This window comes from Hyperoodon ampullatus, assembly GCF_949752795.1.
Source record: "Hyperoodon ampullatus genome assembly, chromosome: 3".
In the NCBI taxonomy this organism is placed as follows: Eukaryota; Metazoa; Chordata; class Mammalia; order Artiodactyla; family Ziphiidae; genus Hyperoodon; species Hyperoodon ampullatus.
This window is the reverse complement of record NC_136916.1, coordinates 176,761,850-176,895,095: the sequence shown is the minus strand read 5'-3', so window position 1 is coordinate 176,895,095 and position 133,246 is coordinate 176,761,850. Positions and strand designations below refer to the sequence as shown.

Here is a 133,246-nt window from a genome sequence, read left to right as displayed (position 1 = left end):
TAACCTGAGTGATGGGTACAGTGGTATTGATTGGTTTTATTCTTATTCTTTTAAACATATACACACACACTTTTGTGTGTATATATGCACGTATGAGTCATTCCACAATTTAAAAAAGTTAAAAATAGAGTAATAATGAAATACCATTTGACCCTTGCCATATTGGCAAACATTAAAAAGTTTGATAATATCCAACATTGGAGAGTGTGTGGCAAAACTAGCATCTTCATAAATTTCGATAGGAAAGTAAATTGATCTAAACTTTTTGGAGTATAATTTTACATTATCTATGAAAAATTTAAATCTACAGAGCAAATCAACAAGAGAAAGACAACTCAATTTTTTACATACTTTTTTTGTTTTTCTTCGGTACGCGGGCCTCTCACTGTTGTGGCCTCTCCCATTGCGAAGCACAGGCTCCGGACGCGCAGGCTCAGTGGCCATGGCTCATGGGCCCAGCCGCTCTGCGGCATGTGGGATCTTCCTGGACCGGGGCACGAACCCGTGTCCCCTGCATTGGCAGGCAGACTCTCAACCACTGCGCCACCAGGGAAGCCCCCAACTCAATTTTTTAAATGAGCCAAAGACTTGAACAGACACTTCACAAAAGATAATATTCCAATGGCCAATAATCATATGAAAAGGTGCTAAATGTCATCACTCATCAGGGAAATACGAAATAAAGGCACAGTAATACCCTTGCACTCGCAACAGAATGGCTAAACTTAAAAGGACTGAAAAACCAACTGTTGATGAGGAAATGGAACATCTGAAAGTGTAAATTGGTTACAAGCACTTTGGAAGATGGTTCTGCAACATCTACTAAACTAAGCGCAAACATGAGCTAAAACACGTATGTCCTATGACCTAGCAATTCCTCTCCTGGGTTTAGACCTAATTGAGATGCATACTATGTTCATCAAAAAAATGTATACAAACATTTTTAAAGTAGCTTTATTTATAATAGACCAAACTGGAAGTAACCCAAAGTCTATCAGCAGTAGAATGGTTAAACGGGTTGTGGTATATTCATATATTTCTGTGGAATACCACGCACAAATGAAAAAATAACTACTGTTACACACACAACATGGGTGAATCCCACAGACATAATGTTGAGTGGAAGTACCCGGCATAAGAGTACATACTATATAATTCCATTTATATGAAGTTCAAAAACAAAACAAACTCGGGACTTCCCTGGTGGCACAGTGGTTAAGAATCCGCCTTCCAATGCAGGGGATGCAGGTTCGATCCCTGGCCAGGGAACTGGATCCCACGTGCATGTTGCAACTAAGAGTTTGCATGCCATAACGAAGAAGCACACGTGCCACAACTAAGGAGCACACATGCCGTAGCTAAAGGAGGCAGTGAGCCGCAACTAAGGAGCCTACCTTCCACAGCTAAGAGCCGGTGCAACCAAAACAAATAAGATAAAATTTAAAACAAAACAGACAAAACTCATCAATGGTATCAGAATAGTGGTTATTTTTGAGGGAGATAATGATTGAGAGAGGATACAGGGACCCTTCTGAGGTGCTGGAAATTCTATGTTTTTATTTGGGTGTGTACATTTGAAAAACTTTATCAAGCTCTACACTTAGGATTTGAGCACTTTATGTAAGTTTACTTTAATAAAAAAACAGTAAAGAAATCCAATTGTCTAATAAAAATAAAATAAATAAAACATATTAAAGTCAGGACAAGATAAGAATGGCCATCGACTCTACTACCATTTACCATTGTACTAAAGGTATTAACAAAAGCAATCAGACAAGAGGAAGAAATCAGATGTATAAAAATTAGAAAAGAGGGGGCTTCCCTGGTGGCGCAGTGGTTGAGAGTCCGCCTGCCGATGCAGGGGACACGGGTTCGTGCCCCGGTCCAGGAAGATCCCATGTGCCGTGGAGTGGCTGGGCCCGTGAGCCATGGCCGCTGAGCCTGCGCATCTGGAGCCTGCGCTCCGCAACGGGAGAGGCCACAACAGTGAGAGGCCGCGTACCGCACACACACACAAAAAAAATTAGAAAAGAGGAAGTAAAACTTTTACTCTTTGTTGATAATATGATCAAATACTTAGAAAACCCAAGAGAATCAGCTAAAAAACTGCTATTAAGTGAATTCAGTGAAGTGATAGGGTATAAATTATCTACAGAAGTCAGAAAACTTCATACGCACAAATACACAAAGGCATTACAGTGAGCATCCTCACGTGTATCCTCTTATGGGCCCACGTGACCATTTCCCTTGGAGGAGTGCTCGGGAGCAAGATTGCTGGGTCACAGGGTTCACATATTCTTCCTTTGATTGACACTTCCAGATGGCGTCCAGAACAGCTGCACCAGCTGACACACCCACCAGCATCCTCACTGGTGTTTGCCACATCCCTGGAGAATGTGCTTCTGCAAAACTAGGGGCTACACCAAGAAAGAGGAAGACACGTGATCTAGGAAGCAAGGATTCTAGCCCAGGAAAGTAGGAAAGGAATTCCCAGAATTTGTGGCAGGGCTAGGTTGGAGCAGAAGGTTACAAGGTTGTGGGAAGGAGGATGCCAGGAAATTAATCATTGACCCACTGCATTTAAGTGATTTGAAAACATTATATTGATAGGTATTTGAAGGATCTGTTGGAGAATTTACGAAAAATTTTTTTAAAAAACCAAAACAGTGTAAATGTAAATACAAGGCAATCATTAGCAGAATAACTAGAAGTTATCAAAAAGGGGAGGGAGGGGACTTCCCTGGTGGTCCAGTGGTTAAGGCTCCACACTCTCAATGCGGGGGGCACATGTTCGATTCCTGGTGGGGGACCAAGATCCTGCATGCTGCATGGCGTGGCCAAATAAAAAAGGGGGAGGTGGAGGGAGGCATGTAATGATACCCTTTTGGCTCATCGTTGAACTATTTATACATATCCTTAAAAATATAAACACTGATTATTGATTTAACCAAAATTTATCGTAAACTATCATGAGAAGATGGGGAAGCAGAAGCAAGGGTTAGTGGTAGTGAAAGAGGTAAATCTTCATCTCTCGTAACAGAAGGTCAGTAGTATCTATTGGTAATTTTTTAAATAGCTACAATAGGCCTATTTGGAAACTGCTAAAAGAGTTGAAAGTGGTTACCTGTGTGTAGCAGGTAGAGGAAAGAGGAGTGGTAGAACAGGGGGCTGCCCTTTTTCATTATGAGCTTTCTAGAACAATTTTACCTTATTTTAAAAAATATTTTAGTTATTGGGAGTATAGTTGGTTTATAATATTGTGTTAGTTTCAGGTGTACAGCAAAGTGATTCAGTTATACATATACATATATTCATTCTTTTTTAGAGTCTTTTCTCATATAGGTTATCACAGAATATTGGGTAGAGTTCTCTGTGCTATGCAGTAGTTCCCCATTGGTCATCTAGCTTATATATAGTAGTGTGCGTGTGGTTCATCCCAAGCTCCTGATTTATCCCTCCCCCCGACATTTCCCCTTTGGTAACCATAAGTTTGTTTTCAATATCTATAAATCTGCTTCTGTTTTGTAAATAAGTTCACAATTTTATTTTTATTTATTTATTTATTTGTTTTTGGCTGCATTGGGTCTCGTTGCTATGCGAGGGCGCTCTCTAGTTGCGGCGAGCAGGGGCTACTCTTTGTTGTGGTGCACAGGCTTCTCATTATGGTGGCTTCTCTTGTTGCAGAGCACGGGCTCTAGGTGCACAGACTTCACTAGTTGTGGTGCGTGGGCTCAGTAGTTGTGGCTCACGGGCTCTAGAGCACACGGGCTTCAGTAGTTGTGGCACGCGGGCTCAGTAGTTGTGGCTCACAGGCTCTAGAGCACAGGCTCAGTAGTTGTGGCGCACAGGCTTAGTTGCTCCACAGCACGTGGGATCTTCCCGGACCAGGGCTCGAACCTGTGTCCCCTGCATTGGCAGGCGGATTCTTAACCACTGTGCCACCAGGGACATCCCCACAATTTTATTTTTAAACTATATATTACTTTGAAAAAATTAAAAATAATTTTAGGTTGTAATAAGAACTATGAAACAAGTTCTGAGAATTCTGCTATATTCTAATAACCCTATTCCATAAAGTTCGAAATCCAGGATTCAAGATAGGTGTTTGTGATCCGTGCAGGAGATCAGATTCAGGAACATCAGAAGATGAGAGCTTAGAGGTCTACATTTTCATACTGACAGTAGATCAAGCCTACCGTCAACATCCTGAAACAAGCATCAAGTTGTACCCGTTCAATAAGTACAGCATTCTCTACGTCAAACATACCTCAGTAAAGTGGTTTAAGTACACACACACACACACCCTCATTTTATTGAGCTTTGCTTTATTGTGCTTCACAGATACAGCATTTTTTTACAAATCGAAGGTTTGTGGCAACCCTGCATCCAGCAAGTCTATCCATGCCATTTTTCCAACAACATTTGCTCACTTTGTGTCTCTGTGTCACATTTTGCTAATCCTCACAATATTTCAAACTTTTTCATTATTATTTGTTTTGGTGACCTGTGATCAGTGATCTTTGATGTGACTACCATGACTCCCTAAAGGCTCAGATGATGGTTAGCGTTTTTTAGAAATAAAGTATTTTTAAATTAAGGTATGTACATTTCTTAGACATAATGCTATTTATTGGACACTTAATAGACTATAAGATAGTGTAAATATAACTTTTATATGCACTAGGAAATAAAAAAAATTGTGACTAGCTTTATTGCAATAGTTGCTTTATTGCAGTGGTCTGGAACCAAACCCACAATATCTCTGAGGTCTGCCTGTACATATATATTTCTGAAAGAGCTACTTAACAGCAAGACAGATTCACAGTATATATTCCACCAAGCATGTTAATCGGAGTTCAGTGAACCAAGAAGCATTCTCAATCTTTATATGACATTGGTAATAAAGAAGCATTAGATTTTGCCTTTGCACATTCAGAAAGCCATTTTAATCTGAATAATCTTCAGGACTCCCCCAGAAATCCTCAGTTATCCTTAAAGCCAAGAAAACCCTGCAAGTGAACACTGACAGTCTTACAGAAAGTGTGTGTAACCTGGAAGTATGAGCTGACTATGTATGGTTATGTCAAGTCTTATACTGACTTGATATGACTATCATTGGCAGTAGCTGAATTATTGGTCTTCTGGAGGAGGAGGAGTATACATCCAAACCCTCTGCCGTGACCTCGGGGTGGTCAAGGTTTTCTTTACCCCTTCATTTTGGATTTGGCCACGTGACCTAGCTTTGGTCAATGCTAGTGAACGTGATGTGAGCAAAGGCATGAAATGTGCCTGTGCATGGGCATTTGGGATTGTTCTCTTACACTCTGGTATTCTGCCATGAAAAGAGCTTCCCTGTTATAATTTCAGCCCAGATCCCAGAATGAGACACATGAAACAGAGCTGCCCTAGCTAACTCTCACATGTGTAGGCAAGAAATAAATGCTTGTTGTTTATACTTCCAAGCTTCTGTGGCTGTTTGTTACACAGCATTATTGTGTCAATATCTGACTAATACATACTCCAAGTTAACCTTTCATGTGATCTTCCTAATACACGGCACAGAGCTGAAAACTGAGACTGTATTTTGGTCTCAAATAGTGTTACAGGTTGGGTTCTCCAAGAAGCAGATGCTAAGACAGAGTTAGGAGTACTGATTTACTGAAGAATAACACCGGTGAGGGGTTCTTCCCTGGTGGTGCAGTGGTTAAGACTCAGCTCCCAATGCAGGGCACTGGGGTTCAATCCCTGGTCAGGGACTAGATCCCACATGCATGCCGCAACTCAGAGTTCACATGCCACGACTAAGGAGCCCGCTGGCCTCAACTAAGACCTGGCGCAACCAAATAAATAAATACATAAATAAAATATTTTTTTAAAAAAAGAATAACACATGTGAGGAGGGAGCCATCAGACAACAGGGCAGAAGTGCAGACCTGGCAAAATCTCTGCTGGCCCAGCAGGGAGCTCCAGAGCAAAGACTGCTTCGTAAAGAAGTCCTGCGCCAGGGGAAATGGCTAGGCCCTCGTGCTGCCCCCGGCCCAGTCATTGACATGGGACTGCCCAGGAAAGAGAGTGCCCTGGTCAGTCATTGGCTGGGAGATGCCCTGAAGAGAGCATGACCTCAGCTGGAAAGCTGAGATGGACCCTGAAGGAGAAAAAGCTGGAGCTGGTCAGCTAAGCACACTCCTTGCATCTGGGCAGCTAGTCCTCTCTTGAAGGGGGATCTGAGCTGCACATGGCCATGCCTTCCAGAGGTAGCTTTAAGACAGGAGGAGCATTGGACTTCCCTGGTGGTCCAGTGGTTAAGACTCCGTGCTTCCACTGCAGTGGGTACTTGTTCGATCCCTGGTCAGGGAACTAAAGATCCCGTGTGGCGTGACCCAAAAGGAAAAGAAAAAAAAAAGACAGGAGGAGCATAAAAGATCATGAAAGCCACAGAAAGCTAGTGCGCTAGTTGACAACCTAGTAGTGGTAGACCTATAATAGTAGTAGTAGTAGTAGACCTATAATTCAACCTAGTAGTAGACCTATAATTCAATAGCGCTACCTATTCCTTTTCCAGATGTCAAACAATACAGAACTCTTGATTTTACCCCTAAACTTACTCTTCCCCGGTCTTTTGCATCTCCATAAACAGCAGCACAACCACCCACAAAATCGCTCAGGTCAAAAACCTAGGTGTAACGAAAAGACAAACCTCAGAATGGGAGAAAATATTTGCAAACAAATCAACAGACAAAGGATTAATCTACAAAATATATAAACAGTTCATGCAGCTCAATATTTTAAAAAACCCAATCAAAAAATGGGCAGAAGGGCTTCCCTGGTGGCGCAGTGGTTGAGAGTCCGCCTGCCGATGCAGGGGACGTGGGTCCGTGCCCCAGTCCGGGAAGATCCCACATGCCGCGGAGCGGCTGGGCCCATGAGCCATGGCCGCTGAGCCTGCGCGTCCGGAGCCTGTGCTCCGCAACGGGAGAGGCCACAACAGTGAGAGGTCCGCGTACCGCAAAAAAAAAAAAAAAAAAAAAAAGGGCAGAAGACCTAAATAGATATTTCTCCAAAGAAGACATACAGATGGCCAAGAAGCACATGAAAAGCTGCTCAACATCACTCTAAAGCTCTAAAACATCAATTATTAGAGAAATGCAAATCAAAACTACAGTGAGGTATCACCTCACACCGGTTAGAATGGGCATCATCAGAAAATCTACAAACAAAAAATGCTGGAGAGGGTGTGGAGAAAAAGGAACCCTCTTGCACTGTTGGTGGGAATGTAAATTGATACAGCCACTATGGGGAACAGTTTGGAGGTTCCTTAAAAAACTAAAAATAGAATTACCATATGACCCAGCAATCCCACTACTGGGCATATACCCAGAGAAAACCATAATTCAAAAAGAGTCATGTACCACAATGTTCATTGCAGCTCTATTTACAATAGCCAGGTCATGGAAGCAACCTAAATGCCCATCAGACAAACGGATAAAGAAGATGTGGTACATCCTAAGTGTCCATCAACAGATGAATGGATAAAGAAGATGTGGCACATACATACAATGGAATATTACTCAGCTATAAAAAGGAATGAATTGGGTCATTTGTAGAGACGTGGATGGACCTAGAGTCTGTCATACAGAGTGAAGTAAGTCAGAAAGAGAAAAACAAATATCATATATTAATGCATATATGTGGAATCTAGAAAAATGGTACAGATGAACCCGTTTGCAAGGCAGGAATAGAGACACAGATGTAGAGAACAAATGTATGGACACCAAGCGGGGAAAGCAGGGCAGGGGTGTTGGTGGGATGAATTGGGAGATTGGGATTGACATATATACACTAGTATGTACAAAATAAGTAACTAGTAAGAACCTGCTGTATAAAAAATAATAATAAAATAAAAAATTTTTAAAAAACACTAGGTGTAGGGCTTCCCTGGTGGCTCAGTGGTTGAGAGTCCGCCTGCTGATGCAGGGGACACGGGTTCGTACCCCGGTCTGGGAAGATCCCACATGCCACGGAGTGGCTGGGCCCGTGAGCCATGGCCGCTGAGCCTGCGCGTCCGGAGCCTGTGCTCCGCAACGGGAGAGGCCACGACAGTGAGAGGCCCGCGTACCGCAAAAAAAAAGCAAAAACAAACAAACAAACAAACAAAACACTAGTTGTAAAAAAAGAGCTTTTGAAAATTAAGAAGTATAATTGCCAAATTAACAAGTGTGGTTGCTCATTGTAATAGACCATAATGAAAGGTTACGGTATTTATTGAAGTCAACAAATTCATCTAAAGAAAGCTGCTGCTGATCTTCAATCAAACGTGCAAACGTTTTCTTTACTAGTCCATCTTCCTTCTGCTTTTTTATTTCCTATCTGGGAATGTCCTGATTCTCATAATCTTCCTCATTTCTACTGCGTTAAGGTTCATTATCTATTTATCTTGGCTGTCATGATTCTTCTCTTTATCTTCATGATTTTGACCATAAGAAATTTTAGTTGTTGTGATATAATGACAGTTTTTAATGTTTCAAACTTTCTGCTCATCTTCTTTCATTGTGTGTTTCACGTCCACTAGGTTACCTCTTTCTCATCATATCTGAATTTTGGTGTGATCAATAATTCAGAAAGAATATATAAAATTCATCTGACATTAACACATACGAATAAAAGTTCAAATGGGCTTCCACTTCTGTGTCGTATGGCCCCCCATTGTTGTAATCAAAGGTTCTTATACTTCATACATTGACTTATTGATGAAAATGTGTGGGAGCCTTGTCACAGGGACACTTGTTTCTGCGCTGTGTTGCTGCTTCTGGGACAGTTTCGCGTGCCAAACTTCACTAGGATACGATGCATCAGATATGCCAATTTGCATTCCAATTGACTGGGATGTAGAAAACACATGACGTCACACATGGGTGTACTTGGCTATTTGAGGTATTGCTACTGGTTCTTGGAGAAGACACAGGATTTTGGATCAAGTCTATTTCATGTATTTTTTATCAAAACAGAAAAAAAAAATGTGTGATGTGTTTATAATCGTGTCCACGGCGTCCCAGAGTATATCCCTAACAGAAGAGACCTCTGTTCTGACCAGGCGCTGAACCCTCCTTTTACATCTCACACCTCTGGTAACTGTAAGAATTTTCACCAGCTGAGTCCTGGCTTCATGCATTTCAAACCTTGCTTCTCTCCCATTTGGCACGTGCTTCCGTTGCCAGGCACCGTAGGGTAACTTCCCATGTCCTCGAAACCGCTGGTCCTGCACCCTTGACTCGCTGGACAAGCTAGTGACAGCTGACTGCACAGAGAAGAGACCCAATCACATCCGCCCCGCCCAGGAACCCAAACCAAGTGTAGCTCTCCAACAGGAGGAGGAGGGTGTTGGTGGAAGTGGTGCAGGGAGAGTGGTCTGAACCATTTGCGGTGAAGTAGCTTAATTTTTCAAGACTTACAAAAATGTGGGCACATCGCTAGGCCTGTCCAAAGGGGCCCGTGCAAGTGAGGGACCCTTCGTGGTAAGTCCACCTCCCCTGTTAATGGTAACTGTTCCCCCAAACACGCCAAACCCCCCCATTCGACTCCCAATCAAGAACGCACTCCCACATCTAGACCAGGGGACTTCTCTTTCTTTTTTTTTTTTCTCTCTAATTTATTTTGTTTTATTTATTTTTACTTTTGGCTGCGTTGGGACTTCGTTGCTGCGTGCGGGCTCTCTCTGGTTGCAGCAAGCGGGGGCTACTCCTGGCTGTGGTTCGTGGGGCCTTTCATTGTGGTGGCCTCTCCTGTTGTGGAGCACAGGCTCAGTAGTTGTGGCGTGTGGGCTCAGTAGTTGTGGCTCATGGGTTCTAGAGCGCAGGCTCAGTAGTTGTGGCGCACGGGCTTAGTTGCTCCGCGGCATGTGGGATCTTCCCGGACCAGGGCTCAAACCCGTGTCCCCTGCATTGGCAGACGGATTCTTAACCACGGCACCACCAGGGAAGCCCGGGACTTCTCTTTCGACTGCCTCCCATTCTTTCCTCTCTGTTCCTTCTTCTTTCCCACGGGTACCACCAGATCCTTCCCCAGGCAGCCCTTGCTTCCCCAGGATGGAGCCTCTGCATCACCGTGATCAGGCATCCAGGATCCAAGCTGGCCATGCAGCAGCAACAGCAAAGGCTCTGATCATTTATCCTTTCATAATTTTTGTCACCATTACATTATTTTGAGTCAAATGTTGCTTCTCTTTAACTTCTGCTCATTGTCCTGTCCTCCAGCTTCAGATGAGAGCCCTTCAAATAGTTCCCACCTGTCCCATCAGGCAGTCTGGGTTCAGCCATCCCGGCTTTGTCAGTGGTTGGTTACATTGGTGCTGGGCAAGGTGCTGGTCTACAAGAAGAGCTTGCACCAGAATGCAAGCCATCTTCATTCCTGCACACAGGGTTGAGTTCAGCTGACTTTCTTTTGGAGCAAGCTTTATCAAGGAAACGGCATGTTGAGTCTCTCCTGGGGCAAGCAGTCAGGCAAGAGTTTGTGAACTGGCAGCCAGTCCACAGATCACACTTTGAGCAGCACTGTCTTTTAGGGGATGATTTACAGTCTCAGGAGCTTTGTGAATAACCTCTCACTTCCCTGCCTGAGTTCAGAACTACTTGAGAGACACAAGAGTTGGACAGGTGGCGATTAAGCTATTAGCTTTATTACTGAAAAGCTGATTAGAAAGAAGGGTTATACATCTGTGGCCAAAGACACTTCCCTTTGAGTTCAAGTTGCTTTTGAATTCATTTTACCCACCCTGCCCCAGTCTGTTGGGACCGTGGCAGACCCCCACCCCGGGACATAGAGCCGGCCAGGATACATGCGATCTGCAGACAGGTGATCAGAAGAGGACTGATTTGAGAGTGTTCAGTTCTCCTCCCAAACATCACCAGTCACGTCCTTCCTCTAAGAGAGGAGGAAAAGGCGCAGGGTGGGATGAGAGACCAGGAGTGCTAGGTGAGCGGTCAGGGGTCCTAAACCTGCAGTCCATGGCTTCTGAGGATCTGTGAAGTCCCTGAAATGGAACAGTGTGTGTGTGTGTGTGTGTGTGTGTGTGTGTGTGTGTGTGTGTGTGTGTGTGTGTGTGTGTGTGTGTGATATTTTTCTAAAGAGTCTATAGTAGGTGTTGTGGGTACTTTGACCAGATGCCTTTAACCCACGACCTGGGGCTGCTGTAAGTATTGGCTGTTAGTCACAGCTTCCCCCTTCTTTGACGAATGTTCCTTGACCAAAAGGGAACCCCAAGCCAGAGGGGCTATACCTGCCCCCACCTGGGGAAACTGACTGCCTTGGGGGGGTCAAAGGCCGCCCCCTGGCCTCAAGGTGGGAACAACTGTGTAGTGCAGCTCATGCTCCAGGACATCTCCTGAGGTCAGGTTGAGCTCATCTCCCGCTTAGCTCTCCTCCCCTGCCCCAGCCTGCGTCCCTCACTCTCTTTCTCCTTGGAGCACTCCCTCCAAAAATCACTTGTACAGGAACCCCTGACTCAGGCTCTGCTTCCAAGAGCCTGACCCAGTTCAGGGCTCATTAGCTCTCATCAGATTCTGACAGTGGCTTATGATCCTGAAGTGGGTTGTAGAGAGACCCCCAAAGGATATATGTCCACATCCTAATCCCTGAAACCTGTGAATGTCACCTCATTTGGAAAAAAGGTCTCTGTAGATTAATTAAGTTAAGGATTTTAAGATGAGATCATCTGGGATTATCCTAAATCCAATGACAAGTGTCCTTAAGGAGACACACAGAGGAGAGCCACTCAGACGCAAAGGAGAAGCCACTTGCAGTTGGAGGCAGAGATTGGAGTGATGCGGTCACAGGCCAAGGACACCTGGAGCCACCAAAGGCTGGAAGAGGCAGGGGGGTCCTCCCCTAGAGCTTCTTTTTTTTTTAGTTTATTATTATTATTATTATTTTGGCTGCGTTTGGTCTTTGTTGCTGCGCACAGGCTTTCTGTAGTTGCGGTGAGCGGGGGCTACTCTTCGTTGCGGTGCGCGGGCTTCTCATTGCGGTGGCTTCTCTTGTTGCGGAGCACGGGCTCTAGGTGCGTGGGCTTCAGTAGTTGGGGCACGCGGGCTCAGCAGTTGTGGCTCACGGGTTTTGTTGCTCTGTGGCACGTGTGGTCTTCCCGGGCCAGAGCTTGAACCCATGTCCCCTGCATTGGCAAGAGGATTCTTAACCACTGCACCACCAGGGAATTCCCTCCCCTAGAGCTTTAGGAGGGAGTGAGGTCCTGCCAACACCTTGATATCGGACTCCTGGCCTCCATAAATTTCTGTTTATGCCACCCAGTTGTGATCATTTGTGACAGCAGCCACAAACACCTCCCAAAGGTTAGGAATTCCTTATAGTTTTTGAAGCTGAAGTCCTTCCCCATGGAACTATGAGAGTGCCTGAACTACTGTCCCCACCCCCACCTACAGCACTGGAGCTGCCAGAGTCCTCATCCCCAGGCCCTCTTAAAGGGCTGAGCTCATCAGGGGAAATGGCCTATACTTTGCCGAAATCACTGCATAAGGCAGCAGCTTTTCTGTCCCTGAAGCTATTTCTGCCTTCTCTCAGCATCACTCTGCTTGGTATCGTCCCCTCATCAGTGGATCTATCCCTTTGTTCTTCTTGCTCTAAGAATAACCTTAAAGACCTTTTTGTTTTCCTCAGGGTTTCTGGCAAACCGCAGCACTTCCTGACAGTGTTTCTGGGGATTGTGTCATTTCCCAGGATCCATCTCTGATGATGCGCTCCTTCATTTGTATTTTGTCCGTCCTCTCAAAAAATGAGCTCAGCAGGGAGCTCGGGCTGGCGCGCTGATCTCCACTACTGCTTCCCTCTCCTCGCCTTCATCATGATTATTCATGATTTATAATCAGGATGTCTTTTTAAAGAAGCTCCCTACTTGGTAGTAGGTGACAGAATAAAAGGTTCTTGATTAAATGGTGGCTCTTTTCTGCTCCCTGAAGGTCAAAAGCTAATGAAATACTTTGATCGAAATGAATTTTGTTATTCTTTGCTATAAAAATAGCAAAAATCTTCCAGGAGGGGTTGAACAGTTGTTTGGGTGGATGCTTTTAGAGGTCAGGAATCATTGATCCGAGGGCTGCTTCTGAGCAAGGAACTGGAGAAGGCAGACTCGGCTCGGCCTGTGCACGGATGTGATGTAAATGACTCGCATGCCAGGTGCCTAGTTCACGGAACTCTCCCTTCTCTGCTTGGACCCCTGTTACAGCTTTCTAACTGTCTCCGTGCGTCCAGGCTTGGGACCCTTGAATCCCAATCCCACCAAGCCGCCAAGAACACGAATCTCCAAATGGCCTGCTGTTCCCTGCAGGCTGGAGACCACTTCCCTCCGTCCAGCCCCGGGCCTTCCAGATCTGGGCCTGCCTCTTCCAAGGCCCTCCTCCCCACATGGCTCCCTGCCTCCCAGCTGCTCTTGCCACACTGCTTCTCCCCTCACGCCTTTGCACACGTGGTCCCCTCCACCTGGCGTGCCGTTCCTCTGCCCCACCCTCTCTTCCTCGTGACTCAGCTCAGGTGGCATTAGCCGTTGGGAAGCCTCCTCTGGCCCTCACTGTGCTCCCATCACACCCTGAGCCTAGTTTTATCATTACACTTACGTCGGGGAGTACAATGACCTCTTCTCATGTCTGTCTCCCCAACAGTGAGTTCCCAAGACCAGGAAATGAGTCTTGTGGACCCTGGACTCTCCAGACCTAGATCAGTGTGTGTTGAATGAGGGTTGCATGAAATCTCTTGTCTCTTGGAAGGAACATCAGGCATTTAGCAATGCCTATTCTCTATTCATCTACCTTATAAATAAATTAATTTAAAATGTTTGAAATACTTTCTTATATTTATTCTTATCCAGAAAGAAAAGAAACTAGAAAATTTTATAATAGAAAGTCCATTTCACTTTTTCATTATTTTTATACTTCTGCCAACTGCCAAAAATTATTTGAGGCAACTTATAATGAAAGGGAAAATATCAAGCCATTAAACCACAGCCCTCCACCACCACCCTCACCAGTAAGACTTCTGCTTACATCTTATTGGCTGGGACCGGGTCACATGACCCCTCTGACTGCTTAGGGGCAGGGAAAGCAAGTACAGCTTTCCAGCCTTCATAGTGAGAGCTGTCAAGGGAGAGACAGTTGGAAATAACTGATTAGACAACTAAGAGTGTCTGCCAGTGAACGTAAGTAGCATTTAACAGTCATTAATTTAGGTTCTTATGTGACCCAGGAGTCCTGCTCATGAGCAAATATGGTTCCATCTCTTCAATTTGGAAGACACTCTGGGCTCTACCTAAGAAAGGAAATGCACTCTTCTGAGGTCTTCCTTCCTGAGAATGCTGGAAGATGCTTACATGACGTACCAGTCAAACTTTTTGGGTGCAACTAACAGGATCCCGACTCTCAGCAGCCTAACTGAAAAAGCCAAACCGTGGGAGGTGCAGGGGTGGGGAGCTTGATTCCACACCTGGATCTTGAAATCTTCTCACCATCCTGGTGACATTCACTCTCCATGATACCAGACTTATGGCCTCAACATCCCAGACTCACATCCATCCATATAACCTTGAATCTGAATGGAAAATAAGCTTCTTCCCAGCATTTCTAGTTAGAAAGGTCTGATTGGTCCGATTTTAATTGGATCCTATCCTGAACCAATCAGTGTGTCCAGAGCCACAGGTTAGGATGAGATAGGAGCATGCCCCAAAGGAACAAAGGTACTGACACCAGAGGAAGGGGATGGAAAAAACACCCAGGGGAACAGAAACAGCATCCACCACGCTGGTGGGTGACCATCTTCCAGGCTGCTGTGCTGCTGGTCTCTAGTTGTAGCGCTGCTGCTGAGACACGATGACAAGTCAAAATCAACTCCCACTTCCTGAGCACTTACTATGTACCAGGCATTTCCCATGGTTAAGAATCCGCCTGCCAATGCAGGGGACAGGGGTTCGAGCCCTTGTCCAGGAAGATCCCACATGCCACAGAGCAACTAAGCCCGTGCGCCACAACTACTGAGCCTGCACTCTAGAGCTGGCAAGCCACAACTACTGAGCCCACACGCCACAACTACTGAGCCCACGTACCAAGAGCCCGTGCTCTGCAACAAGAGAAGCCACTGCAATGAGAAAAGCCCACGCACTGCAATGAAGAGTAGCCCCTGCTCACCGCAACTGGAGAATGCCCGCGCACAGCAACAAAGACCCAACACAGCCAAAAATAAATAAATTAATTTTTTAAAAATTATACAAAATAATCACAGGAAGTAGGTATTATCATTCCCATTTGGCTGATGAGGAGAAACCATCACAATGCAAGTATGTGACAGAGCCTGGATGTGAACCCAGGTTTTTGATTCCAGGGCCTGTCACTACAGAGGACAGAAGTTTGTGATTTACAGAAGTCATGTCATTCATGCATTTAGCTTACACACACACACAGCCATGTAACCAGTGCAGGAATCGTGCCCACCACTGTGTACATATGCCCTGGTCACCATTGCCTGTGCCCTCACGTGGTTCCAGTGAGCAAACAGCCTTGTTTTTTATACAACTTGGCCCCTAAAATCAATTAACCACCCCATGTGGTGCTCAAGGAAGAACCAACACCAGTTCCAGGCTGGAGGAAAACCCACTGCACACATCTACAAACAGATGCCGCCCAGGGGGATTTCCAGGGGGACTGTCCCCCGAGCCACCAACTGTGCAACCCAACCAGAGCTTCAGACGCTCCAGTTCAGCTTGTCTGCATTGTCAGAACAGTGCTGCTCGGTGGAGCCTGGAAAAATAAGCACCAAGTTCCGGTTTTGCTGCAGGCCCTCTAGCCTGTCCAACACCAAGAGTGGACGTGCCGCCTTCCTTGGGAACGGAAGTTGGGGGTGAGCTGAACGTCCTGAGGTCACCCAGCTCCCTTTCCTCTGACTCTGTCCACCTTTCTGGTCCCCAAGTTGGCTTTCGAAGCAGGACGAGAACATGCCACATATGTCAGTCCCCTTGACAGTGACAGGACAAGTCTAAGGAAGCTGGGCATGTCCTACTGGGGCAGGTCCAAGTTCATCCTGTGCCCCCCTCAGGTCCTGGCAGGTAGCAGGTGCTTGGCACGTGTGTGTTCGAGGTATCTGTCCTCATTCAGGGGTTCCCTCCCGCAGAGCCTCTCTCACTGGCTTCGTTCCCCCCCAGCCCGTGTCGGGGTGACTTGCTGGCCGATCCCCGGGTCCGCTTCCAGGTGTTGATGTTGCGGCTGCTGCTGTCGTGTTGGCTTGAACACTTCTCCTGACACCTGGTGAAACCCTGGCTCCACCCCCATTGGGCTCTGCCTTTACCAAGAGCTGACTGCTCATCTCTGCTGTGTTTGGTTTGGAAGTCCGGAAGACGGTGTTTGTGCCGCCTGTGGGGTGCTTGTTCACTTGGACCCAAAAGAGGCCGAAGTGCCCCCTGGGTGTCGGGCGTGTGTCTGGATCCGCCGCCCAGTCTGTCTGTCTCTGGGAGCACACCCCCGTCCCACCCTCTGGGTCACCAGGCTCCCACGGGAGAGAGCCCGACCTCAAGGGAGCCAGCCACGTGTGTTGCTTGTAGTTTTCAGGGTAAGGGGACTAAGGTTTAAAATTCCTGCCCTAAACGCTCCCAGGTAGCTCACAAGCCTTCCACGCCACCCTTGGTGAGGGCTGAGGGCCACAGGATGGCAAACGTTGGCGCTACCGTCGCTGTTCATTCCCTTGTCTGCCCATTCTTCCTTCGTTGAACTAGCATCACCTCAGGGCCTGCTAGGGTCCAAGCGGTGCCCAAGAGGGTGCCAGGTCCCTGCCTGAGTGCACCTGACACGCAGTACAGGGCCATAGTGCATGCGAGAAAAGTACTGGGAAGGAGCAGAAAGGCATCCAGTTCCCTGGGCTCCCAGAAGAGGTGGCTCTGGAGCACCTGCCCACGGAGGGAAAGCGCTGGGGCGTGGGGGCTGCGGGGAGGGGAGGGGGTTGGAGTGACGGATCCGGAGACGAGAGTGCTGCTGGCCGGAGGTGGGTGGCGGAATGAAGGCAGGGCCCGGCAGACTGTGCTGAGGAGTTTGGACTTGACCCCGAGGTCAAAATGAGCCATGGAGCAGGGATTCAAATCCGTGGCCAGGGGCTTCCCTGGGGGTGCAGTGGTTTAGAGTCCGCCTGCCAATGCAGGGGACACGGGTTCAAACCCTGGTCCGGGAAGCTCCCACATGCCACAGAGCAACTAAGCCCGTGTGCCACAACTACTGAGCCTGCGCTCTAGAGCCCGCGAGCCACAGCTACTGAGCCTGTGTGCCTAGAGCCCGTGCTCTGCAACAAGAGAAGCCACCGCAGTGAGAAGCCCGTGCACCGCAACGAAGCGTAGCCCCCGCTCGCCGCAACTAGAGAAAGACCATGTGCAGCAACGAAGACCCAATGCAGCCAAAAATAAATAAATAAAATAAATAAAAATTTTTAAAAAATCCGTGGCCAGTAAAGACATGAAAAGATATGATTACTAATCTAGGAAATGCAAATTAAGATCACAGTGAGAGGCCACTGCACACCCACCAGGTTGGAAAACAATTTTTACTACATCACAGCAAGTGTTACTGATGATGCAGAGCAACAGGGACTCTGCTGGGAGTGTCGACTGATGACATTGTTTTGAAAACAATTGGCTATATTGGCTGAATTGAAGAGTTCAGTACCCAATGAAACACGGAAATGTTACTGAATATCCACAGCAGCACTGCTTGTAATAGCAAAAATCTGGAAATAGCCCAAATGTTTACCAACAGAACAGATTCACAAACTGTAGTACAGTCGTGCAGTGGAATATTATACAACGGGAAAAATGAATAACTACAGTTATTTGAGTCAATGTGAACAAACAGTGTTGAGCAAAAGTCACAGAATACATGTGATAACCATTTATTTATGTTCAAAAAAATCCATCTTTTAAGGACGGACACACACACACACACACACACACACACACACACACGGTAAACAGAGCACTTGAATGTGATTGGTGGAGAATTCCCGGCAGTCCAGTGGTTAGGACTTGGCGCTCTCACTGCCGAGGGTGTGTGTTCAATCCGTGGTCAGGGAACTAAGATCCCACAGGCTGCGTGGCACAGCCAAAAAAATTGTTAAAAATAAAGCTCATTGGGGCTTCCTTGGTGGCGCGGTGGTTGAGAGTCTGCCTGCCGATGCAGGGGACACGGGTTTGTGCCCCAGTCCGGGAAGATCCCACATGCCGCGGAGCGGCTGTGCCCGTGAGCCATGGCCGCTGAGCCTGCGCGTCCGGAGCCTGTGCTCCGCAACGGGAGAGGCCACAACAGTGAGAGGCCCGCGTACTGCAAAAAAAATAAAAATAAAAAAATAAAGCTCATTGTTTAAGAATAAATAAAGCTCAAAATTAAAAACATGATCAGTGATGTCGAATAACATTCAACAGGGTGGCCCTACATGGCTGCTAATACTATACTCTCTCTAGCTGAGATATATATATATATATATATATATACACATACGTATGTATATATATACACACGATCAGCATTCTGAGAGAATTCACTGAGTTTAATGCCCCTCACTGCTGCCATCCTCCCTAAAAAAGGAAAAACGTTGGGAGGCTTGCCAACCCTTCTGTTTTAAAGGGGGAATTTTTAAATAATAATTTTATTTATAGATTTTTTAAAAAAAGAGATTAGACAAGATAGCATTAATGACAGGAACACCAAGGCCTCTGAGAACACAGGGACAGGTTGCTAATCCACGGCGGGGTGGTGGGCACAGCGGCGATCACGACCGGCCGGCTTCCCGCCCCTAAGAACACCCTGGGGGGCTTCCCTGGTGGCGCAGTGGTTGAGAGTCCGCCTGCCGATGCAGGGGACACGGGTTCGTGCCCCGGTCCGGGAGGATCCCACATGCCACGGAGCGGCTGGGCCCGTGAGCCATGGCCGCTGAGCCTGTGCGTCTGGAGCCTGTGCTCCCCAACGGGAGAGGCCACAGCAGCGAGAGGCCCGCGTACCGCCAAAAAAAAAAAAAAAAAACAAAACACCCTGGGGTTTCTAGAGCATGAAATTCTTCACCAGCCCCTTCATACACTTCTAAGGTTTAATTCCCTAGTTATTTTAATTTGGATAATGAGATTGAACGTTGACTGAAATGTCGTGTTGGGTGGATTTACTTATCCTGTATTTTTAAGTGAAATGCCAAGTTGTTGGAAGGGTTCGGAATTTACAGGCAGCATGTTGTCGGCGGGCTGCTCAGAATACTGCATTGTGACGTAGCTTAGAAATTAAAAGGTTCTTATTATACATCCAGTAGCAACTTGAACTGTGAACTCAGCACAGTATTTGTCATAACATATTCATTGGGACACAGTTGTTAAGTAACACATTTACACACGCTTGTCTGCCCTAACTTCAGAGAAGGTAGAGGGTGTTTGCAAAGTGTGGAATTTTCCAGTAGCTCATTCACTGCTCAGTTCTACGTAGTAACACAGTTGTGCCCCAGTTGATCTGCCTTGAGTGAAAAAATTTAGAACCATATGAAGACAGATGGAACCCGCTCTAACTGTCCCATCCCTGCCCCCCTTTTCCAGATGAAAAAACTGAGACTTAAAGAGACTTGCCCCAAAGTCAGCAGAGGAGGGAAAAAAAGAGGATCAAAGAGGCAGACACCACCTCTCACTGGGCAGGGAAGAGGCAACGATGATCTGGCTCTTAAAGAAGTGGGCGTTTTCCAGTCAGGACTAGAAGAGACAGGCAGGGGCAATGGCACAGGTGCAGAGGTGTGGAGGGCAGGAGTCTGGCCAGGGAGGGGAACCCTTTATTGCAAGGTTTCGAGGTGAGTGGGGAGCAGGGGGAGAAGCAACAGGATCACCTCGCTGTGGAGGGCCTGGTAGGGACCCCCTCATGGGGAGTCAGTGCCAAAAACGCCGACCCCATTCGTGGCCCGACCAAGCTGCCCACCACCTGGGCCACATGGGCAGAGTCCTAACTGACAGCCAGGTGACCCCTGGCTCAGTGCAGCTGGAAAGGAACTGTCAGCTCTTAGGCCAGCCAGGGACATCACACCTGCTCGTTCCCCCACCCCGTTTCAGCTTTGGACCCACCTCACCTCACCCTGGGGCATCTGAAGATCATCAGCCCCTCTGGGCACCTGTCAGGGCAGCTGGGTCTGCTCTCCCACTGGCTGAACAAGAGGCTGCCCTAGGGTGGGTCTCAGCCTAAAGGCCTCTGCCCTTGTATTGGCCGAGACAGAGAAGGGAACAGGGAGGGCAGAGCTGCCCCCGCCGGCCCCGCTTTAGGGCCACCACCCGGGGATCCCAGGAGATGTCAGGGAGGCTGAGAGGCCCAGGGAGGGCTGGACACACCCCTAACTCCATCTTAAGACTCAGAAGATTCGATCTGAAGTTGGCATTTTTCTATCCTCCGGTCTTTCTTCATGTATGTGGGGTTTTAGTGGTGAAATACATATATATACAAATTATATATAATTTAATATAATATATATGTGTGTATATATATATATATATTTTAATTTAAAAAAGTTGCCTCCTGTTTTCTCACAGTTAGTTTCATTCCTACTCAGTGGAAAGCTGGAAGCTTTGCCACGAACTCTCCAGGGTGAGACATTAATGATGGTGATCTAGGGAATTCCCTGGTGGTCCAGTGGTTAGGACTCGGCACTTTCACTGCCGAGGGCCCAGGTTCAATCCCTGGTCCGGGAACTAAGATCCCGCAAGACGCGCAGCGTGGCCAAAAAAAAAAAAAAAGAAATGATGGTGATCTAGACTGCAACTCACATAATTCTCTCTTTCCTAACTCTCCAGTTCATGAGAAATAAAGAAAAATGAAATTCCTAAACATCAAATCCATCTCCAGTTGGAGGCCCCAAACACAACCAATCACCTGGCCAGTAGATGGCACCAAAGGCTAATCTGCCTATGGACGGAGGGTTCCTACCCGGTTCCTTCCAACACTGTTACCCCTTCTGCACAAAGATGGTAGATGGCCACCTGCTCTGTGCCCGGTTGTGAGCTGGGTTTGGGGGATAAAGAGATGAGAAAGAGTCTCATTTCAGTTCGTCCCCGTGGGCTGGAGCTGTGGAAGAGGCACCCAGACAGAAGGAGGGCTGGAGGAGGTGACTGCTGAGCTGAGCTGAGCTCCTACAAGTGTTGCCTGGAAGAGAGAAGGGCGTCCTGGAGGAGGAACTGCCCTGAGGTTCCAGGTGTGTCTGGGAAACAGCTGACAGTGGACAGCAGGGTCGGGGACGGTAGATCAGCGCCAGACCTTAAAGTCTGTGATGATCTCTGTCCAGCGAATGAACGAAAGGGTGACGGGCCCTGCCATCACCATCATCCCCACCAGGGTGTGTTGGATCCCCTGCCCTGGGGTCATTCTGCTGCCCGGTAGGCTGGGAGGGGCCCGAGAAGGGAGGAGGGAGGCTGGAACAAAACCAGAAACCACCAGCACGCTTTCACGTTCTGTTCTTCCTCCCTCTGTATCTGACTCTCTGCCATATTCTTCTTAACTCCCAGCTCACCTGATCAGGGTTGGCGGTGGCGGGCTCTGGGTGACGGGTGGGGGTGTCTGCAGCCAGTGTTCCGGGCCTCAGAGCTGAGAGCCCCGAGGTCAGGATGTGGGCTGACGTCACAGAGTGAGCGGCTGGAGGAGTGAGGGGCCCAGGAGCAGGATGCTCTGGGCACCTGGGCCTGGGGTTTGAACACCTAGAAAGGACTCTGGCTCGGTGTCTAGGGAGCCCAGGGACATTTCTGCACCGGGAGGTGGGCAGGTGAAACACGAATGCAGACCAGATAAACCCAGGGAGAGGCAGCTGAAGGCGGCCAGGTGACTAGGATGTAGGGAAGAGCTCCCGCAGACCTGGCAGCTGTCAGAATGCGGGGCTGAGGGAGAAGCCAACGATGACTCAGAGGCTGGAAGGTGAGTTCAAGGGAAGGTGGCAGTGCTTCCGGGAAGCAGTCTGCGTTCCTGCCCAGGACCACGGGTTCCTTTAGGACCCGAGGACAGGCCAGCACTCGTAAGCGTGTTTATGGTCCACCTCCCCGCCCCCCACTAGAATGTAAGCTCCTGAAGCTGCGGCCCGGGCCGGGATTCTCCAGCTCCGTGTGCCTTGCCCGGGGGTGCAGCACACACCTGTCCTCTGCCTGACTCGGGGCAGGCTCGAGAGGGAGACCAGGAGGGCTGGGCGTGGGACAGGGAGGGAGAGGCCCCCACCCCTCTCCTCGGCCACACCCCACACGCGCACGCGCATGCGTGCAGCCCCTGACCCCAGCCCCTTCTCTCACCCCCTCCCAGCTCCACGGCTGCACTGAGACTGTGGTCTTCAGGAAGTCGTGCACCTGTCCACACACGTCCACTTCCCTCCCACCTGGCCGGCCCTTCCGCCGTGTTCTTGCTCACGTCCCCAGCGTCCCGTTTACTGGACGCCCATCCTCTTGGATGCCTCACAGATGTTTGCGCCCAGCATGGTGATACCGAGCCGGTCACCTGCCGCCCCATGCTGACTGCAGCCCCCACCCCCTCAACACACACACACAGGACGCCGCGGGGCTCCTTCACGTCACCCAGGCTGTCACCTCGCGCTCCTGGTCTCTCCCACGCTTGCCCCTTCTCCACCCACCAGGTCTGCAGGTACAGGCCCTCCTTGGGACTCACTGGTCCAGACCTTCATCTGCACCGTGGTCGGAGTGGACACAGGTCTGACCGGGCCCCGGGGAAGGCCTCTGATACCTGCCATGGTCCTCGGGCCACATTTCGAGTCCCCTGGCTCAGGGCACCGCACGATGCGCCACCCCCTGCCTCAGGCTGCTCTGTGTCCTCCTCCCCCATCACACGGAAGGGCTCTTCCCACGGCCACTTGCTTTTCCGCCTTGCCCTCTCCCTCTTCCCCATGGACTCCTAGTAATCCTTCTAGATTTCGCTTTTGCAAGCACTGTTCCTTCTCCTTCTCCTGGGTGCCCCCCTAGCCCAGCGGCTAACGCCCGCCCTCCTCAGCTCTCAGGGAAGCCTCCGGTGGGGCCCACACCCTGCCAGCACGCGGCATCTTATAAATCCACGGGTCAACGTGGTGCTGGCTGCACGTGTGCCTCCACCACGAGGGCAGCGACCCGATTTCCGCCCAGTGTGTCCCAGGGCTTGGACACGGGCTTTCAGTAGATAGGCTTAAATGAATGGTGCTCCTTAAACAAGACACCGTTTCCTCTATGGAAACTGGCAAACAAGTTTTTTCCGGCCACACTCAGTGCTGACAACGGTGGGACGGCAGGGGGAGGGAGTGTTCGCCATCCCCTCTTCTGGTGACAGCATGTCAGGAAGCAACCTGCCCCCTCCCAGACTTCCAGGAGAGGCTGCCCCACGTGGGCTTTGAAGGATGGGTTAAAATTTGTCAGAAGAAATAAAATTTTGGTACCAAAGTATCCCCAATTTTATAGTCAACAGGAAAACCGGTTTGCTCTGTGGAAATCTACCTTAGAGCTGACTCTAAAACACATATGGCCAGAAACAGAGGGCTGGCCCCCTTCCCTTGCTCGCAGCATTCATCACCGCCTTTGGGGCTCTACTCTCAGCCCTCCCTTCCCTCTCAGGCTTGAGCCCAAACCCAGCAGATGGTCACGAGCGCAGGACAGCATCCTGGTGCTTCTGTGGCTGCCAGTACAGTCACCCTGTCTCCCTGCTCTCCATCAAGGGAACAACAGTGCCCCCATCCTCTGAGCACTCACTGCGTGCCAGGCACCAAGGTTTCCTGCGGATTAGCTCAGGGCATCCTCCCACATCCCTGTTGTAGAGATGAGACGACCTAAGCACAGAGAGGTTGCATAGCTTGCTGAAAGTCACACAGCCAACTGCAGACTGTGCTATAACAGACATCCTGCTCCAAGTCAACTGTACCTATTTCCAAAGTATGGATTTTCCAATATAGTTACAATTTGATTGTAAACACTTCTCCAAGGTCATTGCTACACATCAATTTTTTTAAAAACAGCTTTATGAGATATAATTGACATGGAATAAAATGCACATGTTTAAAGTACAATTTGATATGCTTTGAGATAGGGAAACACCTGTGAAATCACTCCTGCAATCGAGATAGTGATCAGATTCATCACCCAAAGTTTCCTCATACCAGGGGACTTCCCCGGTAGCCCAGTGGCTAAGACTCCGTGCTCCAGATGCAGGGCACCTGGGTTCAATCCTGGTCAGGGAACTAGATCCCACGTGCTGCAACTAAAAGTTTCCTCGTGCCGAATCCCTCCCTCCTGCTCCTGTCGGCCCCGCTCAGCCAGGCAACCACTGATCCGCTGTCACTACAGTTTGCATTTCCTAAAATTTTATGTAAACGACTGGCATCTTTCCCTCAGCATAATTATTTTGCGTAGAGAACATTTACCAAGATAGACCATAATCTGGGCCATAAACCAATAAATTAAAGGATTCAAATCATGCAAACTATGTTCTCTAACCACAGTGGAATTAAATACTAGAAATCAATAACAAGGGCTTCCCTGGTGGCACAGTGGTTAGGAATCCACCTGCCAATGCGGGGGACACGGGTTCGAGCCCTGGTCTGGGAAGATCCCACATGCCGTGGAGCAACTAAGCCCGTGTGCCACAATTACTGAGGCTGCACTCTAGAGCCCGTGAGCCACAACTACTGAGCCCATGTACCGCAACTACTGAAGCCCTAGAGCCCATGCTCCACAACAAGGGAAGCCACCGCAGTGAGCAGCCCTCGCAGCACAACGAAAAGTAGCCCCCACTTGCCGCAATTACAGAAAGCCTGTGTACAGAAACAAAGACCTAACACAACCAAAAAAAAAAAAAAAAAAAAAAATCAGTAACAAAAAAGACATCTGGAAAACCTCCAAATATTTGGAAACTAACATATTTATAAATTACCCATGGGTCAAAGAAGAAATCAAAAGGAAAATCAGAAAATTATTTATTTACTTTAATAAACATCTATACAGCAGTTACTGTGTGCCAGGCCCTGTCTTGGGCCATTTCCAAAGACAGAATGTGCTAATTTAGCCCTCATAACAACCCTATGAGGAAGACACTTTCATACCCAATTTTTGGACGCTGAACCCAAGGCACAGAGGGAGTAATGACTTGCCTGGGTCACACAGATAGGCAGTGACAGAGCTGGGATTTGATTCTGGGACACCTGCATCCAGGGTCCGTGTCTTGTGTCCCACTTTATCAATGGAGGGACACTGAAAGGTTTCAAATGGTAGAGAAAAATGGTCAGATTCCTGACAGCAAGATCACCTTGGGATGAGTTCAACAAATATTTAGGAGCTAAATCTGCAGGACTTGGAGATGTATTAGAATAGTGTTGAGAAAGCAGGAGACGGCTGGGTGCAAAAGGAAGAAGTGAGAGTGGAGGGCAGGGTTGGAGGGCTCAGCAGTGCCCATGCCAGGAGGGAAGGGGCCCCACATCCTGAGGACCTATTTCCATCAGGGGATGGGCGGGGCCTGGTAGAAAGGTAAGATGGGGGTGTACAGGGGTCCCTAAGGAAATTCTTGCGGAAGGTCCACTAGAACACTGAGAGGGAATGGTGTTTCAGGTGGAAGAAAGGGTGTATGCACGGCGCTGTGGGGGAAGCTTGTGGAGTGAGGTTTAAAAGGAGAGCGACGGGGAGCACAGTGGGAACCGAGCACCGGTGGGCGGCAGGGGCACCCGCGAGGCCTGGCGGGCCTGGGTAAGGAGCTGTCTTTCTCTCTGGAGTGACGGGGTGTCAGCCAGTGTCTGGGGAGTGTGTACAGGAGGGCTGACGGGGCCAGATCTGGGCTCTCATAGCTCGCCCCAGCTACAGAGTGGAGACACCCCAGAGCAGAGGCAGGAAGCAGTCTGGCGGCTACGGAGGGCTTCCAGGTGAGCGGCTTCCAAGCACTGGGGGAGGGGTGGGGGACGAGGCTGGAGGCAAGTGGACGGACTCAAGAGGTATCTAGGAGATAGAAGTGGCAGGGACCACGCCAGGTCCTCTGCGGGGATGCCTGGGGTTCTAGAAGGTGGTGGGATAGTCATCTGGCTAGTGAGCCCTGGAAGAAAGCCAGGTAGGTGGGGGAAGTGAGGTCAGCACCAGGGTCTGGAGCTGGAAGAGGGCCAGCGAAAGGCCCGGGGGAGAGGACGAGTCTGAAGAGCGGGCAGAGAAGGAGCAGTGGCGGAGAGGGAGACCCCAGCGTGCTGCTGGTGTAACCAAGCGGAGGGGTCGGGAGGGCACCGGCGGTTGGTGTGGAACCGGTCCCAGGCGTCTGGAGGGACAAGACCAAAACGATCCTTGTACTCAGCGACTGAGGTCGGCAGGCAGGCAGGGGAGAGCCGGAGCGCAAGAGGATTTGGAAGAAGGGTGTTAAGGCTGGAGCTTGCTGGGAAACCCTGGCTCCCCAAGCGGCCTCTGGAGGGGAGGGGAGAAAGCTCCAGAAACCGAGAATTTCACAGCCGGGGCTTTGAACGGCTCATCTACAAGAAATCTTACACCTCCCGGGCAGTGGCCCGAGTGGAGTGCAAAGAAGCGGACCAGGCCTCCGAGTCAGGAGAACAGGAGGGCGGCTGCCGGGCTACAGGAGGGGAGCCCTTGCGCAGCTGACAGTGGCAGTGGCGACAACGAAACTTCAGCGCTACCACCCCATCTCCCCTCCCCTGCTCCCTCTCCTCTTCCTCCCCCTGCCCGCCCCCAGCCCAGGCCGCAGGGAAAACCCGGGCCACCGGGAGCTTCCACACACAGCTGGGGCCAGAAACACGTTTTACAACGCACCCCTACGAATGCTAACAACCCCCATCTACGCTCACCACGTGGCTGGTAGTTTCCAGTCTATTTTGCCTGTTTTAACGCTAGTCAGGACGCCCTGCGTCGATTTCACTGCCTCCTGAAGGGTCTCAAGCCCCAGCGGAGAACCCTGTTGCTGGAAAAGCTAGGTTTCTCTGTAGACTAGGAAGTGGAGAGAGTCGTCAGCCAAGTTTGCTTACAACCTAAGGAGCTTCCAGATTGTTCCGGGGGGGGGGGGCGGCAATGGTGGGAGGAGCTAGAGACAAAGGAGCCGGGAGGAGGGGGAGGGTTTACCGGGAGAGGCCTGGGCGGGGCAGGGGTGTGCTGCCGGGCGAGCCTCGGTTTCCTCAACGGTGAACACCCTTCCGCCCCCGCTTATTGACCTGGGTGAAGCCCAAAGACGCCACCCCGCCTCCAAAATTCTTCCGTGATCTGGCACTAAACACTTTTGGAATTCCCATTTAGAAATTGGTTTTTAAAGCAAGTTAATCACCCAAACCATGAATTACATACTTCGTATGGAAACCTCAAACTACACATAAGAATAAGTAAAAGAGATGAGCTTTACAAAATCATGATGATGCGCGTAGCTGGGTCAGCTTGCATGGTCACCACGTCCCGGAATTCCAGACTAGGGCCCGCAACGCGTTGAAGGATACGGTTTTAAAACAAACCCAAAGTAGGTACAAGTCCCCAAGGGACTGAGCAAGAGCTGGGAGAATTCCGTATTTTGTGTCCGTTTCAACATTTCTTCCTGGGCACAGCGGGGCCGAAGGACAGGACCAGTCCCCAAATCCGAGCGGCGGCCTGCCTTGAGGTGGGGTCTATAGCGATGAGTGGGGAACCCCTCGTTCCCCATCCCACCTCAGCTTCAGAAACAGCCGCACGGGAGCCCCACGAGTCCCCTTTGCTCCCCATGCACATGCGCGGGTCACCCCTCGCTCACACACCTCTGCACCCCACACCCAGGCCGCAGCCCCGGGCCTCTGCATAACGAGGCTCTGGGAGGCACCTGTTGCCAGAATTCCTGTACCCTGAACCCATAATCGCTGCCCCCGGCAAAAAAGTGCGCCCCGTACCTCCCGACCCGGCCCTAGACGCCCAATCGCTGCCCAGGGCCCCCAAACCCCTAACCGTGGCTCTGAGCCTCTGATCAGTGCGCCGGGCGTATACATGTGACACGGGACCGGACCCCTCACCCCTGCTTCGATTTCCTACATGCGGCCTCAAGGGCCCAAACCTGGCCCCGGACCCCAGTCTCGGGCACTAACGGTGGAGGAGCCGAAGCTTCCACAACCTGGGGACACGTTTTAACCACCGAGAGTTTACTTTTCTGCACTTCACGGAGCCGCGAGCACGGGCACTCAGTCCCCGGTCGCACTCCCCGCGGCCTGGACAGGCGTGGCGGTTCACCCGGGCGGCCTTTGGGCCGACGCGCGCCGAGCACGGGTGGTGGGGCCGAGGCCGCCGGCGCGCAGAACGCAGCGAGCTCCGGGGCAAGGCTGGGGGTGATGACCCGGAAGGCGCGAGACCTTCCCGAGAGCTCCGGGCCGCGCAGGCGCCCTGCGGGCCGCGCGAGCGCGCGCGGCACGGCCGTTGGGGGCGGGGCGCGAGGGCGTGGGGCCGCGAGGGGCCCGGGGTAGGGGCGGGCGGCGTCCAGGGCGCAGGCGCAGGCGCAGGCGCGCGGCCGCGGCGGCGGTTGGGGAGGGTTCTTCCGGAAGGTTCGGGAGGCTTCTGGAAAAGGCGCCGCGCGCTGGGCGGGCTCGCCTCTATATAAGGGAGACGCGGGGACGCCGTGCCAGTCGCTTCTACGTCCTGGTGCTGCGTCGCTGCTGAGCGTTTGCGGTCCTTTAGCCGAGGTGAGGGGGCGGCGGGAGGGGCTCCGGGGGGGCCCCGCGTGGGGGGGGCTCCGAGGGAGGCGGCTCCACGGTTGGGGGGCTCCACGGGGACCCGGGGCCGGGCGGGAGACGGCGGCGGGTGCACACCCCTCCGCCGGGGCCCCTCGGCAGGCGGTGCCGGGGCGGCCGTGGCGTCTCGCAGGCCTCGGGCCTGCTGCGGTTTTTCCTCCCCTCCCCCCTGCGGGAGCGGGCGGGCCTGCGGGCTCCGGGGAAGCGGGGGCGGGAGCCGCGGGGGCCTGCGTTCTCCGCCTTGGGAGGAGTCCCCGGGCCCGGTTCCCGGCCAGGGTGGGGGTGGGGGTGGGGGGCGGCGGCGTCATGGCGGAGTCGCGCGGGAGCGGCGCCCGTGCGCACGGCCGGCGTGGGCTGCGGCGGCTCTGGGGCCTCGGAATGAGGTCATCCCTTTGTCAGCCGGCGCCTCGTGCGCGCACCGGCGTCCGAAGCGGGCGCGGGACGTGGCGGGACCCCGTCCGGCGGCCTCACTGGCTCCGTGTCGTCTCCAGATGCCCGAGGAAACCCAGACCCAAGACCAGCCGATGGAGGAGGAGGAGGTGGAGACGTTCGCCTTCCAGGCGGAAATTGCCCAGTTGATGTCGCTGATCATCAACACATTCTACTCGAATAAAGAGATCTTTTTGAGGGAGCTTATTTCAAATTCGTCCGATGTAAGTCTTTCAATGTAGAATTTGGATTTAGTTTCGGTGTAAAATTTACCATTTAGGGGCCTTGTGCGTAATCTTCTGTGTTTTTTTTAATAGGCTCTGGACAAGATCAGGTATGAGAGCTTGACAGACCCCAGTAAACTAGATTCTGGGAAAGAGCTGCATATTAATCTCATTCCGAACAAGCAAGATCGCACGCTCACTATTGTGGACACCGGGATTGGAATGACCAAGGCCGATTTGATCAACAATCTTGGTACCATTGCCAAGTCTGGGACCAAGGCGTTCATGGAGGCTTTGCAGGCTGGTGCAGATATTTCTATGATTGGCCAGTTTGGCGTCGGGTTTTATTCGGCCTATTTGGTGGCCGAGAAAGTGACCGTGATCACCAAACATAATGACGATGAGCAGTATGCCTGGGAGTCTTCTGCAGGAGGGTCCTTCACAGTGAGGACTGACACAGGTGGGCATCCGAGAGAGCACCTTGCTGGGTCAGTCGTTAGTGGAGGCAGTGGGCCCCTGAAGGTGCTGTGAAGTGTGTGTTTTTAAAAAAAAAAAAAACTTGTGTTTTCCTGAAGTGGGATAGCCTGTTCTTGCGGTTGTTTATCTTGGCCGTTAACTGCTCTGGGAGTCTTTCCCTTTGCAGTAAGGGTAAAGCCGTGCTTCACAGATGTTAAAATGACTGCTAGGAGAGCTAAATTGACAGTATGTTCGTGAACCTTGATTAGGCCATTGAGATTGAAATTGAGCTCGATTTTCCATTTCCTTTTCAGGAGAACCTATGGGTCGTGGAACAAAAGTTATTCTGCATCTTAAAGAAGACCAAACTGAGTACTTAGAGGAACGGAGAATAAAAGAGATTGTGAAGAAGCACTCGCAGTTTATCGGCTATCCCATCACTCTTTTTGTGAGTGTCTGTTTTTCACGTAGGTAACCAAAGCGACTGAATTGAAATCTTTAGTCCTTAGAGCTCTTGATAAAAGATGAGGAGTTCTGAACTTGCAGTGTTTACTGGGCTGGTGGGTGGAGCTCTGTCTTACTCTGTCCAGGCACCCAGGGCTGTTGAGATAACATCAGAAGCTGATGAGTAGCTTCCTGGCTACTTACTGTTTTCAGTTGGTTTTGGGTGTAAATACCTCAGCGCTGTTCAGCTTATTTTCTTAGTTCTGGGATGGAGAGGTGACGTGATCTACGTACGTCTTTTGAAGGTGGAGAAGGAACGTGATAAAGAAGTCAGTGACGACGAGGCAGAAGAAAAGGAAGACAAAGAAGAAGAAAAGGAAAAAGAAGACAAGGAGTCTGAGGACAAACCTGAGATAGAAGATGTTGGCTCTGAGGAAGAGGAGGAAGAAAAGAAGGATGGTGACAAGAAGAAGAAGAAGAAGATCAAGGAGAAGTACATCGACCAGGAAGAACTGAACAAGACGAAGCCTATTTGGACCAGAAACCCTGACGACATTAGTAACGAGGAGTACGGAGAGTTCTACAAAAGCTTGACCAACGACTGGGAAGATCACCTGGCGGTGAAGGTGAGCTCCGGGGGCGTCAAAGCCGGTGCCTCTGCAGGCGCTCTGCCTCAGACTGTTAAATTTGAGGGTGGTTTCTGGCAGCTTTCTCTTGCCCACTGCCCCGTCCTTCTCCCGAAGTCTTGAAGTTAGGTAACTGCAAGTGTTTGGCTCTGGGGGTTAAGAGGTACCTGTTGGTGAAAGTTGATTGCACCGTCTTGATCTTGGCTGTGTTTTATTACAGCATTTTTCAGTTGAAGGACAGCTGGAATTCAGAGCTCTTCTTTTTGTCCCAAGACGTGCTCCCTTTGACCTGTTCGAAAACAGAAAGAAAAAGAACAACATTAAGTTGTATGTTCGCAGAGTTTTCATCATGGACAACTGCGAGGAGCTGATCCCCGAGTATCTGAGTAAGTGCGGTTGGGCGGGAAGAGCGGCCGCCGTCACCGGTCAGAGCAGTTCAGCCCATCAACTCCCGGTTTTTAAAGGGGAAAAAGTCGTTTGTCTGTGGTTTTTCGGGTTTACGTTTTTGTCGATTTTGTCTTTGGAGTGACCTTGAGCGCATTTGGTCTGTTTTTTCAGACTTCATCAGAGGCGTGGTGGACTCGGAGGATCTCCCTTTAAACATTTCCCGTGAGATGCTGCAACAAAGCAAAATTTTGAAAGTTATTAGGAAGAATTTGGTCAAAAAATGCTTAGAACTCTTCACTGAACTGGCAGAAGATAAAGAGAACTACAAGAAGTTTTATGAGCAGTTCTCTAAAAACATTAAGGTTAGTTATAAACACACTTCACCATTAGGACTAGTAATCAAACTGGCTTCTCATTTTATTTTTATTTTTATTATTTTTTTATTTTTATTTTTTTTTGTGGTACGCGGGCCTCTCCCTGTTGTGGCCTCTCCCGTTGCGGAGCACAGGCTCCGGACGCGCAGGCTCAGCGGCCATGGCTCACGGGCCTAGCCGCTCCGCGGCATGTGGGATCTTCCCGGACCGGGACACGAACCCGTGTCCCCTGCACCGGCAGGCGGACTCTGAGCCACTGTGCCACCAGGGATGGCTTGTCATTTTAAATGATTTTTTAATGCAGAGAAAGTTTGCCTAAAGCTCACCTATTTTTCAGCTTGGAATACATGAAGATTCTCAAAATCGAAAGAAACTTTCAGAGCTGTTGAGGTACTACACTTCTGCTTCTGGTGATGAGATGGTTTCCCTCAAGGACTACTGCACAAGAATGAAGGAGAACCAGAAACACATCTATTACATCACAGGTAATGGGCAATAAATGTTAGTCGTATCTTTGCTTGTGATTTCATAGGAACAGTTGGGTGTGTTTTCTACCCATGTGGTGTTAACATATAAATTAGTAGGGGTTAATCTAGGCAATGTAGTGTGAGCCTAGCCCATGTCTGTGTTTAGAACAGACTACATAGGAAGAAACAAAAGGAAATGAAACTGCTTCCTGTTACGGATCTAAAACTTTTTCACATATCAGGTGAGACTAAGGACCAGGTAGCTAACTCTGCCTTTGTGGAACGTCTTCGGAAGCACGGCTTGGAAGTGATCTACATGATCGAGCCTATTGATGAGTATTGTGTGCAGCAGCTGAAGGAGTTTGAGGGGAAGACCTTAGTGTCAGTCACCAAAGAGGGCCTGGAACTTCCAGAGGACGAAGAAGAGAAAAAGAAACAGGAAGAAAAAAAGACAAAGTTTGAAAACCTCTGCAAAATCATGAAGGACATCTTGGAGAAGAAAGTTGAAAAGGTGTGTGAATACAGTCTTCTCACCTACATTTAAAAGGAGTGTCAGGTGTTTTTCAAACTGAAGTTTTCTTAACTTACTAATAGAAAACTTTAGCATTTCCATTTAGTGATGGATATAGATCTCAAGATCCTTAAAGACTTCAAGTGTAAGAGAACTCAAAGGAAGAAAATGTCAGGTATCTGAGTTTGCAAATAGTGTTTCTGATTCGTCAATACTGAAGTTCTTTAAATGTTCATAATAAAGCTGACAACAAGTACTTACAAGTTAGAATATGAAATCTTCTTAGGCCTAGTTATCACTGTGTTTTGATTATAGGTGGTCGTGTCTAACCGATTGGTGACATCCCCATGCTGCATTGTCACAAGCACGTATGGCTGGACAGCAAACATGGAAAGGATCATGAAGGCTCAGGCGCTGAGAGACAACTCAACGATGGGTTACATGGCAGCGAAGAAGCACCTGGAGATAAACCCTGACCATTCCATCATTGAGACCTTGAGGCAGAAGGCAGAGGCTGACAAGAATGACAAGTCTGTGAAGGATCTGGTCATCCTGCTGTACGAAACGGCTCTCCTGTCTTCTGGCTTCAGTCTGGAGGATCCCCAGACACATGCTAACAGGATCTATAGGATGATCAAACTTGGTCTTGGTAAGCCTTGTGCAAATACCACGTGTCAGTACTATTGGGGGAAAAGCTTAAACACATGACTGTTGAAAAGGGTAACATAACTTTCAGCAATTTGAACAAAGTTGGGCTGTCCCATTCAGTTTGGGAAACCCTAAGTCACGTGAGTTAAAGAGGTGTAATAGGCCTTTTGATTGTACAGGATAAAAAATGAAACGGGGTCATATACCCTGTAATTGCTCAGCCTTGGAAGGTGGGTATGAACTGGCAGTGTTGGGATAGTTAGGTGGTTTTAGGAAATCTAATCCGTGGTGTTTATTTCCAAAAAGGTATTGATGAAGATGACCCCACTGCTGATGACAGCAGTGCTGCTGTAACGGAGGAGATGCCGCCCCTCGAAGGAGACGATGACACGTCCCGCATGGAAGAAGTAGACTGAGCTCTGCCTGAGGAATACGTAGCCGCGTGTTCAACACTCTTGTTTTCAGTTCTTCTGATAATGTTTTCAAGTATTTCTTTATTTTTGTTAACATTTAAAAACCTGTATGGCATGACAACTACTTAAGGGGAAGATAAGATTTCTTTCTACTAAGTGTGATACTGTGATAATTTAGGCACTAAAAGCAGAGCTAGTTTTTTTCTAGTTTCATGTTGGCTTATTTTATAGCGTTTGTTGTAAGGTGTATGTAACCTACGTTAACTTTATGGTCTGAAGTGTTCAGCTATCAAGCGGATTCTTTAGTAGACCAAATCTTCTGTCACTGAAGTGTTCTGAAGTATATACCTTGATGTTTAAAAGAAAATACTTCTTAAAGCAACTTTCATCTTCTGGGATTTACTTTTTAAACCTTCCATCGCCTGTATTGACTGCATGTGCCAGGCCCCTAGAAATTAGTATGTTCAACTGAACCAAAACCAACTTGATGGGAGTCACTGTCCATACATAGGGCTTGTTTTCCACAGAAAAGTGTTGTTGAGAGTAGCAGAATTATAAGCCTATCTAGGCATGTTGTAAAGCTGTTTGAAAAGTGACTCGGAGCAAGTTTTGTGAATGGAAACATAGTGCTCAAGTCACATTCTGCTTTAAAAGTTGTAACAAATACACATAAATTAAAAAGAACTTACGTGAAAATGTCTTATTTGGGGGGTGGGTATAGGTGACGGGATGGTCCCAGAATGTAAAATGTTAGGTGTGCACACTTGCCTACGAGGAGTCAAGGGAATAGATGATCGGTGTGGACTGCCGGAGTCTTACTGCTGTGATCTTCAGGGCACACTCAGGTGGCAGGTGGGGGGTGAGCATACGTTCTCGTGATGTGTTTTTTTGGGGATTTTTGTGTGTTTTTTTTTTTTTGGCTGTGCAGCATGCAGGATTTTAGGTGGTATCTTAGTTCCCTGACCAGGGATTGAACCCACGCCCCCTGCAGTGGAATCTTGGAGTCTTAACTACTGGACGACCAGGGAATCCCCAGAGTATATATCCCTAAAAGACAGATGAGAACAGGTGAATCTGACACTATGTGTTAAATTTCCTAATACCATTCTCCCGTAGGATTTTCATGTCCAGACTGCGCTTTTGACGGTATTTGTGAAACGTATCTGATGCTCTAATTATCGTCTCTGAACTACCTTGGCCTTAGGAATGTCTGGAAGTTGTTCACCACGCGTACTTAATGAGTGCCGTTCCACCTGAAACCGCCTCTGCTCCTGGGTCTCTGGTTCCTTATTGCGCGTCAGGCAAGGTGGCTGTAGAGAAGGTGCCGATGGCTGTGAGCAGCAGTTGGAGAGGCGTGAGCTTTGGGAAAGTTGGTGGTAGCAGCTCTGTACAGGATCTGCATCCCGAGCCTAAGACCACGTGAAGGGTGACCGTGATAAATGGGGGCAGGGAGAGGACCTGAGAGTCCTATGCTGCGGAAGATCTGTCACCTAGTGTTCAGTGGGTACCAAGTGCCCAGTGAAGTAATCGCCTTTAATCCTTAGAATCTTCTGCAGCAGCAGTTCTTACCTCCCACTTGTCTAAGGAGAGAATTGAGGTGTCCACACTGCTGAGGAATTAGGAATTGAAAGGCCAGGGCAGAGGGGAAGTTTTCTTCTGCGTTTCCCGTGTCTAGTAGGAATATAGAGGAATCCACTTAAATCCAAAGGAGCATTTAAGGGAAACAAACTGAGAGCCTATATAAATAGTCTCCCACTTAAAAAAAGATCTCCCACTTAAAAAAAGATCTCCCACTGAGCATGTTTTCTGAGTTACTGGAAAGCGTTTATGGCAGATACCTGTACTTTGGAACTGTAGTACCCCCAGAACTCGTGTGCCAGTGACTGGACCATGGAGACCGTGGATGCCCAGCCCCGGGAGGGGGGGTGGTGGTAAGGAGTTGAGCTGAAGGACACACGAACACGGCCTGGAGGTGATGCCCCTCAGGCTGGCGGGGTCTCGAGCCAGCTGCTGCCCAGTCCAGGGTTAGGTCCCACCCTGCCTAGAGTGCTGAAAAGCAGAGACAAGGGTGTGGTGCGAGGTGGAAAAACATTCCTTATTCACAGATTATGTGGCTGTGAGGACAGTCAGAAAGGAATCTACAGAATTGGTACAAGAATAAGTATAGCAAAATCCTAAGATACGAGATCAGATTGAAATTTTGTTAGCAACAAAGAAGTCATTAATATTTTAAAATGCATAATACCATATAGGAATAAATTTTACAAGAAGTCTTGCAAGACCTGTATGCTGAGAACTGAGAAATGAGACCTAGGTAAACATAGTGGAAGAAGCCAGACAGAAAAAACTACCTACTGTGATTGCATTTTCATAAAATTCGAGAAGAGGCACAACTACGACAGCAAAAAGCAGCTCAGCGGGTTGCCTGGCGCCAGGAGTCCTAGTGGGACATAACTGCAGAGGGACGAGATTCTGTGCCCCAAAACTTGAGGCGATGGCTGCACAGCTGTAAATGTTTATTAAAATTTAAAGTACACAAAATGGGTGAATTTTAATGGTGTGTGGTACATGAGTGTACATGATTAGCAAATGAAAAAAGCAACGCAAAGGTATAGAAAGCAGTCTATTGGGGTTCAAAAGTGACTGAGCCGGCCATGTCCTGCACCTAATTACTTGTAAATTGGAGCCAAGGTACCTTAAAAGCCTGTTCTGCTTCATTTTAACCTTGAAAAGAAAAAAAAAAAGCCTGTTCTGGCGCTTCCTAGGTAGTGGGCTTAGCAGGTGCCTGGTCAGGTAGGACCTTTCCTCCTGTTCTGTGAGTCCTGGGAGGTTGACTTCCTTACCTGGGCTCAGGTCTGCAAGTGCCAGCCCCCTCTAGCTTACTGTGCCCTTGCTCTCTCGGGCCTCAGAACTTTCAGTAGTTCCTACCAAGCACGGATTTGTCATATGTTTTGATTGAATGCCACCGAAGGACCAGCCCTGCACACAGATGAGAGGTACATCACTGGGAAGCTGGCCACGGTGAAGGCCAAGGAGCCCCAGCTGAGGTGAAAGCGCAGAGCTAGGAGGGGTCAGCTGGTGGGGCAGGGCCGGGGAGGGGGGTGCTCCAGGAAGGGCGTGGCAGCTGACACAAAGCTGACCCCACTTCAACAAAGAAGTGGGGGGCTTCCCAGCATAATAGGCCAGGCTTGAGAGCCGGGATGTGTGAGATTTGGGGAACACATGGGCGTCTGAGGAGAGAAAGCTGGAGGCTGAAACTGATTAACTGTGTGTGCCTTGAACGTGAGCCATTAGCCTCGGGCCTGGATTGGAGACTGTCCAGCAACTTAGCCAATGGGAAGGCAGTTGCTATGGTCTGCCATGGGGCTGCTTTTTTAGGATGGGCGACCCCATGCCCACCCCTTGAGAAACGTCCTCAATACCAGGAATACTGAGGGGATTTGGTAGATCAGCTCCACCAACTCTGAAGTTGTTTCATCTTCATGAGGTGCCCCTTATTCCATTTTATGCTACAGGTGGGAATAATCCTACTTATGGTACAAGGGCGCAAGCACGCCAGCTCCCACTGGCTTCTCTATCCCACAGCCCCGAGCTAGGGTCTGACGACCTTGCCTCCAAAGATTGAGGTTTAGGAAGAGCCAGTAGGACCAGTCCTGACTTCCAAGAATAGAGATGTTTGTTTTGTTCCCTTATGTATCCCAGATACTTAATGTTGGGCACATGGCAGGCACTCAAATATTTGTTAACAAATTAGTGTAAGCACTTCACAGTTTACAAACACTTTAACTTACAGTTTCTAATTGTTTTCCTAACTTTTATTTTGGAGATTTCCAAAACACTTGCAAAAAGCAGAGAGGGACAAATAGGTGTTGACAAGGACGTGGAGAAATTGGAACCTCGACACGCTGCTGATGGGAATGGAAAATGGTGCCCTTTTGGAAAACAGCCTGGCACTTCCTGGAAAAGTGAAGCCTAGAATTACCATATGATCTAGCAATTCCACTCTTAGGTATGTACCCAGGAGAAATGGAAAACGTGTCCACAAAAACACATAACAGTCCTCCCTGGGTATCTGTCCCTCAGGGGCTTGGTTCTGGGACCCCCAAGGATATCAAAATCTGAGGATGCTGAAGTCCCTTATATAAATGACGTGGTCAGCCCTCCGTATCCACAGGATATGTGTACACACGTTTTCATAGCAGCGTTATTCATAAAAGCCAAAAGGTGGAAACAAACCAAATGTCCATCAATGGATGGATGAATGGATAAATAAATGTGGTGTAATGGTGCAATGGACTATTATTTGGAATATTGTTGCCATAGAAAGAATGAACCTTGAAAACCATGCCAAGTGAAAGAAGCCAGTCACAAAAGGCCACAAATTTATTGTATGATCTTACTCATGTGAAATGTCCAGAATAGGCAAGTCCATAGAGACAGAACGTAGTAGCTGCATGGTTGGCCAGGGACTCTGGGGAAGAGCCATGGAGAGTGACCACTTAATGAGTGTAGAGTTTCTTTTTGGGGTGATCATAGTGTTGAAAAATTGATTGTGATGGCTATGCAATACTGTGAATATAGTAAAAGTCACTGAACTGTACACTTTAAAGTGAATGAATTATATAGTATATGAATATCTCAAACTGTTATTTTTTTTTTTTTTTTTTTTTTTGCGGTACGCGGGCCTCTCACTGTTGTGGCCTCTCCCGTTGCGGAGCACAGGCTCCGGACGCACAGGCTCAGCGGCCATGGCTCACGGGCCCAGCCGCTCCGCGGCATATGGGATCCTCCTGGATCGGGGCACGAACCCGTATCCCCTGCATCGGCAGGCGGACTCTCAACCACTGCGCCACCAGGGAGGCCCTCAAACTGTTATTGAAAAAATGTAAAAGAGTTTGGTGGTCCCTCAAAAAATGAACAATTACCATATGATCCAGCAATTCACTACTGGGTATATACTCAGAAAGCAGTGACTCAAAAAGGTATTTGTACACCAGTGTTCATAGCAGTGTCATTCATATTAGCCAAAAGGTAGAAACAATCCAAACACTCATCAGTGAATTAATGGATAAACAAAATGTGGTACATCATATACACAATGAAATATTATTCAGCCTTAAAGAGGAAAGATATTCTGGCACATGCTATGACATGGATAAATCTTGAGGACAGTAAGCTACATGAAGTAAGCCAGACATGGAAGGACAAATACTGTATTTATGATTCCACTTACTTCTTTTAATTAATTAAAAAAAATTTTTTTTTTGGCTCTGGGGCATGCAGGATCTTAGTTCCCTGACCAGGGATCAAACCTGTGCCCCCTGCAGTGGAAGCTCGGAGTCTTAACCATTGGACTTCCAGGGAAGTCCCCTGTATGATTCCACTTAATATGAGGTCCCTGGAGCAAGTCAAATTCATAGAGACACAGTGGAATAGTGGTTGCCAGGGGCTGGGGGCTGGGGAGTTGGTATTTAATGGGGGCAGAGTTCCAGTTGGAGATGATGAAAAAGTTCTGGAGATGGATGGTAGTGATGGTTGGTTGCACAACAATGTAATTGTATTTGATTCCACTGACCTGTACACTTAAAAAAGGTTAAAATGGTAAATTTTATATTATGTATGTTTATAGACACACACAAAAGTAGAGGGAACTGTTTTATGAGCCACTACATACCCATCAGCCAGCTTCAACAATTATCATTCTGGGTTCTCAGTTGAGTTTGCAATCTTCTAAGTATCATTACTGATCCCTTTTGATAGATGAGGAAACTGCAGCTTCAAGTGGCCACGGGTAAGAGGTGAGGCCATGAATGGACTGTGTTTCCCACTACTCACTTCCCCAGTGGGTTGTCCGCAGACCTCGGCTTTTTTCCACACCTGCTTTACCATTCAAAGCCCCATTCAAAGCGTGTGATTGACGGAGCCTGTCCTGCGCTGTGTCCTAGATACCTGGTCTCTCAAGGCCTTCATACACCACATCACAGCTCCTCCACCTGGGACAGTAAAATGTACATAACCTAACGTTTACCATTGTTAAGTGTACGGTTCAATGGCATTAACTATATTCAAAATGTTGTGCAACCATCAACACTATTTCCCAAACTTTTTCATACCCCAAACAGAAACTCTGTACCCATGAAGCAATATCTCACCTGGGATGGTCTTCGTGCCCCTCGGTCCCAGGCTAAATCCTCCCGCTGCCTGGCCTCAGTTTACCTGTGGCTACACTCCCTGCATCCTCTCCCTTTCTTGGTGGCATTTCTCACAATTGTCCTGCAATTAGTCTACGGTCCGTCTTGCTGTCTGTCAACTACAAAGGTAAGCACGTACATAGTTTGCTCACTGCCAGCCCGGTGCACCTGATATGTATTTGTGGATTGAATGAATACCTGGTACACACAACTGATATTTCCCCCCTTCCTGTGGGGATGGCAAATTGTTTAAACAATTTTGTATAATTTGGAAAGATGTCCTTCCTTTTTCTAAGACTTCAAGATCTGCTCAAACCTTTGAAAGTGTGATAAGAGATTATGCTTCTATAGGAAGGAACATCACTTTTCCTCCTAGGAGGAACATTACAGGAAGCAGGGCCCTTCGTGAGTCATGGTGTATTAATAGCACCATCAAAATCTGAACAAAGATCCTGTGATGCTGTTGCATCTCCGAGGAGCTGAGCATATTATCTGCCAAGTGTATCTCTCTGCTCAGAACATACATCATCTTTTTTTTTTTTTTTAATAATGTTTATTTATTTTTGGCTGTGTCAGGTCTTAGTTGTGGTGCGCGGGCTCAGTAGCCCTGCGGCATGTGGGATCTTAGTTCCCTGATCAGGGATCAAACCTGCACCCCCTGCATTGGAAGGCGGATTCTTAACCACTGGACCACCAGGAAAGTCCCTAACATACATCATCTTCTCATGAAAGTACTGTTAAGTCCTCAACACTAGACCAATGAAAGTTCTAGAGCTTTAAATGTGGTCCAAAAAGCACTGTTGTTTTTTTAATTCCAAGTTAAAAAAAAAAACCAATCAGAGTGAAAAAAATTGATAAACCAACTACCCACTTTACAAAAAGTTGAATGGATGAAGCCAATAAAATATTTAACATTTGAACTCTGTTCATTGTACGTGGAACCTCATGTGCTGTTGTTCCGATTCAGCCAGCTGGTCACGGCCAGTCAGGCCGATCCACACCCCACACAACTTCCCTCCGTGCCCTCAGCTTTCTGAAGCAATTTCTGAATTTCACCGTATCAATTCATCTGCAAGTATTTCATCTTTTCTTTAACATATCTTTGTAACTCAAACAGACTGAAGGTACTTGGCACTACAAATCAATGCACAATTAAAAACAAGACAGGGGGCCTCCCTGGTGGCGCAGTGGTTGAGAGTCCGCCTGCCGATGCAGGGGATACGGGTTCGTGCCCCGGTCTGGGAGGATCCCATATGCCGCGGAGCGGCTGGGCCCGTGAGCCATGGCTGCTGAGCCTGCGCATCCGGAGCCTGTGCTCCGCAACGGGAGAGGCCACAACAGTGAGAGGCCCGCGTACCACCAAAAAAAAAAAAAAAAAAAAAAAACAAGACAGGATGTTCATTTTCACCGCTTGAATTCAACACCATACTGGAGGTTCCAGCTAGGGCAGTTAGTCCCGATAAATAAAAGGCACCCTGATGGGACAGGAAGGAGTAAAAATTATCTCTACTTGTAGATGATATGATCTTGTATATAGAAAACTGTTAGGAAGGGACTTCCCTGGCGGTCCAGTGGTTAAGACTCCGAGCTCTCAATGCAGGGGGCACAGGTTCGATCCCTGGTCGGGGAACTAGATCCCGCATGCCTCAACTAAGAGTTTTCTAATGCCACAACTAAAGATCCTGCATGCCGCAACTAAGACCTGGTGCAGCCAAATAAATAAATAAAAATTTTAAAAAAAGAAATCAATAGGCAGCTTCTACACAGGGTGGTCTGGCCTGCTGTGGGAGTGCAGAGGAGCGGCTCTTAACCAAGACTTCGAGGTCAAGGAAGGCTTCCTGGAGGAGGTGCCAAACTAAGCCGCGGAGGTTAAGAGAGTCGGGATGGGGGCGGGGTGAGGGAAGCCTTTCCAGCAGAAGTCAGATCTGTGGATGGTTGGGAGGGAGGGGGCTTGGTACCTTCCCAAACCGGGATGGAGACGTGGGAGGGGCTGCAGCCCTGGGGCAGGCGCAGTGCTCCGGTCAGGATGCCGCCGGGGAGGAGCGCGGGGTTAAAGAGTGAAGGTCAGCCCAGGGCACAGGGGAGTCACTCAAGGTTTTGTGGCAAAATTGTGTCCTTAGAAAGGCCCCTCTGGCCGCGAGTGGAGCACGAATGGGGGGCCTAGCGCGCCGGAAAGGATCAGAGGAGTTTCGAGAAGGGGCAGCATGAGTCCACCGCCTGCACGTTGGGGCGCGGCGGGCAGGGAGCCTCAAGATTCGTTGCCATGGAGATGCCTGTGACGTCACACAGGTCCGGACCGCAAGACCTTCCTTCTCGCCTCGGTGATGGTGACTGTGGGAACAAAATGAACATGCCATTCAGAAGGTAAGTCTGCAGTGACCGTCCTGTGCCCTGCGCACCAGACGTCCGTATTCCGACCCCAGCTGCTCTGAGTTAGCATCAACCGCGGCGCCAACTGCACCTGCCCAGGGCGTCCCGCCGGCCCCGACTTGAGTAACAACACGGCCCCCCGGAGTCGCCCTCAGGAGCCAGTTCCTTGCTACGTCTGGAGGCTGCAGGGGGCGCTGCGGATCTCGGGCAGGTGGGCGCAGGTGCGCCCGCCCCGCACGAGGTGTTGCTTCCCGGGGCGCCTTTCCCCGCAGCTGCTGCCGGGCGCGGCGGCGGTTAAAGCCGCGCGGGCGGATCAGGACGCGGGTGGGTCTCCTCCAGCGAGGAGCGGCCCCAGCGTCCAGGAGGGGCCCGAGGCGGCCGAGCCCAGACCCTGAGGGGGTCCCTGCCCCGTGGGAGGAGGACCGTCCGGCCCCGTGGTGGCCTTGCAGGAGTGAAGACCGCGTTCCCCTCGTGGTGAGGGTCGCTGCCCCGCGGGACTGAGGACCTGGCCCCCAGCCCCGGGGGGGGGTCACTCGTGGGAGGGAAGAGCCTCCACCGTGCGGGTGGGCCCTGCGGGAGCGGAGCACCCTGGGGGCCCCTCTGACGTGAGGAGTGAGGAGGGGGCCCCACTCCCTGGGGCTGGGCTCCCCGCCTCGGAGAGGCCGCGGTTCTTTCCCCCTTAAGGAGGAACATCTGTTGTCCCCGCCCCCGCCCCGCTCCGCTCCAGGAGTCGGGCCTGCTGGGCGGAGAGTCCCCGGCACGAGGTGAGGGCTGGCGGGGGAGTGAGGGAGTGAGAAGGGGCACCGCAGCTCCTCCCCGGGGGGCGCCGCGGGCCGGCTCTGACCGGCTGAGGGCGGGAGGGCGGCCCTCCGGCTGACCCCGCCCCCTCCCGGGACGGCGAGCGGCCAGTTCTTGGGAAGTCTGGAAGCTCCCCGCCCCCAAGCCCACAGGAGAATTCTAGGACGCCTAGGAATTTACCTGGGGTTAATTAACGTCTGCACGCAAAGCTACGCAGTATTTTTCCAAACTAAAATATTATTTTAACCTGTGGTTTCCTCTAGACAAACTGACGTCAAATAAGAAGTAAAATCCCGGATGGTCTTGTTCTCTAGGTTTTCTGGGGGTTCCTTCAGCCTGAACGGGAACTCTTCTGTTTTGGTTGCAGAACTTTGTGATCTGATGGATTCTGAGGGGAGGCCAGGAGCTTCGGAGAGGCTGACCTACCACACAAGGTAAAATGAGACGTGGCCACCTCTGAAACGGCTTTTCCCTTTAAAGCTTGGTCAACATTGTCTTAAACTGGAGTTGTAAGGTTTTATTTAAAAATTATTTATTTATTGGGGCTTCCCTGGTGGTGCAGTGGTTGAGAGTCCGCCTGCTGATGCAGGGGACACGGGTTCGTGCCCCGGTCCGGGAAGATCCCACATGCCGCGGAGCGGCTGGGCCCGGGAGCCATGGCCGCTGAGGCTGCGCGTCCGGAGCCTGTGCTCCGCAACGGGAGAGGCCACAGCAGTGAGAGGCCCGCGTACTGCAAAAAAAAAAAAAATTATTTATTTATTTATCTTGGCTGCCCCAGGTGTAAGCTGCAGCATGCAGGATATTTAGTTGTGTCATGTGGACTTCTTAGTTGTGACATGCATGCAGGATCTAGTTCCCCGACCGGGGATTGAACTCCAGCCCCCTGCATTGGGAGTGCAGAGTCTTACCCACTGGACCACCAGGGAAGTCCCCAGGAGTTTTAACTTTTGACCTGATCTTCACATGGCATTAAGGGACAGGAGATTGCAAAATGGAAAAAAAAAAAAAATCCACTGTCATTCCTTTTTTTAAAAATATTTATTTATTTATTTTCCTTACTTTTTTGGCTGCGTCAGGTCTTAGTTGTGGCACATGGGGTCTTCGTTGAGGCATGCAGGATCTTTAGTTATGGCCTGCAGGCTCTTCATTGTGTCGCGTGGGCTTCTCTCTAGTTGTGGCGCGCAGGCTCCAGGGCACATGGGCTCTGTAGTTTGCGGCACGTGGGCTCTTGTTGAGACGCACGGGCTCAGTAGTTGTGGTGCGCAAGCTTAGTTGCCCTGCGGCATGTGGGATCTCAGTTCCCTGACCAGGGATCAAACTCGCATCTCCTGCACTGGAAGGCGGATTCTTTACCACTGGACCACCAGAGAAGTCCCTCTCATTCCTTTTTAATTTATATCTCAGAATAATTGTACCCCAAAGTGTCTGGTTAAAATAATAGCAAGTATGTATGAAGGTGTCTGTCTTAAAAATTAACACTGGAGGAAAAAAAAAAGAAGAAAGAAATACCCCCTGTGACTTGTGCACAAAAATACAGACTTTAATGTCCCCCGCCCTTCCCAAGAACCTGACCACATACCCGGCAGAACGTATTTATTTGGAGCGTCCATTCTTTTTTTTTTTTTTGGCCAGGGATTGCACCCCGTGCCCCCTGCAGTGAAAGCGTGGAGTCCTAACCACTGGACCACCAGGGATGTCTTGGAGCGTTCCTTCTTGTTCTATGTGCAGTTAGGAAAGGGGGATAATGTGCAGTCTCCTGACTTCCCTTTAGACTATTTCACTTGAATAATATTTGCTGAGAACCTATCCTGGCCCAGGGCTGGGAGTTGAGCCAATGAAGGTGTCCTTGGAAGATGTTCACATCCAGGATTGTTTCTTGTTAGAGTGTGTGTGTGTGCGTGTGTGTGTGTGTGTGTGCGCGCGCATATGTGCGTGTATGTGTGTAAAGATAAACATCTTTAGAAATTCGACCTTCAGAGACTTCTTGCTCTCTCAGGTTCCTGGTCGAGGAAAGATGCTCAGATATTTGAAGCTTAGCCCAGATCTTAGTTTCACGTGGGTAGAAAAATAAAGACCTAGCATCCTGTGAAATGACAGACTGTTTCCAGGCTGCCTATTTGCACTCGAATAAAGCTAATCGTCTTAGAAACCACTTTTGGGGAAGAGGAGTTTGAGAAATCTTTCAGGACACATTTTATTGCAAGGAAAGGATGCCCATTTTGAACTGTTGGTTAGTTTTTGAATATTGTTAAGTGAGAACTTTTTGAGTGTGTTTTTCCTTTGAAGGGGGAATGCAAAATTGAGTTAAGCACTGGGGCCAACTTCGAGGTGCCCCGTTTGGCATGCTGAATCCCTTCGTCCCCAGCGTGCCTCTTCCATGTGGTCATATGGAGGGTGGGGGCCAGGAGGCTCACGATTCTTTTTGCTCCTTCTTTGCAGGTCTTGAGAGTAGGTTTGCTAAGCTCCTCTTTGTCGAAAGACCATTTTGCAGCTGCTCTGTTCTTTTCTCCAGGCCAGCGTCTCTCTCGCCCAGCACCCCTGCTCTCAGAAGCTGGCTTTCTGGACTTCACCTCCACCTTCTGTTTGCGGCCGTTACTCCTGGACTCCAGGTAGGAACCTTCAGAAGTGGCTCCCGTTCGGGCGCTGGCGTGTCCCTCAGGGGTGTTCCTGCCGGATGTGGCTCCAGGGGTGGGGTGACCTGGGCTGCAGAGCCTCTGGGGTTTTGGGCTGTTTTGGGAAGGCCCATTATCTTTTTCCTCTTCCTGCCTTGTTAGCAGGCTTTTTTTTTTTTTTTAATTGGAGTATAGTTGATTTACAATCTTGTGATAGTTTCAGGTGTACAGCAAAGTGATTCAATTTTATGTATATATACATATATATTCTTTTTCAGATTCTTTTCCATTATAGGTTATTATAAGGTATTGAATATAGTTCCCTGTGCTGTACAGTCGGCGCTTGTTTATTTTATATACAGTAGTTTGTATCTGTTCATCCCAAACTCCTAATTTATCCCTCCCCCTCCTTTCCCCTTTGCTAACCATAAGTTTGTTTTCTATGTTTGTGAGTCTATTTCTGTTTTTTTTTTTTAATTAACTTATTTAATTAATTTATTTTTGGCTGCATCAGGTTTTCGTTGCTGCGTGGGGGCTTTCTCTAATTGCAGCGAGCAGGGTCTACTCTTCATTGCAGTGCTCAGGCTTCTCATTGTGGTGGCTTCTCCTGTTGCGGAGCACGGGCTCTAGGCGCACAGGCTTCAGTAGTTGTGGCTCGCGGCCTTCAGTAGTTGTGGCTCGCGGACTCTAGAGCGCAGGCTCAGTAGTTGTGGCGCACGGACTTAGTTGCTCCATGGCATGTGGGAGCTTCCCAGACCAGGGATCGAACCCGTGTCCCCTGCATAAGCAGGCAGATTCTTAACCACTGCACCACCAGGGAAGCCCTATTTCTGTTTTGTAAATGAGTTCATTTGTATCATTTTTTAGATTCCATGTATAAGTGATGTCATGTGATATTTGTCTTTTTCTTACTTCACTTAGTATGATAATCTCTAGGTCCATCCATGTTGCTGCAAATGGCATTATTTCATTCTTTTTTATGGATGAGGAATATTCCATTGTATATGTTAACAGGCATTTAATTTTTTTTTTTTTTTGGCCGTGTCTTGAAGCTTGCGGGATCTTAGTTCCCTGAGCAGGGATTGAACCCATGCCCTCTGCAGTGAAAACACAGACTCCTAACCACTGGACCACCAGGGAGCTCCCAGCAGGCATTTAATTTTTATTATTAATTTTTTTTGCTATTATCCAGTATTTTACTAATGCATTAAAGCGTTCTATTTACAAAGGGAATTTTTTAAAGCTTCAGTAGGAAAATTTGGCAAGTGTTCAACCTGCAACAAATGTCTACTTACCACATTGACCCTTTGCCAGTTAGTATATGAAACCAGCAAAAGATGCCAGAAGAGGCTGAGAGACAAACGCACCCTCTCATCTTCCATTTCTGTCTTTCTGTTGGGCTTTTACTCCTCTGGTTTAATAACCACAATTGTGCAAAGTTGAGGGCCCGATGGACAAGGGGATGGGGCTAGGACAGGTCAGGGGCAGACCAAGGACTGGCCAGCAGTTGGTTTGCTAGTCCCTAATTTTTCCATTTGAAAACCCCAGGTTAGGGACTTCCCTGGTGGTCCAGTGGTTAAGACTTTGTGCTTCCACTGCAGGGAGTGCAGGTTCGATTCCTGGTCAGGGAACTAAGATCCTGCATGCTGTGTGGTCTGGCCAAAAAATAAAAAAACACCCAGGTTACCAGGTTATGACTTCTTGACACCTGTGAAGTCAGTCTATGAAAAAGACCTTTCCCCAGGTGGCCCTTGGGATTGTTTCTGGATTTTTGTGTGTGTGTGGCCATGCTGCATGGCTTGCGGGATTGGGAACCCACATTGAACCCACATGCCGGGTATTTCTCCCCACGTATTGGGAATATCACTTTAAATGATTGAAATTCTGGTGACCAAAGTTGAATTCAGGATGGTTTCATGTCTAACCTGGTCTTTGGCCATCCTTGGCGCTTTCATGTTTGACTACAGATGCCTCCAGCCCAGGTTGGGGGCTGTCCCATCCCTCACAAACTAAACAGTGCCGTGGTCTGCTCTTGTTCTTTTTTTTTTTTTTGCGGTACACGGGCCTCTCCCTGTTGTGGCCTCTCCCGCTGCGGAGCACAGGCTCCAGACGCACAGGCTCGGCGGCCATGGCTCACGGGCCCAGCCGCTCCACAGCATGTGGCATCCTCCCGGACTGGGGCACGAACCCATGTCCCCTGCATCGGCAGGCGGACTCTCAATCACTGCGCCACCAGGGAAGCCCTGCTCTTGTTCTTTTGAAGTTCAGGTGAAAAGAACAGAATTCTTTAAGATCATATGATTTTTCTCTGAGTACAACACTTGTACTAACAGGGCTTGTTAGTTTCCTGTGGCTGCCATAACAAATTACCACCAACCAGGTAGCTTGACAAAACAAGAGATTTATTCTCTCGCAGGCCTGGAGGCCAGAAACCTGAGATCCAGGTGATGGTTGGTTCCTCTGGAGACTCTGAGGGATACCCTGTTCCAGGCCTCTCTCTAGCTTCTGGTGGCTGCCAGAAACCCTGGGTTTGTGGTCCCATCACTCCAATCTCTACATCGCCTTCTGCTCTGTGTGTGTGCGTGTGTGTGTGTGAAATCTCTCTCTTATAAGGACACCTGTCACTGGATTTAGGGCCCGCCCTAAATTTAGGATGATCTCATCTTGAGATCCTTAACTTAATTACGTCTCAAAGACCCTTTTTCCAAATAAGGTCACAGGTTCTGGGGTTTAGGGTGTGGACATATATTTGAGGGAGGGGGTACCATTCATTCCACTCATTTTGTGGGGCCTCCTGAGAGAATTTTGGACAGCACCCTCCCATCAAAGAAGAAACACCATATGGCATGCAGACTTCCACCACCTGGTGGATGGGTGACAATGATTTAAAATGTACTTTGGGACTTCCTTGGTGGTCCAGTGGTTAAGGTGCGACTAGGGTTCAATCCCTAGTCGGGAAGCTAAGATCCCACATGCCTTGTGGCCAAAAAACCAAAACATAAAACAGAAGCAGTGTTGTAACAAATTCAAGAAAGACTTTAAAAAATAAATAAATAAATAAATAAAATAAAATGTACTTTTCCAGCGGCTGGGTGCCCTTTGAGCCTGATTCCCTTGGGTGACGATTTGCATGGAGTTGGATGTTTCAGTGACATGTTCATCTCGGAGCAGCCAGTGAAATCATAGACCAGCACAGAGAGCAGCGTGCTAATCCCTCTCACATCCATGATGGGCTCCTCAACGGCTCACCCATTTTACTGATAGGGAGACTGAGGCTGGAGAAGCTACTTTATTTTTTCGATTATTTATTTATATTGAAGTATAGTTGATTTTGAAGTGTAGTTGATTTACAATGTTCTGTTAGTTTCAGGTGTACAGCAAAGTGATTCAGTTATACATACATATATATCAGATTCTTTTCCCTTGTAGGTTATTACAAAATATTGAGTATAGTTCCCTGTGTCCTTGTTTCTCTATTTTATATATAGTAGTGTGTATCTGTTCTATTCTAAACTCCTAATTTATCCCTCCCTGCTTCCCCTTTGGTAACCATAAGTTTGTTTTCTATGTCTGTGGGTCTGTTTCTGTTTTGTATGTAAGTCAGGAGAAGCTACTTTATTTATTTATTGGCCTCGCTGTGCGGCTTGTGAGATCTTAGTTCCCAGACCAGGGATTGAACCCGGGTCCCGGCAGTCAGAGCGTTGAGTCTTAACCACTGGACAGACAGGGAATTTCCTGGAAAAGCTACTTTAGACATCTGAAGTCGTGCAGCTGGGTTAGTAGCAGACATGGGTTTTGGACCCAGGAAGTCTGGTCCCAGGGCCTTCAGCTATTCAGCCTCCAGGAGAATCTCCGTGGTTTCTGGCTTGGAGGTCTTACAGGATGGTGGAGCCGCTCTAGCCGCAGTGAAAGGAGGGGTGTGTCACGGGGGGAGAGCATTTGGTTTGGGACATACAGAGGGAGAGGTCTGTGAGCACACGTGCGTGATTCATCCAGGAAACCTTCACTGAGCAGCGCTGCGCGCTCCTCACCGGGCCAGGCCTGGGGGACACAGCTGTGGATACAGCCGCGAAAAGCCCAGGTGATGGAGCGTGAGCGGGTTGAAGGGGCTGCAGATCCTGGAGACACAGGAGGAGGAGGAGGAGGAGGAGGATACGGAGTACGTTAGAGAGAGACGAGAACCAGGGAGGACAGCGCAGCCTGTGCGCGAGAGAGAGACGGTGGGGAAGGTCAGCACACGGGAGACACGGGGCCTCGAGGACGGCCTCGTGCACACGCTGGTGTGTGTGCCGGGCAGACGCTGGGCGGGCAGGGGGCACTCGAGGGTGGAGCTTAACGGGCACGACTGGCAGGTAGCAGTTTGGTGGCCCTCGGGACAGAGTGGTGACTTCTGAACTCTTCCATAGGAAACGTGCAAACAAACAACAGGTCTTCTAAACATCTCCAGCTTCCGAGCAGGAGCCTTTGTAGACACAAGTGCGGCCCCCCTGGAGTTGTCACCTGGGTTAGGCTGTGGCCTCCGCAGAGGACCCTGAACTGCGGAGGGTGGTGGACGGGGAGGGCGCAGCGCAGCCCCGTGGGGTAAAGGAGCGGGGACGGGCGCTGCGAAGAGCCAGAGGAGAGAAGGTATGAGGTCACCCGGCTGAGACGGGCCCGGGGATCCTCGGGCCGACAGCCACCTTCCGGGGGTGGAGGGGAGGGTGAGGAAGGGGCTGGGGGCCTCCCCAAGGCCCACTTTGACCTTGGCCAGGAAGAAGTGTCCAGAAGGAGAGGCCAGGAAGAATTACTGTGTTTGTGTAACCTGGTGGCTTCCAGCTTGGTTTCAGAGAATTCTCCAGGGCTTTTTTTTTTTTTTTTTTGCGGGACGCGGGCCTCTCACTGTTGTGGCCTCTCCCGTTGTGGAGCACAGGCTCCGGACGTGCAGGCTCAGCGGCCATGGCTCACAAGCCCAGCCGCTCCGTGGCATGTGGGATCTTCCCGGACCAGGGCACGAACCTGTGTCCCCTGCATCAGCAGGCGGACTCTCAACCACTGCGCCACCAGGGAAGCCGCCATGATAAGGGCTTTTAAAAGTAACCTGTGAGGGTGGGCTGTCTGTTACCGCTCTGCCTAAGAAGCTGCTGGGCGGGGCGGGGGCTTGAGGGGGGGTCCTGAGATCTGGCACCTCGGGGCCCAGGACATCCCAGGGGTGGCGTGGTGTGTGTGTGTGTGTCTCTGTGTGTCTGTGTGTGTGTGTGCATGTGTGTGTCTGTGTGTTCTGCGTGTCTCTGTGTGTGTGTCTGCGTATGTGTGTCTCTCTGTATTTGTGTGTATGTCTTTGTGTTCCATGTGTATGTCTCTGTGTGTGTCTGTGTCTGTGTCTGCCTGTGTGTGTCTGTGTCTTGTGTATCTCTCTGTGTGTGTGTCTCCCTGTGTGCATGTGTGTGTCTCTGTGTATGTGTCTGTGTGTGTCTGTGTGTGTGTGCATGTTTGTGTGTGTCTTTGTGTCTGTGTATTTGTGTCTGCCTGTGCGTGTCTCTGTGTATTTGTGTGTCTGTGTGTCTCCATGTGTGTGTCTGTCTGTGTCTGTCTCTGTGTGTGTGTGTCTCCATGTGTGTGTCTCTGTGTGTCTCTGTGTCTGTCTCTCTGTGTGTCTCTCTGTGTGTCTCTGTGTGTCTGTGTGTCTCCATGTGTGTGTCTGTGTGTGTGTGTGTGTGTGTGTGTGTGTGTGTGGAGGGGAACAGAGTACACTCACATGGCAGGAACTAGGACCAGCTTGTGGCCTTAGCTCTGTACCTCAGGGCGAATCAGATGTTCTTGGCCTCAGTTTCCCCAGCTGTAAACTGGTGGACACCCTCAGACCATCTGCAAGTTTCCATCTATTAACTGAATTCCTCCTGGCATCAAAGAAAGGATACAAGACCTACTCAGAGGGACTTCACTTACTCAACTTCATTTACTTATTGTATATCGTGTAATGGTTTTTTTGTTTTTTTGGCCTCACTGTGGGGTATGAGGGGTCTTAGTTCCCCCACCAGGGATCAAACCCACGCCCCCTGCAGTGGAAGTGCGGAGTCTTAACCACTGGACCACCAGGGAAGCCCTAATAGCTTTTTTTAACCATGTGTATGAAATGCCTTTTCATGAAAAAGTCTGTAAGAAGTCCTTTACCCTGGTGCCCATCATCCAGTCCCTGGCCTGCCCCCCAGGCAGGGGGGCGGGGAATGGGGAGAAAGGGGGCTCAGCTTCCTCTACTGGTTATAATGTCACTTTTTGGCACTTTTATCTAACCTAGGCCTAGAGAGAGTACTAAGTAACTCCCAGGGTGTGTTCCTTTGGAAATCAAAATTAACTCTGTTGGGGCCTGTCAGAAGGACACGGGAGCCACCTGAACAAGTTCCAGCCAAAGTCAGAACAACATAAATGATGCAGTGTTTATTATAACCCAAGTATAAGGTAAATGAGTCCGTACTGATATGCATGAACGACTGAATAAGTCAATAAACGGGAGAAAAATCACCCAGGCCGAGGAATTTATGGAACTTCTCCCTCCGGGGGCATCATCCTAACTCCCCATGCCTGAGTGGAGGCTGCGCAGAGAGACTTCTTCCCAAAGAGGACGGGGTGGAGACGGAGGCGAGGGAAGGTCACACTGTACAGCGGAGAAGGCTGCGGGGCATGGCCGCAGCCCGGCGATGGACACGTCCGGGTGACAACGCCTGCTGTGATGCCCTCGTGATGAGAAGGCGCCTCACCTCTGTCACCCCCCCACACCCGTAACCCCGTGTGTTCACAAGGAGAGCATCGGTAAATCCCGACCGAGGGGCGGCCTCGCAAAGCTGTCAAGGTCATCAAAAGCAGGGGAGGTCTGAGACACAGCCAAGAGGAGCCTAAGGAGATGTGAACTAAATGCGACGTGGCGTCCTGGATGGGATCCTGGGACAGAAAAACGATTTGGGGGGAAATTAGTAATATCTGAATATATGGATTTCAGTTGATACTAAAAAAAAAAAAGTAGATTTTTGGGTTTTGCTGGGAACTTTTCTAGCCTTTAAAATGCTAATGCATATGGTGCTTTAGAGTCTGGTTTGTAGCATTTCCTGTTTCCGCCTCAGAACTGGTGTTCCAAGGAGCCCGGTTTGGGGAAGCCTGAGTCGACCATGTGTGGTGCACACAGTGGCTGGTGGTGCGTGTTTGTAACAGACGTGTTTCCCACAGAGCCTAGGGCACCAGCCCCTGGGATTCCGGAGGAAAGCAAGTGACATGAAACAGCAAGGAGGTGTGTAGTCTCTTTTCTCATGAATTCGCGTTGTGATCTGTCTTGTTTTGTTTTCAGTGGATGTTCTCTCTCTGCTCTTCTTGGGGTGCATGTTTTTTTTTTGTTGTTGTTGTTGTTTTTGCGGTACGCAGGCCTCTCACTGTTGTGGCCTCTCCCGTTGCGGAGCACAGGCTCCGGACACGCAGGCTCAGCGGCCATGGCTCACGGGCCCAGCCGCTCCGCAGCATGTGGGATCCTCCGGGACCGGGGCACGAACCTGTGTCCCCTGCATCGGCAGGCGGACTCTCAACCACTGTGCCACCAGGGAAGCCCCTCTGGGTGCATGTTTTTTTTTATTTTTTATTTTATTTTATTTTTTTGTTTTTTGTTTTTTTTTTTGGCTGCACTGGGTCTTTGTTGCTGCACCTGGGCTTTTCTCTAGTTGAGGCGAGTAGGGGCTACTCTTTGCTGCGGTGCACTGGCTTCTTATTGCGGTGGCTTCTCTTGTTGTGGAGCGCAGGCTCTAGAGCACAGGCTCAGTAGTTGTAGTGCACGGACTTAGTTGTTCCGTGGTATGTGGGATCTTCCCAGACTAGGGCTCGAACCCGTGTCCCCTGCATTGGCAGGCAGATTCTTAACCACTAGCACCACCAGGGAAGCCCGCATGTTTTTTTTTTAAAAAATTGTCAAATGTTTTTAACGACCTTGTGCTTCTCAGGGAAAGCTCGCTGAGTTTGTCAACTTGGGCAAATCTGTCCCCAGTCTGGGCTTACATTTCTCATCTGCGGAAAAACCAAAGCGGGGAGGATGGGATCTGGATGAGTGGCCCCCACTCTGCTCCAACGTTCTAGAACTTTCTGTGTCAATGAATGTGTGACTTTCCCCGTGAGCTTCTATAAGACCGGGCATCCGGGTGCGAAGGGGCTTTCCGCAAATCGAGGCTCTTGTCGTGTGCTGCCTCCCCATGCCGCCAGCTGCTTGTGGGTTTCCTTTCAGTTAAAAACATTTTTTTAGAAAATGCCCTAGATTTGTCTTATTGAGCTATAACTCACAGAGCAAATAGCTCTGACTTTTGACAACCGTACCAGGGCATTGGAGACAGAACAGCTCCCCGGCTCCAGGAAGCTCCCCCTGCCCTACTGTGGTCAGCCCTCCCCAAGCCCTGGCAACCACTGACCTGTGCTTTGTCCCCGTGAACTTGACGTTTTGCAGTTAAGTGAAAGGTCCTTTTCGCTCCTCCCCAACTAGAGATGTTCAAATTCCTGTCCTTTGAGAGTCTGTCTTTTGATCAAGAGCAAGAGTTGCTTTTCCTGGCAGCCTGGTGTTAGAGGGGAAGGTTCTAGAATATCGGGTGCAAGTCCTGGCTTCTTCCCAGGGACCCTGAGCAAGGCCTGGCCCCTGTGTGGGCCTCAGCTGCTGCATCTGTAAAGGAAGGGTTTGGGGTGGATGATCTAGAATCTTCCACCATCTTCTGGCTTTGGGTCCGGAACACGTGCCAGGTGCTGTGTAGAATGGGCAGGTCCTTCCTGGTCCATCCTGGTGTGGTGGTGGGTGGTTGAATCCAGCTGCAGAGTCTGTCTCCTCTCCGCATTCCTGGTTCCAGTTTCCCTGCTTGCAGTGGCCCAGGTTTGCATTTTAGTCCCACGAGCCACACCTGCGAAGGGGTCCCCCACCTGTGTGCAAGCTCCCGGGAGATGCCTCTCCTTGTCACCACCCACCCCGCAGGGCCACCGTCCACAAGTGTCCGCATGGCAGGAACTGCTGGCCTGGGCGGTGGGCCCCTCGTTCCTTGCCTTTGAACATGAATCTGCTGTCTGCCCCCCTTCGTAGAAAGGATTGTTCAAACCTTTTTTTTTTTTTTGCGGTATGCGGGCCTCTCGCTGTTGTGGCCTCTCCCGTTGCGGAGCACAGGCTCCGGATGCGCAGGCTCAGCGGCCATGGCTCACGGGCCCAGCCGCTCCGCGGCATATGGGATCCTCCCGGACCGGGGCACGAACCCGTATCCCCTGCATCGGCAGGCGGACTCTCAACCACCACGCCACCAGGGAGGCCCTGTTCAAACCTTTTATTTGTCCAGGCCAATCACAAGAAGAATCACCTGGACTGTGTTGAAAGTATCTGGAGAGACGTGTCGCCGAACCAGCCGGCAGCTGCTCCTGTCTTTAGGGAAAGTTGGGAACCCCCTGAAATCCAAGTTCCCATAGGCCAGCCAAGGGCAACCTTGCAGGCAGACCTTTCTAAGGACAGTGGTCTCGGGCCTGTGCTGTGAACTGCTCTCTGGCCAGGGGTGTTGCTATATTTTAGAAAAAACTTCACTTGGATATTTAAGTTGATTGTTTTTTTCCCCTTTCCAATTTTTTTTAAGAATAAAAAGACTCAAAGTAGTTTGCCTGAAGATTGACAAGACAATAGGTTTGCAGTTAGTCAACCTCAAAACGAATCTCAGTCAAATTAAATTCACTCTCGCTCATCTCGCAGGTGCAGTTCACCCTGGCCTCGTGGTGGTTTAAGACCCCAGGTGTTGCTGAAGAACAGGGCGGGCGTGCTGCTCCGTCGTTCGACCCCAAAGCAGTGAGCAGAGGACCTGGCCAGGTGTCTCTCGGTTTGCGAGAACTGATGCCGTCGGGTTATTGCAGTGTGAGACCCCCCTGCCCCCCAGCAGCCAACATACACCCAGTCTGGTCCCTGGGGCCTTGGGGCCTGGCGGGGCCACTCACTGCTCTGCCGGGGGGTGGGTGTCACTAGAACGAGTGTCCACTTCGTGAATTCCAACAATTCTGGCCAGTGTCTTTTCTTTCTTTCTCTCTTTTTTAAAATTAATTTTTATTGGAGTATGGTTGCTTTACAATGTTGTGTTCTGACCAGTTTCTGAATCTGGAATGATTTCGGTTGCCTCTAGATTAAGGTGTTTGTATTCATTTTTGCCTTCTGGAATGAGTAATAGTGTCGGCTCTCCAAAGGGGAAATAAGCCCTCTTGGGAGTTTTCACCACCCAAGGGAAAGGACTCCACGGGGTCCCCGCTGACTCGGGCCTTGGGTCCCTCTGTGTGGGTGACTGAGGCCGCGGGTCAGTGGGGTGGGAGGTGCGCACGCATCTGGCCGTGTGAATGGACCTGATTGTTTGCCAGTCCTCACGGCCGGGCCGTCTGGAAGGAGGCCTCAGCAACGCACGGGGTCGCACACAGTAATGAGCCGCGGGCGCTGGGGCTGCTCTCTGCAGGCCTTTCCAGCCAGAGCCCCTCGGTCCAGAGCACTGGCACGGGAGGAAAAGAAAGAAGAGCAACAGGTAGGAAAGTCTGGTGCGAGGTGGCAGGTGAGGAGGGTTGGAAAGCTCCGAAGCCCCCGTGGCCGGCGGTGGTAGCGGTGAGGACACGTGGCTCCCCTGGGGGGTCTCCTGCCCCCGCTGCTCAGACCTCCTGCGCACGCGGCCAGCCTTTGAGAACAACCTTGGGCACCTTGCAAACAGTGAGCATTTGGACTTAGAGACTCATTTCCGCCTCCTTCGGCCGCCTGGGACGGCTCTGTGTGCCGGGGACCGAGGCTCCATGGCCTGGCCGCGGCCTGTTTGTGCAGGCCGGTCAGGGAGCTGGGGCGGCCTGAGTGTGGCCCTCACCAGGGTCATGGCACCTGCTCTTTGGAGGAATCGCTGGGAGGAAATGAGCTCAGACCCCTGGTGGTGGGCAGGGTGGAGCCAACGCGGGGATGAGGGCTTTAAATGATGGGCCTCAGGCTGAGCCCCCAGCAGTGGTGAGCCCTTGGGCTTTCTGGGGGCTGTGGGATACTTATCGAACACATTAAAAAATATATTTATTTATTTGGCTGCACCGGGTCTTAGTTGTGGCACGCGGGATGTTTAGTTGCGGCATGCATACGGGATCTAGTTCCCTGACCAGGGGTCGAACCCGGGCCCCCTGCACTGGGTGTGCAGAGTTTTCACTGCTGGACCACCAGGGAAGTCTCTATCGAATGCATTTTTAACGATTTATTTGCAGGGCAGATCATGCAAAATTTGCCAAGGTCAGTGATGGAAGAAATATTTAGGCATGTAAGGGGTGTGATCTACTTGATTCCACTGCTAGAAATTGCTAACTGGCTCAGAAATCCTTTTGTCATCAGTTTTTAGATCTTTATGATGCCAATTCAGAAGATCTCCCCGGTCACTCCTCCTGTAGTTTCAACGACTGCTCTCTGGGCGATGTGAACTGTGACGTGCCTTTGCACATGCTTAAGTCCAGGAGTGCAGGGGAAGTGAGCTTAGAAGACCCCCTCTCAGGGAACATTCCAGTCCTGGTCCTGACGGCCGCCAGCTGGGCCCCTGCATCCCCGGAGGCCAGCGGCCTGGAGGTGCAGGGGCGGCTGGCCAGGCTCCCAGGACCCCCGGAGGACTCGGGGATGGCGGAGGAGGACTGGGGACCCCATGAAGTCGGCAGACACCAGGGCAGAGCCAGAGCATCACGACCGCCACCTAGACTTGGGACCGAGAGGGACAGGGGGCCCAAGCTCTCACTCTCCAAGAGGAAACTGGAACTTCTACTTGCAGAGCCTGAGAAAAATAAGAGAAAGAAGCAGTATGTGGCCTAGACCAAGGTGAGCGGGGTGGGCGGGGTCACCTGGGAGCAGGTGTGATGCGTGACAGGCCAGGGCCTCAGCGGTCAGAGCAATGCTAACATAAAAAGGGAGCTTCTGTGAAACCTGTGGCCCCTTTATGTCTTTTTTTAAGGTTTAAACAATAGAAATGTATTGTCACAGTTTTGGGATCTAATAGTCCGAGACGAAGGTGTTTGTTAGTAGTTTACGTCCTAAATAATGTCTCTGGGCCCCACTACTTCGCCTACAAATGGGTTTCCAGTTCAGGAAAGGCCCCGCCTCCCTTGAATCCCAGAGAATTTCCTTACTTTTGCTAAACATTTATGTATTTTTTTAAGCCTTGACTCGGGGCGGTAGGGGCCCACTGCTCTCTGGCTGATGTGTCTCCCGTTGGGCCCTTACACCCCCAGAGCTCTTCACACGCAGCCACCCTCGGGGGGCTCGGGCTCTCGGGATTGATGACAGAGTTTCGTCAGGAGAGTGAAAGCAGATGGGCCCCCGTCCCTGGCCTGAGAAGACTCCCTCTGCCCCGTCCCGTCCTTTCTCTGTCCCGTCTCCTCTCCCGAGCAGGGTGTCCTGATGGGGTAACATCTGAAAGAACGGGTGGCGGAGGCTTGTTCCTTTTTCTGTCTCACTGAGCCTTTTTTTTTTTGGTTTGTTTTATTATTTCTTTGGCTGCATCAGGTCTTCGTTGCTGCGCGCGGGCTTTCTCTAGTTGCGGCAAGTGGAGGCTACTCTTCCTTGTGGTGCGCGGGCTTCTCATTGCAGTGGCTTCTCTTGTTGCAGAGCACAGCCTCTAGGCGCGCGGGCTTCAGTAGTTGTGGCACGTGGGCTCAGTAGTTGTGGGCTCTAGAGTGCAGGCTCAGTAGTTGTGGCACATGGGCTTAGTTGCTCTGCGGCATGTGGGATCTTCCCGGAGCAGGGATGGACTCCATGTCCCCTGCGTTGGCAGGTGGATTCTTAACCACTGCGCCACCAGGGAAGCTCCTGGTCCCCCTTTCTGCCAGCTCTGCCCACTGTCTAGCCTGAACCCCTGATGGCAGGTGAGGGGTGGTCTGATGTGGGGTCCCTCTTCGGGGGTGAGGCTGGGGGGCAGGAAGTAGGGGCTCCGGGTACTCCTTGTGGGGTCCATGGGGAACCCCAACGGGGAGCCTCAGTCCTGGGCCTGCAGTGCCCTGCCCCCACCCCCAGGACACACGGGGATGAGGGTCGGGCAGTGGGAGTGGCTCCTGCCCTGCCTTGCCCTGCCCTGCGTTCCCCCTGCTCTAGGCCTTCAGGGTTTCTAGGATGGCATTCCTTCCCCTGTGCCCTGGAATCCCTGCCTGGCACCACCCAGCACCTGTGCTCAAGACCCTTCCCCGTAAATGGGGTAGGGGTGGCGAGGAAGGGTCAGACGGGGCCAGGCACCCACGGTGGGCCTCCCGGGGCTCTCCCCAGCATTAGCAGTGCTTGGGCAAGAGCCTGCGGCACCGTTAAATACTCCCGGTGACTGAAGAAAAGCTAAAAAGCCTTATTTATTGCTTCAGAGAACATGTAAAATGGGCCCCAACCTTCAGTCCGATACTGCTCTGGACTTCCTCAGGCCACCCAGGGACCCCAGAGGGCCCGTCCGGAGCTGAGTGGGAGGCGGCTCTGGCTCTGAGGCCCCAGGCCGCTCCGTGGAGGCCGCTGGGGCTGGGAGGGTGTGGGCAGGGCCAGGGCGTCCAGTCGGGCCTCAGGCCGTCACGGCGCTGGGGCCGAGCTTGGCTCACAGGCAGCCCGCGGCAGGACGGCCGGGGTCACGGCGGGGCCTGCGCTGACGCCTGCGCCGGCGCCCCGGCGCCCCAGGAGCTCTCGCGAGGCCCCGCACAGGCCAGAAACCTGCTTCGCAGGACAGCACGCCCATCTCTTCCACCCGCCACCCTAGGGTCGTGGGAACCAAGGTGCCAGAGAGGAGGCGGGACGAGGGTGTCCACCTGGGCCACGGGTTCCCGGTGACGGGACACGGGACATGGCACCAGCCCCACGCCCCGGGAGCGCCAGCGCTCTCCTAGGAACGGGGCTGCCTCTGTGTTGTGAAGGGTCCAGGGTGCCCACAGGAGCCGGAGCTGAGACAAGAGGCCGGAGCCGGCTCATGCTTAGTGTTTATTTCATAAAACAAGCCACGCTTCGGCCCTCAAAACCACGTCCCTGTATCCCTCCCGTTTCCGCCTCCCAGCCGTCTGGCTTCTTTCGGCTTCTTCCAGCCTCACACCAACGACTTTCCTTTGTTAAGTCCGTACCTTCCACACATCCTAATGATGAATAAACGTTAAATATTAATTTTACTGTTACAGGAAGGGGCGCTAGAAAAGGCGAGTCTCACTCGGTGCAGAGAACGGCGACGCCGCGCTCGTAGAAGCTGCGCGGGTCCTCCTTGGTCGCGATTTCAAAGTCCACGGTGAAGATGAGGTCTGCGCGGGTGAAGTTCAGGTAGACGGGGAGGGTCACCTGCGAGGAGAGGGGGCTCTGGAGCAGGGGCTTCCCGCGAGAGGGAAGGAGCGGGTCCTCCTGTGACGCAGGCACTCGCGGCCGGAAGGGGGCGGGGACGTCGCCCCGGCGCCCGGTGGGCGTCCTCAGAGTCTCCCTGACCCCAGAGGACGGGAAGGAGCCACTCACCACGTTAGCCTTTTTCTCTGCGTTTGTCTGCTTGACCCAGCGCAGCTGCGTCAGGGGGAGGACGGTGGAGATGGCGTTGGAGAGCGAGAGCTTGTTGTTGCTGCACGTGGCCCCCTGGAGCTTCAACCCTGTCGGGGGGGGCGGGCGGTCAGGACCCCCGAGGGGAGCACGAGCTGCGCGGCCACGGGCCTGGGCTCCAACTTAACACGTGCGCGTGGGAACCACCAGCAGGCGGCCTGCGAGGGGGCGATGGCCGAGCTGCAGGCCCGGGGACAGGGGAGGGGAACCTGAGGGAGAAGAGAGGCCCAGCCGGCCGGAGCGGCCCCCACTCACCCGTGACCCCAAAGCTGCAGGCGTCCAGCGTGGTGCTTTGCGAGGTGGTGACGTTCACCTCCAGGCAGAGCTCCTCCAAGGACCAGCTGTTGGCCTGGGCCACGTACTGCCTGGTGGCAGTGATGTACGCCTCGGGCACAAACAGGCCGCCCAGGCACACGTGGATGTTCTGTGGGAAGAAGCAGCCCCAGCTGAGAGCCGGCCCCACTGGGCCCCTGAGCGCCAGCACCCGGGCCAGCTGCCGACCCTCCCGGGGACCCTCCCCGGGGATCCTCCCCCAGCTCCTCAGGAGCAGCCGCCACCTTTAGCTCCTTGGCGCCACCAGAGGCAGCCGCCAGTGAGATGTTCTGCAGCTGTTTGATCCTCTCACTGAAGTCGGAGACCCACTGGATGACGGTCATGCCGGCGGGCACCGTGTAGTGGGACCAGCTCCGGGGCAGAATTCCTGCAAGCAAGAAGCCCTGGCGTCAGTGCCGACAGTTCCCCCGGCGCAGGTGGGTGCCCAGCTGAGTGCGGGCAGGTCTGCCCCCGTGTGCAGGCTCTGCTGCTTCCCCTCCCCGGTGCACCTCACACCCTGCACGGGCCACCGTCCCCGCCGCACCTGCCCCGCGCCCATCCGGGTGACCCACAGGACGCGTCTGGAGGAGCACGACCGCCCCGAGGCACCACAGCCACAAACCCCACCATGGGCGGCTCGGCGGTACTGCCAGTCGAGGCTCTCAGAGCCGATGGAAACCCCGGGGGTCCCTGTGCCTTTGGACTCCAGCACCCCACCCTGCTCTCCCCCGGCCCTAGTCCTCCCTAAAGACTGCGGAAGTGAGTAAAGATTCTGTTCAGTGTTCAGTGAACCAGCATTAAAGGACAACAAATTCTGGGGCGTTTCTAAGTCTGCTCCCAGGTGCGGGCATCGAGCTGTCCCGAGGGAAGTCTGGGCGAGGCCCGGCCGGGACCTGCCGCCACTCTGAGGGGCTCCCGGGAGCACCCGCACCCCAGCGGCGCCGCGGGCGCACCTTTCACCAGCTCGTTGATGAGCGTGCGCAGGTAGTTGGTCTGCTTCTTCTTGCCCTCGCACACCTGCACGACATCAGCAAGGTCCTGGCGGACGTCCTGGAGTAACTTAGCGCCCATCTTCACCTCTCTCTCAAAGAATCTGAACAGAGGATCCTAAAGGTGTTGGGAAGGAAGGCCAGAGTGAAGGGGGGAGGGAGTCTGGGAAGAGGTCTTTCCTCCAGCAGAAAACAGAACCAGAAGTAACTCAGCCTCAGGGAGCCCCGGTTTCACAGCCCTCCCCGTGTTGTTCACAGTGTCACCCCAGCTCGACCCTGCACTAGACCTCGCGTGAAGCTGTGGGCCTGCCTGACCGAAGGCAGCTCTGGACAATTCTGTAAAGAAGGAGAACGGCTGCCGCTGCTTCCTTGGGAGTCATTTACCTCCTCGTGGAAGACAGACCACCTTCATCCTAGGGTGTTCCCTCCAGCCCGGCCCAGGTGCGCGTGCACTCCGAGACAACACTGAGCTCGACTCGACCCGCCCGGCCCCACTTGCTAGGACCCCCGCCAAGCCCAAGGACTCGGCGGGGGGAAGGGCCAGGCACCTTGATGTTCTCCACCGTGCGTTTGAGGTGGCTCAGCGTCTGAGGAATGAGGTGCAGCCAGTTGGACGCGGTGGTGTGCAGCGTCCGCATCCAGGCGGGGCGCCCGTCGGATGTGGCATCCGGCCTTGTCTTCTTCTCCGTCTCTGCGTAGGCCAGGTCGTCCTCGTCCTCCAGCATCTGCATCTTCAGCATTTTACTGATCATGTCCACGCCTGGGCCGCAGGGAAAGAGTGCACAGCAGGAGCAGAGGGAAAGGGACTTGAGGGTAAAGGCCGCACACCGCGCTCGTTTACACAGGTGTAACTGTGCGCCCTGCAAGGTACCACGCGGGCACCTGTCCTAAAGCACGGAGGATGGCCTGACCAGAAAGGTAAGGCGGCAACAATAGAAGAAACAGCACCACCAGGTCACGTCCCGACTGCTGGGGCTGCTCCAGTGGCCGAGTGCAAACCCCAGAGGCCTCTCCTAGGCTCGCGCATCCACTGTCGCTGGGGTGGGCTCTGGGGCGCGCCGGCGCCAGGCGGGGAGGCCACCTGGGCTGCTAACGCGTGACCACTTCCGGCTGGGACTGCGCTGAGCCGCGTGGCGGCCTCCCACGGGCTCTGGACTCTGCCTCTGCTTGCGGGTCCCTGACCTGAGTGGGGTGCTCCAAGTCCAGTTCCTGAGCGGCACTGTCACCTGGACGCTGGGCTGGAGGACAGGGCTCAGCTTCCCCAAGCCAGGGCCCTGTGGCCCATACCTCACGGCCTCCATGTGGGCCACACCACCTGGGGCACCGTCAGCTCTGGTGTGACACGGGGCTCGGATAACACTCAGTACAGTGTCGAGGAGGACCCAGCGCCGGTCCCAGGAGGCGGCATGGGGCTAACTTGCTAAGTGATCTCAGTGCACGCTGCCGTACGAGACAAGGCCCAGCACCCACGCCCCCCGCCAAGACCTGCCCAGGACCCAGGCCTCAAGCCCTCCTCTGCTTCTCTGCTGGCCAGCCCGGCCTCCCGTTTGGTCACCTGTGGGGCCTGCCACCCCCCGCCTCCCCCAGCGAGAGGCACGCGTTCGAGGTCGTGGTCAGTCAGAAGGCCCCATGGCTTCTCATTACAGAGCTGAATCGCGGGCCGGAGGTAAACTGTTGGGGTCTGTCCTATCAACCAGGGTGTGAGTTTGGGCAAATCACCCATCCTCTGGGCCTGTTTCCCATAAAGAGAAGCCTGGCTCAGATGAGCAGTTCTCAAACCTGAGTGTCTCAGTGACTGGGGGGCTTATCAAAACAGACGCCGGGCCCCAGCAAGCCCAGTTCTGATTCCCCACCGTGGGGCCCGAGGACCTGCATGTCTAAATTTGCAGGGGAGGCTGAAGCTGTTGGTCTGGGGACCACACTTTGAGAACCACTGGGTTAGATGATTTCTTGAATAGTCTTGAAGTTCTAAAAAAGTGTATTCCAAAAAGAGACTAAAAGATATGCCAAGAGTTTAAAAAAACTGAACAGGAGAAAAAATGAAATTACTTCTGAATCTAAGACAAAAACCTAAATGCAATTTCCCGACTCCACGTACGCAGCTATCGAGCCTTTTCCCCAGAACGGAGCCTGTACTGCAGGAAAGACACCAGCGGGAGCAGATGGTTTTCCCCGCCTCCCTGGGAGTGGAGGAAGGGAGGTGCGGTCCGGGGGAGGAGGACAGCTGGGTACCCACCCTGGGTGGTGAGGAGGACCTTCTCAGCGTTGTTGGGCAGGCCCAGCCAGGAGGGGGTCTGCGTGTCCGGGAGCAGCTCCACCCACTGCACGAACTCCTCGCGCCTGGAAAAGCAGCGCGCTGTTAGTGCCGTGACACGCGGGCCGGAAGCGCCCGCTGCCTCCCCTGTGGGTCCCAGGGGTGGGCACACACCTGATGCCGTCTGGCATTTGGATGTCTTTGTGCCCGTCGACCTTGCAGGCCAGCTTAAATTCACTGTCGAAACTCTTGGTGGTGAACAGACGCTCCAGGAAAGTGTTGAGCAGACGTTGGTCAAACTCGTTGTCCACCCGCCCGCCGTAGATGGACTGGGCCATCAGGGTCTTGAGCGCAGCCCAGGGGATCTTGTCTGGCGAGATGTTCTGCCTTCCCTGGGGGGTGGGGAGAGGCTGGTCACGGGAGTGGAGGCTCCTCCCCCACGCTCACAGCAGGCGGCCACCCGTACACGAGTCCCCCTCTCACAGCACAGCCCACACTTGCCTTGGCCGTGTCGTCCAGCCATGTGTCCACCGTGTCGCAGGCCGACCGCAGGTCAGACTCCCCGAATTCATACTTCTTCGACCACCCGAGGGGTGCGTATCGTAAGCGTTCCTGGATGACGGCGTGGAACCAGGCCAGCAGGAAGTACAAGCGGGCTCGCTCGTTGGGGGACTAGGTGGGGAAGTGAGCAAGGAGAGAATCACCAGAACGCAGCCCCCTTTCTATCTAAGAAAACAGTGCAGATCCTGTCGGAATCGAAGTCTTAAAAAGAGCTTTCCACGTACTAACACTGGAACCACTGTGATGTTAGTAATTAACACGAATATTGTTAGGAGAAAACTACGCCAATTTTTCTATTAATAAAGGTGTGCTCCCAACTACGCTGTTAAGGGAAGTTATTTAGCCAACAGAAAATTACATAGGAGAGAAGTTTCTAAAAACGGTAGAAAAGGTGGAGTAAGGCACAAAAGGAAACAGCACTTAAGAAACACAGAACTGATGCACCGCTCCTGCCACAACGCTCTCCTGCCCGCGAGCCGGGCCCTGGTCTCCTCTCGGTGCCTGGACGTCTGCGCGGCCGCTACACCCTAGCTCGGCTCCGAGCCACGCACTCACCTTGCATATCCGAGACACGGGGATGCTGCTGAAGGTCCTCAGCATGTTGGCCTTCACGCCCGGCGGCGGCTCGAACACGAAGATGCGGCCCGCTCGCAGCAGGTTCACGGGCACCTGAGCAAGACATGGCACCCGTGACCGTGGCTTCCACATGTGCTTCAGCTCACACACACGTGCACACAGACAGAGTGCCAAACCAGCGCCTCGCACCCTCCATGCCACCCACCTTGGGGTTAATCTCCATGGTGAGGAAGAGCCTGAAGCAGGCGTGCGGCTGCAGGGAGTGCAGCTTCTTCTCCAGCTGCATCAGCCAGCCCGGAGCCAGGTGCACGTTCTTCAGCATCACCCACCTGCAGGGCAGGGAGAAGGCCACAGCCACACCTCACCTTTCCAGCCTGAGTTCTTGGGCACTCGGGCCTTGTAAAGCAAAACCAAACAAGCCTACCTGCCCGACTTCACGGCTGTATTTATTGCCTTATCTGCTTGGTTAAAGCCTTCTGCCGAGCCTGGTACCAGAAAGCTTAGTGTCAGCACGCGGACTTGGACTTCAACGCCCACCCACCTTGAAGTCTGGGGTGCCCCCCGGGGAACTGACCAAGCACCCTTACCAATGGCGATGGACGTGATCTGTGTGTTCTGCTCAGCTGCGAGGTCCTCCACGTGCCCGCTGGCATCGTAACCGGGCACAGAGCACATTAGGACAGGGGTGTTTGGCTTTACCTGCAGATCAGGAAGTCGGAATCGGGTGAGAGAGCATCCCACCCGACAGTGCGCCTGTCGAGGGAGGAGAGCCCTGTGGAGGGGCTCGTGAAAACGGGCCGGTTCAGAGTCCGCGGTGCCAGAGCCTACCTCCGTGTCCACGATGTGGGTCAGGTCGAGCGGCTGCTCCATGATGGACATGAAGGAGTCCCCGAGGTTTGTGGAGACAAATATGTGAGCCATGGCCAGCAGGCGGTCGGGGCGGAAGGCCTGAATCAAGAGCAGCCGGTGGATGGCTTGCCCGATGGGAGCTGAAACGAGGCCGTGGGAAGGGCCGGGGGTTGGTGACGGCACAGACTTAGAGGATGTTCTCCCGCCTGGACTGCTCCTGCCACCAGCTCTCGCTCTGCAAACACTCAGTGTCCGAGGCTCAGCTCAAACACCCCAGACACCACGATGCCCGCCCTGTCCTCTCTGCCTGAGAACTGCCACCACCTCCATGCTGTCACTGAGCCCTCTGGGAAGAGCTGTGACAAGACCTATGCCTGGGTCTGTGGGTGATGAGCGCTTACTGATTCTAAATGACTGACTACCTCGTACCCATCTGTGGAGAACCCTGAAGATTCTCAGGAACGTCTAAGATCACGGACACCCTACAGCCCACGACTGAGCTGCAGCCACGCTGGACATCACCCTGTTCTTCCTCCCCATCGTGGGGCCTGTCTGGTCCAGAGCCTCGCGTAACACGCTCGAAACCAGCCGGTTTCCCCCCAATGTTAGGCAAGGACCTCCTGATCTATTTCTCTTTTGGTCTTTAAGCATGAGTTGCAACAGGAATTGGGAGTTTTTCGCTTTCTTACGCCTAAGCCGTCTCCTAAGTTTTAACACCGAAATACTTATCTCAGGAATCAATGGCTTTTTATCTTTGGGGAGCGTCCCTGCATTCGAGCAGCAAAGCCCAATTTTACACTCCGGTCCAGAATGAAAACAACGGGGGAGGCCTCGTGGGGCTTACTTGCAGGGCTTTCCTCGCTCCAGAGGTATGGCACCGTCTGCTCTGGGGAGCTGCTGTCCAGCCAAATGCCAAATTGCTGTGGGGACAACAGCGGACATGTCACCATGGAGCAAAGCCCACCTCTGGGCAGAGAGGTTGGGACCAACGCGTCAGATGTCTGACGTGAGAAAACACCACACAACGTTCTGGGGGTTACACGACACGCGCGGCTCCCTGGGAGTAAGGCCAGCCTCCCCCCGGGAGCGTTCACAAGACACTCACCTCGTCGGCCTGGACCTTCGCAATCAGATCCCTGAACGCGGGCAGGCAGCTCAGCTGCACGGCCGCCTCGGCCTGCTCCACCGTCAGACCCTGGATCTTGGGCGTCGAGCCAGCGTTCAGGACGATCTCCTTCCCCCTCAGGAAGTGCTGGAACTCGGCATCGTAGGTGGGCTCCCTGGGAAGGGGGCAACAGTCAGCTGGGGTCTCTCAGATTCAATTCTACTGTCACTAAAAGAGCAACAATGGCTTTAAGAAGAAAAAAAAGCTCATCCCGTCAGAAAATGCTAGTAGGCAGGCTGCAAAATGACGACGTTCTCTGGTGGAAAGTGAGGCGGGGCAGCTGACTTACCCGATGGTGCCCTTCAGTTTGATTCTCGCCAGCAGCATGGCGAAGGTGATGTGGTCCTGGTGCAGCATGCCTCGGGCGACCCGGTTAAACGCCACCTGGAGCCGAATGCAGGAAGCACTGCCGATCCTGGAGAACTAATCCCGAGCCCCCCACTACACACACGCGCACACATGCACGCACCCCGGGACGGCCGGGCGCGCGCCGTACCTGGAAGAGGTCCTTGGTGATGATGGAGAGGCGCTGCGTGTGGTCGGTGACGCCCTTCAGGTTCGGGTTCTCGTACAGGACGTTGTGGTAGATGTCCAGGAAGAACTGCAGGGAGTACTGGTACAGGAAGTGGATCTGGAAGTGGCGGAGGCGGCTGTTAGCGCCTGTGCTCGCGGGGCGGGAGCCCCCGGCCGGGCGCGGCCCCGCTCACCTGCTTCAGTGACTCCATGGTGAAGTAGATGCTGCTGCAGGCGGTGGACAGCGGCAGGTACTGCTGGGACACAGTCTCCACCTCCTGCATCACAATGTCTGTCTCCTCGACCTTCCTCGTCACCTCGGCGGCCTCTTTCTTGAGGTTCTCCAGGGTCGTTATGATCGTGTCATCATCCAAAATGCGCCCTTTCACCTCATTCAGAGCTTGTAGCAGAGACTTTTCTAGCTGACGTAAGCGCAGCTGAAATTCCCCTTAAATGATGAGAACATCCAGAGTTCACTACAGGACTTACGTTCTTTCCAAGGAGCGCCCTGTGATGCGTCCGACCCAAGCCTGGTGCACTCTCGTCCTGTGAAAGTTCAGGCCCCCGACCTGCGCCGAGAACTATGGATCCAGAGACATACCTTGGAGTTTAAGAAGATCGGAACGCTTTTCATCCACGTCAGGTCTTTCTGCCTTGAGAACTTCATTGAGACACTGGCTCTGCAAACTGCTACGGGTGACGGTGAAGTTGACGAAAGTAACCCGGGAACAGAGATCAGGTGGGAACTCGACCTGCCAAAAGGGGCGACAGACCAGGCAGCTTTGCTACACATCCGCGGCCTCACCTAACGCCGCCCCGTCTTCACGGAAGAGGGCCCCGTCCCTTACCGTGGGATCCCGGGTGGACAGGAAGATGACAAAGGATGGCGACAGGTCTATGTCCTGGTCACCGAGGGTGATCAGCACTCTCCCCCCTGTTCGCCGGACTTCACGGTTCAAGACCGGATTCAGAACTGGATCATAGCTCTCCACGTCCTACGTATGTATATGTGAGGTGTTATTGACAGGGAGAGTTTTACGGTGTTTATTTTCACCCATATAACTGACATCCTACTCCAGATAAATACATCTCCCCAGAAGCCACCCAGCTATTTGGACCCACGCTGCCCAACACGTGGCCATTAGGCACATGTGGCTACTTAAACAAAATTAGAAGTTCAGTTCCTTGTCACGCTGGCCCGTGAAGTGCTCAACGGTGGGGCCGCCATGCAGTTCAGCACAGGCTAAAGAACGTTTCTGTCACTGTCCCGGTGGATGGTGACGATCTAGACCAACTAGAATTTTAAGTGCAAACACTGCTTCTGTTGGATTTTTTATAGATCTATCTCAGAGCTTTAGCTTTGCCTTTTTTTTTTTTTTTTTGGCCACGCCGCTCGACTTGTGAGATCTTAGTTCCCTGACCAGATGTTGAACCCGGACCCTCGGCAGTGAAAGTGCCGAGTCCTAACCACTGGACCTTCGGTTAATCCCCTAACCTTGCTTTCATATCAAATGACGTCTTGCAAAGTTCAAAAAGTAGCACGTATTATGTGATTCACATCAACTGCATTTGCAAAAACCTAAATGCAGCCCTAAAGGCCTTCCCTCTGGGAAGCAGGGTCTGCAGAGCTGAGATGCACACGAACCTGGACCAGAAGGGGGTTGCCGAACCTCAGAGCACTCTCCAGGTTCTTCCTGAAGGCGTCGTCCAGGAAGCTGGTCCGTGTGATCTTCCGGTCCTTATACTCATTCATGATGAACTCTGTGGCCTGTCCTGAGGGGTCGATGATCAGCGGATACCTGAGGACGGGCCCCAGAGAAGTAGGTTAGAGGTCCACAGGAAGCACAAGGACGTGGCGGGCAGAGCCCGACAAGACGACGGGAAGGCTGTCCCACACTCAGCTGTGGGTTCCAGGTTTATCAGCAGAGACCAACGTGACCTAAGGCTTGATACTAAAATCATCTTTTTGAAGAACTTCTATGATGGGGAGGTAACTAAACCACAGACTCTGCTAAGAAGGGCTGTAGTTAAAGCTTCTTTTCTTTCTGGGACAGACAGATGCTTCTCTAAGAAGTCCGAGCATACTGCACAGGGCAGGCATCAACACCACTGCTGCTGCAGCCCCACGAGCTGGCGGCTGCGAAGAGTTTACGCTGCCCAGGACCCTCTTCACTCAGTGCTCACGATAACCCTACAAGGTAGGTGTTATCCTCACGTCCATTTCACAAAGGAGGAAAAAGGGGCACAGAGAGGCGAACATCATTTGTCCAGGGTCACACAGCCGCTTAACAAAAAAAATTTTAAAACATAATACACACACGTGATTGTACAAAACTCAGAAGCTACGGAAGGGCAAGTGGTGAGGACCGCCCCTCCCCCTCCTCCCTGGTCACCGGTTTCTGGTCCGTGTACACAAAGGAGGTTTATGTGTTTAAGACACACGTGTGTCCCCGGGGGAGCACACCACCCCACACTGTGGCCTGCCGGAAGCACCCTCACACACGGGCTCTGGACGAAGGGCCAGGTCTGCAAGGGCCCCCGGCCTCCCACCGCGGGGACACACGGTGACCTGTTCACTGGCCCCAACGAGGGGCGTCAGAGGCATTTCCGGGCCTCTGGTAGGACACACTCTGTCCTGTGAACGTTCTGAGATGCATCATTCTTCACGAGTGCTGGGCTTTGGGACACCCAGAAGCATGCATTTCCACGTAAGACAAATGCAGCCCCCCCCGCACAGACCCCTCATAGACGCCACAACAGATGGACGTTCCCGCCAGCGCCCCCTGGCGAGACCCTGCGCCACTTGTGAGACCTGAGGGTTGGTTCCGCTTTGTGCCCTGGGGACAGTGGCATACAGCAAGGGCTCAAAGGTTCCAGGATGTGCAGATGCGGTTAAACAGGACGCTGGGAATCAGTTCTTTGAAAGAGAAAGAAAACCCAGGGTGGCTGGGTTTGGGAGCTGCCACAGAGGAGGGTCAGTCCTTGAACTGCACTGTGAGCCTCCTCGGCTGCAGGCCCGTTCCTCCTCTTACTCTGGCCCCCTCCTTAAACCAAAATCAGGGAGCCGCTTCCCTTAACTCTCTCTCTAGCTAAACACTTCCAATTCTTGTAATATTTTAAGAGACAGTCTGTTTTTTGTTTTTGTTTTTTGGCCGCACTGCATGGCTTGGGGGATCTTAGTTCCCCAACCAGGGATCGAACCCACACGCCTGGCAGTGAAAGCACCGAGTCCCAACCACTGGACTGCCAGGGAATTCCCGAGAGGGTCTGTTTTGATTTTTGCCCAATACACAGCCATGCTCATCAATTTCAAAAGGTTACATGAGGCTTCCCTGGTGGCGCAGTGGTTAAGAATCTGCCTGCCAATGCAGGGGACACAGGTTCGAGCCCTGGTCCGGGAAGATCCCACATGCCGCAGAGCATCTAAGCCTGTGCACCACAGCTACTGAGCCAGCATGCCACAACTACTGAGGCCCGTGCACCTACAGCCTGTGCTCCGCAACAAGAAAAGCCACCGCAATGAGAAGCCCACGCGCTGCAACCAAGAGTAGCCCCCGCTCACTGCAACTAGAGAAAGCCTGCGGGCAGCAACGAAGACCCCATGAAGCCAAAAATAAATAATTAAAAAAAAAAAAAGGTTCCACGAGAACCACTCATTGTAGGACAGTTTGGATAGTCACAACATAAGAAAAAGGGAACCGTGCACAGCCCACCATCAGAGGTGAGCACGCGGACCCTCCCAATGTCCTATTCACCTCTTCTAAAGGTGTGTTTTGAAAAAAAATGAAAAGGGGAGAACTGCACACAGAGACTTCTAACCCGTGCCCTTGCTGCGCACAAGCATGTACCTATTGAAGCGTTTCAGCATGATGGCATTCTCCGTGCACAGGTCGTCTGCAGGTAGGGAGCTGGCCTGCCAGCGGAGACGCTCGTCAGCGTTGGACAGGTACTCCGTCCTCGCGATATCTGTGCGGAACTGAGAGGGATAGCAGTTACGTATGGATCCTTTTCTTCAGGACGCAGACAGGCACGGCTTCCCAGTGGAGATGGTGACAGCTTACTGACCCTCATTTTGGCTCCCACCTTTTTGAAATTCCCTGCGGACGGTTACCTGGATGTTGGCTTGCTGTAAGTGATGGGACCAGGTGGTAAACAAGTTCTGGCGCATCTGCTGGTCAAAGTAACCCGCATAAGCAATAAACGCAGCTGACAGGAGACAGTCCCCGGCGATGGTGGACATCTGGTTCTTGAAAGTTTCACTTGTTTTTTCCCACCGTTCCCGTTCAGCAGACAAGCTCTTCAGAAGAGCGGTGCTCCGGTTTACCTAAAAAGAAAACCAAACAGGCTTTATGCTGAGAAGTGCAAATCTGTTCCTGCCCATGGTGGGCAGGGTCTGGGAGGGCTGGAGAGACAAGCACACTCATGGTTCAGATCCCGAAGGAGGTTGGGACCCAGAAAACCCACAACTGAGGGCGACACAAGCCTCAGAATCTGAGGGCATAAGATGTGTGTAGAGAATTAAGTGTCAGCCTTGAGACTCGTGGGTGAGCAGATATGCGGGCAGGAAGCAGGTGGAAGGAACCTCCAGGGGAAGGCTGACCTGGAGGGAAGAAGTGCCATAGGCAGGAGGCTAAAGCGCCTATTTTGAGGACCCAGAGGAGTATGGGCAAGAGTGACGGGGACCACAGCAGAAGGGACAAGCAGGGGGACGGGAGACCCTGACAAGGGGCCCTCGGTGATGCCACGTATGAAGCCCAAGGCGGGAGAACAAATGGGTTTGGAGCTGGCGGCGGGGGAGAGGGCTTCCCCGGCTCCCGAGTGCCCGGCTGGCGTCCACCTAACGCCACTTAGTAAACGCACAAGAGACGGTCACCAGGACCCCCGTGGACGTGAAAGAGCTCATCCCCCGGGATGACCGCGGTACGTGCAGCCCGTGTTGTCGCCTGTTACTCCAGCGCTTCCCCCGGCGAGGCCAGCGAGCACGGCACGGCAAAGGACACCGCAAGGCAGCGTTTCAGGGGAGCGGCGGAAAGAGAGCGCCCGCGACGACCGCCTTACTTTGGCTTCGACGGCAGCCAGGTCCGCCTTGATGGCCTGGGCCTCCGAGATGAGGACCGCGTACTCCTCCTTGTAGCGGGCGATGCTGGCCTCTAGGTCGCGGATCATCTGTTCCACCTCGTTGGCCTTCTGCTGGTTGTCCTTGGCATCGTCCTCCAGCTTCTGCAGCTCGTTGCGCAGGGGCTCCACTCGCTTTAACATGTCGGCGTAGTTGAGCTGCGGAGGGCAGATGGACTGTTTTCAAAAGGGCCCGGACACGAGGCCCCCTGGCACAGGGCGTTCCCAGCCAGGCTGATTACCTGTGCGATGGCCCACTTAACCATAGGCCCGCAGGCCAGGGAGGCCCGATTGACGATTTCGTAATTGTAACTAGGGTTGGACATGTAGTTCTTCTTCATCTTCTCCCTTATGGCGTCACTGCAAGAGAGGAATTGTACTTCTAAGCGTGTGCAGGGCAAAGAGTAAAGAATTTTCAGGAAATCGAAACGTAAAGGCTAGAGCCAGCTCCCACCTGTTGCTCCAGCGACCACCAAGGATGAGCCGGCCCGACCCTAGTTCCCAGGTGACGAGGCCACTGCTGCTGAGAAAGACTCTCACCCTCCCGCCCCTTCCCTGTCCCCTGACAGGAGACAAGCTCAGGGCCAGCTCTGTGCTCGTAGCCGCTTGTGGGGATGGAAGAGTATTCGGCTCACAGAGGTAAAGGGCTCAGGGAACTACTGTCAGGAACGGGGAGAGGAAATCTGACTAGTTTGAGTGGAAATGGCCTGGAAAGGTGTTTGTGCAGCTGATGAGCTGACATTACCTTCTGTGTACACTAAGCCAGAGACACGAGGCCACAAGCAAACACGAGAACCTCATGCCACCAGAACGGCTTCCCCCACCGGGTGCCACCCACCTGATCTCCTCGGCAGAGAAGTTCACGATGGTGGGGATGAAGTTCTCCCTCATGATGATGGAGCGGATCTGCTTCCAGTCCGTCGTGCTCTCCCCCAGCAGCAGGCAGATGGACTCGAGCGCCAGCTTCACGGCGGCAGGGGGGTTGGCCATGGACCGCACCTCCACCAGGTGCTGCTTCTTTATGGACTTCACAGCTGGGCGTGGTGGGAGCACAAGAGGGTGGGGTGGAAAGGACGCGGTGAGAAGGGGACCAGAGCACAGCCAGACACTTGGACTCTCACCAGAAAGGGGGCAGGTGTGCAGAAGGTCCAAGTGAATGTGGGATGTTCTGTCTTAAAACCCTCTGGACCAGCTGACGTGGCCAAAGTAATGACAGAGATCTTACTGTACTAAGCCTAAATCGCAACATTCTGTAGAAAGGACAGCATCTTTAAAAATGTCTCACAAATCCTCATTAATTCCTTTATCTCTATAAAGATTTAAGTATTAAAGAAGCAAAATTGTTCATTTGTTTTTTTTGTTTGTTTTTTTTGCGGTACGCGGGCCTCTCACTGTTGTGGCCTCTCCCGTTGCGGAGCACAGGCTCCGGACGTGCAGGCTCAGCGGCCATGGCTCATGGGCCCAGCCGCTCTGCGGCACATGGGATCTTCCCGGACCGGGGCACGAACCCGTGTCCCCTGCATCGGCAGGCGGACTCTCAACCACTGCGCCACCAGGGAAGCCCTGTTCATTTGTTTTACACCAATTGAACAAAGACCTTTTCAGTCTGCCACAATTTAGAAGTTGTCTTCACCGGCTGGGGTGAAGATGTGGAATTAACAGTTCTAAAAAAAATGGCCAACGCTTTCCATAAACTGAAATGCACATTTTCCTAACCTGAACTTTTATTAAAGCACTTTTTTAAAGTAACTCTTCGGCAGGTGAGAGCTAAATTAAATTCTCATCAAAGTACAATGCTCAATGAAAATCTGTGGTGCATTTTAATTCCTCCTGTGGTGTAATGTGAAAACGACAAGCAGTTGGGTTATTTGAAGTAAGTTAAAGGCTGATGTGCAGGAAGGGGCCCAGGTTCAGGCCTCGCCGAGGTACCGGGCAGACGGCAGATGAAGACGGGATGCCGGGGCACTGCGCTCCCTCCTGCAGCATTTCCCAGGTAAATGGGGTGGGAAAGGGAGGACGGGGGACTGCTACCAACCATTAAATTAGTCATCGCTGGCCACGACCAGGACACTCTAATAATTATAAATAAGATAGCAACACTGCCTACTTTACGATATTTCTGGATGAAATTCAAGCCAGGGATTTGCAAGTAGCATATTTATGAAATTACCACCAGATTTTAAAAAATGTACTGACAAAAAGCTTCTTTTGTCCATTTTCTCTTATGAAAAGGGTTTCACTATGGTGAAAGCAGACTAGCTTTACGGAAACTTTGCTTTAAGAGATGAAGACAGTCTTTAAGTATTTAGAAAAGGCTTCAGAGACTTGAGACTCATCAATGACACTTTTGGAAACGTACACAGCCGGGACCTCTGATGGAAGGCCATGCTGCCCCCTAATCTGTCCACCCTTCCCAGAGAGCCAGGCCTCTGACAGTGTGCACACACCATTCTGGGCCTCGATGACGGCCGGCTCCACCTTGTCAAGATCTTCCTTGACGCTCATCTGTTTGTCTGCGATGACCTCCTGCTGCTTATGCAGCTGTTCCTGAATTTCTTGGCTCATGACCTAGAGAGGAAGAACGGCTCAGCTCTGGGGTGAGCACCGGTTAACTCGCCAAGTCCCAAAGTGGCACTCCTCATGCCGCCCGGGACAGACAGGCGCGCACGTGCGTGCACACACACACAGCCCCCACCACAGACCCGTTCAACCCTAAAGCCCATCTCAGACTAAACTCCCTGCTCCCTCATGAGAGACGGAGCACGCCCGGCCCACACAGGCCACGTTCCCGAAGCACGAAGACGCACCTTCTTCTTCTCGGCCTCCTGCTGGTCCTTCACCATCTTCTTCAGCTTGTCGTTGGCCGCCGCGTTCTTCACCTCCAGCTCCTGGCTCTTTATCCTGAGGTCCCGACGCAGCTCTTCTACCTGAGGAACAAAGCCACGTCAGGGGAATGGAAAACACGCGGCAATTACCTTCCAATTAAGAGGCCCTCCCCTAGCGCAGCCCCAGAAAACGCTGCTCAGGCCGCGACGTACCTGGTCAACCGTCTCTTTGATCTTCCTCAGCCCGACGTTCAGGTGCATCTGCTGCTCCTCCAGCTCGCTCCGCTTCTCGTGGAACAGGTCGGCGTAGTGATTGATGAAGTCCAGGTAGTGGCGAGGCGTGATGGCCATGGTTCTGCCTCCTCGCTTCGCTAGCCGAGCGTTAGCCTTTTGGAAAAAAAGTCAAATCACTTCGCTCTTCAGGACGTTCGTCCTCTGCGATTTAACCTCAGGAGATAACTGCTGTGCTGGTGTGGCGCGACGGGACGGCCCCACCCCCCGGGAGTCGCATCGCTCGAGACGGAGTCTAGCTCAGGAGCCCACGGGACCGCAAGGAGCCCTCACACCTCTGAGCTTCTCCTCTGACTTCTAGGGGTAGGGCAGGGCCAACAGGACACCCGCAGGCTCAGAGTGGTCTTCACAGAGCCTTCCAGAGGGGAGCAGACTGGACTCTTCTAACAAAAAGAGCCTAAAGGCAAACCCCAGCCAGCCCGTCACACCCTGCAGCGCAGCCCCTGCCTGTGGAGTGTCAGCCCCACGGCCATGCGTGCTCATGGCAACGCTGCTCTCGTGCCACAGCGGCAGAGCTGGGGAGCCATGCAGGGGCCCAGCTGGCACCTGGCCCTTTGCAGAGACAGTGCGTGACCCCTGCTCTGGGGGAAGAACACAGGCCTGGCCAGAGAGGCAGCGAGAGAAGCAAATGGAATCAGTGTGGGCAGGGAAAGGGCCAGACGGCTCCGAACACACAGCCGGGCGACAGGCGGGTTGAGACGTCATTGACAGAGGTAGGAAAACAGGTGAGAAACAGGCATCTCTTTTGCGGGTGATGGTACAGTGTCAAATCCAAAGCACCTGGGGGTCTACTTTTACATCGGTTTAGCTTTACGTTAGTACGGCAGTTAGTTTTGCTTTTCCTACGATCTCAAAACTGAACCCACACTCAGCCATAAAAAGAAACGAAATTGAGTTATTTGTAGTGAGGTGGATGGACCTAGAGTCTGTCATACAGAGTGAGGTAAGTCAGAAAAAGAAAGACAAATACCGTATGCTAACACATATATATGGAATCTAAAAAAAAATGGTTCTGATGAACCTAGGGGCAGGATAGTAATAAAGACGCAGACGTAGAGAATGGACTTGAGGACACGGGGAGGGGGAAGGGTAAGCTGGGATGAAGTGAGAGAGTGGCATGGACATGTATACACTACCAAATGTAAAATAGATAGCTAGTGGGAAGCAGCCGCATAGCACAGGGAGATCAGCTCGGTGCTTTGTGACCACCTAGAGGGGTGGGATAGAGACGCAAGAGGGAGGGGATATGGGGACATACATATATGTATAGCTGATTCACTTTGTTATAAAGCAGAAACTAACACACCATTGTAAAGCAATTATACTCCAATCAAGATGTTAAAAAACCAAAAAACAAACTCCCCCAAAAAACTGAACCCACCTGGTGAAGAGTCTGATGAACGAACACACAGCTGTTTACGATGGCTTCCCGGTGTGACGGTGGCTGTGGCAGTTTGTCATACACGACTGGCATGTAATCAGGCACGATGTAATTCGGCTTCTCCAGGTCCATCTTACTAGTGAATTCTTTGCCGACCTGATACAGAGCTTCAGTGGACCAGTCCCCAAACCAGTTCAACACACACCTGAAAACGATGCCCACATCTCAAGACAGCTCCCGAGAGCAGGGTCTGCCCCGTGGAAAGCAGACCCGAGTGGGACTGGCGTACCTGTTGAACAGAGCGGGGGAGGTGGCCGCGCGGTCCTTGAGCCCCTCTGAGGATGGGTTCATGGTGAAGACGACGTGGAGGTTGCGGATGACCTGGCTGGTGAACCACTTGTACAGCTCCTCGTGCGAGTCCAGCATCAAGCCCTCCTTCTGGGCCCCCTCCTTACACTGGGTCATCAGGGTGGCATACTCATCTCCTTCGAAGAGGCCGGGAACCTAGGAAATAAAACGGTACCATGGCTGGCCGGTCCTCGGAACCTGGCGCCATGTAACACGATGCGGTGTGTCACTGATTACCTCTCCGTTGGCCAGAAGGGTATTCATCCGCTCCAGGAATCCAGAATCTAACACGTTGGACTCGTCCATTATAAAAGCTATCTTTTCGTTTTTACAGCCAGAACGTCTCAACACCGTGCGGAGATCTTCATCGAAGTCCTCCCCTGTGTACTTCCTGTGGACCTACAGAAGCGAGGCAGGTCAGCTCTGCTCTTGCTCAAGGAGCTGCGTGCATGAATAGGATCTGCTGTGGGGTTGAGAGGCTGTGGCCAGACCCACCTTAATCTGGTACACGCTCAAACCGTTCATCCAGGCCACGAAACGGGACAGGGTGGTCTTGCCCGCTCCACTGACCCCGATCAGAAGCAGGTGGCCTTGAGGCTGACGGAATATTCTGAAACATTATCAGAAAGAAGAAAAGAGTTAGGCTTTTAGGCTCCATTCCCCTTTTGACACTCAAGTCCTAAACCTTCTCAGGATTAGTCTACAACATTTGGAACGCGTTTTAACTTGAATTTGTACACTAAACATTCGTACAGCAATTGTTATTTGCCAGGTCTGGTGAGGCGGCAAAGATCAAAAAGACATGGCGCCGCCCCCGGACACCCTGATGACTCGAGGGAGACAGGCCGATTCTAGCAGGAGGGTGAAGGGCTGTAGTCGCGGCCGGTGGGAAGCTCGGCTCAGCAGAGCTAGACTAAGAAGCGGGAGTTGCTTGGCAGAGGAAGGCAGGGGCGTGGGAGGCCCGTCAAGAGGGCAGCACGAGGCCTGGCCTGACCCCGCCCCCGTCAGATCGAGAGCAGCTCGGGTGAGTGGTGAGGCTGCAGCAACAAAAAGCCCACCGGTCAATCCTGAGCACGTGGTCCAACACCTCATTAAACAGGACCAGAGGAACATCGAGCTCTTCTTCATAGAAGACTTTCAGCCTGGCTTTGACATAATCTCTTAACTCTTCTTGGTCTACTGGGATGTAATCCTGTAGGAAAAAAGGTAAGATCCAATTACGAAGAAGAAATCATCTTAGTTCTTATAGCAAAGTGGGTTATATTTCCATATACCAAGAAACTGTCAAAAATGAGACAAAAGCAGGTATTTATAACATAGGAACAAAAATATAAGTAAACTAGGATGAGACATGGAAAGACATGGAAAATCTTTACAGAGAAAACTGAACTTCACTCAAAGACATCACAGAACATCTAAATAAAGGAAGAGATACACCATGATCATGGAGAGAAAAACACACAACTAAAAATGTCAGTTCCACCCAACTGACACATAGATTCAATATAATCCCAGTCAAAATCTCAGTGGTGGATGGTGGAAGTTGTTTTGGTGCAACTTGACAAGCCAATTCTAAATTTCATTTGGAAGGGGAAAAGCCCAAGACTGGAAAGATGACCCACCCCTTTAAGAACCAGGTGTTCTGGACAGGGACTGTCCTATCAGGTGGACTTAGAACTGTGATCAGGACCACGTGGTTTTAGCACAGGAAGCAGCAAATGGACCAATGGACAGGACAGAGCTCTGTAACAGACTCACGCGCACAGGGAAACCCATGTGACAGTGCGACACTGCAGAGTCCCAGTGCTGGGACCGTGGACATGCACAAAAGAAAAACTGAAAATGAACCCACAGCTCACCCCATACACTAACTCAATTCAGATGGATTAAGGGTTTAAACGATATTCCATTACGAATGTTTGTTCTTCAAAAGACACTATAGAGAGAGTGAAAAGACAAGCCACTGGGAGAAGATGTTGCCCATAAATGAAACAGGATTAGTATCTAGAGTCTAGAAATAAATAGGAAATTCTAGAAACGCTGAGCGAATCTCTCTTGTTCTTCTTGCTTCTGTGCCTTTAATTCTATCAGGCCCTGTGCCTGCCATGCCCTTGCTGACACTCAGATAAGCCCTATGAACACTTGCCTAAGCCCCTATGTCAGGGTCAGCTCTCCCAAGATGCAGCCATCCACCCTATAAGACTGAGCTCCTACAGGAAGGCTGTCCTCATTCCTAAATCAGCATCGCCTACTGAAGGAAATGCACATCAAGACTGTCACTTCCTACGATGTCAGCTCTCTTTTTCAGAGAAAATGGCAGCTCACAGCTATTCTGGAAATGTCACTCTGTTTAGCATCCTAGTATATGAAACATTTTCACACAAGTTATCCCTAACTGCCCTGATTTCACTGAAGCCCTGTCTCCTGCTGGTTGGATCCACAGCTCTTGGAGTGGCCACGGTCCTGAGACTCTCTGCCCTGAATTATCAACGGCTGCACATACGTGGCCCATCATGCCTATAGCCGTAGCTTCCTTTATAGTGCACTTCAAGGCAAAGACGTTTCTGACGAGATTCTAACTAGAAGGACAGGAGCAAAGAAAGTACTCCTAACGTGATGTAGACGCGCTACCTTTGACAACCAGTTGCTGTACAGGATGGGCCGGCTCATTGCCTTCTCCTTGTCTATGTTGGGGAAATGCTTCAGAGCAACCAGATCAATGTTTTCGTCGGTCCAACGCCTCTCCTCATCTTCTACAAGTCTGTCGGAAGAGAAGACAGAGGCCGTGGTGAGAAAACACCTGGTTTTGTGGGTGCTGTGGGCTACTCCAAGGGCTGGCATTAGTCTTCTACCAGAAATTTTCATTTTCTACAAATGGAAGAACCTAAGACTCTCAACTCGAGATGACTTAAGTAATCTGAAACACAGATATTAAATACGAAAATCTTAAAAAAAAAAACTCCTCTAAAAATGTTTAAGTACATTGATTTACAAAATGAAAACTTCATGTTAGTTTCTAAGCTTGCTTAATATAAATGTTTTAAGTATCAAGGGGCATTATGGGAACAGAAATAGAGAACTACAAGGTGTACAGTTTTGGAAACACAAGGCTTACGGAGAAAACCACAGAGCAAGCAGGTGAGACTCTAACTGTCCCTACAGGTGTGCTACCTTCTGAGCAGCTGAATATATGATAACTTAGGCTACCAGATGAAGGTCCAATGAGCATGTCACGTACTTACTGTATGTAGCCAACCAGAATTTAGAAGCACAACTGCTATTGCGAAATTTCAATCTAAACAAAATTATATCTCTGGTATGTTAAGAAATGTAAAAATGATACTGTTGCCCAATTATTTTATTTTATTTATTTATTTATTTTTTTGCGGTACGCGGGCCTCTCCCGTTGTGGAGCACAGGCTCCAGACGCGCAGGCTCAGCAGCCATGGCTCACGGGCCCAGCCGCTCTGCGGCATGTGGGATCTTCCCGGTCTGGGGCACGAACCCGTGTCCCCTGCATTGGCAGGCGGACTCGCAACCACTGCGCCACCAGGGAAGCCCCAATTATTTTTTTTTAATTAAAGAAGGGAGAACGAAGGTAGCGCACATAACATAAAAAGGACCGCCTCTTAAAGTGGTAGAGCCCCAATACGAGAGACAAAAGCTGGGCTGCCAGGGCTCGTGTGCCCCGGCTCTGCCTTGGTTAGCTCATCTCTCTCCCTGGCTCTCTGCAGGACAGCTTCCAAGGAGGCTGGCGTGGAACCCAGTCATCTACAATGATGCAATATTCCAAGACTCCTCGAAAGCATGGTGAGAAAAGCTGCCTGAAGGCAAGAATAACTGGTCCTGACGTGTAACTGCCAAAGGCTCAAGTATTTCTTAGTCTGGAGGGAACCATCTGCCTTGGGTCCTGCCAGGGGAGTAACTATTAACCAACTCCTACGACTACCCACACCTGAGGCCACGAGTGGTCAGAGGAGCTTGTCCTGCTGGGACCGTGTCCTCTACAGACGGGCCGCCTCGGGCAACCTCACCCTTAGCCGGGGACCGAGGGGACCTGCCCTGCCATCAAGTTCCTGCCCTCCTGCTCTTACTCTGCAGCCCCTCTTGCTCGGCTCCGAGTAACCTGTTCACGGGCAGAACATTTCCCCAGATAGTTTGCAACAGGAAATCGTGGTGCTGCACTAAATAGTACATCAGTGAAGATTTGTTGTTTGTTAGAAGTTTAGAGTTCAAGCAACACAAGTCTAACTTTTTCTCACTCATCAAAAATGAGCCTAAAAGGCTATGAAGGACTGCAGTGCTAAAATACATAAAATTAACAATATAAGAAAAATCAATAAAAATGACAGAGCAGGAACTAGGAAAACTAAGAATTTACTATAAGACAAAGATCGTACAGAACTATAAACAAAGAATACAAGAAAAAGGATTCTGATTTAAAAAGGTCAATACGGACGTCCCTGGTGGCACAGTGGTTAAGAATCCGCCTGCCAATGCAGGGGACGTGGGTTCGAGCCCTGGTCCAGGAAGATCCCACATGCCACGGAGCAACTAAGCCCGTGCGCCACAACTACTGAGCCCTCGTGCCTAGAGCCCGTGAGCCACAGCTACTGAAGCCCACGTGCCACAACTATTGAGCCCGTGTGCCACAACTACTGAGCCCTCGTGCCTAAAGCCCGTGCTCCACAACAAAGAAGCCACCACAGTGAAAAGCCCGCTCATCGCAACGAAGAGCAGCCCCCTGCTCGCCCAGACCAGAGAAAGCCCGCACGCAGCAACGAAGACCCAACGCAGCCAAAAATAAATGAATAAAAAACAAAAAAAAAAGTCAATAATTTTCAAGACGCCTTGAGAGAGAAAACGACTCCAACTTTTTACTGAGACTTACGGTGGTTCAAACCACAAAATCTTCCACAATCCAAGCTGACCACTACAGCCACTAGCAAGTCTCTCCCTTCAGTACTGGTCACTTAACTAGAAAAAGTCAAAACTTGCAAGACTTGAAATAAGTGGCCAACAGGTAAAAAGAGAAAACTAAAGTCCCAGAGATACAGCTGCAAATCCTCTGATGAGAGCAAAGACTGAGGGTGAGGAAGGGGTGGTGGTTACGGAACTGCACCCCAAGCTGCTGTTAGGAGGCACTGAAATTCACCTGTGACCTCTGTGCCCTGACCTTGTGTGGGGCCCACCCGACAGTGAAAGAGGTGAGTTAAAGTGCCTTGCCGGAGGTTACCGGTAACCAGCAGGGCCGTTGGGGTCTCGTACATGGGGGCGGCCGTGATCAACTCCCAGATGCAAGGCTGCCCTCACCACCTCACTCCTGTCCATCACCAGCTCAGCCTGCCTCAGGGCAGGCCAGCCTCATGCAGACCCTAACTCGGGGGGGTCGGAAGGGTCAACGTAAGGGAGCGTGGAGCTACCCAGAGCCTTGGCTTTACCTGTCCTGGAAGAGACGGAGGGCTTCATGTGCCCAAATCCGAATGAGGCCTTCCACAGGCAGAGTCTCCAGGGGTCTCAGTGCCTCGAAGATACCTCGCACCCACCGCGTCATTTCACGAGGTGAGTAGATATAGTGGGGCTGTGTGTCCTGAGTGAACCTCTCCTGCAGGAATCGAAAATATGCAAGTTACATGTAAATGTCCTAAGACATGGAAAGTAGTCAAAAAGTTAAATGCAGTATAACATTTTTATATTAAGAATAAAGACTCTAGACCCTGGAAAATTTGAGAATGAATTGGTAAATAATGTTGGGACTACTGTTCAGAACAAAGCAAGATCCAAGTTGCTCACTTTATGTTGCAATTAATTATATTTAAAGATTTATACGTAAAAAAAAAAATAGGGCTTCCCTGGTGGCTCAGTGGTTGAGAGTCCGCCTGCCGATGCAGGGGACACGGGTTCGTGCCCCGGTCTGGGAAGATCCCACATGCCGCGGAGTGGCTGGGCCCGTGAGCCATGGCCGCTGAGCCTGTGCGTCCGGAGCCTGTGCTCCGCAACGGGAGAGGCCACAACAGTGAGAGGCCACAACAGTGAGAGGCCCGCGTACCGTAAAAAAAAAAAAAGGGCTTCCCTGGGGGCGCAGTGGTTGAGAGTCCGCCTGCCGATGCAGGGGACACGGGTTCGAGCCCCGGTCCGGGAAGATCCCACATGCTGCGGAGCGGCTGGGCTCGTGCACCACAGCTACTGAGCCTGCGCTCTAGAGCCCGCGAGCCACAACTCCTGAAGCCCGCGCGCCTAGAGCCCGCGCTCTGCAACTAGAGAGGCCACAGCCATGGGAGGCCCGTGCACCTCAGCGAAGAGCAGTCCCCGCTCGCCGCACCCGCTCACCACAACTAGAGAAAAGCCCATGAGCAGCAATGAAGACCCAACGCAGCCAAAAATAAATAAATAAAAAATTAAAAAAAAAAAAAAAAAAAACTACAAAAAATATTCCTCTAAAATATTTTTAGAAATGTAATTCCTAAGTTGAAGGACAGCTTTTCTAAGCATTATTTCAAAAGCGGAAACAATTAAAGAAAATAGTCTACATTTAATAATATTTAAAATGCTGTAGGAAAAAAACTGCAATCATACAAAATTTAAATCATTTGCGATACGTGACAAGCTAACGCTCATAAAGTCCTCTAAGTAAGATGACTGTCTCAGTGGAAAGTCGGCAGTTCTCTCACAAGGGCCCTTGTCAGAGGCTAACAAAGAAACGCAAGCCAAAAAAGAGAGAGCCACTTCTGCTCATCCAGTGGGCAAAGATCTTTTTTTTTTTGGCAGTGCCTCACAGCACGTGGGATCTTAGCTCCCCAGCCAGGGATCGAACCTGCGCCCCCTGCATTGGAGGGGCGGAGTCTTAACCACCGGACTGCCAGGGAAGTCCCAGTGGGCAAAGACCTTTTCGATAAATATTTTTTCAAGGCTGAAAGAGGCACTGTGGTGGAACTGTCACCGGCCCAGCCCCCCGACAGGTTTGGCCACATGCAGTCACCACAAGCACTGCAGAAGAACAAGTACAGACAGGCACATGTCGGTGCTGTTAAACAGAAGTGTCCACATCCTTTTAGAAATGGCACAGCACAGTCTCGGTTTCATCAGGGGAATGAACACATGTACGTGTGCCAGACGAGGACGGCAAGAACAAGCAAGAGGATATTCGCGGTTGCAGCACCGGCTGGAAGCATGATCTGTTGAGACCCTGGAGCAAGTCTCCCGGCTCAGCCAGAGCTCCAAGTGAAGCTCAGTCTCTCAACAGAGCCCTTTGGTCATGACGGGCAAAGACGCCGCGCACCTGGGACATGGTGTAGAATTCCACCATCGCCGCGGTGAGCGGTTCTGCGTATGTGCGCAGGGACGGGATGAGGCGCAGCATGGCCCGGTTGAAGGTGCCGTAGATCTGCGTCAGGGAGGCGGGTCCTGGGTAATCCACATACACCACAGGCACGTGACGCAGGAACCTGCACAAAGACAGCCCGGCTCAGCCTCGTATGGGCTGATGAGCAGCGTGCCTGGGAGGGCTGCCTCCCTGTCCCAGGCCGACCAGGGGCTTCCTGACCCGCCCCCATGGCTTCACGCCACAGCTGACTGAGGTCTCACACAAACTACTCGGGCCTGGGTCTGACACACAACTGTAGATGCAAAAAACTGGAAAAGAACCGAGCAAAGGTGGGAAAACGATTCAGGCTTATTTCAGCCTCATCCTGGCCCTACAGGCAGGTCTGGCGCAGCTCACTACTGCCCAGCAAGTCGTCGCTTTCATTTTGAGTGTGTTCCCAGCACACTGACATAACCCCGGAGGAACCCCATGACGAGCAGTATTTTGTTACCTTTTTATAATTAAAACCACAGTTTCGTCATGCTACATTTAAAGCAAACCCGGAACTGGTGTGTGTGAGATCAGGGAAGTCTACGGGGCTGTGTGTTACCTGTGAGAGAGGGGCTTTCTTCCAGGATCTGTGGGCGGGTTACAAGCCCCGACAAACTGGATCCTCTCCAGCTTCACCCAAGTTTGATCTGAGGTTCGGTAAAAGCCTCCGTGCTCCACCATCTGAGGGAAAGGGGGAGTGAGACACGTTAGGGGCAGATGTGAACAGGACACGTTGTGGAGGAGAGGGCACCTCGTGGACATAAACACACCTGTCTGATGAAGGATATGACCCTCTGCGTCCCATATTTATCCATGTCTGGCAGGTTAATTTCATCACAGAACAACACCAGCCACTTTCCAAGCTGAACAGGGGCCAGAACGACCCCGTTAGGTGTGCGTCTGTACTCGCAGTAGTGGTCAAAAGTCTTCAGCAGGAGCTCTGGAGTAGTGGCACTGGAGAAGTTAAGACCCACGACCTGGAGAAGGGAAGAAACAAGTGAGGCGCTGGAAGGCTGACCTGTGCTCGAGCCCCGGGCCCGCTGCCCACTGCGGCCTCTTTACCTCCATGTCGGGCAGGGCCCGGAGGGCGCTGAAGAGCGTCATGGTCTTGCCAGACCCAGGAGGGCCACACAAGACCAGCGGCTTGTGCTCGGCCAGCCAGGTGTACAAGAGGGCCTCGTGGCGGACGGTGTCCAGTGTTGGCACAACGACATCAGGGGCGGCCACCTTGTGCGTCTCCACTTCAATCTGAGGCACCTTGGCCTGCCACGGCGACCATTCTCCGCTGATGGACACCTGCACACACAGGCGGGCGCCGGTCACCCTGGGGACCCGTGTACCTGCTCGCCTAAAAGACTTGCTCACTTTCATGCAAGTCAGAACCTCCAAGTCAACCTGCCTCCCTTGTGCCACAGAAAAGTCAAAGGACAAAACCCTCCTACGAAAGAAAAGACGGTGTCCAGTCGAGGCGCGCACTCACCTCGTAGTCGATGATGGGGATGTTGGGAGCAGCGGGCAGTGGCACCGTCGTGATCCTTCTGATGTATTCGCCCAGCTCTGCTCTCATTTTCAGCCGACTGTCTCCAGACAAGGACCAAAGGATGGCGTAAACCAGATACCGCTATTGGAATAGGAAGTGGGTCCCGTTTTGAATGCAATTTCAGCAATAAAGGAAAGACATTTACAACGATGCTACCCTGAAGCAGTGGTGCCCAGAGATGCTGCCGGCACCTCCCCCAGCACCTGGCCACAACCGGACCCCTCCTGACCTGGATGTAGCGCTCCAGCTGCTCGATCTGCATGGGGAAGTCAGGGTGGTTGGCGTTGTACTGGGCCACGTTGCGGCAGGCCTGGTGCAGCATGGAGAAGAGCGAGCCCAGGCAGCGCAGGCGAGTCAGGTCCATGATGTGTTCCAGCTTGAAGGCGTGCTCCAGGGCCTTGGTGACCAGGCCGTTGGACGTGAAGTACGGCTGCATGATCGTTGCTGCGTCCCTCTGGATCTATAGGAGGGAGTGAATGATGCTTATCTACCATCTCAAAAAGTGGGGGGGTTTTCATCTCCTCTAACCTAGGCCCAGGAGAGGGTCACGCGACTGTGAAAAATAGTTTTATGGATGAAAAAATGAGGAATGAAGCGTCAACGACCAACCCTTATTCCTTCACCTTGGTGGTTCTCAAAAAAAAAATCACGCTTCCTAGGAACACTGGTCTTCACCATCGAAATGCAAAAGGTCCCCCTTTCATCAATTTGCAGAGAAAACTGAAAGAATTCTTTTAATTTTCCGTGCACGGCTACGCTTTTGCAGCTGCGACTGCACCGATTATGCAAACCTCCAGCACGTGGCCGGCTTCAGCAGAGGAGCAGTGACCATCGTGAAAAGCGCCCCGCCTTCCAGATGCTCGGGGTGGGATGCCCGGCCCCGCTCTGCGCGGCGGCCCAGCACCCTCGGACGCCAGCTGGCGGCACTGGGCGGAGCGGCTCGCGTACCTGCAGCATCGGGGAGGCAGCCTCCTCGCTCTCGTCCTCCTTGCCCTTGCGCCGGCGCTGGGCCTCATCCTCCCCCTCGTCCAGGGGGATGCTACGCAGCCTGGCCAGGAAGTTGTTGAAGATCATGTCTGTGCTGAGCACGTCCTCACTGAACCAGACCATGCCGCAGCGCGACACCGTGGCCAGCGTGGCGTACTTCAGGTCCTGCACTTCAAACATTATGCGCACCTTGAGAGAAGAGAACACTGAGCACAGTTAATGACGTGGGTTTGGTAGAGACCCGGATGCTAAGATTGTTTTACCCATGTGCCCACTGAAAGAGCAATTTAAATCCAATCTTGCTGCACTTGGTTTACAAGTAAAAATGTCTATGGTTTGCCTCATCACAACATCCACCAACCTCTCTCCCTGAGAATCTGGGCAGGAGCTCTGGTGGGGCGGAGCCAACAGCTCCCTGGGTGGCAGGGTCAGCAGTGAGGGGCTGTGGCCATGTTTCTGGCCTTGAACCCGCCGGCAGGCTGGCCAGCAGGGTCTCCTTTCGCACGTGGGGTTGGCAGCCTCACCAGGTCCCACTGCTAGTTGCCAGTGGGGTTGAGATTCAAACTGGACCGTCTGATCCCAGAGCCTTAACCTTACTGCTAACACGCCTCACAAGGAGATCAATCTTTCTGACAACAGTTAGAATCTACTGGGTAGTACGCTGTAAGAAAAGAACCCGACAAGTCAAATCAAGACACGAGTCTGTGTACATGCACATTCCCAGACCCGCGGCTTGGTTTCTGAAGGGCGATAACCACCGATGCTGACCCTTCGTCACGGGAAAGGCTCCTGCTCACCAGCGGCTCAGGAGTGCCGCTGGACTCCTCCCTCCCCTCCCGCCCACCTCCAGCCCGTCAGCCGACCCCACTGGCACAAGCTTGAACTCACACCCACAGCTCAGCTACTTCTCAGCACTTCCACGGCTGTGCCTGGGATGCCGTGGCCTCCCAGCTCACCTAGCGGGCAAGCTCCAGTCCTCAGTGACCCCGGGCCTGACCTCACCTCGCCCGTTTCCCCTTGGGTCCCGCCCCAACTTCTCTCCGCATCAGCCAGCTGCCCCGCTCTCCTCGCACACGCCGGGCACAGCCAGACGCTCCTCCCCCGCCACCCGCCCCTCCACCTGGAACGCCCGGAAGCCACAGGCGCTGCCCCCTCGTGCCCTCGGCTTCCCCGGGGAGCCTCGGCGCCGCCTTCTGCCAGCGCAGGCTCCACCCCTCGGCGCCGGCGGCTGATCTCCTCCAGTTTACTTCCTCCGTAGCCCCATCACCACTTATCCTGTCTGTCTCCCACCTCAGACTGTGAGCCCCGGGAGGGCAGGGGTTTTGTCTGTGTTGTTTACAGCTGCATTTTCAGCATCTAGAACAAGGCCCGGCACACGACGGAACTCCAGAAAAGTGGGGTCAAAGTCTGAACGCACACCCAGGCCAGGCCTGCCCACGCTCTATCGGGTGGTGTGGTCAGGACCTGGATCAAGGGCTCGTTTCCAAGGTTGACCCTGAAAGCGTCCACGTCTAAATCCCTCGTTCCGCCATTTCCCAGAGATCCTAACTACAACCCCACCTCACGGAGCTATAGGAAAGACTACCTGGGAATTACGGAGTATGCGTTAATATTCAGCACGTAGTGGAAAGTTATGAATGAATGCTTCGAAAACGCTTCTCACTAGCCACAGGAATGGAAAGAACCTGGCGCAGAGAGGCCCCGATGCCGACTGCGACCGCAGAGGCTGGAGCCGCTCCCCTGGCTGCACGCCAGGCACTCAGGGCAGGATACTTAGCCTCGTACGTTGGGCGGAAGGCTGAGGCGCTCTCCGTTGGGCAGGGTCAGCAGCTTGTTGTCGTCCAGCACGGAGTTCAAGTTCTCCACCCACTCGGGGTCCACGTCGCCGTCAAAGACGATCCACTGGCGCTTCTGCAGCTCACCCCTCACGTTGTCTATGATCCTGGTGTGGGAGGATTTTACAGCAGCGGGTGACTGAGGCTGAAAATGCTCGGCCTGTAACCGTTTCTAAAGTGACTTTAATTTGTCCAGAGCGTGGTAAGAAGAACGGACGCTGTCACCACGAGGACACAGCGCCTAGGTTCCAGTTCTCGGGAGTGCAGACGCCCGCCCAGTGCACTTACTTCCTCAGGACGTGTGTGAACAGCCCATCCGTCCACTCCCTGGTGTTGGGGTCCAGGGTTCCGTACAGGTGGTCTTTGCTGATGGCTTTAGGGTCGATGATGTGGGCCACGCCCTCCACGCCCTCGAGCCTCTCCAGGGCCTTCAGGAGAACGCGCCAGGCCATGCTCTTCCCGCTGCCCGAGGGCCCCACCATCATCAGGCCGTGGTTGATCTGGGTGATCTGATAGAGCTGGAGAACCTGAGGGCCAGACCGACCAGCACCGTGAGCACTCCAGAGAAAGAACATGGCAGGTTCCTCCCCACTTCTCCCACCACCGAGCAAGAAACGTGTGCCGTGACTCTCTCAAGGCAAGCACTGGGACTCTCTAACCAGAGAGACCTTCAGCCGGCCACAAGCACAGCAAATGCAGAGGGTTTTTACTGAACTGTGGAGCCGTTTGACTGAGTCAGGAGACGCTCACCGAGCTGCCTCAGAAGAGACCCGAGATGCCCTGCCGGGAGGACAGAGACCAGATGAACGAGCCGCCTGCCTAACCCAGGACCGCAGCTGACGGTCAGCACGCACAGCTTGTGCACGTGACACGCTTTTTCTTAAGTGAATCTCACAGAGGACAGAAAGGAAAGAAGTCGATACAGAATGTAAACTCTATCGATTAGCACATTTACGTGGTTAATCGTGGTACCGGAAAGTCTTGTAAGCAGATCTTTTACTGCCACAGACGGTTTTCGTCATGATCCCCTTCTAGCCAGCATTTTCAGAGAACAAACTATATCACGTAATTGAACATTTCAGGTAAGTTTCCCTATCACTACTCTCAAGTTAAGCAAAAATCCTAACAGGACTTGGGGCAAATCTCCACAAACCAGACGCGCCTGGTGGACAAAGCCCGGTAAGACGTGGCTTCTCCCCCAAGTCCACAGCCGTCGTTACCGCTTGCAGCCGCCTGCGGGGTCTGTGAGGCGCCAGCCAACACCACGATCCCAGCTACCTTTTCAACCCACATCCCGCCGACTTCTTCTCCGTCTCCGTATGTCAGGTACATCTCTTGGCACACTTTCTTGAGCTCCTCCCTCAGCGCTGTCATCTCGCCCCGGTGATACTGGACCCCGGGGAACACGTCCGACAAGAGGCTGAAAAGCAGCGGGATGTCTTCTGCCACCAGCTTTGGCACCATCGTCTCACAGACGCTCTGGATCAGGATCTGCGTGGGGAGAAGGGGATGAGCTCTGTGGGGGGGGCGGCTCTACGTCTACGGCCCTGTCCCCGGAGGACCCACGGCACAGCTGTCCCGTGAACAAGCAGTGAGGCCCAGCGCCCCGCCCCACCCCCAGGCTTCCCGGTCAAATGCGGGTCCCCTCCGTTCACCCCGGGGCACGTGAGCCACAGTCAGAGCCCTCAAGGCGCGACTTCAGGGTGGCAAAGGGAAAGACAAGCAGAGTCTGGGCCTGAGCGGTTAGGGGGCCCCGCCCACCTCTTGCTCAGGGAGATTCTCCGCGATTTCTCCTTCGTCCACCGCCTCGCCGCGCTCCGCCTTCTCCCTCTTGATCTTCTGGATCCGCTCCCGCTTCACGTTTCCGGCGCTCACCAGCACACTCTTCAAGGCTCGGAGACCAAAGTCGTAGTGGCTTTGAGAAGAGAGCTGCTCATCGCATAGTCTAAAAGAGAAAGGGTTTTCTTAAAAAACAGTACACTCTGAGCACCAAGAGCATCGAACATCAAGAAATAAGAGACGGATACGTGGAAGGTAGTGTCGTAACTACACAGGTAAACTTTAAATGGCACACTTGACACATGCTAGAAACACGATTCAGAATAACTCTAAGGGACTCACTTGAAGAATGGGACTATCTTGTTGGCAAGGACCTCGGCGGTACGGAAGCCCTGTGAGTACAGCATGACCTGGGCGATGAGCTGCCGGTCAGGCTTGGTCATGGCCAAGCTCCGGAACAGCTTCTTCAAGTTGTCTGGAAGGTTCGACCGGCCCGCGTAGCCGGGGTTCATGGTGATGAAGATGGCCATGTCTGGGCTCACCTTGACTTGTTTGTTCAGCAGCTCACAAGTAATGGGGGCAGAGGCTGAAAATCGGAGGGTGGTGTTAAGACTCGTGATAGTCAAAAAACCGCTCCAAAATTTCTGTAAAACTGCAGAGCAAGCACCCATCTCCCTGCCGGCCCAGGACTCCAGGGGAGCTGGAGGCTCTCACTAGACACGACGCCCACCGGCCCAGGCAGGCCCATCTTCACCCACTTCACCCACACAAAAGCCGTCTGAATGTGTAATGGATCAAGTCACCAGAGGCAGGAAGCCCACTATTTGTGCATTACTGAGCATCACAAGGTCAATGCAAGAATAGAAACGCAGCCCAACAATAGTTGCAGAAATACAAACCAATCCATGCTGTGACGAAACTGACCGGCTGAGGTCACAAGAATGACCCTCTCCTAGGGTCATCAAAGGAAAACACAAACTAAACAGCACCCCCGCCTCCCATCCCTGGACTACTTAGGGATCAGACTTCCTCCATAGGAGAACATGGAACATGGAGCACACAGGTACTGATGTCTTTGACACTCCTTTTGTTTTACTTAGGAGGTCTGGTAAGATGAGTTACCGTTATTATGGAAAAAAAGGGAACTTTAACAGGTAAACTCCCCAGCGTGGATGTATTTATTTACGTCCTCCAGCTCACGAGCCCAGGCTGTGGGCGCAACAAGCCCCTGGGCCCTCCGAGCAGGCACTCCCACCGTGACGAGGGCTCGTTCCCAACACTCTGGCCAGGAGGCCTGGCTCTGTGGGATGCAGGGAGGAGGAGGGGGATGCGGGGGGCCCAGAGCGGCTCAAACCTGTGCTGTGCGCAGACGCCGGGGGAGGGAGCACGGGGAACTCTGCTACAGGGGAAGGACTGATGACTCCGCGGGGCTGCTCTGGGGCGAGGGTGCAGCGTTACCCTGGGCCCTACCGCCTGTCTTCACTCAGGACGCACTGCCCCGCCTGCAGCAGCATCCTGGAGCTATGTTAACGTCTCGCTTATTTCTAATCAAAGAGGAGGCCCCCTCTGCGCCCGCCAGGCAACGGTAAGAAGAAGCCGGTCTCACTCTTATCGTAGCTGGGGCTGGAGTGCTCGCGCAGCGCCTCCTGGATGCACTGCACCTGCTGGGACACGGCCGACAGCATCCGCTCCTCCAGGCGGTTGAACTCGTCAAAGCAGCCCCACGCGCCCACCTGGCAAAGCCCCACAAAGATCCGTCCCATCGCCTGAAACGAGAAGAAGGGAAGGGAGCTGAAACCACGGCCGCGGTGCTGGCTGTACGGGGCTCCGATTCTGGCTTGGATGACTGGTCCCACCCTGGGCAAATCACATCTTGAAACCCTTGTCTGCTCATCTTTGAAATGGGAACAGTATCGCCTTCCTCCCAGGGTGGGGGGGTGGGAGGGGCTGTGAAGGTGGCATCAGCTTCACACGTGAGGCAAGGAGCCCAGCCCCACAGGTCAAGTGCCTCATAAACAGTGGTACAGATGCAACGTATCAGTTTTCCTCCTGTGCCGATAAAATCCCAATGACAAAGTTAACACGTTGTTTAAAAAACCTTTCCCGGGGCTTCCCTGGTGGCGCAGTGGTTGAGAGTCCGCCTGCCGATGCAGAGGACGCGGGTTTGTGCCCTGGTCTGGGAGGATCCCACATGCCGCGGAGCGGCTGGGCCCGTGAGCCACGGCCGCCGGGCCTGTGCGTCCGGAGCCTGTGCTCCGCAACGGGAGAGGCCACAACAGTGAGAGGCCCGCGTACCACAAAAAAAAAAAAAACAAAAAAAAAACCTTTCCCATATTTGTGTATTCCCAGACATAGACACCAGAAAGATATGTTACACTGAGGAGTTTGAAGAATTTGAAGACGTGAAGCTCAAGTTGGTGTCAAGCACGTGCTGGGAACCTCAAACAGCTCAAGTAACCCTGTCCCTAAAGGACCGTGCTGTGCTGTAAGGCTAACACAGCTCTGAGAGGTGCCGCCTGCTATTCCCCACCCAGCCCTCTCAGGCCGTTAACTCTAGGTGGTTCCCACAGAGCTTCTCACCTGGAAATCAAAGGTTTCATCACAGTTGAAAACTAAAACAAAGCGTCCAAGCTGATGGCCGAGGGCTTTGACAGACTCGGTCTTCCCAGTCCCAGCGGGCCCTATTATTTGAAGAAAAGGAATTGAGAACTCAAATAAGAACACACCTTTAGTTTTAAGAACTCTAAAAAGCAACTCATTTTAAAAAACCAAAGTACAATCATCCCTTAGTCTCCATGCGGACTGGTCCAGGACCCCTGTGTCTACCCAAATCCATGGACCCTCGAGTCCAATAGTTGGCCCTCCGTTTCCACAGGTTCTGCATCCATGGATTCAACCAACCTCGGATGGAAACTTTAATCCATGGTTGGTTCAATCTGAGGATGTGAAACCAGTGAACATGAAGCCTATCTATTAAAAACTCTGTGTCTAAGTGGACTCACACAGTTCAAATCAGTGTTGTTCAAGGGTCAACCATAAATGTGATAACTGCCAACGGATTTGAAGTTTTAGAAGGTACCAGCCACGCAGTTAAGAAATACATTTAGATCATTTGCTTAATTTTGGAAGAGTACGTTTCCTATCTGACTCCACCTGTCCAGGTGTGGGGAGGGACTCACCGAAGGGGGACCCGCCCAACCTGGCCTCCAAGGCCTGTGTCATCGTCAAGTAGCAGCGGTCGGTGAGGGGGGTCTGGACCAGCTTGTCCTGGACACCCAGGTACTCAAAGCCATAGTTAAACTTGGCGTTTGCCATTTGAATCGACAACTGCTGCAACACATCAGTTTGCTTAGGGTCAAAGTAAAATCGCATTTGGCTGAGCCACTCAAAAGATTTGGCGTTGTCGATCTTGCTCTTGATCAAGGACCTGGTGACATCTCTCTGGTGAACCAACTCTGTAATCTGAAGAAAGAGTCACTTTAAAGAGTTTATCAGAAAGTACATTTCACGAACTAAAGTATGAAAACTAAAGTACATAAGCGTATCCTCGGGGTGCGGGGGTTATTGAGTAGACTTTGAAATTGAGATTCTAGGTCCAGTTACAGTGTAAACATTCACTTTTAAAAACAATAAAACTGTTATTCACACAATGGAATTACACAGAATCAAGAGCTGCAGCAAAAACCAAGAAACAACAAACAAAAACTCTGCTAGTTGCAACTAGCATGAAACGTGATGGGAGAACAGCTGTCTATCCTAACAGTCCATCTGCTGCACACAGGGGTGCAAAGCCCAGCAGCAGCAAGCAACTCGGGCTCAGAGACACGCCGGGCTGGTCCGCCACGGGACATGTTCTTTGGGAAGGAGAGGACGAGGGTGTGAAAGACCCAGAGGGACGAGTGTCACCCCTTTGTGTCAGGAGGTTGTGCATGTTAGCTCCTGTCCCCCAAGATTTCCTTTCAACAGTACCAGAGAGCCAAGTACACACCCCAGCGTTTGTCAACAGGCCATCCACTGGTTTTTCTCCCTGACACCAATTAGGATCTTTTTCAAGCGTGAGTTCTTTCAACTGTCCGAGGCGAAGGCCCAAGAACCTGACTGGGAGGAAGGGGACTAACCAAGTGCTCCAGCTTGCGTCTCCGGAGCGGCGGCTGCTCCATGAGGACCGAGTCGGCCAGCACGTTGAGGGTGACCTCCACGTTGCTGAGCACGGGGTGCAGGGGAGCTGTGTCGCCACTCCCGCCGACGCTGCTCAGCGCCGTCTCCACGTTCTCAGACCAGGCAATCTGGGCTGACAGGACCACGAGCTGGGCCTGCAAGACATGGCACACGAGACCCAAAAGGATGGTTGTAAAGATCAGCCAGTGCCCTCACCTTCAGACTGTCCCCCTTCTACTGGACAGTACCTGGTATTTGTCAATCCAGGTGATGTAGGTATTTGGGTCAATTGAAGTTGCTTTACCAAAAATCTCAACTTCTGTAACAGACTCAGCAAGAAGTTTGGCCAGCGTGACTCTCATCTCCTTCTCCACTAGGGTGAGCCACTCGTTGATTTTGGGATGTTCAGTAATTGACACGGGAGTTTTAAACATAACCTGAAATAAAGAAACTCTAAGAATTAAAGTGCGCAAAGATGGGAGTGAAGCTTTCTAAGTTACAATCAATAAATGTTAACTACCTCCTCTCCTTCACGGGATGAAATGCCCAGGACGACAGAGTTATCTTCATTTAGGATGATGCTCGAAACACCAGCAAACATTTTCTTGAAATGTTTCTGTAACTTAGCTACATTCTTGCTGTTTCCAATGATTTCAAGCAAATCTTCATCACCCACAAAATAAAACCTAAAATTAAAATAGCATTTAAGTTGCTAAAACATTACATATACACAAATAAGGGGAATCAAGGCAAAACTTCAAATTGTATAGGAAAGGAAAGTGGATATGGATTGTGATGGACCATCTCCAGCCTGAATTCAGATCATATCCGAATTTCTTCCAGCCCTCAGCAAAAGATATACACTCACCTAACAAGATCCTGAAGAGAAATTCAATGGGTTTCATACAATTCACCTCACCTTATGAATTTTTTAAAAACCTGCTCTATTTATACTAAGTCAACTATTCAGAAAGAAAAGAATGCCACTTAGAAAATAAAATACAACTTCCCTGGTGGTCCAGTGGTTAAGACGCTGTGCTTCCACCACAGGGGGCACGGGTTCGATCCCTGGTCAGGGAAGTTCCGCACGCCACATAGTGTGGCCAAAAAAAAAAAAAAAAAAAAAAGAATCACAGCTAAATTTTTAAGAGATGCTAGCTGCCTGGGAGGGTGAATAACAGTTTAAATGAAGCTTAGTAAATGAACCCACGGTAGAAAATTAAGGATTATTCGTTATAATTAGGAATCAATGGATGAAGGAGAAACGGTAGTCACTAAGTCGGTCATTGGTAACCAAACCCTTGACGTCAGAGTGACCAACACACAGGCCAGGAGGGAGGGAGGGGCGGGAAGGAGGCGCCGGAGCTGACCTTCCCTTCAGTCCCCCTAAAAACCACCCTCTCTCTCACCTGGGGAAAGATGAGCGCTCTCTTTCCAGGTACTCTCCCAGGGCTTTCTGGATCTTTCCTAGCAGGTCTGCTAATCTCTCCAGAGACCTCTGTACCCCCTGGATGTTCAGAACATCCATGACCAGGGGAGACTTGGATACCTTTTTCATGAGAGCCAAGAATTCCGTGCTGATACTACAAAGCAAATTAAAAGCGAGGTTAACGTCAGCCTTCGTGCAAAGGGTGGTTACCGGCAAAGCCTACCCTTCAGCCCTCCATCCCGGCTCGAGGCTGTACCTCTGGAACCGCTGGGTTTCCACTGGCAGCAGGTGTTTGATGTCTGCGCTGCCCGTGAAGATGCCCTCCAGGTAGACCCAGCGCCTCTGCACGTCGATCCACACGTCGAAGAGAGCCATGATCCGGTTCAGTTTGTCTTCCCAGCTCAGGGCGTCCTCTTCAAACACCTAATAGCGGGTGGATGGAAGGCAGAGCTCAACTGCTTGACTCTCCGCTCTCAGATACACCAGAACTCACCCCAATGTGCAGATAAAGATCCTGTCAAGTTATGTGACTCACATCTTCTACCAGGCACCTGGCAACTGTGAGTCTGGCCATTTTTATTTTTTAATTATTTTTTAAAAATCTATTTATTTTGGCCACACAGCACGCTGGATCTTAGTTCCCCTACAGGGATCGAACCCGTGCCCCCCGCAGTGGAAGCGCATGAGTCTTAATCGCTGGACCGCCAGGGAAAAGGCCCTGACTGTAAGGCTGAAGGTAAAACAGTGGATGTGCGGGGGGGGACACCTCCCCACGCGGTACCTTATAATACGGAGAGAGCTTCATGGCGGACACACTGTTGATGTGCTCTTTGACCTTGTTGAAGAGGTCGTCCCAGCCTCGGATCAGGCGACACTTGTTCTGATAGTTAACCAAGTCTAATTCGTAAGTATTCCACACTTCTCTTATCTGAATTGAAACCAAAAGAGGCACGTCATCAATACGTGGGCGTTTGCCAGCCACACAACTGACCGAGTGTAATGGAGACAAAAGGGACCACATGTGAGGCTCAAATCTAGTCAGTCTATGTCACAGCCTGAAACGAGATATGGAATGCCCGTCAGCCTATTACTCACCTGCTTCAAAAACTCCTCCAAAGCCATCTCCCCCTGTGCTACAAGCAGCACGTCCTTGACAACCGCTTCATTTTTCTGCAAGTCGACGTCCCAGATCTGGCCGAGGGTCAGCTCAGAAACAACCCAGTTTACATGAAGCCGTTTCATCAGCTGTTTCCAGTGGCGGTCTTTAAGCGCTTCGGATTTCAGTTCAATCACCAGCATGTTTATCTGTGGAGAGAGGGAGCCATGTTACCCGTGCAGTGTGTTTCTAGCGGACATCTGTGACCGCAGCTCTGAGTCACCGACCTTGAGGTAACCTTTCAGAAGCCTCTGGACAAACTCATAGGACGCGTACTGCCGTAATCGTGCGGGGAAGTTTTTCAGCTGGTTCAAGAGGCCATCTAAATTTTGCCGAAGCTGTGAAGAGAAACACGAGATGGTATTTAGTTTGCCAACATTCCTTTAAACGATGAAATATTTTTAAGATGGTTTTAGAAGAAATTTTGCATTAATCTGGATGAATAATATAAACGACCATTAAGTGACATTTTGTGAGCTCTAACAGTTCCTTGCTTGCCGAGTTTCTAGGTCAAGTCCACACTTTCACTACGTGAAGGCACACGTAGCAGCTCCTGGTAACTGCACGTACCTTCCGAGGCTGCACGGAAACCCACGGCTGCTCCTTCATCTGATCGATCTGCTCCCAGACCTTGGAGAGTTCTGACCAAACGCCTTTGAGGTCCTGTAGCTCCTCTAAGGCCACCTGCGATGAAGCAGAGTAAAGCAGCTGAACTTGGAAGCAGAGCCACCCCGGGGCTCTTGAGACACTGCGGGCCAGAGGCAGCGTGCGCACGCGGCCCCAGCTGCCCGCCGGAGCGGTTCGTACCTGGACGCGCTCCTCGCTGCCCCCGAGCAGGCCCGTGTCTGTCAGCTCCAGCGCCTCCTTGGCCTTCGCGCACTTCTCCCGGTCGTCCTTCAGCCTGCCGAACTTCCCTTCGTAGATGGTGAGAGCCTGCAGCGCCTCCTCCGGGCGGAGGTTGCCCTGAAGCAGTCAAGGCCAGAGGATCAGAGCCGGGGCTCAGGACAGGCGAGCTCTGGCTCTGAAATGGTGGAGGGGGCCCGCTGGGCTTCTAGAATTTGTGATTCCTTGAACACGTCTATGTAGGTAAACATTCAAAAGCTGTACACTGATGGTGCGCGTCCATTACTGGGTGAACTTTTACCTCCAGACTTGACACAGGAAAGGTGGAGCACCTCTCGACTCCGCCATCCCCTCACGAAGTGCCGTGGGAGACGGAAGAGAAGAGTCCGGAGAGACCTGGGCCTGGAGCCCGACACTCCTGACCGAGGGGACAGGGTGCTTGGGGCTGCCCGCCACGCCCTCCCCGAGGTGCAGAGTCGTCGTATCCGTTACCGAGAGGAGAATGAAAAGGAAAGCACCGTTCTCACCGGAGGAGACGCTACTTCAGCCGTAATCAACACTGTTAACCTTTGAGAACGACTACACAACATATCAAAGCTTTCACTGTAACACATTACTAGCAAGGTGAGGCAACAAAAGATACTCAAATTCAGGTGATCACACTCTTGTCTAGTGATCAGTGCTCACTCCCCTGCACAGCCTGGAAGCACTGGCGTTAGCAAAAGCACAAGCCTGCTTAACACCGGGGCCCCTCAGCCAAGATGAAACACAAGGCAGGACCTTGGGTCCAGCAGCACAGACAGGGCTGCGGGCAGGACAGAGGCCAACCCGGTAGACGTGGGGCGGCCAAATCAGCCCCTAGGACTGGTGTGGAGAACCTACATCCTCACTACAAAACCAGACTGACGTTCAGAGCATTTCAAAACCCTTCCCCTTCTACACGTACGTGTATGTCTAAGTTTGAATTCCACCCAGTGAGCCAGGCAGGCCTCGACCTACGTGCCTGAGCCCCACACTGGCTGTCCCCCTGCCCGGATGCCCCCTTGGCCACGGCACGCTTGCCAGCCCCTCCCTCAGCCTCCACGTGTCAACCCCCTGCGGAGCAGGAAAGCACCGACACCCCTTTCCCGCGGCACGTGTCACCATCTGACTTAAAACACGTGTTCTTCTCGTTCACTCTTTACCCTCCGTGCCCCAGTGGAGTGTAACTCCGTGCAGGTGGGGCTCCTTTCTGGTCACCGCTGTATCTCTGCTGCCCAGAATAGAGTCGGTGCTCAATAAAGACTTGAATGAACCCAGAGGCCAGGGTGTGGCAGGTCCTGGTACAGAAAGCCTTAACGACTGCGACAATGACGTCAGAGTTCAGGGCTGCCCCCCACTGCACAGACCTAGCAGTGGCGGCAGCGGGATGCTTGGCCCGTGTCCACGAGAAAGGAAATTCTAACTTCTGACTATGCCTAAGTAAGAGGATAACTTACAAACAGAAAAACAATTCCCCGACTTGAGCAACTGTCACGAGGAGGTCTAAGTCGGCTTTCGTGTTTTCAAATCCACTACCTGCAAGTCCTGCTCCTTTTAATCACAGGGAAAAGTCTTCATTCTGGAAAGCTAAGCCGTGGCAGGGCCTTTTAAGTCTGAGAGCAGAGACGCCAGGTCACCCGCTGCCGGCCCGGGGCCGAGACTCACCGTGACAGGCTTGGTCTTCTCCCAGTCGGCCAGCAGGTCGGTGGTGCGGCTCTCCACCGCCCGGTCCTCCTGGACGATCTTCATCTGCAGGTTCGCCACCTGCTGCTGGATGGCGGAGTCCTTCCGTCGCATGATGTCGGTGAAGGCCCCCCACTCTCCCTCGATGTTGTCGATGTAGAGCCAGGAAGGCGGGAACTGGAACCTCTGCTTTTCCAGCAAGCGCTGGCCGTTGCGGTAGAGCTTTGAGGGTTATAGAATAGACTGAGCGCTTTCCTTCACAGGGGCAGCAGAGACTGCTGTCAGACCCCCACGAATGGGAAGGCGCCCCGCGGCTACGGAACACACGGGCTCCCCTCCTGACGGTGCCGTGGCCAGTCCCGTGACGGCTCCTGGCTGCACCGGGTGGCCCTGAGCAGGGTCTAAGCGTGCCAGAGCTGGGCGTCACACCCTCCTTCCAAAGTATGAGAAGGTATGATTCAAGTTTGAGGACTTGAAGGTCCACAACGACAGCAGAAGATTTTAAAAGACAGGAGCCGGTGGTTCTCAAACCCTGAAGTGCCTACGAATCACCTGCCCCCCCGTACAGGCACGGCAGGGGCGCGACAGAGACGCACCGCAGACCCCACCGGAGACACAGCGGGGGACAGAGCTCACCTCGACTTGCTTTTCAAACTGCTTGATCTTCCGTTTCAGGGACTGCACGTAGGTGATGAAGGTCACAGCGTCGGAGGTGCTGGCCGTGTCCACTGAGTGTTGCTCCAGCTCCTGGCGAGACTGTCCGGAGAGAGCAGTGTGTGTAACAGAGCGCCGAGGGCCCCGGGGTCTGCCACGCCGGCGGGGCCCGGCCCCTCACCTTGGAGATCTGGGAGTGGAAGTCGGCCATGTTGGAGCCGAGCATCTGCCCGAATTTGCCCAGGACTTCCTTGTGCCAGGAGTCGTACTTGAGGTTCACCTTGGACTGGACCTGCGGGCGGGGGAGGGAGGGAGCACACGGCGGCGCGTGAGCAAGGCTCTCACACTGCAGTGTCTACGCCTTGGCTTCATTTCAGTCGGATGCTGCCGCCCCAGCTCCCTGGACGCCCTCCAGTGAGACAGCAGCGCTCACCTTGCCGTAATCTATGACTACCGGTCCAAACTCCTTCTTGGTCTCCGCGTTGTCAAAGGTCCCGCGGGCCTTCCTTATCTGCACCAGGAGAGCCTGCCACTTGCTGAGATCTTCCCCGAGTCTGTTGTAGATGTTCTCAGCTTGCATGTCCCACAGACACTGATACTGAAGCCAGACCTGCAAGTGAACAAGAACATAGTTAAATACTACAGTTTGACTTTTCATTTTGTAAAACATTAACATATATTTTCATATGCTGTTAAAAGTCTCATGTTCTTTCATTGCTGTTAGGAAAACTCTCACTTCAAATTTGCAGAATTTTCCTGTCAAAAGAGAATAGTTTCCTGTTCTCCAAAATGACTAATATCCCACAAGGTTTGCCCTATCATTCACTCGTTTTAAGACAGCAAATATCACCTCATCGTTCACATTACATATAGTCAAGACCTTTTAGCTCCATATTCATTAAATCTTATACTCCTAAGCGTGTAAGACAACATATTTGAATGAAATTAGCTTCTCACCTTGACATACTGCTCGACTTCAGTTACGATGCCCATGACTGCAGAATAGGATTCCTCCAGGGCGACGGGGCCATCTGGCATCCGTGTTAGAGCGTTCCGGTAGAACTTCTCTTCTTCGGTCAGTTCATAGTGGACACCCACCTGACCAAACAAAGCCAGACATGAACGCAGGTAGTGCGCACAAAAATGTGAATCTCAGAGTCACTTTCCCTGAATTAAAAGAAACCGAAAGAAACTGTATTTAAGGGATAACATTCACTTATCCCAGTCACAGGTAACCAGAAGCCTACTTATAACATAACTCCTCAAACCAATGAAAGGAACATCAACCACAAGCCAGAAGATGTGGCGTCACTATTGGCACGAGGCAAAAACAGTTAGAAAGCAGGCGAGCCCTAGGAGCAGAGGGCACGACGCCCCCGAGCAGGGCCCTGCGAGACCCGAGCCTCTCATCCAAGGCAGGACTGAAGGTGGCGCCTACGAGAGCGTGAGACGACCACGACCAAGTGTTAACACCAACATGGATGCTGGAACCCGCGACACAGTCATTCGTTTGTTTCAACCATTTGTGGGCTGTCACGTGCCAGGCACTGTTGTAGGTACAACAAACAGACAAAAACCTCTGCTCACACAGATTTACATTCTGTGGGAGGAGAGAGACAACCAAGGGAAAAGCAAAATGCACAGAACGTCACAGGGTGAGCAGTGCCATGGAGGAAAGCAGGGAAGAGGGGACGAGGGGATGCGGGTGCGGGGAGGGTGTGTTTTGAGCAGGGTAGTCGGGAGGGCCTCACTGAGGAGGTAACGCGTGGGCACAGACCAGGACGTGCAGGGAGGGAGCCTTGTGAGTATCTGCTCCCAGGGCTTCCGAGCGCAAAGGCTCAGGGGCAAGAGTCCACCTGGCACACGTGAGGATAAGCGAGTGCCCAGCGCGGCTGCAGCAGAGCCGCGAGGGAGAAGCAGATCAGGGATGCGGCGTGTCACGTGGGGCCCAGCAAGGCACCGTGGTGGGTGAGACAGGAAGCTGTTAACGGGCTCCGAAAAGAGGGGTGTCAGGGCTAACACACAGTTTTAAGACGCACTCTGGCTGCTGTGTTGACAACAGATTGTAGGGGGCAAAAGCAGACACAGAGCGACCAGTCAGGAGGGGGCTTAAATAATCCAACTGAGGGATTATGGTACCTTGGACGGTGGTAGCACTGGATGTGGTAAGAAACAGATTAGGGTTAATTTTAAAAACATTTTTTAAATTAATTATTTATTTTTGGCTGCGTCAGGTCTTCGTTGCTGCACGCGGGCTTTCTCTAGTTGCGGCAAGCAGGGGCTAGCTACTCTTTGTTGCGGTGCGTGGGCTTCTCATTGCGGTGGCTTCTCTTGTTGTGGAGCTGGGCTCTAGGCGCATGCAGGCTTCAGTAGTTGTGGCGTGTGGGCTCAGTAGTTGTGGTGCACGGGCTTAGTTGCTCCGTGGCATGTGGGATCTTCCCAGAGCAGGGCTCGAACCCGTGTCCCCTGCATTGGCAGGCGGATTCTCAACCACTGCGCCACCAGGGAAGTCCCGATTAGGGTTAATTTTGAAGATAGCAACAGTGGGCGTCCAGGAGCAGGTTGGAGGATGGGAAAGAAAAGACTGGGGGAGGAGCAAATCTGAGGGAGGGGACTGAGAGACAAGTCCAGCCTGACACGTCCATCAGGTGGTCACATGGAGACGCCAAGGAGGCAAAGGGACAGGCAGTCTGGAGTTCAGGGTAAGGCCTGGCTGGAGACAGGAACACGGAGTTGTCCACACCCGGCTGGTATTTAAAGCCAACAGGCTGGATGAGACACAGAGAGAGTGGGGTGGAGACGGCGCTGAACACGTAGGGCCAGTGAAGCAGATGGGCCAGCGAGGTGGAGGAAAGCCAGGAGAGCCGGCAAAAAGAGGGTGGCAAGGAGGGGGCAGGAAAAAGAGACCTGAGCTTACGTTCACAGTTAAGAAAAGAGAGACGCTTCCGGATAGGATCGCTGTTTTCTAGAAAAGTCTGTTACAGCAGAGATGGTGGAATATGCTTATTTGAAAACCACTGGTCCTATTTAGAAGAACTATTGCCTAGAGACCAGGGACTAAATGCAACAGTCTCTTGAGTTTTCCTTTTGCTCTAGGAGTGTCCTAATAAGAGCGTACTACATCTGGGATTTGCTTTAAAATAATCTGCTGCTGGGGGGTGGGGAAGGGAATATAATGAAACAAAATTGGCCACATGTTGATAAATAAAGCGGAGTGGTGTGAGTTCATATGATTCCCTCTGCTTTTGTGTATGTTTGCAAATTCCCATAATGAAACGCAAGTGGGAGGGTGGGCAGGGAAAAGCAGGAATTAAAATTCCCAAAGAGGTTCACGGAGGGAATTTCTAAGAGATCACTGACACCAGAGCTCCAAACCCGACTGTGTGGAAAAGTAACTACTGGGAAAAACGTCAGGTCACACAAGGCTTCCTCCAGCTTTCCCTGCGAGTGCCGAGCTGAGGTCTGGAGTTTGAAAAGACGCGTCAATCGCTCTTTAAAGAGGCGCGTGGAGGTGGAGTCCCAGAGTGAGAGGGAGGCGCGGCGCTCACCTGGTACCTCTGACTCTGGATCCTGGGGAGAGACAGCACCACCATCTTCCAGGCGAACATCTCCTGGTACAGCTTGTACCTGCACTCCTCGATTGGCGGGTTCAAATAGATGACCTGGTTGGTTATTCTCAGCTCATGAACGACATTCTATGAAGCAAAGGTTTCATTTTTACTCAGCAGTCTATTTCAGTAAAATGGCTTTGATAAAGAACATTTTCTCTCTCTAATTATTAAACTACTTCCGTCTGAACCACAAAGTCTGCTACTTTATTAACAGACTCGGTCTTCCCTGACTTCATGTTTGTGGTCTGTGCCCTCCTCAAAGGAAGAGGAGGTCAGAGGGCAGGCCCCGCTTGGGTCCTTCCTGGGTCCCCCAGTGCCTGGGTGTCATACACACAACAGGTGCTCAGTGAAGCACCATCGGATATGACGTGCGTGACGATATCTGGACACGAGGACCTTGCGACCTGAGAAACCAGTGACACGAGGTTGATTTTACTGATATATGTTTACAAGTCGGGGTCAGTCTGTGCCACCTGCCAGTGCTTTAAGCTAATGGAGAATTCCAGCTCAGTCTTCACTAGATACTGTATCCACTCAGACACACTCATTGGCTTTTCTGCATCTCAGTATTTTAAAAAGTACACTCTGGGGATGAATATCTGTAATATTCCAAAGTGAAAAGATTTTTCAAGCATAAAAGCGGAAAAAAAAAAGAAAAGGTATAAAGTCTGCGTAGAAAAAAAGAAAAGCCAATTGTTTCTCCCAGATCAAAGTTTTTACTTGCCCAGTTCTTCCAGGCTTCTGTTTTGTGAGACCTTTTTATTGGTAAATATAACACACATACTGTAAACTACATAAAACTAACACATGGCTTAATGAATTAGTGTAAGGTGGACAGCTTTATAACTACCACCCACGACAGGAGACAGGGACCTACTTGCAGAGTCTGAACAGAACTTTCTGGGAAGCTTGATAGGCCCCAGTTGACCCCTCCTTCACACGAATGGGAAATAGCTGGCTTGGAGACAAAGACTGCTGTCCAGTGTGCTGACCAGTGTGCTACTGCATTCTCCCACAAGAATTTGATTCAGATTTTTGTGAAAATAGTGACATGTTAGGGTAATCGTCTGAACATCTGCTTGTAGCAGGTTATCATGTTCAGCTCTGGACATGATTTCTTACATGTCATACATGCTTGGAAAGCAGAGATCTTTTTTTCCCAGTGTAAATTTATTTCTAAATATTATTTTCTATTAAAAAAAACTTCTGTTTTTGAAACTATTTTAGACTTATAGGAGAGTTCTAAGGCACCAGCTTCCTCTAATGTGGTGTAATTACCAAAACAAAGACGTCAGCACCGATATAATACTGTGAACTGAAACACTGACTTCAGTCAGATTCCCAGGATCTAACGAGGGCGCACGTCACAGTTAATTGTCACAGCTCCTCACTCCCTTCCGGTCTGTGACCTTTTCTCAGCTTTTCCTGTCTCTCTCGTGACCTTGGCATCCTGGTGTCCTGTGGGATGGCCCTCCACCTGGGTTTGCCTGACGTTTTCCTCATGGTTACGGTGGGGGGAGACCATGGGGTGAAGAGCCCTTCTCATCACACCACAGGCGACACCACACATCTCCCCTGGGATGCTGACTTGGGCCAGCTGAGCATGGTGGCACCTGTCAGGTTTCTCCACTGTAAAGTGACCTTTTCCCTGGTAGTTTTTAAGGGGAGAACCTTGTTTAATTTACTCTCGAATCGGCTGCCCTGGGAAATACTGACCTTGATCTTTGGCTCCCCTCCAGGTTTGTGACTAACTTGAGGTGCGTCCGTATCCATGTCAACCTCTGCTTTATCCTCGGCTTGTCCGAGAAGCACCTGGGTCCAAGCTCTCAGGCCAGCTTGCAGGCGGACGCCCAGTATCCTTTCAATCTACAGAGAAAACATGTCCAAGAACAGCGTTTCTTCCAAAAGTTAGCTCACAGAGCACGTAAACAGAAAGCTGATGTTTTAGGTCCAGGATGAACTGTTTCTGACTGCAAGCCCTCACCCCTGCTTCTCAGCCTCCTTTCCTCACCTTCCAGCCTCAGATCACCGTCTCCTAGGCTGACTGTGCTTTCCACGTGCAGGATCCCCACTTATAAGTGATAAAGATACCAACACAAACGCAGCAGATGTAGCTAAGGTCTTGATATTTGTTCGGTATGATAGACAATTTACAAAACAAAAGCATTTTCCTGGTAGCCTCAGAGATAAAACTAGAAAACTATAATTTGGCGATTAAACAACTTTCTTTTTCTTTTCAAAACTGAGGCATAATTGACATGTAACGTTATTATTAGTTTTGGATATATGACATAATGATTCAATATTGGTATACACTGCAAAATGTCACCACAATAAGTCTAGTTAACGTCCGTCACCAAACAGGGACCATTTTCTTTCAACAAGTAAAGAAGAAAGCCAAAATTCTCTTCTGATCAGTAACGAGACAAACAGATTTCCTATGACTAGGATGTCTGTATGTCTTGTTTAGCGTCTGGCCACACAACCATCGTAGGAGTGCTGCGAGAGCAGCTTGAGATAAACTGGGACTTGCGGTCGATTCAGAAGAGGGGGGCCTGTGAACTGTCACCGTTTGGGTCCCCCTGGTGGATACACTGCAACTTCCGTATCCACTTTAAAGGAGAAAGCCTGTGACCCACACACAACAACTGCAGAACTGACCAACTACCATCTGTCCACTGGGTGACCTCTGCCACAAAACATCCTCCTTCTAGAGACTTCACAGCTGCACTCTCTGACATACACCGACGGGAAAGTGACATGGGGTGGTAAGTATGCTTCAAACACACACACACACACACACACACACACACACCCCTCCCTCCCCACACACACCCCTACACGTGTGAGCCAAGATCCTCTCCACCAGGAATAAGAGCTTCTTGGATGCTGGGTGGGATGGTGGAGGGGGACAAGGTGGTCAGAGAAGGGCGCCAGGAGAAGAGGGCCAGGAAGAACCACCTAAATTATCAGCAGAGCCGGGAAGGGCAAGTAGGAGGTTGTCAAATATCCAGAACACAGAGAGAACTCCTTCTCCTCCCCCACAGCTCCCCGCTTCCAACTTACGAAGAAGGTGACTATGGCCGATACTACAGTTCAGCGCTATCATTAGCTACACGGGATTTCTGGAGAGAACTGGACTGTCACTGGGAACTTCTATGGAAACGTGCTCCTCAGTGACAAACGAATCAGCTATGGGACAGGGCCCACCCCCACGCAGACAGCGGACAGGTGGGCAGCACTGTGTGTGACGGGCCCCGTACCCACCTCCATGTCCAGCTTGCTGACCCAGATGGGCAGGTTGGAATAGGAGTGCAGGTTGAGGTCGTCCACGGCCTTCTGCACCCGGTGCAGGATCTCGGAGAAGGTCTTATGATCGTATACGCAGGTCTCCAGAGACCGCACTTCCAGGTCTATTTTCTCCTCAATAATCAGCAGATCGTCCACCTAAAGGTACATTTAGTATTTAAAACACCCACTCTGTTCCTTTATCTTACGTATATTATTCTCAATTAATACATGTCCGAGGCAGAGAAGTTCTCCCACAGATAGCTAACCCTACGTGTGGGCGCGAGAACACACCCGTGTCTCTGTGGAGGAAGGGAAACGTCTGGAAACGAGCAGCTCCCCACCCTGCCCGCCCCTGCTCCCGGGAAGGGTGACCTCTGACTGCCAGTTTGGGAGAAGGACACCAACGTGCTCCACTCAGCACTTGCCCTCACTGGGAGCCGACCGCGCACCAGACCAGCAGACTCTGTCCTGCCCGCAGTGGCAGGCGCGGGGCCAGGAGGTGGCAGCTGGGCGAGGGTCTGGGGAGGAAGTCCAGGACTGGGGCAGACTGACCACAAGCACCACGACTGCGGATCGAGAGCCCATTCTCCACGCAGCTTTACCAGTAATAAAGCTCTCGTGCCCTTCACCTCTCTACTGGTTTCCTACCTGAACTCGGGCTGTCGCTTAACGGCTTCCCTAAAGCTGCAACACCATCCAGCAGCCCGGTGAGTGAAAGGCTGCTTTCTCCCTCTCAGCGGACTCGGCCCTAAGCTGTAGGGATCACGCGTGCCCTCTGCGGGGGAGCTAATGTGTTAACTGATTAGCCATCGCTGGGTTTAGCTCATTCCCCGGACGTGGAGGATGAAAGCAGAACACACCTTTTCTTGGAAGTTGAAGACAGTCTCCGCTAAGCGCTGCACGTAGGGGTCGAGCTTGTAGGACTCCCACACCAAGGCGATGCCCTCCGCGATCAGAGCCTGCACCTCCTTTTTCAGGCCCGCGACCAGCAGGGAGATGGTGTTGCGCTCCTCCACCTTCTCACACGTGCGTTCGTAAGTCCGAACGCTCTCGATCAGCGAGATGGCAAACGGGTAGAGCTGGTTTGCTTGGTGAGCCTTGTTCACAATCGCCAGCGGGACTCGGAAACCGAGCCACTTGAGGTTTCGCACTTCTTTGGAGAGTGTGATGATCTCGGGGAGGAAGTTAACCTTCAGCTTGAGGACGTTTCCGGAACGGCCCCGGACGCGCGTGCTCTCGATGGTGAAGATGCGGCCCGAGACGCCCAGGTTGCGCTGCTGAACCTTGCGGGCCCAGTCGTCAAAGATCTCCTGTGTGTTGAGCTTCATGCGGAAGCTGTCTCCGTCCTGCTTCAGCTTCTGCCCCTCCACGTGGTTCTCCCAGCCCTTGCCCAGCACGTCCTCCACACGCTTCATGTAGGCCGTCAGCTGTCGGTCGATCTGCTTCGCCCAAATGATGGACCCCGACACTGGTGGCAGGTCGCGCACGTGGCTCATCTTACACGCCTGGCTCTGCGGGTACTGGACCTTGAACTTGTCGTGCAGAGACTCGATGTCGTCCTTCACACGCTGGATCAGCTGGGTCTGGTACTCACGGATGGCCCCACGGATGTGAGGCCTGACAAACAGCGCATTGAACCTGGAGAAAATCCTGAACATCTCATTGGCGTTCTTGGCCGTGCCGAGCTGATCTCGAAGGCGAGCGGTGATCCGGGTCTCCACCCTGTCGATCCTCTCGTCATATCTCTTCATTGCAGCCTCCCAGGCCTCCGTACCCTCTTTGGAGACGTCGAGCCCGTCCACTTCCTTGACGTTCTCGTAAGCAAGGTTGACCTCCTCTATGGCATTCGCGTCAGCGGCATCAAAGAGAACCTCGGCTACTTTCATGTCTTGGGGTTCGGGCACCTCTCCTTGGTTCTGCTGTGCAACTGCTGTGACCTGGAAGGAGAGGATTCGTAACCAAAAAGGTCTGCCAAACGAAGACTCATCCTGTTGCACACAAGCAACACACACCACACAAAATGACCCGTCCACCACGTAGGTTCAACATTTAGTCAAACATTTCACAAGTGCAACTCAACAGGACCATGTAAGACACTATATGGTATGTTTTAACTCTGTGCTGGAAAGATCTTCTGACAATGTAGTTTCTTTGCTTAAGCTAAAAGAACATGTCTTAAAACCTGGGTTTGGGGTTCTTCCCTCTTCAATGTTTAGACTATGATTAAAATTGCACTGGAAAGCTCAGGAATTCACAGGAGTGCTACGTACAGACTTAGTATCCAACATGCTTTTCCTTTTTTTTTTTTTTTTAAACTTCAAATTATAAGCCATCGGTCCACACCACAGCAGAGGGACAGATATAGTGCTACAGTAACTGAGAAGAGTCCACTCAGTTCCCTTCATGCTACTGGAGAGACAGCAGAGTACACACAGGATCTTTGCCTCAGGAAATGTTAAGACTTCCAGGCATGTCTCAGGCCCACACTCTCACAGAATTATAACGCTAGGCAGGGGTCTTGATCTGGGGTCCACAGATGCCTCGGATGAAACTCAGACAGTCTGTGAATTTGTTTGGGGAAAATCATTATTCTCACTAACTCCCTAATTACATCTAGCATTTCCTTCAGTTATGAACGTGGGCTGCAGCCACCGCTGTTCACAGCTCCGACCCTGTCATCAATAAATCCTCATCACATTACAGTTGTACACATCCTAAGATCCTGTTTATGTTCACTGCTTCAAAACTATGGTTATTAGGCCTGTCACGAGGTCTTGCTCTTTTACATGTTCACGGAGAAGCGCACAGATTACTAGATCACAATTTCAAAACTGCTGATAACTGTTTATTTGTAAACCTGTGCGTTTTAGTTTATGTATTTAAAAACATTCTGAGGACTCCGGTTGATGACAGTGTAGGAGCAAAAACTGGGCACAGTGATTAAGCAGCCACTTCAGGACAACGGAAAACAAGCAATGGCAGCCAGCACCGTGAGCTGTGTCTGTACCAGGTAAGAGCAGTGAGCTGCCAGCCGTCCTGCCTGGAGGGGCTCCCATCCGCCAGCTCAGGCAGGAACACCCGCAGCTTTGCAGGTGGGAGCACAACAGCAATAAGCCTGAAGGGGAGATTCTGGAAAAGACAGCCTGGCAAGGGCCGAGGTGCTAAATTACACCGACACACAGGAGAGCCTGGGGAGTCCTGCAAGAATGAAAAGTCTGGGCCGATTTACAACTTGCTGTCAACCAAGAATTCTAGAACTGGTGAAACTATCCTTCAAATACGAGAGTGAAATATTTTTCCCAATAAATAAGAAATGAGGGAAACTGTTGCCAGCAAACCTATGGAACAAGAAATATTAAAGCAAGTCCTTTAGGCTAAAGAGATAAGACAGCAGAGAGTAATTTAGGCCACAGGAAGGAATGAAGAGAACTGAAAAATATAAATTGGGGACAAACGTAAAAGATTGCATTATTATTTTTCTTTTCTTCTCCTGATTTTTCTAAGATATATATGACTGTTTAAAACAAAACTTGTAACGCTGTATTGCTGGGTTTACAATACATGTAATAGGTATGTAATATGTATGTATGGGAAGAACAGTGTTATTTCCACTGTTATAAATGTGACAAGCAGGAGGAGACACGGCTACACCGGTTATGAGGTTCAGTCAGCACTGAGCACATCATGATAAATTAAAGATCTAGAGTAATCCCTAAAAAAGAAAATGCAGAGAAATACAGCTACAAGTCTATAGAGGAATTAAAATGATATACTAAAAATAACACAAAAGAAGGCAGTACAGGAACAGAGAAACAACAAAAATGAGACGAATGGAAAACAAATAGCAAATGGCAGGTCTAAATCCAACCATATCAATAATTATCTTAAATGTGAACAGACTAAGTAGTCCAAAAGACCGTTCTGAGAATGTATGCCTGCACACCTGAGTTTATTATACATTCTACAAATGTAAAGGACGTACATATACCATATAATTTACAAACAGAAAGAAAGCAGACAATGATCTTTTAAAACAATGATATCTGAGAAGAGGGACGTGGCAAAAAAGGGTCGAGACACCCTAAGCCAGAACGAATCAGCCCCAGTCTCAAGTCTCTCATGGACACAATAAAGGGTTAACATTTAAACCAACACACGTACATGTGTACACATAAATTAGTACCACACTGAGTAAAAAGATGCCGAGGATGCGTTATTAGCAATCTGCTTCACTCTGAACAGCAGGCACTCCTCATCGGAGAATGAACCCTTCTAGACTGGATCCCCCCCAACCCAACTAACAGCTTATTACAAAATTTTCAAACTACAGGAGGGCAGAAGGAATTCTAGACTGAATACCCATATACTGCCACCTAGAGCCTATAATTAACATCAACCAATTAACATTGGCTCTATATTGGCTTTATCCTATACCTATCCACTTACCAACTCTTCTACCTATAAGTATTTCTGGACTGGGTTTTTTAAAGGGAGAAAAGCATTGGTGAAGAAGAGTGGTGAACTGAGAAGAGATAAAAAAGCACGAACAAAGAAAAGGAGTCATTTAATTCTTTTAATAAATCTGAGGCAAATGCAATCATTATCCACATTTTAGAGATAAGGGGTCTGGGGAAAAGGTTAAATAATGTGCCCCAGGCACGTGGCTAGTTCAACGGTGGGATTAGGATTTAAACCCACGAAGTGTGGCTCTGGGGTCCATGCAATCTGGGGATAGGGATCGATCGACGGAGAACGTTAAAGATTTGAACTGAAACACCATGATTCAGAATCACTAGATCTTAAAAGATTACAGTGACGGGTAAAAACGGAGCTCAAGAAGTACTTCACAGTATAAAACAGAAACAAGTAGTTAAATCTAAAAAAAAAAAAAGAGAGAGAGGGTCATTCAAACAATGCACATACGAATTTTTAGAATGTGAATCACACCTGTGGCCTCAGGACCCTGACAATGACAGCTCTCAGCTGCTCGTGCTGGCGTCTAAACTTCCTCATCTGGTCAAGGCGAGCCTGAAGCTTCCTGTGAGCAGGGTTGATTCGCCACACCATCTTCAGGTTTTCTTCCCTTTTCCTTTTGACAATGTCTCTCAACAACACCTGGAGTTTCTCATATTCATCATCCCAAGTCTGAAAGACTTCAAAGCACGCGACCATAACCTGGCATATAATTTAAGAAAGGAAGTTTATTATTAAAGCATATTTTCATCTCAGTGCCCTCAGGTTGGTTTTCTGATATATTACAACTCACTTTTTCAAATTCTTCATAAGCAACATGCATCAGTTTTCTCGTGCCCAGCACTTTGAGTAACTGAGAACTCAAGTCTCTTGAAATCGCCTCCACCAAACGCAGTGCCCTCTGAATGGGGTATTTTGTGTTTCGGATCTTTCTCAGATGGGTGAAAATTGCAACAAGTGCCTGCCTTATCTTGTCCAGCTCAGTGGCAGACAGCAAGTCATTCAGAGGAAAATCTTTCATCAGAGGATTGTAGTCGTTCACAGTTTCCAAAGCCTGTTTCAGACCTAGATTAACAGAGAAACAGTTAATGGTTTTCACACGAAGTGATACAACTATAATGTTATTATATGTCAGTTATACCGCAATGAAAAAAAAAAGCAAAAAGATATTTCTTTTAGGTTTAAATACTGGTTAAGTAAACTAAAGTATATCCTCACAACAGAACATTTTGATGTTGCACAAGATTTAGTGACACAGAAATTGTGCTATTTGAAAGAAAAGAATGTTATTAACAAGATAATCCCAGTGTGGTCTCATTTTTGCTTTTTTAAGAATATCAGTCAACTCATATGCACTCCAAAGGCTATGAGTGGTAGCCCCAAAGATTTCATCTTTTTTTGCTTTCTATATTATCTAAACATTCTAGTAATACCACTTTAGTTTTTAACATCTTTATTGGAGTATAATTACTTTACAATGGTGTGTTAGTTTCTGCTGTATAACAAAGCAAATCAGCTATACGTACACATATATGCCCATATCTCCTCCCTCTTGCATCTCCCACTACTTTAATTTGTTTTTTTTTTTTTTTTTTTGCGGTGTGCGGGCCTCTCACTGCTGTGGCCTCTCCCGTTCCGGAGCACAGGCTCTGGACGCGCAGGCTCAGTGGCCATGGCTCACAGGCCCAGCCGCTCCACGGCATGCGGGATCTTCCCGGACCGGGGCACAAACCCATGTCCCCTGCATCGGCAGGTGGACTCTCAACCACTGTGCCACCAGGGAAGCCCTACTTTAGTTTTAAAAAACTAGAATTTTATCATCCTTAAGAACAGCAAAATTTAAATTTTATACCCATGGCTCAAGTTAGGGGAATGTATTATGGACATGGAATCACAGAAAAACCTGGTTCCTGGTCTTTTTTTTTTTTTTTTTTTACTTCCTCTGGCATAAGATTTACAAAAGAAATGTATTAGGAAAGAAATAAAGGTTTCAGAGGTATTAAAAAATTCAAGGTATACATTTCAGTACTAGTGAGTGCCCATATCCTAGTGAATGTATGCAGTATGATCAAAATAACTGGAAGGTTTCCACCCGGAATTTCCTCTAACATTTAAAATGTGGGCACCACAACCTTTTTTGGAGGGGAAGAAAAGGACGTGACAACTACTGCAGTCCTAATGACTTGTTCCAACACGTCTCTGGTGGGCACAGACTGGTAGAGCAACGTCCACCCATAGCCGGTCATTCCACATTTGTGTGCCTGGTACATGCTCATTCAACATCACTCCCCCTGCTGCCCGTTCAGAAAATAACTTTATCTTGACCACTTTTCAGAACAGGGAGGAGGGCAGAGAACAGAGCAAAGGGGCAGGTAAATAGCGGAAGAGAAAGTACTGACCAGCTCTCCTTCCACAGCCCTGTGGGCAAAGAACTTCTGCTTATCGTAAACCATGTTTCTGCTTGGATTGTCAAAAGCACCCCTGACTTTACACTAAAAAAGTACAGCCTACTCAAGGAACCAAGTAACTGAGAAACAGGAGGGAAGCTCCCAGGGTCCCCTGTACTCATGCCTAGAAACTGGCTTATGTTCTTAAAACCCTGGAAGGGAAAGGGAGGTATGTGAGAAAATCATTTTCATTACCTAGAGCTGGGGGAAAGATGAGATAGGTTGCCGAGGAGTAAACAGTCAGGAAAGATGGTGCACCTATTAATTTTCATCACAAAACCCAGGTCAACAGCTTATTGATCAGACTATCAGCTCTAGTTTTTACCTGTGTCAGTGTCGAAGCTGACGGTGGCATGGAAACGCTTGCCATGTTTCAAGATATCCAGAGTCAGAAGAACTTCTGGGCTCTCTCGTTTCTCCTGGATGCGGTATAACGCACGTTCCAAGTTTAGCCAAAAACTAATTTCCTGTAAGGCAGTTCCTGAGGCAGGATCTCGATCAAGTTTGGTTACCTTAAATATAAAATAACATTCAAGAGTATTCAGCATTTAAACAAAGGTAAAAAACACACCGTTAACTAAGAACATGCATTATAATTTAGTTTTTATATTTCAAGCAGATTTCCTCCCTTGTATTATAAGCGGTTTAGTTTGAAATCAAAGGTCTGGACTTCCCTGGAGGTTCACTGGTTAAGACTCCACGTTCCCACTGCAGGGGGTGCGGGTTCGATCCCTGGTTGGGGAACTAAGATGCTACATGCCACAAAGTGCAACCAAAAAAGAAAAAAAAAAAGAAATCAAAGGTCTGAGACAGCTGAGATTAGTGCTCTCTCAGGGATGGTATTTAAACCATGTCACACGGCACCCTGACCACTCCACTCCACCTGGGCCGACATTAATCCTCCACTGAGCATTCCTGGGACCAGTGGGAGGTACTGCTAACAGTCATCACAGAACTCACCTCATTGACAAGAACTTGGACCAGTTTTCTCACAGATATTAAGGAGTAAAGCATTTTACGTGGTATTTTCAATACTGTGCTCTTACTTTTTGAATTTCTCGGATCCAGCGGTTAACTCCAGATTGTAACTGATTGAGAAAAGTTGGGTCTTCAACCTTATCTCCAAAGTCTGTAACTTTTGGCTTTTCTCCACGCTCATAACACTGTTTTGCAACATTTGTAATAATTGGATGAATGGGCAGGCTGATCTCTGGAATTTCAATATTCTGCTGCAGGTGAAGGAGTCCCATTTCAAGTTCTGCAATCTTTTTTTCAACTGAAGGAGCCATTTTATCACCATCCCTAAAAAGACAGGAAATACCTCAAACTTTAGTGCGCTACTGGTCTCCAAAGAGATTCTATTGTTTCAGGTCTGTCAAATATTAATAATATACATTTTATTAATGCAACAGATTTACATCCTCTTGGTTTACTAGCTTTTCCCTCCCAATTTCTGAATTTTACATCATCTTCCACAGTGTGTTGTGAACATTAAGTAAAATACGGCATTCAAACTAACGAAGGAAAAATGGTTTTTACCTGTCTGCCTTGCCAGACTCTCTGATATAGGACTTAAAAAAAGGAGCCACTGCATTGCTAATGAAAGAGTGCAAGGTTTCATACGGCGAGTCTTCACTGAGTGTGAGGACTCGGAGCTGGGAAGATACTGGCTTGTCTGCATCAATCACTGGAGTTCGTTTAATGAATGCCAAGCTGAAAGAACGGAAAAGAAGAAATTAGAACAAAGAGTCTCATTCTTCATCAGTTTTAATAACTGCAGCCTTCTTTGTGTTGCATGCAAACTAAAAATTCATTTGAATGTTTTAATTTTAAAATCATATTAGGAATAGACTAAATTGTTGCTTTTCTAATAGTGAAATACATTGCTTCTCTTTCTTTACTCACCTATGTGAGAACTAGCAAATCAAGGTTAAGGTTATAACATGTGACCATGAAAGCAGACCAAGTTAGTTTATCTCATATGGGGGTTGAGTTCATAACCTTGCCCTCAGGAAAACTAACCTCCCTAGCAATTGCAAGTTACAAGCCCCGATTAACTCCCTGATTAACTTAAATCTGATCCCATAATAATTTGTCCCATTCATTTATGGCATTGAATCACATGTCAACTTGACTAAACAAAAGTCACCTGCAAGTTGAAGTGACGAGAGAACATTCCAGGCCCCTACAGCCTGGCCTAAACCAACCCTCCCAGTTTCATCTGCTATGCACCCCCTACCCCACCTGAGACACCCTTTAAACTACATGGCCCATTCTCTAAACTTCATGTGCTTTTGTGTAGTTGCTTAAGAAACCTATATTCATCTGTTGAAATTCCAAGTAACCCCCAAAACCCAACTCCAGCATCACTTCTCCCCTGGGGCCATCCCTAAGCAGAAGCAATCTCCCCAGTCTTCATGTTTCATGGTATTCTACACCTCTAAGATTTTGCCAAGTATTACAGCTAGTTGTGTATCTGCCATCCTTTCTCCCAAAAGACCATAAACTTCTTGGGAAAAGGAACTATGTTTTATTCCTTTGCACACCTACTGCTGTATCTTACACATAACAGGTGCTCAAAGGTGGTTGAATTAACAGCTTCAACAGAAGCAATATTTGAATTTTCCAGTTCTCATATTATGTATATGTACTTTATACATAATACTTCACATTATTCTAAAAAGTCAGTGGAGCTTCCTGATGTGACACGCTGAGAAGGAACATAGTCACAGTAGTATTCCTGCTGAAAATGTGCAACTTGACTGTAACCATGGAGAAACATCAGACAGATCCAATGGAGGGGCAGTCCCTCAAACTACTGGCCTGCACTTATCAACAATGTCAATATCATCAAAGACACAGAAAGAAAGACACAGAATTGGATTCTGGATCATGGGAGAAATACTGTAGGGGACATTACTGAGAAAATATGAATATGTACTATACCTAGAGTAATACTGTACCAAAATTTCTGGAACTTGAAAACTGTACTGAGGCTATGAACAAGAATGTTTTTGTTCTTAGGAAATGCTGCGAAGTATTTAGGGATAAAGGGGCAGGTTGTCTATAACTCTCAAATGGTTCAGGAAAAAACATGATGATGCAAACATGGCAAATGTTAACTGACATCTGGGAGTTCTACATGCTATCCGTGCAACTCTTGTAAGCTTGAAATTATTCAAAATAAAAAGTTTTTAAAAGCCAATGCAAAATAAACATTTACTCATTTGAATATGAATATGTCTACTGGAGTATAAACTGGCACAAGCTTTTTAAAAGGTGGGAAATCTGGTAACACACATTAAAGACTTCAGTGATGCATCGCATCTGAACCAGTAATGCTATCTTTAGGGATTTATCCTAAAAAGAATCAGACCGCTACCTATGAATGTTTACTACTTACTTATAATAATGAAAACTCAGGTATACTCTGAGAGCATTATTAGATATGCTAAGTACATTATGGCTCAAACCTAGAATGGATGATGCCATGATATGGCAATTAAAATAAAAATATTTTAGGTTTTATACTGACTTGGAAATCCTCTTAATTTGAATAAATAAAATCAAAGATAAGAAACTGAATTAAAGAGCAGAGATCTTCTGAGTGTTTTCTTAGTATCTCTGTCTGAGTCGATTAGGATTTACATTTAATCCTCACAAGTTTATAGTCCACAATAATGGTATATTCATACTACTCACCTATTGGACTTAACTCCATAATGAATGTCTATGTTGATGTTATAGGAAATAAATTCTTTTTCTTCTTCTCCTTCATCACCAACATCCTCTACAAATCATAATAAATATTCTATCAAATTCATGTCAGTATTCCAATTTTTAATTTATCAACTGTTCAGAGCGCGATTAGCCTCACCCCAAGCCCAGCCTGACGTTTAAACCCCTATGTGACTTGGCTCTACCTAATTCTCCCTTCTACCCATTTTTTCTGACTGCTGGCCCAGGCACTTACTTGCTGTGGGATCTTGGGCAAGGTTCTTAACTTCTTGGCATCTCCATTTCCTTGTTTGTAAACTGGGGACACACTGGCAAGCCTGGGTCTGCCTAGAGCGGGCCCTGGCCCCAGGGCGGTGCTAGGTGGTGTCCATAAGGCCAAGTTCTCCCCACCGCCTCCCAGCAGTCTCATCCCCTGTGCTCCAGTCACAGAGGTCGCTTCCCACCCCCAGCCCCAAGGTATTCTGCTCAGGTGTCTACTCAGCGCTTTCTATGGGACAGGCATTACTTTAGGCGCATCACGCATCTACCCCTCACGACACGACACTATGGGGCTTGGCATGACTAGCATTATTCTTATTTTCCAAGCAAGGAATGTAAGTAAATTGCCCTCAGACATGTGACTGGAAAGGGACAGAGTGAAAATCCAGACGTCTGACTCCAAACCCCGGGTCCTCAGCAGTACACAGCCTGCCCTCTTCCCTCCTTAAGGCCTCTACAGGGAAACCCCCATCAAGAGAACCGCTGTCAAGAAACATCCCCAGGTCACCAAGGGGGCATTCACCTGGCTGTCCCCTCTGCTCTTATAGCGCTTTCAGAGCCTGCTCTGGGGTCAATTTATGAATACAGCAGTAATTTGAAAAAGCTTACTGGAATTTGATACTAAGATGACTCAAGATGCATGTGAATAAAATTTCTAGATAGTTAAAAATGAAAATTGAAAAATTAATATAAAAATCATAAAAATGGGAAGTAATACAAACCTCTAGATCTAGTACTAATCAGCTAGATGGGTACACCCTCTAGTTGAATTATCTCTGGTATGACATACTGTACGGAATAACTGCATTAGCAAAAATTAATATTGAAGGATGAATCTAACTTGATATGTATGATTCGCCTTCACTTCTAAGTCATGGTGTAATAACAAAGGCAGTAGACTTAACTAAGTGATCTCGGGAAAGTCATTTTTCTTCCTCTCAGCTTTAAATTCGTAAAACATAAAAGGAGCAACAGAGGAGGGGGCGGGATATTAAATTAGGTGGTCTATAAGGTTTCTATAAATGCTAAAAACTATGAGCAAAAGCTATTTGCTTCTTTCATTTTAAGATGAGACAAATACAAAATTCACACTAAAAGAATATAAAATATTAGTATATTTATTTATATATATATAAATATATATTTATCAAGACAATAACTCTTCCAAAATGTTGTTTTCAGTATAATTTTAGGAAGGAGAGGAGTGGGTGGCGGAACATTTTCGATGCCAGTGACTTCCTGGCTGTTTTTTAAAATTACTAACTACCTGAAAAAAACCCCCAAACCAACCAACCGAGTTTTCTAACTACTGAAATGTGGACATACCACAAGATAAGATAAATCATACTGCCTGAAACCAATCAAACATATAATTGCAATCTATAAAACACAAAAACAGAGAGTATAAGGAAATACCCCCAAACTAAAATAGTTGTCAGGGTGGTGGGATTATGAAATATTTTTTCCCTTGATTTTTGGAACTTCCAATAATGCTGTTCTATGATTTATATAAAATATGTCATTAAGATAACACCCAAACAATAGACCATAAAAGTAACATTCTATAATCACCAAAGGAAATTACTAAGTAAAAAATATGGTGTAACTTTGTTTTTTTTTTTTTTTTTTTTTTTTTTTTTTTTGCGGTACGCGGGCCTCTCACTGTTGTGGCCTCTCCCGTTGCGGAGCACAGGCTCCGGATGCGCAGGCTCAGCGGCCATGGCGCACGGGCCCAGCTGCTCTGTGGCATGTGGGGTCTTCCCGGACCGGGGCATGAACCCGTGTCCCCTGCATCGGCAGGCGGACTCTCAACCACTGCGCCACCTGGGAAGCCCTATGGTGTAACTTTGAATCACATCTTCCTCCCGGACAGAGCGGCATCCTCTATACAAATAAAATTATGTAGAAAACATGCCGACTGGACACAACATCTAACCACATCCCCAGCACATCCTAATGCAAACAGGGTTAAAGGAACCGGGCAGCAGGCCAGGCGATGAGTCACGGCTGTCTCGGGACCACTGTGAACGCCCAGCCCAGCCCAGCCCAGCCCAGCCCGCGCTAGGACTAACACTGCAATGCAGCAGGAGACAGCTGGGGCTCGGGAATGCACACACGATGACATAATCCTCAGACATGGGTATGCAAAATAGGTGTCCTCTACTGCTCTGTAAAATTCTAACTTCCTTTGATGACAGTAATTTATGCAAGTCATCATTAGTATCAGCCATAGACTACATTTTGGATTAGTTTTTTAACGCTATTCCCCATACATACGAAGATCATACGAAGTCTGAGGATGTCTGACTCTCATTATAAAGAACACATGACACTGTTTTATAAACTGCCAAACAATTTAAACTTTCCTGCCTCTTTATAAATTATTATATTTTCCAAATAACAATAATTCAATTTCTGCAAAAACTTTTTTAAAAAATTGTTTAAAGGAGGAGAGAAAGACACTTAATAGTCCATTCCTAACAAAGAGGGTACTAATCCTGCTATATTAGAGGCTTATATACAAACACAATCTGCACGTCTATCAGGTAATACCACTTTCGGTAAAGTTTGAACCAGTTTCCTAATGATGCTAAAGTTACTGGTTAATACACAACAGACCGATACTGTGCTGCCTATTAACACATTCAGGGAACTAAAATACCAGCACAGAAAGTGCTGCGCCCGACTCTCGGGTTCCCGTGCTGCAAGCCATACTGATACACATGACAGCGCCCGGTGGACATTTCTTTGGTTAACTTCTGAGAGTTTATCAAATTTCTAGAGATGTTCAAAATGTCATTTAGCACTATTCTGCATACGCTTCTATTCAAAGATGAATGTATTTCAAAGTACGAGTGATTTGTATCATTACACTGTGAATTAGGTGAGCAATGCGCCTCATTTAATGAAATACAGACAGATGCACATTCAATCACCTTAAGACTCATACCACCTCTCCTAGGTAGGTGGGTATGTGTCCGCAGACTGGTGAACAGGCAACTGGGGAAGGGCAAGAGGAGGCTGCGGGCTCCCCTGCCCTGGGTCATCCCTCCCTCCCTCTCCCCTCCCAACGTTCTCCAGCCACAGGGCAAGCGTGCTCTCAAGCTAGCAAACGAAGCCAGTCATTTTCTTTGGCCAGAGGACGTGTTACGTGCTCCTGGCTCTCTTTATCTTTCCTTGTCTTTTCCCTTTAAAATCCAAGCAGGCTCCTAATACCACATTACTTTGGCCGATCGCTGTCGTACACGCCCTCCCAGTTCTCCCGTGGTGGCTCTAGCTCTCCGCTTTCCCATCCCTGGTACTTCCTCCAGCCACCCTGACGTCCACCCGCCCTCCTGTCCTCCTTCTGAGGCTGTGACTTCTTCGCACCCACTCCCTGCCCTGCACAAGGCTGAGAGCGTGGTGAGGGTCTCGGGTCTTCTCTTCCATCCATAACATTGCTGGGAATTTGAAAGGAGGGTTGAACCCCATGTAATCCTTGTACACAAGGTGAAACTGGGGCTCCTCTTGACATTTCCAGAAAAAAAGAGAAGGAAGTGAAAAAAACTAAGTCGGTAATGCCTAAAGGATTTAAGGCTTCATGCTTTTTAAGGCTAACACTAATTCAAAAGAAATAATTGCTATGAAGTAAGTGAAAACAAACACTCCTATTCAATGGATACCAAGGAATTCAACAGAGAAATTAGTTCTTAGGTTTCAAAATTCTTCTTAAAACATCCTTTTCCTCACTGGGTCTTAAAATCCTGCGATTTTGGTTTCCTCACTCATGACAGAGGTGCTGGACTAAGTCTCTCCCGCCGTTCCCAGCCTGATACTCCACGATGCTGAGAGACGAGATTTCCATCTGTCTTCGCTTTTTAAAAAGAAGTAATGACTGCTTTCCCTTTCCTGTACATGAATTCCACTCACAATGAAACACCTCACTTTGAAAAGCATCTTGCTGCAGACTGCTTTGTCCTACAGAGGGTGGGGGGCCCACCTACAGCGTGACAGCACAGGACAGCAAGAACCCAGGTTGATGGACTCCTGGCCCAGTGCTCCAAGACAGCGCCGTGTCCCAGTAAATGTTTCCTATTAATTTATTAATCATTTTATTAACCATTTTGGGGTCTAAGCCAGAAATGAATACTTTTTAATCATCAATCTACTACCTTTCTTCTCTTTTTAGGGAAATTAAGTCCTCAGAAAAATAATGTTTAAAACTCCACAGAAACACTCCCCATACCCCTCCGTAGGCCACCACGTCTCTAGGAAGCTGGGTCCTGTGAGGAGCCCTGGCTTCATTCCAGGCAGGAGTCTTCCAGACTCCAGCCATCTCTGCACTAACGAAGAGAGGGTAAAACCCCCTGAACTTTGTGCGTCAGGAACAACTAAAATCCCAAGCTTCGGGTAAGCACCGACTAAAGGCAGCCACTACTTCCAGTCTTAAAGACGAAGCTCCAAGGGTAACACATCTGAGTGGAACAAAACCGAACCAAAACCGCACAGCGCCCGTTCCCAGCCTGGTCCCAGACAAGCCCTGGAACCACCACTCCAGCAGCTGCAAACCGCAACATCCTTACTGGTCCCTACCTTCACCACCCAACCTTTCACGGGACAGAACACACCCCAAAATGCACTTCAGGTCAAAAGCGCTACAAAAGTGTCATTAACATCGAAATATGCCTACCACGTAGGGATCACCTACCTGGTCACACTTTTAGAAGTACGCTATGAGGAAAATAATTTTCTATAGGCCAGGAATTACAGGAAGGAGATTTCTCTTTTTAAAATGGGGAGCTACAATTTAACATTCCCTTTCACCAACTCTTCACTATCAAAATTAACTGTTAAGGGGACTTCCCTGGTGGTCCAGTGGTTAAGACTCCGCGCTTCCACTGCAGGGGGGATAGGTTAGATTCGATCACTGGATGGAGGACTAAGATCTCGCATGCCTCGCGGTGTGGCCAAAAAAATAATAATGATAAACTGTTATAGTCACAACCTTTATTCTACACTTTAAAGAAGGCTCTACTTTAACAAAAAAAAGTTTAAAGCTAGCTGGAGTACTTAAAAATACATATAGAGATAGACCTTCATATAAAAAAAAGCTTCTATATTCAATGTGTTTGGAACATTCTTTCCATAAAAAAGGGGGGAAGAGGGGGAAAGATAAAGTAGAAGTAACTTCTGTTCATTAAATAAATTATACGACTTCATTGTTGGTGGCGGTCTTTATTCAGTTCAAACCATTCAGATTTATTCTCCATATCATAATGCAAGCCTGCCTTTTCACTGTAAATAACTACTGGATGTTCATATTTGATTAAATGTGCAAATGGCAATGTTAACTCATAAAAACCAGCCCTCCTTCTAAGTGACCTGGGTTAACACTTATATCTAAATTATGCTAGTGTAGCCAGGATGCTAATAAGACTGATGGGACCACATAGTTTTTCCTCAGATTTTTGTAAGTGAAAAATAAGTTAAGACAGGCTGAATTACTAGAAATACTTCCAGGACTTTTATAAATCCAGGAATGAGATAGGATTTCAGTTGCAGACAGTCTCATTACCTAGTCAACATTCAAAAGTGCAAGTCATTATGGAGCCAAGATTTGGACGCGTGGATACTCGTTTTGCTGAAAGGAGAAAATGTACCCATCAAGAACACAGAGGTGATTTGCACCAGAAAGCATTCAACAGAAATAGGGTCCCCCTCCAATAATTTTAGCAAAGTTCAATTATAAGGTGTTTGAGAAAAGTGAATCACTGAGGAGCACTCTAGAAGCAAAGAACAAAACCTACAATTTTTTTCTGTAAGAAAGAAACTGAGACCTAAGGTAGAAATCACTGATTTCAAAACAAAAACCGTGCAATGAAAATATGATCAAGAATCAGCCAAGGTAAGGCTACTCAAAATACAATAACAATGCAGATTAAAATGTATTTTAATAAAATAATGTATATTCATTAAAAAATGACAAGACAGATACCAAAATGCCGACAGTGGTCATATCCAGGTCGAAGGATCCCAGGTGACTTTAATTTTATCTGTATACTTTAATTTTCTATTGTGACTATATACTTTTTTGAAAGAAAATAGATGAGTTAAAAAAATTTTTTTTAAACAGTAGTGGTTTCCATGCAAGAAAACAACCCCAAACATAAAAGAAAACCCTAAACAACTTTAAGACTCTAAATATGCCTGGATGGCTTATTTGCTTTGAACATTCCTTGTGGATCTAAGAAAAATACTCTTTCACACTCGCTGACCCTCCTGCAGAGGCCAATGCTACAATGAAGCATCTCCTGAGTAGGAGAAACCTTTGAACGAAACAAACCATCTGCAAGAAACTAAGTGTGTGTAGGGGTGAGAGGGGAGCGGTGAGGCAGATAGTTGAGATTCTCTTACTGACAGAACCATACATCTTTTGAGATTATAAGAAGCTTGTCTCCGAACACTTTCAGACAATGCCCAGTCCTTGGTGCTAAGCTAGCATTTACCTGGACATCATCCTTGGCTTGCCGGATGGACGGTGCCACACCCATACATGTGCTGTCAAATAAGCTCGCCATTGGCTACAAAATGGTCTGAAAGCATCAAAGGGAAACCCTCCCTGAAGGCAAGCTCCACTCTCAAGGGAACCTAGGCTTGCTTTGGGGAGGTCACTAGAGGAGACTGCGGGAATATGCAAACCTTTTGTCCCGTCTCTCCACGAGGTGCCTAACCTAAGTCTCTCTCCTTTTAAGATCTGTAAAATAGATTCAAAGACCATGGGGTCATCATTAGGATCTAAGCATCACACAAATACAAGGCATGATGAAGGAAAACAAGCAGTGGGCTGGACACTGAGATGTCGAGTCTAGCCTAGGCAGTAGGATTAGCTGGTGTGACCTTGGGGCAGTCACTTCGACTGAGCCTCAGTTTTCTCGCGTCTGAAGTGGGCAGATGCACCCACTCAGCAGGGACAGCATGAAGTCCAAGAGGGAGACCTGTGTGCGCTATCCACCTAGAACAGTGATGCCCCGCTCGCAGCCGAGGCTGTCACTGTCACTCCTCGGGCCTCGGCATCTGGGTCCGCACAAGGCAGAGGCCGGGATGCCCGCCGGTCAGGGCTCCCCCAGCTCCGGCTCGCCAGTATCTCCCCCTACACCCGGACGACCGAAGGACCACAATCCAGGCTGCCCCCGGCGCCGCCCCTGACACATCCCTCCCGAGGCCGGCCTGGCCTGGACACAAATCGAAACCGAAAAGCCCATGTGACATTGGAGGCCGGGATGCGGCCTCCGCCCGCGCTCAGCCCGGGAGACGCTGTCTCCACCCAACTCGGCCATCTTGAGGCCGAGCTGACAAAGCGATCCCATTGTTGCCGGTGACGGCGAGGCTGGGCGCCCTCCTCCGTCCCCGCGACCCGGAAGGGGGCACCCTGGGGCCCTGGCGGCAAGGGGTGTGGCGGGAGCGAGGCGGGGCGCCGGGGGACCCACCGCAGCCCCGGCCCCGCACCTTTGAGCGTGGAGCGCTCCACCAGGACCGTGTGCACCTGCGGGTCCGAGAGGAACTTGCGCATCTGCTCCAGGGCGCTCTTCTCCTCCAGCGCCGCCTCGAGCGCGGCCGGGGCCTCGCCGCCATCCTCCAGCAGCAGCGGCACCAGCTTGCGCAGGTGCTTCTGCAGCACCGACACGTCGGCCACGTTCTGCACTGCCGACACCTCCAGGCCGGCCGAGCCGTCCTCGCCGCCGCCCCCGGGCTCCGACATGGCGCCGCGCTCGGGACCCGCAGGCAGCGCTGAGAAGGCGGCCGCGACTCGGCGCGAGAGCGAGCGGGCGGACGCACGAGAGAAACGAGCAGCACAAGCCGACCGCCCGCTAGCCCGCTGCCGACTGAGGAGAGGGAGCGCCGGCTCCTCCCTAAAGGCCGCCGCCCGCCGACCCCGCCCCGCCGCCGCCGCCCGCCTCCCGCTGCCCGCGGCCGGCGCCCGCCGCAGCCACTGGGCCCCCTCAAGGTACCGACGTCACGACGTCGGGCTCAGGCGGCCCGGGTGACTCCGCCGCGCAGCCTTCTGGGACTAGTAGTTCCAGTGCTGGGCGGGGCTCCGCAGTACCCACACCTCAAGCCCTAAAGGTGGGAACTTGCGGGGGGCGGTGAGAGGTGGTCAGGGACTACGTCTGTCCTGTTCACTGCTGTGGACTCAGCGAACAGCACAGAGCCTGAGACACTGCACTAATACTGAATGAATGAATGGTGTTAACGAGCTAACGTGTTTTGAGCACTTTAGCCTGTGCCTGACATTGTTCTAAGCACTTACCCTTTGTAGTTTCTTTGAACGAATGAATGACTACGATGTGTTGAGCTAGAATATAGTCATCTGTGTTATTAAATATACATAGGGAGACTGCGGATCTTTTTCAGAGGGAGAGGAGATGAGGGAAGTGTCACATTGCTAGGCTGGAAAGAGGGAGGCTGGGAGGGGACATTCCCAGAGCAGGAAGCAGCTTCTGCAAAAGCAGAGAGGCCTGACTGCAGGAGCGATGTACTGGAAAGCCAGGAGGTGACACCTGAACGGTGGGGTGAAGCCTGGCTGTTGTAGGTTCTGGTTGCCAATGGCAAAATAATTTCCCCCAGGGGCTTCCCTGGTGGCGCAGTGGTTGAGAGTCCGCCTGCCGATGCAGGGGACACGGGTTCGTGCCCCAGTCCGGGAAGATCCCACATGCCGCGGAGCGGCTGGGCCCGTGAGCCATGGCCGCTGAGCCTGCGCGTCCGGAGCCTGTGCTCCGCAACGGGAGAGGCCACAACAGTGAGAGGCCCGCGCACCGCAAAAGAAAAAAAAAAAAAAAAAAAAATTCCCCCCAGAATGCCGTGAGGACCACGGGGGAGACCTACAAGCATCCACCTAGAACAGCAGCCGGGGCTGACGCTGTCATTCCGATGGCCTCAGCATCTGGGTCCACACAAGGCAGGGACCGCCGTGCCTGCCCAGTAAGTTTTCCCCCAGCTCCCATTTGCCTGGACCTCCTCCAGTACACCGAGATGACATAGGGGCCAGAATTCAGGCTGCCCACATTCTTGGTTTAGAAATGAGAGTTATTATAAGGAGCAGTAATTGGCTTTTGAAAGTTCAAACTCATCACTCGCTTCTTAAGTTGGGTGGAGGAAGGGAAGCCAAAGGTGCTATTTTTATATCAAATTACACAGTCAGAGAACTGAATCCTGATTGGTAGAATGATGATGGGATGATCTGATTTCCCCAAATCGTCTTTGGAAAACTGCAAAACATGCAGTATGCCTATTCTTGCTCAGTTACCCAGTGCCAAGCCCCAGGAACTGCTGGAACATGAAGACTAATGAGATGATTCTTGTCTTTAAGAAGCTCATGGCAGAGGGGACAGATTAATATCCCATCCTCCTCCTACCTTCCATCAGTCCACTCTTTTTTTGTGTGTGGAATTTTAAAAATTGAAGTATAGTTAATGTACAATGTTGTGTTAGTTTCAAGTGTACAGCAAAGTGATATATATATATCTATCTGTTTCAGATTCTTTTCCGTTATAGGTTATTATAAGATTTTTTTACATTAATTAATTAATTAAGTTTTGGTTGCATTGGGTCTTCGTTGCGGTGTGCAGGCTTCTCATTGCGGTGGCTTCTCTTGTTGCGGAGCACGGGCTCTAGGCACGTAGGCTCAGCAGTTGTGGCAGGTGGGCTCAGTAGTTATGGTTTGCAGGCTCTAGAGTGCAGGCTCAGCAGTTGTGGCACTTGGGCTTAGTTGCTCTGCGGCATGTGGGATCTTCCCCGACCAGGGATCGAGCCTGTGTCCCCTGCATTGGCAGGCAGGTTCTTAACCACTGCGCCACCAGGGAATTCCCTATTATAAGATATTGAGTGTAGTTCCCTGTGCTATATAATAGGTCCTTGTTGTTTACCATTAGTTTGTTTTCTGTCTGTGAGTCTATTTCTGTTTTGTAAATAAGTTCATTTGTATCATTTTTGAAGATTCCACATATAAGTGACATCATATGATATTTGTCTTTCTCTGTCTGACTTATTTCACACTAGTCCAGTCTTATATCATATGCCCGAGCAGATCTAAATAAACTTCCTGGAAAAATATAAAGCACTGCAATGAGTTTGTGCTATGATCATAATGGTAATGAATAATAGTAACGCCACCAACAACTAACACTGAGAGCTCACTCAATACCAGGCACTCTGCTAAGGGCTGCCCCCTGCCTCATGTCCTTCGGGGTAGGAACAGGGCTGGAAGAAAATCTGTTAGGTGCAGGTTAGTGAGCTCTGAATTGACCACACACCATTGGAGCCCCAGAAACCCGGCAGCAAACTGGCAGATGGAGAGAGGCTGCTTGCAGCCTGCATCATGAGTCAGCACCCCCCAGGAGACGCAGCCATTTGGGCATCCAAGGAACTCAAGCATCTGCAATCTGGCTCCGAGCCAGGGCAACAGAGCAGCAGGCTCCGGATGTGCAGCCCTATATGTGTGATAGACTCAAAATTAAAAGTGTTTGTTGTTTCTAAGAGAATGGAGATCAGAGGAACCTGAACAATCAGTCTACAAGGATCCATACATTGATCAAATGTGCTTGCATTTCTGTTTTCTAAAGATGTTTGCTGTGTTGAATAAATACGTCGTAAGAAGAATGGTCAGTGTTGATTGACTGCTTACAGAGAGTGCCCAGCACTCTAAATTCCTTATCCTGGGGGCTGGCTAGACTGCCCCCGGCTGACAGGGAAGGGGATATTTCTGTGAGATGCTCCCTTGGCCTCCTGGAGCAGGACTCTGCCCCAAGCTGAGTCTGTGTGTGTTGCGGGGGGGGACCCTCCATCCACACCTGGCCTCTCCCACCGCAAACTCCGTTTGGCATCTCCGCTTTCTCATGTCCATAGCAGAGGCTGCTTTCAGTTGGCAGTAGGCAGGGGGTGCTGGCGAGAGAGAATTCTTTCCAAGTTGATGGGGTATGGTAGTGGCTGCTGGGCCACATGTATTTTATCAGAAGTTGGTGATGAACTGTCCACATGTCCATTCCCCACCCTTCTCCTTCAAGTACTGCACTGGATGGCCCCTCAAATCCAAGCTGGGGGCTCCTTCTCATCCCCATCTTCCCTCTCCCTCTCCCTCTCCCAACCCTGGGCTACACTGAGCCCTCAGCGGAAGTCCGGCTGGCCCAGCACCTTCAGGCTCTGCGTCTGGCATCCCCCTCTCCCCCCTCGAAATGCCACATTGGGCTCGCCCATTCATTCATTCATTCATTCATTCCATGGGCTCATTCCCAGCACCAGCAGGGCCTGGCGCAACGTGGGTGCTTGGTTAACGGCTGTGAAAGCAACGCCTCACGCCCCGGGAACGCAGTGCCGGGTGGCAGCGGCGGCCGGTCCACAGAGCATATTTTGGATTTTGACCTTGCCAGCTGCTCGAAACCAGGCAGCGTCGTTCCGTCGCCAGCGTGGGACTCCACCCACCTATCGCTCACCGGGCTACAGGACACTTACTGATGAAGCTCGTCCTGGCATCCCCCCCTTTTCTGTCTCGGTTCCTTGTCTGATGAGCCTCTGGGTGAGTCTGGAATCACCCCGGGCTCCTGGCGACTTTGAGCCGGGCTGGAAGCGGCTGGGGGGCGGGGGGGTGGGTGGTGGCGGGGGTTGGGAAGCGCCTCTAAAAAACAGAGCGGTCGCTTGGCGCCCTCTAGTGGCACAGCGGAGGACGCGCACCCAGGAATCTTTTCCTGTCGCTCCTAGGCCTCCTCCCAGCCTGCTGCCCCATCCGTCCCGGGGACGCCTCCAGGCTCACCTTCCCAAGGTCACCCGGGTGGCTCGTCCAGGGTCGCCAAGCGAGCAATGGCGGTGACCAGAGGGGAATGCCAGCCCGTGGTCCAGCCTGCATCCCACCGCCCATTGATAAAGTTAGAGGAGATTGCCTCTAATGCAGACAGTTCAGTCTCTCTCTTGTGCGCAAGCCCTCCGGGACGCCTGCCACTGCCCTGGCCGCTCCTCTGGAGGTACCCAGCCTCTTCTCTCTTTTTTTTTTTATAACAAATTTAATCAGTTATACATATACATATGTTCCCATATCCCCTCCCTCTTGCGTCTCCCTCCCACCTATCCCAGCCCTCCAGGCGGTCACAAAGCACCGAGCTGATGATCCAGCCTCTTCTCTTACCTGAGAACTGTCTGTGTCCCCAGCCAAGGCCACCGCTCCCTGGGGACGCTGGGCCCCACCACCGCTCGTGGACATCGTCTCTGAAATGCTGCCCTCGCCCTCAAACGTTCCCTCTCCCTCCTGGGTTCTTCCCGGCCACGTCCAAGCTGCTCCAATGCATCCCTTCTTTCGAGAAACCCCTGCCACACCTTCCTGCCAGCACTTCTCATGCTTTGCTGACTTTTTCAGGAAAAGTCCTTGAAAATGAGCATAGGTGGGGACTGCCTCTCACCCAGCCCAACCCCACACTCCCCCGCTCCCCCCCCAACCCCACACTCCCCCGTCCCCGTCCCCCCCCCCCCCCCCCCCCCCCCGCTGCAAGTGCTGTTGTCAAGGTCACCAATGGCCTCCACGTGGCTAAATCCAGTGACCATGTCTGGGCCCTTCTCTTGCTTGACCCTTGGACGCCACTGACACTGAGCGGCTTGTGTGTGCTGTCAACACTCCCTCCCAGCCCTGTGACACTCAGTACGTCTGCACACCGATGAGTCCCAACCTTAGAAGTCACATCTGCTGTTGTTGGGAGGAGTGTTCTAGAAAATGCCAATCAGGCCAACTTGGCTGAAAGTGTTAAGACCTATATCCGTGCTACTTGTTCTACCTATTGAAAGAGGTGTTGAACTTTTGGCTTATAACTGTGCAATTGTCTCCCTCCACGCAGTTCAGTCTGTTTTTGCTTCCTGTATTTTGAAGCTCTATTATTAGATGCATAAAGCATTGTTGTGTCCTTTTCATGTATCGACCCCTTGATCACAGTGAAACGCCCTACTTTATTCCTAGTAGCATTATTTGCTCTGAAATTTACTTCATCTGATATGAGCACGGTCTCTCTGGCTTTCTCTGGATCCGTGTTAGTGTGATGTCTTTTCCATCCTTCGCCTTTTTACCCCATCTGTGCCTGTATACTGGGCTGCCCAAAATGTTCGTTCGTTTTTTTCCGTAAGATGGCTCTAGTAGCACTTAGTTGTCTTTAACTTCATTCGAAACAATTTTGTTAGATTGTACGTGACAGCTGTCACATCAGCGTGCATTTTAAAAAAACTGATCAAAATTGGTGAATTTTTGTGCAGCCATTTTAATATGGAAGATGGAAGAAAAAAAGCAACATTTTCAGCATATTATGCTTTATTATTTCAGGAAAGGTAAAAACGCAACTGAAATGCAAAAGAAGATTTGTGCAGTGTATGGAGAAGTTGCTGTGACTGATCCAACGTGTCAAAAGTGGTTTTCAAAGTTTCGTGCTGGAGATTTCTCGCTGGACGATGCTCCACGGTCAGGTAGACCAGTTGAAGTTGATAGTGATCAAATGAAGACATTAATTGAGAACAATCAATGTTATACCATGCAGGAGATAGCTGACATACTCAAAATATCCAAATCAAGCTATGAAAATCATTTGCACCAGCTTGGTTACGTTCATCGCTTTAACATTTGGGTTCCACATAAGTTAAGTGAAAAAAACCTTCTTGACTGTATTTCCCCATGCGATTCTCTACTGAAACGTAAGGAAAATGTTCCGTTTTTAAAACAAATTGTGACGGGCGGTGAAAAGTGGATACTGTACAATCATGTGGAACAGAAGAGATCGTGGGTCAAGTGAAATGAACCACCACCAACCACACCAAAGGCCGGTCTTCATCCAAAGAAGGTGATGTTGTGTATAGGTGGGATTGGAAGGGAGTCCTCTACTATGAGCTCCTTCGGGAAAACCCAACGATTAATTCCAACAAGTACTGCTCCCAGTTAGACCAACTGAAAGCGGCACTTGACGAGAAACGTCCAGAATTAGTCAACAGAGAACGCATAATCTTCCATCAGGATACCGCAAGACCGCACGTTTTTGATGACCAGGCAAAAACTGTTACAGCTTGGCTGGGAAGTTCTGATTCATCCGCCGCATTCACCAGACATTGCACCTTCAGATTTCCATTTATTTTGGTCTTTACAAAATTCTCTTAATGGAAAAAATTTCAATTCCCTGGAAGACTGTAAAAGGTACTCGGAACAGTACCTTTTATCAAAAAGATAAAAAGTTTGGGGAAGATGGAATTATGAAGTTGCCTGAAAAATGGCAGAAGGCAGTGGAACAAAAGTGTGACTACTTTGTTCAATAAAGTTCTTGGTGAAAATGAAAGATGTGTCTTTTATTTTTACTTAAAAACCGAAGGCACTTTTTGGCCAACCCAATATTTAAAGTGGGTTTCTTATAGTTGGCTCTTGCTTTTAAAAAATCCTATCTGACAACCTCTGCCCTTTATTTGCGGGGTGGTGTGGGGTTAGAGATATGGCTGGGTGAAGTCACCATCTTGCTATTTGTTTTCTATGTGTCCCACCTGTTCTTTGTCCAGAAGTGAACCCTTGATTCCTCTCCCCGACACCCCTAGAGCTCCCCATCTCAGTAAACACTGTCTGCCTCAGCCAGGTGCTCAGGGT

General features: G+C 50.5%; 2 protein-coding genes across 2 annotated transcripts; one reads left to right on the top strand and one right to left on the bottom strand.

The window, feature by feature from the left end:
• Positions 1-29,189: 29,189 nt before the first annotated feature.
• On the top strand, positions 29,190-34,059 carry HSP90AA1 (heat shock protein 90 alpha family class A member 1; the record flags this gene model as incomplete). Its single annotated transcript, XM_079699469.1, has 10 exons — positions 29,190-29,351; positions 29,445-29,811; positions 30,122-30,255; positions 30,557-30,877; positions 31,098-31,263; positions 31,436-31,626; positions 31,976-32,123; positions 32,348-32,616; positions 32,932-33,265; positions 33,571-34,059. The coding sequence occupies 10 exons, from the start codon at positions 29,190-29,192 to the stop codon at positions 33,678-33,680; spliced, it is 2,202 nt and encodes a 733-aa protein (XP_079555595.1). The 3' UTR covers positions 33,681-34,059.
• A 25,526-nt stretch (positions 34,060-59,585) lies between these two features.
• On the bottom strand, positions 59,586-126,643 carry DYNC1H1 (dynein cytoplasmic 1 heavy chain 1). The gene is made up of 78 exons (XM_079698837.1): positions 126,109-126,643; positions 118,330-118,417; positions 116,167-116,340; positions 115,674-115,929; positions 114,953-115,139; positions 112,974-113,245; positions 112,655-112,882; positions 108,568-109,644; positions 107,684-107,863; positions 106,133-106,282; positions 104,354-104,500; positions 101,763-101,903; positions 101,239-101,415; positions 100,987-101,097; positions 100,788-100,907; positions 100,134-100,373; positions 98,412-98,567; positions 98,175-98,288; positions 97,832-97,942; positions 97,544-97,753; positions 97,230-97,376; positions 96,705-96,871; positions 96,429-96,602; positions 95,540-95,705; positions 95,268-95,456; positions 94,980-95,174; positions 94,041-94,323; positions 93,442-93,542; positions 92,468-92,627; positions 91,204-91,447; positions 90,844-91,027; positions 90,361-90,573; positions 89,371-89,609; positions 89,033-89,189; positions 87,209-87,436; positions 86,490-86,720; positions 86,201-86,341; positions 85,783-86,016; positions 85,491-85,697; positions 85,280-85,401; positions 84,646-84,811; positions 82,808-82,971; positions 79,998-80,127; positions 78,425-78,558; positions 77,862-77,976; positions 77,604-77,765; positions 77,308-77,522; positions 77,019-77,223; positions 75,560-75,733; positions 75,329-75,448; positions 74,969-75,089; positions 73,360-73,555; positions 72,764-72,881; positions 72,465-72,680; positions 71,518-71,730; positions 71,255-71,382; positions 69,052-69,205; positions 68,255-68,401; positions 68,008-68,158; positions 67,601-67,854; positions 67,390-67,524; positions 67,183-67,277; positions 66,834-67,008; positions 66,573-66,648; positions 65,708-65,868; positions 65,467-65,578; positions 65,304-65,364; positions 65,085-65,208; positions 64,859-64,972; positions 64,244-64,414; positions 63,917-64,134; positions 63,725-63,828; positions 62,037-62,248; positions 61,453-61,606; positions 60,745-60,887; positions 60,443-60,611; positions 60,110-60,237; positions 59,586-59,941 (listed from the first exon to the last, which is right to left on the bottom strand). Exons 1-78 carry the CDS (start codon positions 126,359-126,361, stop codon positions 59,813-59,815), a joined length of 13,938 nt encoding a protein of 4,645 aa, XP_079554963.1. The 5' UTR covers positions 126,362-126,643; the 3' UTR covers positions 59,586-59,812.
• Between the last annotated feature and the right edge of the window lie 6,603 nt (positions 126,644-133,246).

What these genes read in the sequence shown, in the direction of transcription:
- DYNC1H1 (XM_079698837.1), bottom strand. Translation starts at nt 126,361, where the DNA reads ATGTCGGAGCCCGGGGGCGGCGGCGAGGACGGCTCGGCCGGCCTGGAG. An exon ending in TACAGCAAGCCAACATCCAG is followed by an intron (nt 71,383 to 71,517) that starts GTAACCGTCCGC and finishes TATCCCTCTCAG; the next exon opens with TTCCGCACAGATATCGCGAG. An exon ending in GTGGCGCCAAGGAGCTAAAG is followed by an intron (nt 60,612 to 60,744) that starts GTGGCGGCTGCT and finishes TTCTTCCCACAG; the next exon opens with AACATCCACGTGTGCCTGGG.